Source organism: Mirounga leonina, unplaced genomic scaffold (genome assembly GCF_011800145.1).
Source record: "Mirounga leonina isolate KUSES-001 unplaced genomic scaffold, KU_Mleo_1.0 Mir_92, whole genome shotgun sequence".
Lineage (NCBI taxonomy): Eukaryota > Metazoa > Chordata > Mammalia > Carnivora > Phocidae > Mirounga > Mirounga leonina.
The window spans coordinates 13,963,612-14,085,507 of NW_023270852.1; the positions used below are offsets into that span (position 1 = coordinate 13,963,612).

General features: G+C 40.5%; 2 protein-coding genes across 6 annotated transcripts; one reads left to right on the forward strand and one right to left on the reverse strand.

Annotated features, from left to right (window-relative positions):
- The first annotated feature begins 9,541 nt into the window (after positions 1-9,541).
- Positions 9,542-24,364, forward strand: PLEKHB1 (pleckstrin homology domain containing B1). Of its 4 annotated transcripts, XM_034995214.1 has the most exons (8): positions 9,542-9,733; positions 12,193-12,268; positions 13,413-13,565; positions 14,158-14,260; positions 15,342-15,381; positions 17,937-18,041; positions 22,376-22,475; positions 23,025-24,364. In XM_034995214.1, the coding sequence occupies exons 1-8, from the start codon at positions 9,671-9,673 to the stop codon at positions 23,159-23,161; spliced, it is 777 nt and encodes a 258-aa protein (XP_034851105.1). In that variant the 5' UTR covers positions 9,542-9,670; the 3' UTR covers positions 23,162-24,364. The 4 variants fall into 4 exon arrangements, with proteins under 4 accessions (XP_034851105.1, XP_034851102.1, XP_034851103.1 ...); XM_034995211.1 differs by lacking the exon at positions 17,937-18,041 and having other exon boundaries at positions 9,561-9,733; XM_034995212.1 differs by lacking the exons at positions 9,542-9,733; positions 17,937-18,041 and adding an exon at positions 10,860-10,966.
- Positions 24,365-42,452: 18,088 nt separating this feature from the next.
- Positions 42,453-121,684, reverse strand: RAB6A (RAB6A, member RAS oncogene family). 2 transcript variants are annotated; one of them, XM_034995526.1, is made up of 8 exons: positions 121,149-121,684; positions 82,379-82,437; positions 71,536-71,589; positions 69,835-69,940; positions 67,893-68,004; positions 60,497-60,590; positions 45,903-45,969; positions 42,453-44,681 (listed from the first exon to the last, which is right to left on the reverse strand). In XM_034995526.1, the coding sequence occupies exons 1-8, from the start codon at positions 121,216-121,218 to the stop codon at positions 44,617-44,619; spliced, it is 627 nt and encodes a 208-aa protein (XP_034851417.1). In that variant the 5' UTR covers positions 121,219-121,684; the 3' UTR covers positions 42,453-44,616. The 2 variants fall into 2 exon arrangements, with proteins under 2 accessions (XP_034851417.1, XP_034851418.1); XM_034995527.1 differs by lacking the exon at positions 69,835-69,940 and adding an exon at positions 70,004-70,109.
- Positions 121,685-121,896: the final 212 nt, after the last annotated feature.

Sequence of the window (121,896 nt, forward strand, 5' to 3'; positions counted from 1 at the left end):
TAGGTATGTTATGCCTCAAGAAAAGTTTATTTAAAAATCAATGGTGGGGCACATGGGTGACTAAGGTCACCCTTAAGGCTCCAACTCATGATTTCAGCTTGGGCTGTGAGCTCATGGGTGGTGAGACCGAGCCCCAAGTTGGTTCCATGCTCAGTGGTGAGTGGGCTTAGGCTTCTCTCCCTCTCCCTCTGCCCCTCCCCCTAGTTGCATGCACACTCTCCTTCCTCTCTCTCTCTAAAATAAATAAATAAATCTTAAAAAAAAATCAATGGTAATGATGAGTCAAACACTATACTCTTTATGTTCAAAATAAGAGATTTGTTCATCGAATGTGACAAAAGTGCTTGAAGATTAATAGGTAACATATTCACGAGTTTCAAAACTCAAATGATACAAAAGGGTAAATGAAAATCTCTCCTATTCCTGTTCTTCAGCCACTCAGTTACCTCCTATAACAGTTATCTATTACTGTGCAATAAAGTAGCCCAAAACTCAGTGGCTTAAAGCAACAACCACCGTATTTGCTCTCGACTCTGTGGGTCAGTAATTTGGGCTGGACGCAGCTGGGCAGTGCTTCTGCTGGTCTGGCCTGGTCTGGCATGAATCATGCTGCTTTGCTCCGATGGCTGATGGACTGGGGCTACAAGGTCTAAGATGGCCTCACTCACATGTGTGGCTGTTCAGGCTGGCTTTCTGGGGGCCTCTCTTTCCCTGTGATCTCTCATCCTCAAGGAGGCTTCTCTGCCTGGTGGTAAGAAAGGGAAACTGCAAGGCCCCCTGGGCCCAGAGCTCTGACATCACTTCAGTTCCATTCTATTGGTTAAAGCAAGTTACCTGGCCAGACAGATTTGAGAGTGGGAAAAAGCAGGCTCCACCTCTTGATGGGAGGAACAGCAAAGTCAAATTGCAAAAGGCCAGACACACAAGGATTGGGAGGAATTTGTGGCCATCTTTTTGCAATCTATCACATCTCCCACGGAAATTCTTATACAGCCCTCTAGAAGTATTTTGCATATATTTAAACAAATGCATATATATATATATATGTATATATATGTGTGTGTGTATATATATGTATATATGTTGTGTTTTTTTAAGTAGGCCCCATGCCCAGCATGGAGCCCAATGCAGGGTTCGAACTCATGACCCCAAGATCAAGACCTGAGCTGAAACTAAGAGTCGGACACTTAACCAACTGAGCCACCCAGGTGCCCCAATATATATATGTATGTGTATATATATATATATATGTATATAATATTTATATAAAATTCATATATATGCAAATGTATACATAAATTCATATATATGCAAATGCCTCCACTTCAAGTTAGAAACTAAGAGTCTTTCCTAAATTCTCCCTTTCCCTCAAGATCTATATCCAGTCCATCAATAAGCTAATAAAACTCCAAAATACACACGAAATCCATCCACTTCTCACCATCTTTTCTTGTGCTTGTGAAGGCACCCTTGACTGTTGCTGGCATGATACTCATGCTGATTCAGATCCTTACACAGGCCACAGGACCTTTCAAGGGGTCAGGCCCTCCTGCTGGAGTCACTCTGAATCTGATGGGCACACTGAGTTCTTTGCATTCCCTTCTCATGTTCAGTTACTGTTCTCAAAACCCATACATGCACGTACACACACACACACACACACACATATTAAAGAGAGAGAGAGAGAGCACACATGTGAGCGGGGAAGGAGGGGCAGAGGGAAAGAGAGAGAGAATCTTAAGCAGGCTCCACAGTCACTGTGGAGCCCAACATGGGGCTCGATCTCATGATCCTAAGATCATGACCTGAGCCGACATCAAGAGTCAGATGCTTAACCAACTGAGCCACCCAGGCGCCCTGTCAAAACACATGAATCTTCTCTACATGGAGAGATGGAGTACAGAGCTCTAACTCCAGCCATGAGTTGTGGCAGGATAGCAACCCATGTCCTCATGCGAGGGAATTGGGGCCTTGGTGTCTTTTTTTGCAGGCAGAGCTCAGTTAGTACCCACTTCCATCAACTAAGAATGTTGTAATGATGTGACTTCACTGCTTCTGGGAGGTTTCTTGGCTGGAAGGTGAATTTTTCTGCTTCCTTCCCAGGAACCAGATCAAGGGGTAAAAAGAGGGGATGTCTTTTTCAAGACACCAGAGTCCAGTGTCACCCTTTGCCTAGAAAACACCAGGACCATGAGTCCTAACCTCTGCACCCTAGCCAACCAGTGTATTGGAAATGTCAATGGCAGGCCCAGATACAGACATGACCTGGAAAAATCCAACAAGACTGACCAAGGAAGCTGGTGCAGCTGGGATACACATCACTGAGCTCAGCAAAAGGGACAGATGTGGGGACTTCTGGAGTCTTTCAAAAAGGCCTCACTGAGGAGACATGGCCATAGATGAAGAGTCTGAGTGAATATGGGTCCTACCAGGCCTTCTGGACTCTCAGCTGCCTCTCCTTTCTTTTACAACTGCATCCCCAGCACTAATTTAATATCTGATACAAAGAAGCATTTGGTAAAACTTGATTAAACTAATAAGTAAATCAGTAGTCCTCACTTAATTCCTAGATCAGCCACATTTCTGAGAAGCAGCATACATGCAGGGCTGGATAGCCACATCCACAAAGAACATGAGAGAGCCTACCCTTTTTGAAAAATTCAGTCATCCAAGTCTACTTCCGCCTAGCGCAGGTTCAAGGACCCAAGGAGTATTGTGAGGGTTGAGCAATCAGAGGCTTCTACAGGGTGGGTTTGAGGTTTCCTTGATAGCACAATTCCTTAAAAATTTAGTAGACCTTTGGTCTATTTGGTTCTAGTCAGTTCCAATGTGAGTAACCACAGCCAAAGACCTTATCTGGACATGCTTTTCAAGCCTGAAAACTCTGATCTTTTCCCTATTGGCCATTCTCCCAACTGGATGATGGCTCTCTTCAGACCATCTGAAACAACACACTTGGGTGGGAAAGCACCATCCTTCCTTGCCAACAGGCCCACTGCTTTTCTGAAGAGGGCACTAGTCTTAACTCCTCCTACGACTCACTTTGCAGTTAACCCTCTTAAGTGCTTCGGTGCGGAAGCAATTGGCTCCTGCAAAAACTCTACAAAACTCAAAATTAAAGGAGTCTTGGCCAACCCAGATTATAGGTAATAGCAAGGCGTTCCTCCCTTAGTAAAGCTCTACAGGGTAGTTAGCTCCAGTTTGAGTTTCTGTATTTCTTTCTCTCTAGTAGGATTTTGCTAAAAGTAGCAAGAAGGAGCCAGAAAACATCAACATACTAAATTTCCCTATCTTTCTACATTGCTATGATGCATTGCTACCTCAAGTAGTCTATGATTTGCCTTTCAAGGTGAGGTAGCTGGTGCCTGAAACTTACCTCCAATAAACCACCTCTTCCAGTATTCACAACCATGTAGTACCCTCCCTTTAAATCTGGGCTTGTCCTTGACTAACTTTAAAACCTTAAGAAGGTCTGGCAGCTTTCACGTTTGCCTAATTGGGATCCAGCTACCACGTAAAGAAGCCCAAGCTCAGTCACATGGAGAAAGAGGTCACAGCCTTTCCAGTCATCCCACTCAAATATGCGATGAAGTCCTTGGATATTCCATCACCAGCCACCATCTGACTCATCAAAGACCCCTGTGAAACCAGCAGAAGAACCACCCAGTTGGAACCATCACAGTCAATCCAAAGAATCATGAGAGGTAGTAAAATGTTCATTGTTTTAACCCATCAAGTTCAGGGATGGTTTGCCACACAGTAATATGCAACTAACACACAATTTTTTGATCAAATGTTTTGCTACTGTATAACAAGAGTCACAAGCTTTCCAGTCTGCAATGCCTGAGTCCTTGCCATCTGCAACCCAATGAACTCGTTAATTAAGCACCTCAGCTTTGTCACTTGCAGTGCCCTATTTCTAGATACCAAATACAACATTAATTAGAATTAGGTTTACCACTGACAGAAAAATTAAAATGGTAGTGGCTTAAACTAAATAAAAATTTATTTCTCTCTCACGTAAGTGTAGTCCAGAGATAAGTAATCTAGAGCTGACTTGACCCTCCACAGTTTCAGGGACCCCAGGCTCTTTTTCTCTTGTTCCACCATCCTCAACAGATGGCTTTTCTCTCCTGATCCAAGATGGCTGCTTAAGCTTCAGCCATATGGCTGCCTCTCAACCAACAGAAGGTGAAAGGGACAAAGAAAGATATGTCTCTCCCTCAAAGGACACTTCCTGAAGTTGCACAGGACACTTCTACCTATATCTAATTTGCCAGAATTAATCACATGGCCACAATAAGCTGGAAGATATGCTGAGAGAGGTGGTCTTAATTCCAAATGGCTATGTGTCCCAATGTAAATCTAGGGTTCTACTAAGGAAGAGAAGAAGAATGTGGGGCACCTGGGTGGCTCAGTCGCTAAGCGTCTGCCTTTGGCTCAGGTCATGATCCCAGGATCCTGGGATCAAGTCCTGCATCGGGCTCCCTGCTCCATGGGAAGCCTGCTTCTCCCTCTCCCACTGTGTTCCCTCTCTCGCTGTGTCTCTGTCAAATAAATAAAATCTTAAAAAAAAAAAAAAGAAAAATGTATATTGGGGGTAAACTAGCAGTTTCTGCCACATATTGCTCTGATTACATTGGCTTTCTAGGCAATCCTGTTTTCTGGAGAGCAAGTCTCCTCCCCTGTTCTTATTTTTCATACTTCCTTTGTCAATTCCAGAAGAAGAAGAAAGAGGAGGAGGAGGAGTGAAGGAGAAGAAGGAGGAGGAGGAGGAGGAAGAGAAGAAGGAGAAGGAGGAGGAGAAGAAGAAGAAGAGGAGGAGGAGGAGGAAGAGAAAGAGGAGGAGGAGGAGGACTTAGAGTCAAGGAACACAGCATTAACAATTCAGCATAGTTTAGTAAAATGAAAGTTCCTGTCAGTTTCACCCTGAGATGAAAGAAGATAAAAGCCCAGAAGTGCCTGATGCCCTGGTACATCTAACCCCATGATTTGGTCCATCTTCTGCCCAATAGCAAACCAGCTAGGAAAAAAAAATCTCAATATTCAGATCAAGATAAGCCAATCTCTTATATCATGAGAAAGATCCAAAATCCATAAAAAGCCAAATCCATACAGAGAAACCAAATCTATAAAAGTACAGGTGGAAAACGCAAAAGCAAATTTAAAACCATACGGGCAACAAAAGGAAGACTCAGGACCTTCATACAGAACTCCACAGCATGTGTGATGAGTCAGATCAAGTCTCTGGAGGAATGTTAGCTAAAGATGAAAGACCTGATAGCTCACCTTGGAGAAAGGAACATGGGTAATAGGTTGGAATCAGGAGGTGGAAACAGTATTTATGACCAGACAAGAGGAGCCAGGAGGATACTGACTGATGTTGAAAAGTCGAGTGTGCATTTAAACATACAAGATGGAGAGAGACATTAATTCCACATCAACATTGCTGAAGAAGGGAACAGAAAAGCCAACATGACAGATCATCTTAAAAGTCTTCAGGATGAGGGGCGCCTGGGTGGCTCAGTCGGTTGAGCATCCAACTCTTGATCTTGGCTTGGGTCATGATCTCAAGGTCATGGGATTGAGCGTCAGGCTTAGCGGGACATCTGCTTGAGATTCTCTCCCTCTCCCTCTGCCTCTTCCCTGCTCTCTCTCTAAAATAAATAAATAAATCTTAAAAAAAAAAATTCTTCAGGCTGAGCAAACCTCCACTGAAAAAGTGCAGATCAAAATCTTCAGGGGAGAGGAAATGAAGTGACTGAACCTGTCAAGAGAAAGAAATGGAGTCTCTTGAGAAATTATCAGTCCAGGAAGATCATTACTTGGAGCAAGAGAAGGAAAGTCCTAAAGCAAATGACAAGATGAGCATGCAAATGAAGCGCTGAAGACCTTCAGAGTGCAAGTCAAAGACCTTGAAGAAAAGCTGGAAAGCATCATTTATCCTTCTCAAAACCCAATTACTTCCCTTGAACTAAAAGGTCGTGATCATTGGACAAGAGCACAGGAGGCTGAAAGAAACCTTTTTATCTCAAGACAAGAGATTGCAAGCATGAGACAAAGAACAGTGGAAGCAATAATTAAACTTGAGCTTCTAGATGATGATCCAGTTGGAGCAGTTTTCAGGGAGCAGTTTCTCTGGGCGTGGGGTGCTGTGTCTTCTGAGATGGAAGGGTCTTGGTGCCCCTTCCTGTCAGACAAATCTGGTGTTTCCAATAGATTCAAATGGGAAGTTCAGGACAAGAAGACATGAACTTCCTCCCTGTATCAGTGAGAGTTCTGCAGAGAAACACAACCAGTAGCCTACCTATGCATACATATATAAAGAGTTATCTCAAGGAATTGGCTTCTATGACTTTGAGTTCTGGCAAGTCTGAAATGTGTAAGGCAGGCATGCAGGCTGAAAACTCTCAGTCAGGGGCTTAAGCTATAATACATAGACTGACTATGATTGCAGTCTTCTTCCTCAAGAAAACCTAGGTGTTTCTCTTAAGGCCCTTCAATTAATTGGATGATCATTGAGGATAATCTCCTTTACTTAAAGTCAACTGATTATAGAGGTTAACCACATCCACAAAACACCTCACAGCAACACCTAGATTAGTGTTTGATTGAATAACTGGGTACTATAGCCTAGCCAGGTTGACACATAAAACTAACCCCTCTGTTCCACAAAGACTGGATGAACCCCCCTCCTCCTCCCCAGGTGGCTTTCCACCAAAAAGTTGTTGTGCTCCTTATCCTCACTCAAGGGCTGGGTTTTTCTCTGGACACTCCCATCCAAGAAATGGAAGTATGTCACCTTCTGGGCTCATTGAGCCTCCACATAACCCTTCTACTCAAACTCCTGAAACACGAAGGACCTTACACCATTTCACTTAATTTTTCTTCAAAATTATTTTTGAATTATCTACATTTTTTTTTAGTTTAAACAACTTTTTACAACCCAACAATAAAAAACAAATAATCCAGTTAAAAGTGGACAAAAGGTTAGAATCAACGTGTCTTCAAAGAAGATGTACAAATGGCTAATAAGCACATGAAAAGATTTTCAACATCCTTGGCCATTAAGGAAATGCACGTCAAAACCACAAGATAACACTTTTCACCTACTTAGGACAGCTATAATAAAAAAGATGGACAATAACAACATTGGTGAGGATGCAGAAAAATTGGAACTCTCACAGGCTGCTGATGGGATTATAAAATAGTGCAGCCACTTTGGAAAATAGTTTGACAGTTCCACAAAATGTTAAACATAGAGTTACCATATGACCCAGCAATATCACACCCAAGAGAAATAAAAACATATATCCACACAAAAATTCTCACAATGTTCTTAGCAGCACTATTTATAATAGCTAAAAAGTGGAAACTACCCAAATGTCCATCAACTGATGGATAAATAAAATATGGTATATCCATACAATGGAATATTATTTGTCAATGAAAGGGAATGAAGAACTGATTCATGCTATAACATGGCTGAACCTTGAAAACATTATGTTAAGTGAAAGAAGTCCGTTAACAAAAGGCCACATATTGCATGACTCCGTTTATATGAAATGTCCAGAATAAACAAATCCATAGAGACCAGGTAGATAGTGGTTGTTGCCAGAAGTTGGGGGGAAAGGGGTTTGAGAGTGACTGCTAAAGGGTATAGAGTTTCTCTTTGGGGGGATGAAAATGTCCTGAAATTAGATAGTGGTAATGGTTGCACAACTCTGAATATATTAGAACACTGAATTGTACACTTTAAAAGACTGAGGCGTGCCTGGGTGGTGCAGTCCATTAAGCATTCGACTCTTGGTTTCAGCTCAGGTCATGATCTCAGGGTCGTGGGATCAAGTTTGGCATTGGCTCCCACTCAGCACTGAGTCTGCTTGAGTTTCTCTCTCCCTCTCCCTCTGCCCCTCCCACTCATTCTCTTTCAAATAAATAAATAAATATTTAAAAATAAATTAAAATACTGTATTTTATGGTATGTATGTCACTAAATTATTATTAAAAAACCTTTTACATAACTGGTTTTTACTTTTGCTCAAATTGCACCTTAATATAAATTTTAGAATTTTAAACTAGAGATAGCATGTTATTCTCATTATATTATACTCTAGAAAATATAAGTAGCAAATTTTAATTTGATGAGCCAGTCCGCTATTCTCTAAACAATATATTGTATGAGCTGTTCATCCACTAGAGACATTTGAAATAGCAAAATACTTTTTTTCCCTCTGCCAATGGTTCTATGCACTAGTTACAGGAGAAACCTGAGTTACTTGTTAGCTTGTTGGTCTCAATACATTTTAGTTGATTAAACAAACCACCTCTCAAAGCCAAGACTTTGGGAGCTGGGATTCCTGCTATGCTTTCAGAGTCTCTCACCTGTCAACCTACACTCTTTCCAATGGTCTACACAGCTCTGGGAATTAAAAAATAATCTCAGCAGTAATCGTCATGGCTTCAAGGTCTACGAACTCCCAGGAATTTTACGCAAAATGTGATAATGTGTGTGCATTTTTTCCCTGGGCAGAGTCTATACCTCTTATCAGTGTCTCAAAGAGGGCCATGGACCCATATTTTAGAGATACAAGCCAGATGGGGCTGCATTTAGATTCTGTAATAGGATCTGTGGTTTTAGTTTACCATGTACCATTCCCTTTTTTCTTGACATAGCACCCCCTCTTTGGGAGTTTGGTGGGGGAGTCCTCCCTCTGAATTCCACACTGCTGCTGGAGAATCTTCCCTTTTTCATCTAGTTACTAAATCCAGAGAATGTCATCTAGAACCTGTCTGCACTGTTCCCCCATTCCTCTATGGACACCAAAAGTCCTTCAGAGGGGAGCAGGGAGAGCTGGGGAGAGGGGCAGGATCCAGGTCCAGATTTCCTGAGGCCAGCTCCCTTCCTTCCTTCCTTCCTTCCATCCTTCTATCCTTCCACACTTCCTCCTTCTCCTTCCCCTCTTTGCCTCCCTTCTACCTCCCTTCCCTCCCTTCTTCCTTCCTTCCTTCTTTCCGTCCTTTCTTCCTCTCCTTCCTTCTCTTCCTTCCCCTCCTTACCGTCTTTCTGTCTTCCCTCCCTTCCTCCCTTGCACTGTGAGGCTCAAATTTCAGCCAGAAGGCAAGCGTGGGACATTCCAGGGACAGAAAGGCAAAGGTCAGAAACAGCGTGGTTTGGGAGAGCTGGTTCCTGGGGCTGCAGAGAGACTGTGAGCTCAGCGGCTAATAGGATTGGCCATGGCGAATCCCCCAGCAAGGCACGCACTGCACGAAGAGGCGAAGCCCCAGGGTGACTCAGGGTCAGGATTAGAGAAACTCCGAAGCTAGAGGGAAGCTTAAAGAGCCAGGCTGTGCTGCCAGGACTGTCAGCCAGGCGGGAGAAGGCAGATTTAGCCCCGCTGCAACCGAGGGAGGAGGATTAGCCCTGCCCCTCCGCTCCGGGAATCTTAAAAGATACGAGGCCAAGACCACGGCTGAGTCACGGATGATTTGTTATCCACTGAACTGAATGACGGGGTCGGAGGTAGAGATAAGTCCGGAAGGTTGGGGAGTGCCGGGAGAGAGAGGACGATTTTCTCTGGAATCTGTTTGCCTCCTCTTTGCCTCCCCCTTCCGGCTCCCACTTGGTAGCATCTTCCTGATCCCCTTATCTCTTAAGGCGCTCAGGGAAATGCAGGAGCCTTCTGGGAAATGCTACCCTGGCCGGCCAGGAACCATGAGTCCTGCAGCCCCGGTAAGGAACAGGTCTCTGGGACAGGAAGAAGGGCCCAAGGCAGGGTGGGTGCCCCTCTCAAATAGGGTTTGTGTCCAAGAGCCCTTCAGGCCCCCGACAGTCCCTCTTCTCTGAATGACATCTTGGGTCTGCCCTTAGCTGCCGGGGTTGGGGGTGGGGGAGGCAGATGGGTTTGAGCTATTCAAGGAAGTGATCCTGGAGGGGCAGACCCAGGTGGTAGATGCAGAAACGGTGTTCTTTTTCCAGTCAGGCCTCCTTCAATCATTTTGGACTATGCCCTAAAGAGATCTTTTCACCCCACAAATCAGACCACCTAACTCTTGAAACCCCTGCTCCCCAGGCTCCAGCCACTATGTCATAAGAGGCAAGCAAGTCTTGAGCCTGTCATCCAAGGCTTCATGTTACGTCCTTGCAAACCCTGCAGCTTCATCCCCTGCCACTCCCCATGCCCTCCCCCCCTCCCCGGCATTCTATTTTCCAAACACACTGAAATACTGGGCACACTTTTGAACTTCCTAATCAGTGCTCATTTGATTCTATTAGCTCTCCCCTGGGAAACTCCTACTCAACCCACAAGAACCCTTTTTAGCTTCCTCGGGCGGCCTTCCTGAACCTCTTGGGCAAAGTGAGACTCTTCTCTCCCACCGTTAAATCATACGCTGCGCTCTAATTGTGTTTACATTTAATCTCCCCCACCAGACTGGAAGCTGGGGAAGGAAGGAGGAAAGGCCTTGTCAGATGCTCCTTTGTGCCCTCCACTAGCACCCAGTAGAGTGCCAGGCACAAACTGAGTATTGAAAAAACATGACAAAACTAGGAGCCTGGCTCCTCCTTGCAACCTTACTTCTTTTAGAGAGTGAATTAATGATTCTTAGGAAATGAATTTCATAATAAATGAGAGCACAAATGTCTTGGCAAAATAAAACTACAGGTGCAGCTTCTCACCTGTGCTCCCGGTCCGCTCAGGGTTAGCGCCCAGGAGAGGCCTCGTAGAGCCCAGCTCTAGGGCTGCAGACTACAAGTCCCAGCAGCCTCGTGGGCGCGCATCTCTCCCCGCCCATCCCCTCCCTGGAGGTGGGGCGGGGCCAAAGGGCGGGGCCCAGGGGTAGCCTGGGGATTGAAATGCCCCAGGCGTTCTGGGGCACACAAAGCGCAGGCGCAGCAGCTTGGGGAGCAGCCGCAGCAGCAAGTAGCGGCCGTTTGGGCAGCAGCCTCCGCAAGAGGTGTGGACAGGTGGGTGCATGCAGGGGAGGCTGGAGAGGGAGTTTGCAACTGACCCTCTAGTCTGGCCAGTGTTAGGGCTTGGAGAAGGGAGGGAGCCGCAGGAGAAGCAGGGACAAAGTCGGGCCTTCCACTCAGGTGTGCCAGCCATTGCTTCGCAGCAACAGGTGTGAGCGGGTGGGGGAGGGGCAGAGGCACCTGCTCGCAAGTAAGTCGTCCTCAGGAACAGAGGGAACCTGGATTCCAGTCCAAGCTCCTTCACATACATGGACAAGTCATTTGCTGTCCCTCAGTTTGTCCATCTGTAAAATAGGAGGAAAGATTCTACCCGTCTAATGGAGTTACAATGGGGACAAGGTGAAGTAGCATAGGATGTGCAGCGATTTCCGAATTTTGCTGCGCATTAGAATCACCTGGGATCTTTAGAGACTACCAGTCCTCGCCTCCCAGCCCCAGACCTTCTGATCTCATTGGTATGGCGTATGACCTGGGATCGAGAGTTTTTAAAGCTCCTACTGCTGTAATGGTTAGAAACTGGGACTGCTGGGTGTGAAGGCTGCCTCCCCTGCTTACTAATCAGGGGGATCTGCATGAGTGATTGACCTTCTCACCATGCCTGTTTTCTGGTAATACAAGGATTTTTGTGAGGCTTCACCAAGATAGTAGATGCCAACACCAAGAAGCGTGCCTGGCACATAATGCTCAGGCAATCAGAGCTGCTTTTGAACTATCATTTTCCATACTTTGTAAATGCTTCAGGAGAGGTGCAAATGGGAGGGAGGCTTTTCTTATCATGAAAGTCCCTCATTCATTGCCATGATTTTAATATTCTGTGCTGCCAGCATTTCGAAATTCCAGGGTTTCCAACACTGTAAGCGTTCCTCACCCCAGCCTCTACCGGCCTCATAGACACACTTTCACGGATCTAGAAATGGAAGCCAGGCAGAAGGGACAAGGTCAAGGTTATGGAGCTGAGGTTGGAATCCAGGTTCCCGACCCCCACTCCCACCCTCGCACAATGGGTGGCTGCCCTGTTAACCCCACAAGAACAGTGCTCCCATTATCCTGCTGGAGCAGGGAAGGAGAAGGAGACAAGCAGGCTTGCCCTTGTTTGTTTGCGAACACTCCCATAAACGTTTCCTCGGTGGCTCCCCCAGGGAGGACCAGCGAGGACCGGGCTGGGGCTTCTCTCTGGGAGCTGCTGATGAGGCCTGTGTGTCCTGTGGCTCCTCTCACAGGTTCCGCCTGACCCCACCCTGGAAAGTCCTTTTGAGAAAATGGCCCTGGTGAAGGGCGGCTGGCTGTGGAGACAGAGTGAGTGACCCTGGGCCAAATCCTTGTCTGTCTGTACCTTGTCCAGGGACAGGGGGGAGGGAAGTGGCTTGTCGGATGTGCCCCAGTGAACCACTCTCCCAAGAAACAAGACCCTCTTTCCCCCTCTCCTCCTTTGTCCATGCTCTTCCTGCTGCTGGGAATGTCCTCCCTGTTCCTGACTGCCTGGTAAATGTCCCCTTCTGTGACGAGCCTTCTCTGACTTCTCCCCTAACCCCCGCTCCAGCCTCTGAGGTAGCACCAAGCTGGGTTGGAGCGCCCCACGCTGTTTCCAACGCTTCATACATACCTCCGTGATAGCACTGACCCCCTACAACAGAACCGCCTTTACCTATGGGTCTTACCACACCCCATACTGACTCCAGACTGAGCTGCTCAAGAGCAGGGGCCAGGTTTGATGCCCTGCGTATCCACAGCACCCTAGCCCAGCGCTGACCACAGAACAAGGCTTAGAATAAAATGAAAACACCTCTGTGCTTTGGAATCTGTAAAGCCCTAAGAAGCTGCCTTATGTCTTTGCCCTTTGTGTTAAAATTTTCAATTGTAAAATGTCTGAAGGTAGGGCTCAGGCTTTCAGACCCACCTCTGGCCCGAATCGTGATCTGAACAAGAGCTATCTTGGGTTAGGAGCTCCCCAACGACCCATGACCACACTCAGTTCATTCGGTTCAGCAACCACCGAGCCCAGGTCCTGCTGGGTGCCAGGTCCAGTATAGGGAGCTGTGGGCCCCCCCAGTCTGGTAGCTACACAAAAGACTGTCACACAAGTCAGAGATAAGAGGTAAGATGGAGGGAGGTTCAGTGTAGGGAGAGGTCTTTGTCCTTGAAGAAACCTGGGGCTTGGCCTTGGAAGCCCCCAAGGAAGGAATCTGGTTATTCATTTACCATTCAACACAGTTATGGGATCTCTGTTATGTGTTAGGCCCAATGGGAGGCACTGGGTGAGCAAGACAGAAAGAGGCCCTGCCATTATTTCAGGAGGTAGATAGATAAGGAAGGGGTGGTCACAACACTGGGGGTTGGGGATAAGGGATTCTGGGAGCCTGTCTGGGGCTCCTGCACCCCCCCGCCGCCCCCTAGCAGGCTCTGCTGCCAGCCTGCATAGCAAAGGTGGAATATTGCACAGGCTCCATCCTTCGCCGCTGGAAGCGGAACTGGTTCGCCCTGTGGTTGGATGGGACCCTGGGCTACTACCATGACGAGACGGCGCAGGATGAGGAAGATCGTGTGCTCATCCAGTTCAACATCCGCGACATAAAGATTGGCCAAGAGTGCCACGGTGAGAAGCCATTTTCCCTCTGGCATTGTGACTATGGCCATGGCCCTCCCACTGTGTCTGTTTGGGAACACCTGCATCAGGCTCTTTGCAGCTTCAGAGGGCTGCCACAGCCATTGCTTCTGGGCCTCTATCAACTCCAGCTCATGTGGGTGTGAATTAAGAAATGAGTTCCTTATTGAGTTCCTCCCTTGTGCTGGGCCCGGGTCCTATGCTGGGATCACAGAGGTGAGTCCGACACAGTTCCTGCCCTCCAGGTGCCAGGAACGGGATAAAGATGAAAAGAAATAAGGAGGATCAGAGAAGTTCAGTAACTGGCCCAGAGTCACACAGCCAATCTCCTCAGCCAAGACTCAGGCCACAGTTATAACAGGGTAATTGACAGATGTTTCTAACTAGGGCAATGGGCAATGTGGAAAGGTTGGAAGGCTCTAAAGAGTAAAGCAGAATCCCCAAAGAAATTGTGTGGGATCAGAGGAGGTTGGCAATGGCCAAGAAGGAGGTCCTAAGGTCGGTTCCTATTCTGGTTTCTGGTTTACTGGGGGACCTGGGCCTGTGCTTCGTGGAAACCCCATATATGTGTGTTTGCCTTTAGACGTGCAGCCCCCAGAGGGCCGGAGCCGAGATGGCCTGCTGACTGTGAACCTACGGGAGGGCTCCCGCCTGCACTTGTGTGCAGAGACCAAGGATGATGCCATGTGAGTCCTCCAGGAGAGGATAGGGTGGACTCTTGGAGAATGTAACCAGATGCTTCCTCTTCGCTGGGCCTTCTGATTCCCAAAGGTGGGGGGTGGACAAAGATTAGTCATCAGGGTGGAGGCTGGGCGGAGTGGATTTGAATGGCTGATGGTGACTGGTAGGGTACCCAAGAAAGTCCTCACACAGCATGTGATGGAACTCGGGACTGTTGGGAGAGGAGTGTGCACACCGGCCTCAGGTGTGTGGTCCCTGATCCTACAGAGTCATGTATTTAGCCGGCTCAGAGATGAGCCCTCACCTGGGGGTGATACAAAGGAAGAGACAGCTCTGTGACATCCATAAAGGACCCTCTTTCCCACTATGTTCTGAGAAGATGCCTTGGCAGGTGGCCTTCAATCTGAGGCACAGACCCTGACCTGCCTAACAATGGCAGCCCACTATTGTTGCGGGGACACCGAATGTCGGATGCAGATCCACACTGCGAGACTGAGTGTGCCTGCTTCCTCACATTCTTTCCCTTCCTACCCTCTGGCCGAGGTTCAGTCGGCCTTTGCATTGTAAGAGAGTGAAAGAGACGGGGTGTGTGGGAGTGGGGGAAGCTGAGCTCTGGGCAGACAAAGCACAGAGCCGCCTTGTCCACCCCAGCCAGGTGCCATGGCAACCAACAAAGGCCCGATTGTCCGGTGTCCACTGGGCCTTCACGGGCTCTGGGTCAGAGTGTTGGGGGACTGTGTTGGTAGGTTTGGGGTGTGGAGGTGAGCTGCAGCGAGAGAACCAGCCCAGGCATGCCAGAATCTGAAGGCCCCGAGGAGACCACCCAAGCCCAGCTGTCTATCGTCTAGACAGGGAAACTGGAAGAGGGGAAGACTGTGGGCTAAGAGTGAATTAAGAGGCTCTAGCTCAAGTGAGGGCTCTGTCCATGTGACTGGGGTGGGAGGGGGGGCCACCTTTGTCTACCCAAGGGAGTCAAGGGAATCTCCCCCCTTTACAAGAGACTGGGTTGAGGAGGAAAGTAGGGGCCTACATGTAGGGGCCTAATCTCCCTCCTCCCTCCTCATGGTTGGTGGGTTCACTTTGCAGAGCATGGAAGACGGCACTGCTGGAGGCGAATTCCACCCCGGTGAGCCCCCATTCTCTCCTTCTCCCCTCCCCACCCCTTCCTGCCATGGAATCATGGGTGACTCAGACTCGGTCTCCGCCTGCAGGAGTTCTTAATTCCCCTAGATGTGAGCGAATAGGTTTGTGTGGACTCCAATGCGCTGAGTCCTGAGTGGAAAAGGACAGAAGACAGACAATTGGTGCTTGGAGGAAAGAGAAGAAGAAGGAGGTGGCATGTGAGCTGGGGGGAAGGAACTGCCTTTTATAGAGCACCTATTGTATGCCTGGCATGTCGCGGGTAGTTCTGGCGGCTCCCCGTAGCAGTCCTTTGAGGAGGGGATGATTGTCCTTCTCTGCAGATGATAAGATTGAGCTGTATTCATCCACACAACAAATATTTACCGAGTTCCTACTATGTGCCGGGCACTGTGCCAGAGGGCAGGGATCAGAGGTGAACTAAGTCATGAGATGTAGGCCCTGCCCTCCTGGACCAGCCTAGCGGGCAGCCGGGTGTGAAGCAACTAATCACCGTTCATGATTCTGTTGCGGTCGTGGTAACTGCTTTGACAGAGACGTGCTGGGTGCATTCAATGTGTGACCACCTTGGTGGCCTGATCCCAGTGGGAGTTCAGACAAGGCTAAAGATGAGACCTGAAGGATGAACAGAAATCGACTGGGTGAAAGGGGTAGGGTGGAGTGAAGGGAACAGCTTTCCAGGCAGAGGAACTGCATGAGCAAAGACCCTGAGAAAGGTTATGACTTTAGCAAGTTCGAGAACAGAATGGAGGCTGGGGCAGCTGGAGCTTAGGGAGGGAGAACAGGGGAGAAGGAGGGTTGGTAGGGCCAGGCATTTTGGGCTGTGTTACTGACATTGGTTTCTGCTAAGAATACCAGGAGGTCATTGAAAGCTTTTAAGCAGCAGGAGGAGATGAACAGATCAGACCAGATTTGTATTTTTTTAAAAAGATAGTCTGGCTGGTAGGTCGGGAATAGACAACAGGGAGTTAAGAGTAGATGCCAGGAGACCAGTTAGAAGGCTGGGACAGAGTCCTGGTGACTGGCTGGAGGACTGGACTGAGCTGATAAGGATAAGACATATTTAGGAGGTAGAGTCAACGGAGCTTAGTGATTGATGAAAGTGTGGGTTTGAGGAGCTGCCCAAAGCCCGCAGCTCAAGGGTGGCCCAGCTTGGCTCCTCTGCCTGACTCCACATTCTGTGCTTGCTCCTTCTGTCTGTGGCATGGTGGAGCCCAATCTCATCTAGAGAGAAAGTCTGCTGGGAAGCAGCAGAAGACCACATTTGCATTCAGAACCCTTCTTGGGCATGCACCTGCTGAGGGTTGGGCATCATGCTCAGTACCTGCCATTGCTTATATCATTTAATCTTCCCATAGCCTTGGTCGGGTTGGTACTTTTAGTCCCATTTTACAGATAGGGAAGCTGACGTTCAGAGAGGAAGTGACTTACCCAAATCCTCATAGTCTTAAGTCAGTGGAAGAACCTGTACTGGAACCAAGGCCAGTGAGATTGGGAGGGAAGGGCATTATCTGCAGAAAGAACTGCATGAGCAGAAGGTGGAGAAGTGAGATGTGCATGTGTGTGTGTGTGTGTGTGTGTGTGTGTGTAAGGGCCCGGAGTCTGGCCCGGTGGGATGATAATACATGGAGGGAAAGAAATGGGAGAGATGACCTCTGAGGAGCAATAAAGGGCATTAAGCAGGGAGGACTGTGGCCAGACTTTGGGGAGCAGACTCAGGCTTCCGGGTGGAGGTTGGATTAGACTCTGGGAGTGAGGAGGCTGGCGCAGCAGTCAGCAGGCTTGGCTAACTTGACTCTGAGCTCCAAATCGTCCCCCCTGCAGGGCAAATCAGTCCCACCCAAAAGAGGCGGAAGGAGGTGAGGGCTGACCGTTCTGTGCTCTGTGACTCTATGAAGCTACCGTGCCCCTTCTCTGCCTGCGCACCTTCCCGCTACCCTGCTTACCACAGCTCCCTGCTCTGGTGCTCTCTGCAGCTCCCACTACCCCCCTTCACACCACCCCTCTGGCCCCAGGCTTGCTCGAGTGGAATGTGTTTGTGCTTCTGTCTCTGTACCAGGGTCTGCCTGGCTCTGAGTGTTCATGCCTGTGTATGGCTTCTCTCCATACTGTGCCTGTGTAGGAGGGACCTGCACTTTGTCCCTCCATGTCCTGCAGATTTATACCCCCTTCTGGATGGAGGCTGTTCCAGGGAGCACGGGGCCAGGGACACAGCCGGGGGCAGGTGGGTGGGAGGGCAGATCAGAACTGTTCTGTCTCCCTGGAGACTGGGAGTCTCAGCAGCCTAAAAGACGTGAAGGTGGGCTAATTCTGGAGGGACACTACTGATTCTTCTCTGTGTGACTTTGGCAAAGTCACTACCCCCTCTGAGCCTCCCTCCATTACCATGGGCTAAGGAGGAGGAGGACAACTCTTTCCCATGCCCAGCTGGCAGAGGGCTCTGGTAGGGCCTGTCAAAAGCTCTGAGTTTCTCCAGATGTAGAGGGCCTCTGACACCTCCCTTCCTCCCTCCCCCTTCTTGGGTTTCTGTGGCTTGAGCAGGCCCCAACTGGAGCCACCGTCCCTCCCAGGAGCCGCCGAGTTTGCCCCAAGGTCAGGTGTGTGACCCGCTCGTGGAGCCCCTGTAAGGTTGAAAGGCGGATCTGGGTAAGTGGGGCTCAGCCCTCCCTGCCTCCGTTCTGGCCTCGAGGCTGTGCCTCCAAAACTGGGCCCAGTCACATCCCTTCCCTGCTCACAAACATTCCATGGCTCCCTGTCACCCACAGGACACCACCCACAGCCCCATTTTCAAGGCCCTCAGGATCTGGCCCGGGCCAGTCTCATCTACCACATCCCCCTCCTCCCCTGTGCTCCCAGTGCTCTGCTGTTTGCTCTGTGCTCAGCTGCACCAGACCTCTTCCCTCTTCCCAGGCTTTGCACATGCCATTCTCTCTGTTGTGAAAACTCTTAGTTTCCTTATTCACCTGACAAACTGATGCTTAGCCCCTAAGAGCCACTTCAAAGGCTGCCCCCTCCTCAGGGAGGACTTCCCAGACGTCCACTCACAGCCTGCTGCACTAATGCTTAGTACTGTCTTACTAGGCCTGGTCTCTATTATCCCAGGAGACCTGGGACTTCCTCCAAGGTAACGACCAGGTCTGATCAGCTCTGCCCCTAAGGTGCCTGGCACCATGCTGGGTATACAGCAGGTGCTCAATGAATGCTCAGTGATAAGGACAGTCTGTTTTGATCCCTTATTCCTGGTGCATGGAGCTAGGGCACAAGTGGGTCTCAGGCAGTGTTTGTTCACCAAATGAGTGAATGAGTGAATGACTAAAGGGAGGAAGGAGGAGTGAAAACTCTCTGTTAATGGCATCACTACCATGTATCATAATTTAGTCCATATCTGGCTCCCTTCCCCATCCCAGAATCTCTGAAAAGCAGGAATCGGGGGATGAATCCTCTCTCTGTCCCCAGTAATCAGCAGGGCATGGGGTGGGTGCAGGGGAGGCTTGTCTTAGAGTGCCTGTCCTCTTATAGCCAACTCGGAACTCCTTTTCTGGCACCGTGGTGTTCAATGTGGTTCTGCCTTTGAATCACATCAGGACTTAAAAAAAAAAAAAATCTGAACATTCAGAGCCTACCTCTCTTTGGATGCTCTAATTCTGTAGGTCTGGAGTATGGCCTTGGAAATCTGTGGTTAAAAAAAAACTTATTCAGGGCGCCTGGGTGGCTCAGTTGGTTAAGCAACTGCCTTCGGCTCAGGTCATGATCCTGGAGTCCCGGGATCGAGTCCCGCATCGGGCTCCGTGCTCGGCACGGAGTCTGCTTCTCCCTCTGACCCTCCCCCCTCTCATGTACTCTCTCTCAAATAAATAAATAAAATCTTAAAAAAAAAAAACAACTTATTCAGGTAATTCTGACGTGCAGAACCACTGAACCCAGAAGTGCCAGGCCCACCTAGGTCCAGTTGCATAGACGTGGCTCAGCTGGATTCTTATTGTGCCTTAGAATGGGCATTTGTAGGAAAGACTGTTCCCATTTGCAGATGTGAAAACTGAGGTTCTGAGAGGTGATATAACTTGACCAGGTCACTTGATTCATCAGTGGCAGGACTAGGACTTCTATCCCAGCGTTCTGAGACCTCCCCCTTGCCCAAATGAGGATATAAGTTTGTTTAAAGTGGAGATGCCTAAAAATGGGATTTAAAAAGCTGTAAGCCAAGTAACAACAGCTTTTCTGAGGGAGGGGATCTATTTGTATGTGACCTCCTGATTGGGTGACCCTGTGCTTGCAAAGGGGCTGGGCTTACAGAGAGGGAGAGGATCAGGAATCAAGCCCTTAGGTTCTATCCATGAGGTCTCTGGAGGATCCCCTGCCCTGTTGCCAGGTGACCCACATGAGTTTACCTCTGGGCCTCCCAGACCAGAGGGTAGAAACAGGTGCCGCAAGGGGTATGAGGTGGTGTTTTCCACTCTCTCTCAGGCCCGACAGGGCCACTGGCTCACTGTGCAGCTGCTGGGCGGGTGCAGGCTCTAGACCTCAAGTTCTCTACAAATAAAAGTGGGGATCTGAGTGCTTGGCTCTCTCTAGGCCCTTCGAGGCATGGAGCTCAGTTCCTGGCCACCCTTACCAGAAAGCCTGATTGGATCACCTTTAGGGGAGAGCACAGTGAGGGAAGTCACTTGAGACTGAGCATTGCTTGTCTGAGCCTCGTGCATTACCCTGGGACTGGTCATTGTCCCTAACTTGAGGTTGGACTTAGAGCTGGGTCACTCACTGGTATTTGACTCACTTGAGATAAATTCAGTCCATTAGGCACCTATCATGTTCCAATGAGGCCTGAATAGACCCCACTTCATGGGATGGGGGTCTCCAAGTCTGATGGGAGAGATACACACTCACAGGGATATGAACAATGACACTGTAGAGTGATTGGTGCTGTGGTAAGGGGAGTCTAAGGGCCCCAGATGGGACCCCATCAGAACCTGAGGTTCAGGGAGGGTGATACTTGGGTTCAGTCTGAAAGATAAATTAGGTAGTTTGATGAAAAATGGGGAGAAAGGCAACCCCATCAAAGAGAAATGGCATGGAGATTTGAAATCACAGGTGTGCTTGGAGAACTCCCCTTTATAGCCAAACTTCTTTTTTTTTTTTTTTTTTTAATTTTATTCATTTGAGAGAGAGAGAGCACGAGCGGGGGTGGGCAGAGGGAGAGAGACGAGCAGACTCCCTGCTGAGCGGGGACCCTGGTGTGGGGTTCAATCCCAGGACCCCACGATCATGACCTGAGCCGAAGTCAGATGCTTAACCGACTGAGCCACCCAGGCGCCCCTACAGCCAAACTTCTTGAAAGAGATGTCATGACATGTTGATTCCATCCTTCACCTCTCAATCATTCTTCAATTCTTCATGGTCTGGATTCTTACCTCAACCACTCCTCTGAAAAATGTTTTTTCAAGGTCACCCACAACTTCCAAGTTGCCAAAACCAATGGCTTATTCTCTTGACACTGGCCAAAAAGATGGACAGAAGAGCATATTTAGAAGTTAAAATCATGAGACCTGCCTGGTAGCTGATGTGATGTGGAAGACAAGTGTGTGAAGTCAAGGGGTGCCAACCTGATGTCTTGGTTTGAGTGCATGGTGGTGGCATTTAGAGTAAAAGCATTTATAGAAGAGCAAGTTTGGGAGATGGAAGGGTGATGACATCACTTTGGAACTGGAGTTTAAGACACCTGGACTTCTAAAGGGAGTTGGACCATTCAGGTGTGACACCCAGTTAAAGATATAAAGTTGAGGGGGGGGGAGCTAAGAAGGGGCCAGGAGAGAAGGGGATCCTGCCCCCTCTCCAGGTCTGCTCCCCCATGGATAAAATGAGAGTCTTGGATTAGGAGCTTCCATTTAATTCAGCATATATTTATTGGTTCTTGCTATTCATTAGGCCTTGCATGTAACAGAAATTAATCAGAGTCCTTGCTTATAAGTAGCTCACATTTGGGGTGCAGGCAGGAAAGGCCAGGAAGAAAGACAGGAACAAAAGGCACAAGCAGAGTCCATAGAGAACTCAGGAAGAAAGGATTCTTTCTGAAACCAGAAGGGCTTCCTGGAGTGGGTGACTTTTTTTTTTTTTAAGATATTTATTTATTTGAGAGAGACAGAGAGAGAGATAAGGAGAGAGAGCATAAGTGGGGAGGAGAGGGACAAGCAGGCTCCCGCTGAGCAGGAAGCCTGATGTGGGGCTCGATCCCAGGACCCTGGGATCATGACCTGAGCCGAAGGCAGACGCTTAACGGACTGAGCCACCCAGGCGGCCCTGGAGTGGGTAACTTTTGAGTTAGGCTTTGAGGGGTTGATAAAATTCTAATGGGGAGACTGCATGCCTCCCTCCCAGACAGAGCAATGACCATTCTCTGAGCCCCCGTCCCCAGCTCCATGGTAATGCGACGATAATGTCTGCAGTAACGACTAGAGGAAGTAACACAATATGGACACTTCCCTCAGGACCTGGTACATGATGGATGCTCGATAATACTTTACTTTCCATCCCTACCCTTCCTTTCCTTTCCTTCCTCCCCAACCTGCTTTTACTTCTGGGCCTGGGGCTTGGCCAGGTGCCCCACCCCATGACTAGGAGAATAGAGAAATCCATTGGATTTCTCCAAATGGGACCGTTGGAGCGGCTAGCAAATACTAGACTGTGTAGGGAAGTTGGGAGCCATGGAGAATTTTTGATCAGGGGAGTGCTAGCTAGGAGGCCAGGGCAGGAAAATGGGATCACTGGGAGCTGGATGTAGGGGCTAAGGTTTTAGAGGACAAGGACCATGGACCATGTGGGGAGGCAGGGCCTTTTTCCAGGAGCTTGCTGGTTCCTGGGGAACCATTTCTAAACTTGGGGAAGTGGTTTTGTGGGCCCAGAAGGACCTAAGCTGGGTGTGTTGGGTAGGAGACCAAACCTGGGCCAGAGAGTTCCCGGGCAGCTAACCCAGTGGAGCTCCCCAGGTGCGTGTCTACAGCCCGTACCAGGACTACTATGAGGTGGTACCCCCCAACGCGCACGAAGCCACATACATCCGCAGCTACTACGGACCGCCCTATGCAGGTAAGTCTCCCGCCTGGTCCGCCCTCTGCCCCTGTCCGGCGCCAGGCCTCGCTCTTGTAGTGACCACGGATTTTCCCAGGCGGGACCCTCCACTGAGCCCTCCCCATCCGGAGACTCCTGGACCAGCGGCTCTCCACGCTCTATAGAGCTGACCTCTCCTTTCGAGGCCGGCCCCTTTTCACTGGCTGTCCTGCAATACCCGTTTCTGAGCTGGTGGCGACCCCTGGTGGCTAAATGCGGGAACGGCCACCTCCTGCCCCAAGGGCTGGCGGTTGGGAACGCCCATCCTCTGGTGTGGCCTGGAGGTTCTTAGAGATCCCGGGAGTTTCCTGGCTGTTGCACCCTAGATCCACAGCCCCAGAACGTCCATGGCAGATTCAAGCTTGTAAGCCCTGGGGAGAGAGCGCAAGTCCTTCCCGCATCAAGGCCTCAGTTTCTCCAACTGAGGAGAGTGGGCTCAGCCCCTTGTCCTGGGTTGGGCGTGAGGGGAGGGGAGGGACGAAGATCCCTCTGCTCTCAAGTCCCCAGCCCTCACGGCTCTCTCCACAGGCCCTGGCGTGACACACGTGGTAGTGCGGGAGGATCCCTGCTACAGTGCTGGCGCTCCGCTGGCTATGGGCATGCTTGCCGGGGCTGCCACAGGGGCAGCACTGGGCTCGCTCATGTGGTCGCCCTGCTGGTTCTGAGCCCTGGGACTCGGAGCGTGGACCCTGTGCACAGACCAACAGACCCCTGTTCTTACTTGACCCGGCCCTCCGCTATCTAAGCCCTGCCGTACTTCGGCTCCTTCTTCTCCATTAGCTGCTTCTGGACTTGGATCATCCATCCCACTCCCCCACCCTCTATACTGGAAGAAGCTATCATCCCAGGCACAAACATAGTCAAAATCCTTATATCTACTACCAGACACCCCAGGATTTTGTTATAGACATACGTGGACATGTTTCCCCCAAATATACCAGGACACAGAAAACACAGCTCATGTGACTTCAAGTTCCCGTGTGCTGGAGACACAGGAGTCAGGTTCTTTCCTCCAGCTGCTCCAGGGTTGGTGGGAAAAACAGAAGTAAACACTTGACAAGGCAGAGTTATCCATCCTTTGACACATGAGGGTAAAGAGCAGAAGAAGGTGGGCTAGGAGTAGGGTTGTCGGCAAGAGTGCAGAGTGGTGAATATCATGGCATGTCCAAGGAATTAAGAGTTCATTTAGGCTGGGGTGAGGACTGGGATCAGATCATGATGGCCCTCCAGGCTAAAGAGCTTGCTGGGTAAAGGCGAGATATGAGCTTTTCGGAAGGAAGTTTCATGAATGTGCCTATAATGAATATATTGCCTGTTTTGTTAATACTGACACATACTCAAATCCAAAACACTCTCTGAAGTTAGCCCCATCCTTTCCACTACCACCTTCCTGGGTCCCCTGTTCCTTCAGTGCTCAGAAAACATCTGTTCCCCATGTTAGGGTGCCTGGGGCAGCAACTGAACTGAACCTGGGGTCCCCTTGCTGGGGGACAGATGAGCTCTGTTTGAGACCTCCAGCCCTAGGATGGTGCCTCCATCAGGAAATGCATTCCTGGTTCCCAGGAACTTGGACCTCTGGCCATAACTGTGGCTGTCACCATCTCAGGCTTTGTCTCTTCCTTCACGCTGGGGGAGATGGCAGTGTTCACCTCTCGGGCCTGATCCACTGGGAAGCCCCACATGTGCCTCCCTGTCAGGTGGCCCAGCAGTCTCTCCATTTGGCTCCCTTCCAATTTCTTTTCCCATCCTGTCCTAACAGAAATGCTAACATTCCTACCCAGTAGCCAGAGTAGCCTGCTGAAGTTCCCTTGTAGGCAGGGGCTCCAGTGGCCCTGCTGCAGAGACTAATAAAGATGTGATTGGCTCTAGCCCTGGCTCTGGCTTTTTTGTCCACCCCACCCCCACCCCTGCCCCATGGGCCTTATTTCCTTGGGACATCTCAGTGACTCAGCACCTACTAGTGCCTTCTTTGGTGTAGTGGGAAGAGTGTGTGGATTCTGAGGGCAAGTAGAACTGGTGACAGCATGTTAACTGAGCAATTTGGGGGCAACTCACTTAACCTTTCTGGGTCTTGCCTTTCCCACCCATAAGGTGATAGGTTGAAGGTGGCCATCCCTGAGGGCTCAAAGGGAGAGGCTGTATCAGGGTCTCTGTTATCTGATCTGATGGGTGATCCAGGTTGTGCCCTGTCTGCTGAGAGTCTGGTGGTGTAGAGGTCTTTTCCAGTAGTTTCCCATCCTTCTAGACGTGAATCAATGAGTTAGTCTCATAGAAAGCAGGTGTCTAGGGAAGGAAACACAACCATCTTGCATCAGGCCTTTTGAGGCTGCAAGTAGCAGAACCCCCCTGCTCAAACGAATTTAAGCCAAAGAAGGGAAAGCACTGGGTTATATAACTGAGAAGTCCAGAGACTGTTTGATGCAGGGATTCAAACAGTGTCCCTTAGACTTTGTTTTGAAGTTTGGGGCATCGTTGCCAGAAGTAGGATGAATAGATGAGAACGAAGTGGCAAAAACATAGGGTGTCTGCCCCAGTCATATCCCCAGAGACACCAACTTAGAGGGAGACATAAACACCAATCATTCAATGAGGTAAGGTAGGTGAGGAACATGGGACAGTGGGAGCTCTGAGGAGAGGTATCCAACTCTGCCAAGGAAATGGGAAAGCTCTGGGACAGGAAGTAGAAATTTAGGATGAGCCTTGAAGGATGAGTAGGAGTTTGCCAAGCAGGGAAGGGAAGGAGAGCTTTCCACACAGAAAGAACACATGGAAGAAATGGCATGAGCAATGGCCTTAGAAGACTTTGGTCTTGAGAACACTGTGAAGTTCAGTCTGATGTCACGGCAGATTGCATGGTGAGGAGGGATGGCAGATGAGGCCGTATTATAGAGAACCTCCCACAGCTGGGTTAAGGGCTCTTTGTGCCCCTACAGCCTCAGGGCTACCATTTATCATAATCCTAATGAGACCCTGGTTCTTTCCACTCACCCCACTGAACAGGGCAAGACAAATACAAATGGATGCTTCAGATGCAGTTTGCTTCAAAATCTCTCCACTAATAGGATCATAGCATGATTTTTTAATCTTCCAGCTATCCAGTAGACAATTACTAAATTATTCACACAAAAATTAAGACATTCTCAGAAAACACAGTCTGACCTAGAGGTGGCTTATGGACCACATCTGGCTCACATATTCTTTTGTTTGGTCAACACAGTGTTTTTAAGAAGTTTTGAATTAAAATGTGATACTACTACATGCCCACCTAAATAGGTAAAGGTGAAAAAGATCGACAGCATTAAGTACTGATGTGGAGCAAATCGAAATCTCACATGAGTGTAAATTGGCACAACTGCTTTGGAAACTAATCAGTAAAGACAAGTATATGCATACTTTATAATCCATGAATTATACTCCTTGGGTACACCAAACAGAAATGTGTACATATGTTTACCAAAAAGTAATAGGTACAAAAGTATAAAAGCAGTGGGAAAAAACCTCAAATTCTAGAATAGGTGGATTTATGGTATATTCTATTCACACAATGGAATGTTCAATGAGAACTAATTACCCATAAGTATATGCAAAATTGGGAGTGAATCAAAAAAATAGAACAAGGGGAATGAAGGGGACATGGGAAAATAGAGTTATACTGTGGCAAGTTTTCTGAATTTTATGTGAAGTAGTACAATATTAAGTATATGCTGGTAAGTCAAAGATGCACACTGGAAAAAACAAGTGTTGGTGAGGATGTGGAGAAAAAGGAACCTTCATGCACTGCTGGTGGGAATGCAAACTAGCACAGCCACTATGGAAAACAGTATGGAGGTTCCTCAAAAGTTAAAAATAGAGCTACCCCACGATCCAGTAATCACACCACTGGCTATTTACCCAAAGAAGACAAAACACTATTTCAAAGGCATACATGTACCCCCATGTTTGTTGCAGCATTATTTACAATAGCCAAACTATGGAAGCAGCCTAAGTGTCCGTCTAACAATATTAGAATAGTTGGGATCCCAGAAGAAGAAAAAGAGAGAGGGGCAGAAGGTATATTGGGGCAAATTACACTGGAGAACTTCCCTAATTCAGGGAAGGAAACAGGCATCAAAATCCAGGAGGCACAGAGAACCCCCCTCAAAATAAATAAAAATAGGTCAACACACCGACATCTAATAGTAAAACTTATGAGTCTCAGAGACAAAGAGAAAATCCCAAAAGCAGCTCGGGACAAGAAGTCTGTAACCTACAATGGTAGAAACATTAGATTGGCAGCAGACCTATCCGCAGAGACCTGGCAGGCCAGAAAGGACTGGCATGATATATTCAGAGCACTAAATGAGAAATATATGTAGCCAAGAATACTATATCCAGCTAGGCTATCATTGAAAATAGAAGGAGAGATAAAAAGCTTCCAGGACAAACAAAAACTAAAAATTTGTGAACACCAAACCAGCCCTACAAGAAATATTGAAAGGGGTCCTCTAAACAAAGAGAGAGCCTAAAAGCAACATAGACCAGAAAGGAACACAGACAATATACAGTAACAGTCATCTTACAGGCAATACAATGGCACTAAGTTAATATCTTTCAATAGTTACCCTGAATGTAAATGGGCTAAATGCCCCAATCAAAAGACACAGGGTATCAAATTGGATAAAAAAACAAGACCCATCTATATGCTAATATCGGGCAAATTAGATTTTAAACCAAAGACTACAGGGGCGCCTGGGTGGCTCAGTCGTTAAAAGTCTGCCTTCACCACAGGTCATGGTCCCGGATCCTGGGATTGAGTCCCACATTGGGCTTCTTCTCAGTGGGAAGCCCGCTTCTCCCTCTCCTACTCTCCCTGCTTCTGTTCCCTCTCTCGCTATGCCTCTATTTGTCAAATAAATGAATAAAATTAAAATAAAAATAAACCAAAGACTATAATAAGAGATGAGGAAGGACACTACATCATACGTAAAGAGTCTATCCAACAAGAAGATCTAACAATTGTAAATATCTATGCCCCTAACACGGGAGCAGCCAATTATATAAGCCAATTAACAAAATCAAAGAAACACATTGACAATAATACAATAATGGTAGGGGACTTTAATACCCACCTGACTGAAATGGACAGATCATCTAATCAAAAGATCAACAAGGAAATAAAGGTTTTAAATGACACATTGGACCCAGATGGACTTCACAGATATATTCAGAACATTCCATCCCAAAGCAACAGAACACACATTCTTCTCTAGTGCACATGGGACATTCTCCAGAATAGATCACAGCCTGGGTCACAGATCAGGTCTCAACCGGTACCAAAAGATTGGGATCATTCCCTGCCTATTTTCAGACCACAGTGCTTTGAAACTAGAACTCAATCACAAGAGGAAAGTTGGAAAGAACTCAAATACATGGAGGCTAAAGAGCATCCTACTAAAGATGGGTCAACCAGGAAATTAAAGAATTTTAAAAATTCATGGAGACAAATGAAAATGAAAACAACTGTTCAAAATCTTTGGGATGCAGCAAAGGCGGTCCTAAGAGGAAAGTATATAGCAATACAAGCCTTCCTCAAGAAACAAGAACGGTCTCAAATATACAACCTAACCCTACACCTAAAGGAGCTGGAGAAAGAACAGCAAATAAAGCCTAAACCCAGCAGGAGAAGAGAAATAATAAAGATCAGAGCAGAAATCAATGAACTAGAAACCAAAAGAACAGTAGAATAGATCAATGAAACTAGGAGCTAAGATTGATAAACCCCTGGCCAGACTTATCAAAAAGAAAAGAAATAAAATCATGACTGAAAGAGGAGAGATCACAACCAACACCAAAGAAATACAAACAATTATAAGAACATATTATGAGCAACTATATGCCAGCAAATTAGACAATCTGGAAGAAATGGATGCATTCCTAGAGACATATAAATTACCAAAACTGGACCAGGAAGAAATAGAAAACCTGAACAGACCCATAACCACTGACGATATTGAAGCAGTAATCAAAAATCTCCCAACAAACAAGAGCCCAGGGCCAGATGGCTTCCCAGGGGAATTCTACCAAACATTTAAAGAAGAATTACTACCTATTCTTCTGAAACTGTTCCAAAGAACAGAAATGGAAGGAAAACTTCCAAACTCATTTTATGAGGCCAGCATTACCTTGATCCCAAAACCAGACAAAGACCCCATCAAAAAGGAGAACTACAGACCAATATCCCTGATGAACATGGATGCAAAAATTCTCACCAAAATACTAGCCAATAGGATTCAATAGTACATTACAAGAATTATTCACCAAGACCAACTGGGATTTATTTCTGGGTTGCAAGTTAAGTTCAACATTGGCAAATCAATCAATGTGATACAAGACATTAATAAAAGAAAGAACAAGAACCATATAATACTCTCAATAGATGCAGAAAAAGCACTGGACAAAGTACAGCATCCTTTCTTGACTAAAACTCTTCACACTGTAGGGATAGAGGGAACATGCCTCAATATCATAAAAACCATCTATGAAAAACCCACAGCGAATATCATTCTCAATCGGGAAAAACTGAGAGCTCTTCTCCTAAGGTCAGGAACATGGCAGGGATGTCCACTATCACCACTGCTATTCAACATAGTACTAGAAGTCCTAGCCTCAGCAATCAGACAGAAAAAGAAAGAAAAGGCATCCGAATTTGCAACGACATGGATGGAACTAGAGGGTATTATGCTAAGCGAATTAAGTCAATCAGAGAAAGACATGTATCATATGATCTCACTGATATGAGGAATTCTTAATCTCAGGAAACAAACTGAGGGTTACTGGAGTGGTGAGGGTGGGAGGGATGGGGTGGCTGGGTGATGGACATTGGGGAGGTTATGTGCTATGGTGAGTGCTGTGAATTGTGCAAGACTGATGAATCACAGACCTGTACCTCTGAACCAAATAATACATTATATGTTAAAAAAAAAAAAAAGATAGTAGGAAGTGAAAAATGAAGAGGGGAAATCGGAGGGGGAGACTAAACATGAGAGACTATGGACTCTGAGAAATAAACTGAGGGTTTTAGAGAGGAGGGGGGTGAGGGGATGGGCTAGCCCGGTGATGGGTATTAAGGAGGACACGTACTGAATGGAGCACTAGGTGTTATATGCAAAGAAGGAATCATGGAACACTACATCAAAAACTAATGATGTAATGTATGGTGACTAACATAACATAATAAAAGAAAAAAAAGAAAGAAAAAGAAATAAAAGGCATCCAAATCAGCAAAGAAGAAGTGAAACTCTCACTTCTGCAGATGATATGATACTTTATGTGGAAAAACCAAAAGACTCCACCCCAAAACTGCTAGAACTCATACAGGAATTCAAGTAAAGTGGCAGAATATAAAATCAATGCACAGAAATCAGTGGCATTCCTATACACCAGCAATAAGACAGAAGAAAGAGAAATTAAGGAGTCGATCCCATTTACAGTTGCACCCAAAACCGTAAGATACTTAGGAATAGGGGCACCTGGGTGGCTCAGTCGTTAAGCATCTGCCTTCGGCTCAGGTCATGATCCCAGGATCCTGGGATCGAGCCCCACATCGGGCTCTCTGCTTAGCGAGAAGCCTGCTTCTCCCTCTCCCACCCTCCCTGCTTGTGTTCCCCCTCTCGCTGTCTCTCTCTGTGTCAAATAAATAAATAAAAAAAATCTTAAAAAAAAAAAAAAGTTACTCTTCTAAAAAAAAAAAGATACCTAGATACCTAACCAAAGAGGCAAAGAATCTGTACTCAGAAAACTATTGAATGCTCATGAAAGAAATTGAGGAAGACACAAAGAAATGGAAAAACATTCCATGCTCATGGATTGGAAGAACAAATACTGTGAAAATGTCTATGCTACCTAGAACAATCTACACATTTAATGCAATCCCTATCAAAATACCATCCACTTTTTTCAAAGAAATGGAACAAATAATCCTAAAATTTGTATGGAACCAGAAAAGACCCCGAATAGCCAGAGGAATGTTGAAAAAGAAAAGCAAAGCTGATGGCATCACAATTCTGGACTTCCAGCTCTATTACAAAGCTGTCATCATCAAGACAGTATGGTACTGGCACAAAAACAGACACATAGATCAATGGAACAGAACAGAGAGCCCAGAAATGGACCCTCAACTCTATGGTCAACTAATCTTCGACAAAGCAGCAAAGAATGTCCATTGGAAAAAAAAAAATTTCTTCAACAAATGGTGTTGGGAAAATTGGACAGCCACATGCAGAAGAATGAAGCTGGACCACTTCCTTACACCACACACAAAAATAGACTCAAAATGGATGAAAGACCTCAATGTGAGACAGGAATCCATCAAAATCCTTGAGGAGAACACAGCCAGCAACCTCTTCGACCTCAGCCGCAGCAACTTCTTCCTAGAAACAGTGCTCAAGGCAAGGGAAGAAAGGGCAAAAATGAACTATTGGGACTTCATCAAGGTAAAAAGCTTTTGCACAGCGAAGGAAACAGTCAATAAAACCAAGAGACAACTGACAGAATGGAAAAAGATACTTGCAAATGACATATCAGATAAGGGGCTAGTATCCAAAATCTATAAAGAACTTATCAAACTCAACACCCAGAGAACAAATAATCCAATCAAGAAATGAGCAGAAGACATGAACAGACATTTCTGCAAGGAAGACATCCAAATGGCCAACAGACACATGAAAAAGTGCTCAACATTGCTCGGCATCAGGGAAATCCAAATCAAAACCTCAGTGAGACACAACCTCACACCAGTCAGAATGGCTAAAATTAACAAGTCAGGAAACAACAGTAGTTGGCGAGGATGCGGAGAAAGGGGAACCCTCCTACATTGTTGGTTGGAATGCAAGCTGGTGCAGCCACTCTGGAAAATAGTATGGAGCTTCCACAAAAAGTTGAAAACAGAGCTACCCTACAACCCAGCAATTGCACTGCTGGGTATTTACCCCAAAGATACAAAGGTAGTGATCTGAAGGGGCACATGCACCCCAATGTTTATAGCAGCAATGTCCACAATAGCCAAACTATGGAAAGAGCCTAGATGTCCATCAACAGATGAATGGATAAAGAAGATGTGGTATATATATATATACAATGGATTATTATGCAGCCTTCAAAAAAATGAAATCTTGCCATTTGCAACGACATGGATGGAACTAGAGGGTATTATGCTAACTGAAATAAGTCAGTCAGAGAAAGACAAGTACCATATGATCTCACTGATATGAGGAATTTGAGAAACAAGACAGAGGATTGTAGGGGAAGAGAGGGAAAAATGAAACAAGATGAAACCAGAGAGAGAGACAAAGAATAACAGACTCTTAATCTCAGGAAACAAACTGAGGGTTGCTGGAGTGGTGGGGGGTGGCAGGGATGGGGTGGCTGGGTGATGGACATTGGGGAGGGTATGTGCTATGGTGAGTGCTGTGAATTGTGTAAGACTGATGAATCACAGACCTGTACCCCTAAAACAAATAATACATTATATGTTAATATAAAAAATTAAAAAGAATTTTTAAAAGATTGTAAAAAAAAAAGAAAGAAAGAAAAGAAAATGGAGACATTCAATGAAACCAAAAGTTGGTTCTTTGAGAAGGTCAACAAAATTGACAAACCTTTAGGGGTGCCTGGGTGACTCAGTCGTTAAGCGTCTGCCTTCGGCTCAGGTCATGGTCCCAGGTTCCTGGGATCAAGCCCCACATCGGGCTCCCTGCTCTGCAGGAAGCCTGCTTCTCCCTCTCCCACTCCCCCTGCTTGTCTTCCCTCTCTCGCTGTGTCTCTCTCTGTCAAATAAATAAATAAAATCTCAAAAAAAAAAAAAATGACAAACCTTTAGCTAATTAAAAAAAAGAGACTCATGAAAAAAGAGGAAAGACTCAGAGGGCACCTGGGTGGCTCAGTCATTAAGTGTCTGCCTTCGGCTCAGGTCATGATCCCGGGTTCCTGGGGTGGATCCCCGCATCAGGCTCCCTGCTCAGTGGGAAGCCTGCTTCTCCCTCTCCCACTACCCCTGCTTGTGTTCCCTCTCTCATTGTGTCTCTCTCTGTCAAATAAATAAAATCTCAAAAAAAAAAAAAAAAAAAAGAAAGAAAGAGGAAAGACTCAAATTACTAAACTCAGAAATGAAACTGGGGACATCACTACCAATTATACAGAAATAAAAACAATTATAAAAGAATACTGTGAACAATTGTACACCAACAAATTGGATGACCAAGAGGAAATCAGCAAATTCCGTACAGCCTATCAAAATGATTCATAAAGAAATAGAAAATTTGAATAGACCTATGTCTAGTAAGTAGATCAAATCAATGATCAAAAACCTCCCAATAAAGAAAAGCCCATAACTAGACTAGATGGCTTCAGTGGTGAATTCTACCAAACACTTAAAGAATTATTAAACTCAAAACGAATTAAGGACCTAAATACGAGACCTGAAACCATAAAAACTCTAAAAGAGACTGTAGGCAGTATTTTCTCTGACATTGACCACAGCAATATTTTTCTAGATACGTTTTCTGAGGCAAGGGAAACAAAAGCAAAAATCAACTATTGAGACTACATCAAAATAAAAAGCTTCTGTACAGCAAAGGAAATAATCAATAAAACCAAAAGACAACCTACTGAATGGGAGAGGACATTTACAAATGACATATCCCATAAAGGGTTAGTATCCAAAATATATAAAGAACTTACAAAACTCAACACCAAAAAACCCCAAATAATCCAGTTAAAAATGAGTAGAAGAAAGGAACAGATATTTCCCCAAAGAAGACACACTGATGGCCCAAAGAAACATGAAAAACTGCTCAACATCACTAATCATCAGGGAAATGCAAATCAAAACCACAATGAGATATCACCTCATACCTGTCAGAATGGCTAAAATAAGAAACACAAAAAACAAGTGTTGGTGAGGATGTGGAGAAAAAGGAACCCTCGTACACTGCTGGTGGGAATGCAAACTGGTGCAGCTACTGTGGAAGACATAAGGAGCTTCCTCAAAAAGTTAAAAATAGAACTACCCTATGACCCAATAATCACACCACTGGCTATTTACCCAAAGAATATATAACAATAATTCAAAGGGATACAGGTACCACTATGTTTATTGCAGCATTATTTACAATAGCCAAACTATGGAAGCAGCCTAAGTGTCCATTGATTGTTGAATGGATAAAGATGTGGTATATATACACAATGGAATGTTACTCAGTCATAAAAAAAGATTGAAATGTTGCCATTTGCAACGACATGGATGGATCTAGAGAGTATAATGCTAAGTGAAATAAGTCAGTCAGAGGGGGCCTGGTTGGCTCAGTTGGTTGAGCATCTGACTCTTGGTTTCGCCTCAGGTTGGGATCTCGGGGTCATGGGATCGGGCCCTGCGTCAGGCTCCATGCTGGGTGCAGAGTTTGCGTGGTAATCTCTCCCTCTCCCTCTGCCCTCCACCCACTAACTCTCAAACAAACAAACAAATAAACAAAATCTTTTTTAAAAAGTCAGAGAAAGACAAATACCATAGGATTTCACTCGTATGTGGAATTTAAGAAACAAAACAAAGAAAAAAAGAGACAAACCAGAAACAGACTCTTAACTATAGAGAACAAAGTGAGGTTTCCCTTAAGATCAGAAAGAAGACAGAATGACCACTTTTGTCACTTGTATTCAACATAGTACTGGGAGTTGTAGCCAGAGGAATTAGGCTAGAAAAAGAAATAAAGGCATCCAAATTGGAAAAGAATAAATCATCTCTGTTTACAGATGACATGATCTCATACAGTTGACCCTGAACAACACAGGTTTGAACTGCATGGGTCCACTTACATGCAGATTTTCTTCAAATAAATACAGTACAGTACTGTAAATATATGTTCTCTTCCTTATGATTTTAACATTTTCTTTTCTCTAGCTTACCTTATTGTAAGAATACAACATATAATACCAACAACATGAAAAATATGTGTTAATTGGCTGTTATTGGTATGGCTTCTGGTCAACAGTATTTGTAGTTAAGTTTTTGGGGACTCAAAAGTTATATGCAGGGGTGCCTGGGTGGCTCAGTCGTTAAGCGCCTGCCTTCGGCTCAGGTCATGATCCCAGGGTCCTGGGATCGAGCCCCGCATCGGGTTCCCAGCTCCGCGGGAAGCCTGCTTCTCCCTCTCCCACTCTCCCTGCTTGTGTTCCCTCTCTCGCTGTGTCTCTGTCAAATAAATAAAATCTTAAAAAAAAAAAAAAAAGAAAAAAAAAGTTATATGCAGATTTGCTTTAATTCCAATATAGTTAACATACAGTGTTATATTGGTTTCAGGTGTACAATATAGTGATTCAGTAATTCTGTACACTACCCAGTGCTCATCACCACAAGGGCACTCCTTAATCCCCATCGCCTGTTTCACCCATTACCTCACCCACCTCCCCTCTGATAACCATCAGTTTGTTTTCTATAGATAAGTCTGGTTTTTTGGTTTTTTTTGTTTGTTTTGTTTCTTAAATTCCACATATGAGTGAAATCATATGGTATTTGTCTTTCTCTAATTTCACTTAGCATTTTATTCTCTAGTTCCATCCATGTTGTTGCAAATGGCAAGATTTCATTCTTTTTATGGCTAATATTCCATTGTATGTATGTGTGTGTGTATGTATATATATATATATATACATATACATATATATATATCTCATATGTACCGCTTCTTTATCCATTTGTCGATGGACACTTAGGCTGCTTCCATAGTTTAGCTATTGTAAATAATGCTGCAATAAACATAGGGGTACCTGTATCCCTTTGAATTAGTGTTTTCGTATTCTTTTGGTAAATAGGCAGTAGTGCAATTACTGGATCACAGGGTAGTTCTATTTTTAACTTTTTGAGGAAACTCCATACTGTCTTCCACAGTAGTTGCACCAGTTTGCATTCCTACCAGCAGTGCATGAGGGTTCCTTTTTCTCCACATCCTCACTAACACTTGTTTCTTATATGCAGATTTTTGACTGCAGAGTCAGTGCACTTAACCCCTGCATTGTTCAAGGGTCAACTGTATGTTAAAAACCCTAAATATTCCACAAAAAAATTGTTAGACCTAACAAGACAAATTTAGCAGTTGCAGGACATAAAATCAACATAAAAATCAGTTGCACTTTATACACTAGCACTGAACAATCCAAAAAGGAAATTAAAAAGATTCCACTTAAAATAGCACCAAAAGGAATAAAATACTTAGGAATAAACCTAACAACCAAGGATGTGAAAGACTTGTATGCTGAAAACTAAGACACTGCTGAAAGAAGTTAAAGATGTGAATAAATGCAATGTGTTATGGTCTGAATGTTTGTCTACCTCAAAACTCATACATTGAAATCTTAACCCCCTGAAAGTGATGGTATTCCTAGGTGGGGCTTAGGGAGGTCCTTAAATCATGAGGGTGGAGCCCTCATGAACAGGATTAGTGACTTTATAAAAGAGGCTCCACAGAGATCCCTTGCCCTTTCTGCCATGTGAGTATACCACAAGAAGTCTGTGACCCAAAAGAGGCCTCACATGACTATGCTGGCACCCTAATTTCATCAGACTTCTGGGCTCCATCGGACTTCTGAGCAATAAATATCTGCTGCTTATAAGCTACCCAGTCTGTGGTATTTTCTTAGAGCAGCCCGAAAGGACTAAGAAAAATTGGTACCAAGAAGTGGGATTGTTCCTAAAACCAATACCTAAAAATGTGGAAGTGGCTTTGGAACTTGGTAATGGGCTGAGGTTGGAAGAGTTTGGAGGTGCATGCTAGAAAAAGCTTACATTGATTGCCTGAATGGATTGTTAAGGATAGTTCTCTTGATGGCTCAGGAGAAGATGAGAGCTATAGAGAAAGCTTCAATCTTAGAGAACACTTAAGCAGTTGTGATCAGAGTAGTGGTAGAAATACGGATGGAAAAGGCCATTCTGATGAGGTCTCTGACAGAGAAAAGGCAATCCTTAATATAAGGTGCCCAAAAGCTTGGCTGAATTGTGTTCATGTCCTAGTTTTTTGTGGAAGGTAGAACTTGTGAGTGATGAATTAATATTTGGCTGAAGGAATTTCTAAGCAAAATGCTGAAGGAGTAGCTTGACTTCTCTTGAATGCTTACAGTAAAATGTAAGAGAGAAATGATTTAAAGGTGGAATTATTTTTTAATTGCAGAATTGACATACACTATTATAAGTTTCAGGTGTACAACATAGTGATTCAACAATCATATGCATTACAAAATGCTCACAAATGTGGTTACCATCTGTCATCATACTAAGTTATTACAGTATTATTGACTATATTTCCTACCCTGTACTTTTCATCTCTGTGAATTACTTTATAAAGTTCGTATTTCTTAATCCCATTCAACCCTTTTGCCTATCCCCAAACAAGTTTGTTCTACATTTGTATCTACTTCTGTTTTTTATTTGAAGTATAATTGACATATAGTGTTATATTAGTTTCAGAGTACACTTATTGTGATGAGCATTAAGTTATGATTCAACAATTCCTAAAGGTGGAATTCTTAATCAAAAGGAAAACAGAAATTTAAAATTTAGAAAATTCTCAGCCTATCAGTATTGAAAGAATAAGAAAGCTAATTTCTGGAGAGTACACGAAGGGTGTGGCCAGATTTGATAAGATTGGTGTGAGACTACCATCTCACAGAAGCTAAGAAGTGGCTGGCCATCTAAACAGAAGCCAGGACCTATTCTCCAAAGCAATAAAAGTATGACTTCTAAGGCATTTCAGAAATCTTCAGGGCTGGCCCTCCCATTGCAGTTGCAGATAGCATGGGCCCGCAGGACAGAAGGATTTCAAAGGAGATCTCCAACGCCGGGCACCCCTTCACATAGCAGGCTCTGCTCCCCAAATTCCGGCGCATAGCACTTCAGCTGCCTTAGGAGTAGGGCAGGCTCAGTGGCATCCCCTTCAGAGGGCACAAATGATAAATCTTGGTAGCATCCACAGTGCCAGGTGTGACTATCTTCACCTAATTTCCAAAGGATGGATTGTCCAGGAGCCTGTGGTATGCAACCCAGATTGAGGTCTGCTTTGGAGTCAGGCCATAGCAGACAACTCCCACTAGGGCGATGCCCAGTAGAACCATGGGGGCAGGGCTACGTTCAAAACACCAAACCAGTAGAGACACTGGGGTGAGATTCCACCTCCAGAGAGCCACAGGTACCCGACTCCAACCTATGAGAACTGGGGCAGAGCCACCCATTATTCCAGAATGCAGAACCCTGCCTCAGTGTGCCTTAACGTTTTGGACTTGCTATGAACCTATTACTCCTTTTTTTCTATTTCTCCCTTTTGGATTGGGGGTGTTCATCCTATGCCTGTCCCATCACTGTATTTTGGAAGCACATTGACTTCCCCAGGTTCACAACTGGAGACCCATTGCCTTAGGATGAATCTGCCTTGAGCCTCACCCATATCTGATTTTTTTTTTTTTAGAAGATTTTATTTGACAGAGAGAGACACAGCAAGAGAGGGAACACAAGCAGGGGGAGTGGGAGAGGGAGAAGCAAGCTTCCCGCCAAGAAGGGAGCCCGATGCAGGGCTCGGTCCCAGGACTGTGGGATCATGACCTGAGCCCTGAAAGCAGACGCTTAACGACTGAGCCACCCAGGCACCCCTCACCCATATCTGATTTAGAGGAGACTTTGGAAACTCTGAAGTTGACACTGGAACAGGTTAAGACTTTGGGGGCCTTTCAGATGGAATCAATGTATTTTGCATATGAGGACATGAATTTTGGGGTCAGAGGCATAATGTTATGGTGTGAATGTGTCCCTCCAAAATTCATATACTGAAATCCTCCCAAAGGTGAAGCCCCCATGAATGGTATTAGTGCCTTTATAAAAGGGGCTCCAGGCTCCAGAGAGATCCCTCGCTCCTTCCATCACATGAGAACACAGCAAGGAGCTAGCAACGAATCAGGAAAAGGGCCCTCACCAGAAGGTGACCGTGCTAGTGCCTTGCTTTTGGACTTTGCAGCCTCCAGAGCTATATGGGTAATAAATTTCTGTTGTTTATTAGTTACCCAGTCTGGTATTTTATCACAGCCCAAATGAACTAAGACAGAAGGACATCTTGTGTTCACGGACTGGAGGATTTAATAGCAAGATAACAATACTACCCAAAGCAATCAGAACAAGTTGCAGTACAGCACTCATATTTCCAGACTTCTAAACTTACGACAAAGCGACAGTAATCAAAACGGTATAGTACCGGCATAAGGACAGACATGGAGATGAATGGAACAGAATAGACAACCCAGAAATAAACTCTTACATATATGGACAATTGATTTTCAACAAGAGTGCCAAGACCATTCATTCAATGGGGAAAGGACAGTCTTTCTGACAAATGTTGCTGGGGAAAAGATATCCACATGCAAAAGAATAAAGCTGGGCCCTTATCTTACACAGTATACAAAATTAACTCAAAATGGATCAAAGACTTAAACCCAAGAGCTAAAAGTATAAAACTCATAAAATAAAACATAGGAGAAAATCTTTATGACATTGATTTGGCAATGATTTCTTACATATAACACCAAAAGCACAGGCAGAAAAAAAAAAACTGATCAAAATTTAAAACTTTTGTGCATCAAAGGACTCTAGTGAAAAGACAACCCACAGAACAAGATGAAATATTTGTAAATCCACAGATCTATTACAGAATTAATATCTAAAGAACTTCTATAACTCAACAACACAATAAGCAACCCAATTTAAAAATGGGCAAAGGACTTAGACATTTCTCCAAAGAAATTCTACAAATGGCCAGGAAGCATGTTTAACATTACTAATCATTAGGGAAATGCAAATCAAAATCACAATGAAATAGGTATCACTATATACCCATAAGGATGACTATTATCAAAAAAATCAGAACATAAAAGGTGTTGATGAGCATATGGAAAAATTGGAACCCTGATACAGTCATTGCTGGTGGGAATGTAAAATGGTGCAGCTGCTGTGGAAAGCAGTTTGGCATTTCCTCAAAAAGATACATAAACATAGAATTATATGATCCAGCAATTCTACTTCTAGGTTTGTACCAAAAAAAAAAAAAAACCCCTGAAAATAGGGACTCAAACAGGTACTTGTATACCAATATTCTTGGCAGCATTATTTAAAACAGCCAGAAGGTGGAAACAAACCAAGTGTCTACCAACAGATGAATGTGGAAACAAAATGTAGTATATACATAATTTGGACTTTTATTCCGCCATAAAAAGGAATGAAATTCTGATACATGCTACAACATGGATGAACACTGAAAACATGTTAAGTGAAAGAAGCCCGATACAAAGGACAAATACTGTATAATTCCATTTACACGTGTTACCTAGAATAGGCAAATTCAGAAACAGAAAGCAGAATAGAGATTACTAGGGGCTGAAATTGAGAGTTTTGATTAATTTACACTTCCTAGAATTTTACATAAATGAAAACATAAAATATGTACTTTTTGGTCCAACTTTTTTCACTTAGGTTATATTGAGATTCATGTATCAATAGTTTATTCTGCTTCACTGCATATACCATGTATCATGTTTATATATTTACCTTTTGACGGACATTTGGGTTGTTCCCAGTTCTTGGCTAATACAAGCTATGAATATTTGTGTGCAAGTCTTCGTATAGATACATGCTTTCGTTTCTTTTTTTTTTGTAACGATTTTATTTATTTGACAGAGACACAGAGAGAGAGGGAACACAAGCAGGGGGAGTAGCAAAGGGAGAAGCAGGCTTCCCGCCGAGCAAGAGCCCAATGTGGGGCTCGATCCCAGGACCCTGGGATCATGACCTGAGCCGAAGGCAGATGTTTAACGACTGAGCCACCCAGGCGCCCCACATGCTTTCATTTCTTGTGGGTAAATACTTAAGCATGTATAGCTATGTTATTTAAGTGTATGTTTAACTTTCTAAAAAACTGCCGAACTGTTTTTTCACAATCTCATACTAGCTGTGTATGAGAGTTCCAGTTGCTCATCTTCATCTACACTTGATAAGGTCAGTCTTTTAAAATTTATCTTTCTAAATATGTGCAAAGTGGTGTTTTGCTGTGGTTTTAATTTGCATTTCTCTAGTGACTAATGATGTCAAACGTTTTTCATGTCTTTTTTGCCATTTGTATATCTTCTTTAGTGAAATGTCTGGTCAAATTTTCTACCTTTTCATTGGATTGTTTTCCTGTCAAGTATGAGAGTTCTTCATATATTCTGAATACTGGCCCTTTATGAAGCATGAAATTTGCAAGTATTTTCTGTCTGTGGCTTGTTTTTCATTCAGTTCCTTGCAGTCTGTTTTACTGAGGACATTAGTTCCTCACTTGCTGGAGCCTGCTGTCAGCTCCTTACTACGTGGGCCTCTCCACAGGCAGCTCACAACATAGCAGATTGCTGCACTGAGGCAAATGAGTCAGACAGATTGACAAAACAAGTGTTTTTCATAACACAATCTTCAAAGTGACATCTTACTGTTTTTGCTGTATTCTATTCCTTAGAAGCAAGTTATCAGGTCCACCCTACACTGAGAGGAAAAGGACTGTACAAAGGCATGAAATCCAGGAGGCAGGGATCAGGAACCATTTTAGAAGCTGCATTCACAAGATATGCAGATGATTATCATAAATACTATCTTCATTTTCAGTACTTGAGGTTCTTCTTGTTTTATCTTTCTGGAATTGCTACCAGATGTTGTTATGTATACTATTATCCTCAATCTTTTCTATTTCTTTGCTTTCTAGGGAAAGAGCTCCTCATTTTAATGTTCTCATTAATCAGTGGAATGTAGTCTACCATTGATCACATGTGTTCTTTATTTCAACTATTATATTTTTCACACTTAATAGTTATATTTATTTTATGATTCTTGTTCCATATTGCTAATATCTTCTCTAAAATTTTTGGTCTTTTCAAGTATTTCTGCTTCAGATGATATTCACTTTTTCTTTTGAGACAGTTTCAGCCAACTATTCTGGCTTGTGGGTCCAAATTCTCCTGGGGGTATGTGTTACAAGTCTGGGAAGGTATACTAGGCAAGGGTCAAAGACCAGAATGTCAAGTGTTTTAGGAAGGGAGGGGACAACAGTGGGAAAGAGTCGCAGGAACCACAAAACCACATGTAATTGCTCCCATTCAGTCACATCCCACTAAACCACACTGTTTTTTTAGAAAGACTTACCTTTAAACTAATCTGGGAAGCAGCAGCTCTTGCAGGAGGCAGCGACCTAGATTACGGACCACTAACTGAAGTTTTTAAAGGGAAGGGTTAAGTGAGTGAGTGAAAGGTCTAAGGCAGGCAGGTCATTCCCCCCCTATTTCATCAACTCCTCATTTATCAGGGATTTTACACGGCCCTGATATTTTACCCCTGTGGACACTATACCAGTAGTCTGACCTGTGGCCTCCCTTTCTGTAAGGGCAACAGCTATCATTTGTGCCAAGGCAAGAGTTGGCCCTTTACAGTAAATATTTTTGGCTTTTGGGGCAATAAGGTCTGTCACAACTACTCAACTCCACCTTTGTAGTGAGTTCCAATAAAACCTAACTTAAAAACAAGAAGCAGGATGGATTTCGTGGGAGGGCAGTAGTTTGCTGTCCCTGTCTCTAGGACAAAGTGGGTTAGGAGGAGGCAAAAGCAGAACATAAACCAAGTTTCTTAATATATTATATTACTGCCTCCACCAGTGGCCCGGTCTTTCAAGTTGTAGCCACTCTCCCTCACTCTGAACAGTTGAAACCCCAGGGGTTTCTTATTATTGTTGTTTTGTTATTTTTCTGGATTTCAAGTTCCCTTTACAGTTCTAAGGAGGAAGTAGGAAACTCATGCTAATTTACTACCTTGGCAGGAATAGAAAACCAAGTCAGTAATTGTTTTCGTTTGTGTTTTATTTATATATTTTTGGCAGCAAAATTGTTTATTAAAAAAAAATCTGGACTATGAACACACTTCACTGCTTCAGTTGAAGAACCCCAAGCCAAATAAAAGGACCAATATTAAAAAGCAGCATAACTGGTTACTGTTTTATAGATACATAAAGAGTCAAACACTACAGTGTAGGAAGACAATCACCCCCATGTCAAAAATCACAACTTCTTCCAAATAAAGAATATGACCCATCTGCCATATTGAATTGATATTTATTTCAGGACATGCCATGTCAAAATGAAACAAAAGAGTCAACCCTCGCCTTTAACAATAATATCGTATTATATAAAAGCACTTTACAACTCCATCCCATCTTTGAGTATAAGTTAGTGGTATGTGGGCTAATGATTATCTGAAAGCATTTCTCTATTCAGACCCATAATCCAAGTGCTCTCTGAATATTACAAGGTGACAATAAGTGGGAATTGGAGAAGGAAGAGGAAAGAGAGGGGAATAAGGTTCTCCCAGTTAAGGGTTTTGTTGCAATGAGGGGATGAAGAAGTATGAATTATTTTTTGTTGTCTTTTCATCTTTATACTGTGTTAAGTAATGCTTACAACGTAAATTCAGCAGGCTTTTCCTGAGCTGTAACTCAGAAATTTTCTTCCTGCAAACAATGTATTTACAAATGTGTTTATTAACTTACACAGCAATCTCACAATAACTAGTAAAGATTAAAATGGTGCACTCCTAGTATATTTGTTTACCGTGTTTTAAGGGAAATATATATTGCCATGGTGATGAAGCTCTAAACAGACTGGACAAAACATCTAAAAATTGAAAGTAGTTTAAAAAAAAGAAGGCAAAGAAATAAATATCACCAAAGAAAAAAGATTAATTTTAGCTTCAATATAAAACTAAATCACTGGTTAATTATCAAACTATACAGACCTAATAAAAAGCAAAACCAACATTAAAAAAAAAAGCTAAAAAATAAGGCATAAATCTGCATAATATTGAGTTTTATTTCCATTCTCTCCTTTCCCTCTTCTATGTATGCTTTTCCAGATCTGCCTCTAGGGGCTTATAAGAAACCTGTTTCTATTTTCAGTTTGACCTCAAATGTCCTGAGCAAAGTATTTGCTATTCTGTTGAGGATTCTTTTGTTGGTAAACTTTAGATATCATTGTTTCTACTGGTTATTGTAGTTTTGATCAAGGTGCCAAGTTTAAATTCTTCCACTGGTTCTTCTTAAAGGAATTTGATTTCTATAGTGCCTTGCCTACATAGCATTTTTTGAAGAAAGAAAACCCAAGAGAAATCTATTGCTTACAAAAGTTTTCTTCTTTTTTTTTAAACAAAGAGAATAACTTTATCTTGACAATTTTAAATCCTGGGAGAAACAGTTCAGAGAAGAATTCAGTATTAAAAACATGTTCTGAAGCACTGTTACCCTTCTCTCCCAGAGACTAACATGTGAAAGGGTCATCTATTTGGTCTGAAACACATTTTATGTTCACTTAACTTACTAAGTACTCAGTGTGTTCATTAGGACTCATTTTGAAGATGCAACAGAACCCTTGTCTTATTCAAGCACTGCCTACCATAATAGTTGAGTTTTGACCTCAAATAAAGTCTAAGTAATTTATATCACTGCTCAATAATAATTTTGGACATTCTGGCCCAAGGTTCGAGCAAGTGGTATCGCTAAATTTGAAGGATCCAATGGGCTTGGTCTGACTGCTGCTTTGTCATACCTCGTCTGTTTTTAGGGAGAGAGAGAAAGAATAGGGAATGCAGTAAGGGAGAGGTGAGAAAAGCAGAGAGATCGAGTAGGTAGGCAAGTGCTGCTATGAACAACTGTTCCTTAACCAAACCATATACTGTTAAAATTTCCATCATTTTAAAGTACATTATCTTAACATTGAAAAGGAAAAAAAAAAGTTGAGAAAATGTATCTAATTTTTAAAGTGGAATATGTTGGAATCATTTGGCTTTTTGTAAAATATAAATAATGAAGACACCGACTTTTTTGTGCTTGTGAAGCTAATAGATCATCTCCACGAGACAGGCAGCAATGATGAATTGCAATACGTTATTACTGAAGGGAAAAGGTTCAAGCCAATATTCACACTGCAGTCAATGAAAGAGTAAGGGGGCCAAAGCAGTGAGCTTCTGGAGAAAAGTTAAAGATGCCATGGGGGATTAGCAGGAGCAGCCTCCTTCACTGACTGGTTGCTCCTGAGGCTTTTCCAGTTTTATGTCAATCACTGAAACAAAAGTTAAGGAGCTATAAATGGGAAAGTACAATTCCAATTCTGCCGAACACTGACATCTCTTGCAAGCCCTTTCAATTCCTATTGGTTTCAGAGTGGATACAACCATTATTTCCTATACAGCTAGTTCACTGTACGAGGTGCTCAAATGAAATAAACTCACCTATATCTACTATATGCAACAAGGGTGAGAATAAGGTTAAGCCCTATTCATGGGAATCTCTTCTAAGGAAATTACAGGAGCAAGAAACCAGATGAAAGATGATGCTCCTTACAGAATTATCTATAATAAAAATCTGAAAATAGCCTACAAAAAGAGTTCTAACAAAGGAAGAGAATTTAATAGATGATGGGACTTCAACTCTGTAGAACATATTATCCTATTAAAAGTAATAAAGGCTTAGAAAACATAAAACATTTAGCAGTGGGAAAAGCTGAACACAAAGTGCTATGAATTCTATGGCTTAATAAAAATGTATACGGAAAAACACTAAAGGTAAATATAAAACAATTAAAATATTAAAATTAAAAATCCTTTAAAATAACTATTATTAGATGTGCTTCATTATGTCCTGTTTCTGAAAGCAGAGGCCACAATAAAACTCCAGACTGAGTTATTTCCTGCCTGTGCCAAGCAGAAAGCTTGAATGTTAGAAAAAGCAAGGGAGGAAAATATGATATATATTGTAGGGAAAAAGCCTAGAGCCAACAGGACTCAAAATTAAAAGGCAGAAGGCTTGGATTCTAAGTTTCCTGTTCATTAAATATCAAGCAAGTAGGGGTGCCTGGGTGGCTCAGTTGTTTAAGCGACTGCCTTCGGCTCAGGTCATGATCCCAGGGTCCTAGGATCGAGCCCCACCATTGGGCTCCCTGCTCAACAGGGGGCCTGTTTCTCGCTCTCCCTCTGCCGCTCCCGCTGCTTGTGCTCTCCTGCTCTCTCTGCCAAATAAATAAATAAATAAATAAAATCTTAAAAAAAAAAATCAAGCAAGTAAACAAACACAAACCTTCTCATTGATTAACTGTTGTGAGCACCAGGCCGCAAAGGGTACACGTGAACTACCAGATCTCTTTGCCATAGAAAACCTTGGAGCTTCTATGCTCCTAAGCCATTAATTCCTGGCTGTAAAAGGCAATAGCATAATCCTTAGCCAACCAAGTGGAGCTCTAAAGACTAGTTAACAATAAAATTTTCTGATGAAACAAAAAGGATACTGTCTTCTCTGCTTCTGTCCTGTGTGCTTTCCATTCCAGGCAAAGCCGCTGCAACACGTCGAAAGAGCTGTGGAGAAAAGAAATGTGATAATTGGAAGGGAAAATTTAGCAAATGGTATCAAGTGAAAGTGGATGACTACTAGATGGTAAGTTAAAAGATATGGCTTCTGGATTATTTCTCACTTAGACCTTAGCATAATGAAAGCATACTAAAATGTCTATTTATTTTATAAGTACTATATGCTGTATGCCATCTACAAAGAGGTATAAAGATATGATCCTTACTTTCTAACTGGTGAGATCAGACATGAACAAACAGCTAAGAAATAAGCAGCAAAAATGTGATCTGAGTCATAAAAACCTACTATAACAATTCAGAGTAAGGACAGAAGATTGCTCATTTAGGAAAACCGTATAAAGTGGCATTCCTATCTTTCATAAACAGTTTCTGAAGTCAGTAATATATAGTAAAAGTCAGTCTAGTCAAAATTACCCTGGGTAATTCCTTAGGAAATCACTGTTAGAGACCAACACACCACCTCTCAAATCCAATGCACATGGCTTTTCCTCCATCAATAGAAAAAGTACCAGTGGAAGTAGTTGGCTTGTGTCTGAGGTATGACTTATGAAAAGTTTCTTTAAACGGAGATTCACACTCAAGGACAAGATGGTCACTTTGAGAGGCATGTGGGAACAGAAACTGACCGAAGGAACAACAGACGCATAGCCCCTATTATGTGTCCAGAACTAGGCATATACTCACTGGGTAGAATGGCAGGTGAAATTGGCTGATTATTTCAATCATTTCTCTTTTTGGCATGCAGTATAAAATTCCTAAAAGTTAAATGCATGTGTGATATAACTCCCTTGTACTAAATACCTGCTTGTTTGAGTCACTGTCTCAGGTTCTCTAGGGACAGAGAAATGAACAAGATGTAGCTTTTTAATTCAAGGGAGCTTGCAGTCTGGTAAGGGAGACAGATGCAAACAATTCATTATGTTACAGTGTGATAACTGCCATAAACCAAGGAAATACAAAATGATATGAGAACACAGATATAAGAAGGCCCTTCTCAGGACACTGGGAAAAATTATTTAGGTGATGACATTTCAGCTGGGATTTAAAGGCAGTTTAAAAATTTCACTTGGCTGAAAAACATATTATGCAAAAGTGCTCGGAACTTAAGTGCTTCACAAATGTTGCTGAGGTAAAATGAGAAGGAACAGAAACAATAGAAGATCTACTGATGAAAATTAGAACGCTACATAATCTGTTTAGGGAAAGGAATATAGAAAAGGAGCAAATTTTTATCTGTAGGCAGTAGCCTGGTGGGGTAGGATTAGGGAAGATTTGAGAAAAAGTTTAATTGTTTTGGTTCTATAAGGTTTAGTAGCATTTTAGAGATGTATCAAAGTTAGTCATTTGCTTCAATATTCTTTTCCCTTGTCCTTGAAACTACTGAAATCAGAAATGTGCTGACTATACATTATGGCTAGATGCCTAAGTGTTAAAATTACTAAAGCCAAGATTGAATATCACTATTAATAGAATGAATTTCTGGGATGCACAGTGCCCATTTGTATCCCATCTGGGACACAGTGCCACATTTGTCACTACTAGACAATCAAATGCCCAAACCACGTTCAGAGAAAAGCACAAGGTATAGTCAGTTTAGGTAGTCCAGACTGGCTAGAGTACAAAATATGTAAAAGGATTAGAAAGAAGTCTATATATTAAAGGCCAGATTAAGAAAGGCCTGGAAAGGAGACAAATTTGTCCTATGGGCAAAGGAAGGCATTAAAAACAACAGTTTGCATTAGGACTTTTATCGGTGATTCTAATTGTTTTACTATGGTTACAAAGATCTACAAATCACATATTGAAAGTGCTTTAAATATAGGGCAGAATGGCAAAAACCTAAAAACTAAAAGGTAAAGTGTGAAGTTTATATTCTGGGCAGGCCACTTAGGTGACAGGTCATCTTTCTGTTTCTCAGTTTTTTCATCTGTAAAATGGGCTTACAATAATAGTATACTTAACTGACTAGATTATTGTGAAAATTAAGGGAGATCATGAGTAAACTGCTTAGAACCAATCTGTTATACAGAAAGTCTATAATAAACAGTAGCTCTATTTCTACTAAAGACTAGTCATAATAACTCATGGTCCTGTGGGCTAGGGGAAAAGAAAATTTTTCCAAATGTTATGAAATGGAGTGAATTATAGGACTATAACAAGATGCCAATAGGTGTAACATTCTGCTTTAAGAAGCTATTTAAAACTGTTGGGAAAGGTGTGGGGGTTGGGAAAAACCTTCTGAAAATATTAGGGCAGAACTGAAATGTTCTTAAAAATATCTAGAAATCTTCCCCCAAGATCTCATAGTTTGCTTCTGACATTAAATATTTATTAAACTGTTTAAAAATGCACCATCTTCAGCTCTTAAGGATACCAAAGTTTATTATAGGCTAGCTTAAAAATGGAGGCATTGGGAAGGTTTGTTTACTTTCTGTGAAAATGGAATAAAATGGTTTACAAGTTTTGATGCTTTAAAAAAAGTACATAAAGAGGTCTTTCAGAGATGGTATTGTTATATTTTTACCTACCTATTCTCATAATATAACACAGTATTTAATGTGTTTCTAGAAAGAATATAAAATTCTCATCAAGAAACTGTAGTACTAACTACCCCATTATTATAGCTTTGCTTTGTAACCTCAAGGATATTAATTTCCCTAATCTTTAGATTCTTCTTAATAAAAGGGGGGCTATAGTTGTGAAGTTCAACTTATTTTTACCTTTGAAAGTAATCAGAAAGAAATATTTTAGGGATGTTTCCTTGAATGGTTATGTGTAAAGTCCTTCCCTCTATACCAGTGGTTCTCAATACCTACCATGCATCAGCATTACCCAGGAAACTAAAAGCAAACAATACCAGATACTTGGGTCCCACGTGCAAAGATAGATTTAACGAACATGGGGTGGGGCGGGGCCCTTAGTGTTTCATGAAAAGATCTCTGGATGATTCTAATGTGCAGCCATGGTCAAAGACCTATGCTGTAACACTAATTTAAAGTAATCAAAAAGTAGGGCGCCTGGGTGGCTCAGTTGGTTAAGCGACTGCCTTCGGCTCAGGTCATGATCCTGGAGTCCCGGGATCGAGTCCCGCATCGGGCTCCCTGCTCGGCGGGGAGTCTGCTTCTCCCTCTGACCCTCCTCCCTCTCATGCTGTCTCTCATTCTCTCTCTCTCAAATAAATAAATAAATAAATCTTTAAAGTAATCAAAAAGCTAATACTGAGTGCTTACTTTGTCAGAATCTTCACGTTTTCTCATTTTAATCCTCACAGTAACTTGTGAGGAAGATATTAATACCCTCATTTTATAGAAATCTAAGGCTAAAAAGAATATGTACCATATACCAAATAAACAGCAGAACTGAGATTTCAAAGTTCATATTTTTTTCTACTACCTTATACTGCTTAGTATAAATGGAAGTTTTTTCTAGATGGAAAAGCACTGCGGAAAGGCCTGTGTGAAGAAACAGCTAACAATCCTGGGTAAGAGGAATTTGCTTTGTGAAATACTATTACACACACACAAATCACAGACATAAAAACTTAATCCATTTTCTTAGGACTTAAACATTTTATCTATAGCTTTAAGCAGTATATTTGAAAAACTTGGTGTTCCCTCAAAATATTTCAATTAGAGTAAAGGAATCAACGCCACTAACCGAAACTCAACCCAGGACACCCTAAAATGAGCCAAGTAAAAGTTTTACAAAAAGTAAAGTTCTATCCTTACAGAAATATATGTAAGACAGGAAGGAAAAGACCCTAGGGGATTAAGTTGTTTTAAATAATCATTAGAGGAAAATCCATTTCTTAAATACCAATGATACACTAACAGAGGCTTCTGCTTTATTAGGAACACAGATGACTAAGATGGGGCTTCCCTTGATCATCCTATCTATATGTAATCTTATTCATTTCTTCAATAAATATACCTCCTTGTGACAGCACTGATTTTACATCCCAATTTCTGTGGATCTTACTGTCTCTGTAGTATTGGCTAAGCATTTATCATGTATTACCTACCCTTTACTACATGATTTTCATGAGAATGTGACTCTTCTCAACTATAGCATAAGCTTTTTAGAAATTAACAATCATATTTTACATAACTTTAAATTCTCCAAAGAAACCACAATGGTCTTACAGACTGTAGATAATTGATACTTGTGAATTAAGGAACATGATAAAAGTATAAGATGAAGAACTGTTATGAGCCAAGAACTATGGCAGACATGGGATATAATGGTGTAGAAAAGTCACTATCCCTACCAATGCTTAAAGTACATATGCTTCTCAGCAGGTATAACATAATTTACACACACATGTGCATGTGTGCACAACCCCACTGTATGTATGTAAGCTTTCATTGATCTGTTAGTACTGATGTACATCAGCTATCACTAATTTTCTTTCAAACAAATCTTTGTCTTCTGACAAGCACTGATGATTTTAGAAGTTAAAGATCAAGAAGTGTTTCTCTTCTTTTCCCATTTGCCAGTACTGTAAAATTAGAGAATATAATAAGAAAGGTGACATCCACACACTTAATACTTCACTAAAAGAGTGTATTAATTCTCAGATGAAAAGTCAGATGAAGCCTTAACTAATTACCTTCTCATTACCATTTCCCTCAGCAATTTAAGCACCATACCACTTTCACAAAAGAAAGCAATATTACTGCATTTTAAAAAACAGAAAAATAAGGGTTAAAATATTTACCACAGGCTATCTGTTTTTTGTGTGTGTATGTGTGTGTGTGTTTTAAGATTTATCCATTTTAGAGAGAGAGAGAACAGGGCAAAGGGCAGAGAAAGGAGGAGAGAATCCTCAAGCAGATTCCCTGCTGAGTGCAGAGCCCAATATGGGGACTGATTTCAGGACACTGAGATCATGACCTGGGCTGAAATCAAGGGTTGGATGCTTAACTGACTCATCCACCAAGGTGCCCACATAGGCTACTTTGCTATGAAATATTGAATGGAATGAAAAATATTACTTAAATATCCTATATAATATAAATGATCATGCTAAGTATTATTACTTATTATAGTTCTAGCCCTGATAGCGTTTTTATTAAAAAAAAAAAAAAAAACTGTAACAATATTTTTTAAGACATGCACCGGGTTTTAGAGTTAAGTGCTTATACAAGATTAAAGAGCAGAGGGGTTAAGCACAGAACGTTTTTAAATTTTTTTTTTTTTTTAAGATTTTATTTATTTGCGAGAGAGAGAATGAGAGACAGAGAGCATGAGAGGGAGGAGGGTCAGAGGGAGAAGCAGACTCCCTGCCGAGCAGGGAGCCCGATGTGGGACTCGATCCCGGGACTCCAGGAGCAGGACCTGAGCCGAAGGCAGTCGCCCAACCAACTGAGCCACCCAGGCGCCCCAGAACATTTTTAAATAAGAAAAAATAGCAGTACTGGTCAGGAATAAATTTGTTTTATTTTAAGCCAAAATTTTTAGGCATTAAGGCCCAATCACTTGAACCATAGTCAGACATTAATGATGCATAATTAATGAACTCTCCTAGAATTGTTTAAAAAGTACATAGGGCAATACAGAAAGTCCATTTTCAGCTTTTATTACGTATATTTTAATCCAGTATATAAGGGAGTAGGGAGAAGGAATCCAATTAGCAAATTAGCAGAAAGCTAGAAACATCTATGTGGAAAATACAACTGGAAGGTACCTTTAATACTGATAAACACAGCTATTCAAAAAGACTACCATGTAATTTCCAGTGAAAGCACATGATGATTTTGTCAAATAAAATGAGTACAATGCACAATCATCAAAAGTAATTGTGCTTTGCAAACATATACGGCTGAACAAACATATGCAATGCTTACTTAATAGGCATGTAAGACTGTGATTCCCAATGTTTTCCAAGGCAATGACTGGACTATGAAATTTACCTGGTAAATTTCTGAGTACCAACACCATTTCTGAATTGTGACTGACCTACAATAAAAATCTCAGAAGGGGTCTGGATTATTTCTTCATAGTAATTTCTGTTAATATGTGGTACTTATTGAATATATAATTTAAGTCAAAAATCCACTTATTTTAATGCTAGATAAATAACATACAGAACTCAGGAATAAATTGACCTTCCATGTTAGAAAAACCTAAGTATGTACATGCTAAATAGTCTCAGTTGTTACATTTATCAGATATTTTAAATTTTACCCCCATAAATTTTTTTTAAGATTTATTTATTTATTTATTGGGGGGGAGCTCATGCAAACAGAGGGGAGAGGGAGAGAGAATATCCAGCAGACTCCTCACTGAGCAAGGAGCCAGATGCAAGGCTCAATCCCACGACTCTGAGATCATGACCTAAGCCAAAATCAAGAGTCAGTATCAACCAACTGAGCCATCCAGGCGCCCCTACCCCCCATAAGTTTAATATCACCTCCAGTTTGGGTAATAGCAGACTAACTTGTATAGGACTAACGCTCTTGCAGATGGCAATTATTAACTCTGGACAAACTGTAAAAAACAATTATTTGAAGGCTCTCAAGAGCAACACAAAGCAGATACAAATTAGGGAGAATTCAACACTGGGAAGCAACACAAAGCAGATACAAACTAGGGAGAATTCAACACTGGGAAGAAGGGAACCCGCACTCACTGGGTGAGATTCATGTTTATACAGGTGTTCCCAAGAGCCATTCCTAGCCTGTGCAATATGATGTGGCCAGAACTCATGCAGAAAACTCAAGTTTTAAAGTTTTGCAGTGTCAGTGGACTGCTAGTGTGGCTGGACTGAGGAAGGAAATAACTAAGGAGGAAGCCAAGAGGAGGGACCCTAAATTCTACACATAAATTTCCTGCAAATCTCAACTGACTCTTGAATGGTACATATATAGGAGAGACTGCAAGAAGCCCATCTGAAAAGAACAGCTAGAAGGCTGGAAGAAATGAGCAGAGATTTCAGTTACTCCCTGCTCCAGGGATACACTTTAGAGTCTGAATCCCACCAAGACAGAAAAGCTTGATAAATACCTCAGGCTTCCTACAGATCCACCCACACAAAACACAACATCAAGACTCCACAAGTTCAAGGTGATCAGCCAGCAATATAACAACCTGCCATAATAAAATTCAGCATTTTGCAGAGAAAAATAACAGAAATCAGAGTCGCTATATATTATATACAACGATAAGCATACAACCAAAGATGGCTAGACACATGAAGAAACAGGAAAAATTAACCTAGAGGCAAGAGAAAAATAGCCAATAGAAACAGACTCAGAGATGACTCAGATGTTGGATTAGCAGACAACAATTTCAAGGCAACTATTACAGATATGTTCAAGACTTGAAGGTAACAATGCCACAATGATCAGATGGGGTACTCCAACAGAGAAATGGAAACTTAAATGGAAACATCTAGGACTGAGTACAATATCTGAAATGATAATTCACTGGATGGACTTAATAGCAGTTTGGATATAGGAGAAAAAGGACTGGTGAACCTGAAGACACATCAATAATATTATCCAATCTTAAAAAAAGAGTACAAAAAGGATAAAAAAACAAGAGGCGCTTCAGTGACCATGGGAAATATCAAGCCATTTAACAGATGTGCCACTGGAATTCCAGAAGAAGAGTTAAGAAGAAAATGAGGGAGGAAAAATACTTTAATATAACACATTACATATAGAGAACATACAAATTAGAGCTCACTACTCATTAGAAACAATGGAAGCCAGAAGACAATGAAATTGCATCTTTACAGTATTGGAAGAAAAATATCTGTGAACCCCAAATTCAATAACTAACAAAAACGTTCTTCAAAAATTTTTCTTCAAATGGTCTTTTGGGCTATGTGAAAGCCAGGCAAATTCATCACTAGGAGATGTCAATAAGAAACAATAAAGAAAGTTATTTAGGCTAAAGGGAAATAATACCAGATGAAACTCATATCTGTAAGAAGAAATGAAGAGCAACGGAAATGGTAAATATATGAGTAAACAGAAAAAGCTGTCCTTTTTCTTAATTACTGTTTAAAGCAAAAATTAGGGATGCCTGGGTGGCTCAGTCGTTGGGCGTCTGCCTTCAGCTCGGGTCGTGATCCCGGGGTCCTGGGATTGAGCCCTGCATCGGGCTCCCTGCTTGGCGGGAGGACTGCTTCTCCCTCTCCCACTCCCCCTGCTTGTGTTCCCTCTCTCGCTGTGTCTCTGTTGCTGTGTCTCTCTCTGTCAAATAAATAAATAAAATCTTAAAAAAAAAAAAAATTTAAAACATTACGGGATTCATAATGTATGTAAATATCAAATATGTGACAACAGTAACACAAAGCAAAAGTGCACAGGTACAAAGGATGAAATGGTATATTAACTCTAGTTTAATCCCTCGAGCAACCACTAAAAAAGTTATGAGGTTTAGCTAAAAAGAGTTCAAAAAATAATATAAAAATATTTGCTTAAACTAAAAATGACAGACAAGCAGATAACAAAGAGCAAATGACAGACATGAACCCAACTACATCAATAATTACATTAAATATAAATAAACCAAACACTCCAATTAAAAAGCAGAGATTTTCAGACTGGATTTTAAAAAACAGTGAGATCCAACTAGATGCCATCTAACAGTGACCTACTTTACAAGGAAAAAGATATACCAAGCAATAAGTAATAAGAGAACTGGTGTGGCTATATTAAGATCAGATAAAGACTTGGAAACAAGGAGTATTATCAGAGATAAAAAGGAACTTTTCTTAACACACACAAAAAACCCCCAAAACAAACAAAAAACCCCACAATGCATTAGGAAGACAATAACAATCCTAAATATCTATGCGCTCAATAACAGAATTTCCAAACACATGAAGTAAAGCTGACAGAACTAAATGGCAAAACAGGCAAATACAAATGTTGTAGATTTTAATACCTCCCTTCTCAGTAACTGATAGAACTACAGACAAAAAATTAGTAAGACTATTTAAGATATGAACAATGCTATCAACTATCTTGATATAACTGATATTTATAAAACACTATACCTGACAACTATACAAAAACATTGTCTTCCAGTGGAACATTCACCAACACAGGCCATATGCTAGGCCATAACACAAATCTCAATAAATTATGAATGACTAAAATGTTACAAAGTATAGTCTCTGACCACAACAGAATTAAATTGGAAGCTGTAACAGTAAGAGATCTAGAAATGTCCCAACTATTTGGAAATCAAATAACATATTTCTATATCTTCACTGATGTAGTCATTACATCTACATAAACGTTTATCAAAATTCACCTAAATGTAAACTTAAGATGTGTACATTTCACTGTACATAAATATTTACCTCAATAAAATAATGGGGAAAAAGTTCAATGTTAGCTGAATTCAAAGAAACTCAAGAAGTAGGAGTATCTATGTCTAAATTGCAGTGAAAATACTGAAGTATAATTCCTCATGTAACCTAGATTCTCTAAGCTTGTTCAGTCTGTCTTGGAAAATTCTTAAGATAGTCAACCTCATTAAATAGATTTTTTTCTTACGGCATAACATGGTAGCTCTAAGTTTCTGCTCAAAAGATACAGCATATTATTCTTTTTTTTAATTAAAGATTTTATTTATTTATTTGACAGAGACATAGCAAGAGAGGGAACACGAACAGGGGGAGTGGGAGTGGGAGAGGGAGAAACAGGTTCCCGCAGAGCAGGGAGCCCGATGTGGGGCTCGATCCCAGGACCCTGGGATCATGACCTGAGCCAAAGGCAGACGCTTAACGACTGAGCCAACCAGGAGCCCCCAAAAATACAGCATATTATTCTTCCATTCAACAAACATTTATTGAGTTCAGTATGGTAGGAGGCAGAAGTAACAAAAAACTTCTATATTAAAAGAAAGAAGGAGTGCTACATCAATAATTAGGAAAGGCACTTGATCTAATTTGATTATGTCTGAACTGAGTTTTTAATTACAAATATCAGAGAAGAAACTATTTTGGAAGAGGGACAGTAACATACAATGGAAATATGGAAACACAGTAAACCTGGGGGACTTTAAGCAGTGTAGTACAGGTATACAGTGGCCAAAGATCAAGATTTTGAGCAGGAGGGCATAGCATACTAAGGGCTTTGTTTAAAATTCAGGATAAAATTCATAAGTAACCTGATTAAATCTGCATTTTAAAACAATCACTAATAGCAAGATGGAGGATAATCTAAAGTGGGGCAAGATTTAAGGCAGATTATCGGTTAATAAACTATGATAGCAGGCAAGGCAATAGACAACAGGGCCTAATAGAGCAGAATCAACAAGAGTAGGTATCTTAAAAAAAAAAAAAAAAAAGATTTTATTTATTTGTTTCAGAGAGAGAGAGAGAGCACAAGCAGGGGGAGCAGCAGAGGGAGAGGGAGAGGGAGAAGACCTCCTGCTGAGCAGGGAGCCCGACCCAGGGCTCACTCCCAAGACCCCAGGATCATGACAGGAGCCAAAGGAAGATGCCCAACCGACTGAACGACCAGGCGCGCCCTGTGAAGACACATATTGGCGCCAGAATACATAATATTTAATTCCTCATGTACGAATTTGGCTTCTACATAAGACTGAGCCTCTTAAATGTAGGAAGTCTGTCTTTTGTATCTAGCAGGGATTAGAGAATTAATAGTTGTCTGAACAATTATCAAACTGAATAGATTTGACATACTTGCTCAATTATCTCCATGGCTTAATAGGTCTTTTTACATAGTATAGCTTGTATGAAAAATCCCCTGAGATTCTTGCTAAAAATGTAGATTTTTAGGGTACTACCCTAGACTTAATGAATCAGTATCCAGAAGTTGTGCCCCAGGAACCTGTTATTTTATGTAAGCTTCTAGGTGACTATTATGCACATTAAAGTTTAAAATCATTAAGCAATTCTCTAATCCAAAGAGATTTTCCTGGGGACAATCTGCCATTCTAAAAACCTCTGTCAGGGCGCCTGGGTGGCTCAGTCGTTAAGCGTCTGCCTTCGGCTCAGGTCATGTCCCAGGGTCCTGGGATCAAGTCCCACATCGGGCTCCCTGCTCTGCGGGAAGCCTGCTTCTCCCTCTCCCACTCCCCTTGCTTGTGTTCCTGCTCTCGCTATGTCTCTCTCTGTCAAAAAAATAAAATAAAATCTTTAAAAAAAATAAAAAATAAAAACCTCTGCCCTTTCTTACCTTTGTTTGGATATCAGGTACTCTATTCTCTACCAAAGAAAGGATAGAGGAAAAATACATTCCTAATCTCAACAGTAAGTAAGCTGTATGGGTTTCAAAAATATCTGTCTTAGAAAAAACTACTGTCTGGGGCGCCTGGGTGGCTCAGTCGTTAAGCGTCTGCCTTCGGCTCAGGTCATGATCCCAGGGTCCTGGGATCGAGTCCCACATCGGGCTCTCTCTGCTCAGCGGGAAGCCTGCTTCTCCCTCTCCCACTCCCCCTGCTTGTGTTCCCTCTCTCGCTGTGTCTCTGTCAAATAAATCAATAAAATCTTTAAAAAAAGAAAAAACTACTGTCACCAATTTTCCCCCTACTGACAAAGTTTCCAATGGCATGATAAACATTAGATTTGCAAAGTAAGCACTGAACGCAAACGACACAAGCTGCGTTGTCCAGAGTCAGGAATTGGACAGTGGTTATATTTGGTAGATTTGATTTAGATTTCATTTAGGAAAATTTGAATTTTTCCATATACCTAATATATCAAGTGATATCAAAGGGAATAGTTTCTTTCTTTCTTTTTTTTAATCCCTTAACGCTGGGGTGATTTGTAGTGCAACTAAAAGAAAAAATCTTTTCTTAACATTTCTAGTCATTTAAATAATTAATTTTTAAAATAATACCCTATTTGATTAGTTTTTGAACTCCTTTATAAAAACAAATTCAAGGAATAGACAATCCATAAAAAGTAGTGTGATGTATTTCTTAGCTAATATTTAAAATCAGTCAGTAAGTTTCCCACATGATAGAAATGTATTCCATTCCAGATTGATCACTGACAAAGGAGGAAGATTTTAACCTATTATTTAAATGTGTTTATTAACAGGGGCGCCTGGGTGGCTCAGTCGTTAAGCGTCTGCCTTCAGCTCAGGTCATGATCCCAGGGTCCTGGGATCGAGCCCCGCATCGGGCTCCCTGCTCGGCGGGAAGCCTGCTTCTCCCTCTCCCACTCCCCTGCCTGTGTTCCCTCTCTCGCTGTGTCTCTCTCTGTCAAATAAATAAATAAAATCTTTAAAAATAAATAAATAAATAAATAAATGTGTTTATTAACATAAGATTTAAATTCTTTTTCTGGTTTCATTCTCTCAATTGATAGGGGGGAGAGGGAGTGTTTCCAGGATTTTTTTTTTTTTTAAGAGAGTGAGAGAGCATGAGCAAGGGGGAGGGGCAGAGGGAGAAGGAGAAAGAGACTCCCTGCTCAGCAGGGAGCCCGATGTGGGACTCGAACCCAGGACCCTGGCATCATGACCATCTGCCATCAAGCTGAAGGCAGATGCTTAACCGACTGAACCACCCAGTGCCCTTAGGATTTTTGTCTTAACTAAATTATGTAAGATGACAAAGCAAAGGTCTATAAATATTGAAATAAAATTCTAATATACTATGGTACTTCCTACAAAATACAAAGTAATGGTTTTTGTGAGTTAAGAAAGAAGCTACAAAAAATTTAAAAGGCAGCTCTCTTCCAAAATTTGAAAACAGTAATTTTGATCATATTTATATTTAAAAGATAATAAAATCAAGTCCCAACAGAATCAGGAACTTTAGCAAAATCACATGTTCAGACATATCATCTAAATAAAGAAAAATAATAAAATAGCAAATAGGTTTTGAATTCAGGGTAAGACTGTTTAGTAAAAGAATTCTCTCTTCATTATCACTGACTAGCTGTATCTGTCTGTATGCGTCAGGCTTTTAGAAAAAATTATGTGCCTAGTGCTGAAAAGTTCTAAAATCAGATTGTGGTAATGGCTGCACAATGCTTTGAATTCACTTAAAAAACTCCTGAGTTGTACATTTAAAAGAAGTGAATTTTGTGGTATGGAAATTATGCTTCAATAAAGCTGTTAAAAAAATTGTATGTGTTTATAAAATAGCAAATGAATGACCAATCTCATTTTCTCAACATCCTGAGAGTTAACTTAGAAGCAATTAAATATCATGAAGATACTAGCTATCACTAGTGACCACTGTATGCTGATGATTTGAGACTTCCGAACCTATGAGACTACTGAGTCAGGCGTAGGGGGCCATAGCAATCCCTTTAGACATTAATCAAGACCAAAAGATGTCTCAGAGAAGGCTATACTTCGACATGTAAGCAACTAGCTCATTCAATCCTTATCAAAATGTCATTATTGGTGAAAGCTAGATAAGCTACCCACTGCTTTGTCCTAGAACAGTGATAAATAATAGTAATTGTGCTAATTTCTATTACTCGTTTTTTAATTGTCTGTGGCTCCTATGAGTTCATTTACTTATCATTTTCTAAATTCCACAGACATTAGTAGGTTCTGGGAATATATAATTTTGATGGGGGAAATATTTCCAACATAATGTGGTAAGTTCCAGGACAGTGGCTTCACAAGGGTCAGGGGTCTGAGAAAACACAGAAAAGTATCATTTATTGCTAAAAAAAAAAATAGCCTGCAGGTATGGTACAGCAGAGAATGTCAAAAAAATTACTTTGAAGAACTGACATCTAAACTGAAACTTGAAAGGATGAATAGGTATCAGTCAGGAAAGAAGAAATAGCATTCTAAGCAAAGAGAACAGCAGCAGGAACAAAGACTTAGAGCCATGAAACAGTATACTGCAGGGAGGGAATTAGTGACAGTTCAAAATTACTTACATATATTTCAAGGCAAGGAAATATGGGAAAGAAAGTGAAAACAATATGAAGAATTTTTCATAAAGCTCAACATACTCAGTTTAAACGATTTTATTTTAACTTTCTATTGATCATCTAGAAGTGAAAAAAATATTGGTTTGAAAATCCTATAAATCTGGGACCACTACTCCATATTTTAGAAAGTTTGATAATGTGAGATGTTCCCATATTTTCCTCTTTCCCCAAAACATTCCTGTTATAAACACTGTTAAAACAACAGCAGGTTATTGAGGATAAAGTAACCAGAATATACTTTCACAACTACAAGCAAAATACCATTTCCAACAGCAAATACTTGCTTTCTTTTGTCATTAAACTCTTAAAAAAATATAAAAAATTTTTTTAATTTACGTTAAAACAGTGCAGTAAGGATGCAGTGAGGGTAGGTTAAGTTTACAACCTTGCAATCATAATGAAATAGTTGTCCTGTGCACAATCTGAAGTTTGTCAAGCCTTTTCTCCTTTTCCAAAAACTATGCCACATTTGTATTTTTTCACTGTGTAATATGTTGCTAGATCATGAGGCCTGCTGTTTACCAACTAGAAGAAAATCTTACAGCAGAGAATACTCACACAATTATTTCATAATTATCATTTTTTCAATTGGATAACCTCAACCCATATTCCAAGATCACTTACCTGTTTTACATTGTATCCTGCTTTTGCACTTGTTTCAATAAACATAACATTCAGCTCTTTGGCTTTCCTTTCTCCTTCCTCAATAGATACTTGCCTGTAAAAAAAATTTTTAAGATAAATTCTTCTTTTTGCAAGAATGATATTATAAAGACTACAAACAAGATTCTGAAAAGAACTTTTCTTGACAGGGGTGCTAGGTATACAGGTGAGACTAGTTTGAGAGTTCATCAAGCTGCAGTACATTTAAAATTTGTGCACTTCTGTGTATATGTTATACCTAACTAAACAATTTTTTAAAAAGACATTTTTTAAATGATTTAATGATTTGCTTTTTTACTTGGCTGGGCTCATCCTGTAATTTTTTTTGTTTTTAAAAACTTAATAGCCTACTATTTTCTCTTCATATAAAATCATAAGAATTTAGCCTTATGATTAAAAACTTCATGTAAAATAATTTTTTATGACCAAACTGTTAAAAATATGTTTTTTTCAAATGTTATACTACAGTGGAAAATGCTGCTATAAACATCTTTTTGCACAATATTTTGTGCACTGTGGGTCATTTCTTTAGGATGGATTTTGTGTATTTCTGTAAGTGGAACAAGTAAGTCAAAAGACATGTATGTTGAAGTCTCTTGATATATTTTCTAGGGCATTTGGTGATGCATTATAATTAGCAGTGTGTCTCAAATTGTAATACACTCTTCAAGTGCAAGATAATGTCACTTATCTTGGTATTCCTAGTGCCTAGCTGACACACAGATGTTTAATAGATATGGAAATATTCTAATTAAATGGATCTAAAATATCAGCTGACAAACCCTGCTTCCTACAACACAGAAAACCAAAGCAATACAAGAGAATTTCCACAAGCTCTCACAGCATCAACCCACTGATCTACATGTGTGTGCCCTTATATTCTACCTCTAGTCCTGCTACTAGAGGAAACTGTCCTTATTCCATTCTCTTATGTAACAATCCAATTGTTAATCTTTTGCTACATCTGTTTGTTTTATCCTCATTCTCTATGTATTTACACGTGTATATACATTTTAAAAAACACATATTTGAGAATAAGTTGACAATTTGCAGACCTTTAGCCCTAAATATATCAACAGTGTGAATTTCTTAAAATAATTCTGTCAGGGGGCGCCTGGGTGGCTCAGTCATTAAGCATCTGCCTTCGGCTCAGGTCATGATCCCCGGGTCCTGGGATCCAGCCCCACCATCAGGCTCCCTGCTCAGCAGGAAGCCTGCTTCTCCCTCTCCCACTCCCTCTGCTTGTGTTCCCTCTCTTGTGGTATCTCTCTCTGTCAAAATAAATAAATAAAATCTTTAAAAAAAAAATTCTGTCAGATGCCCTAAAATTTACTCCTTGGACCTCTATTTACAATTACTCCCTTGGTGATCCCATGCAGTCTTGTGGTTTTAAGTACCATCTACATGCTGATTATTCCCAAACTTATATATCTAGCCTGGATGACTACTCTGAACTCCAGACTCCAATATCCAATTGCCTACCTGACATCTAATTAGATATTAGGATATCTAATATCAAGTATAATTTATTTGTTCATTTATTTGAGAAGGAGGAAGGGGGTAAGGGAGAGAATCTTAAGCAGGCTACACGCCCAGCTCAGAGCCCGAAGCAGGGCTCCGTCTCACAACCCTGAGATCATGACCTAAACCAAAATCAAGAGTGGATGCTTGGGCGCCTGGGTGGCTCAGTCATTAAGTGTCTGCCTTCGGCTCAGGTCATGATCCTGGGGTCCTGGGATGGAGTCCCACATCGGGCTCCCTGCTCAGCGGGAAGCCTGCCTCTCCCTCTCCCACTCCCCCTGCTTGTGTTCCTGCTCTAGCTATCTCTCTCTCTGTCAAATAAATAAATAAAATCTTAAAAAAAAAAAAAAAAAGAGTGGATGCTTAACCAACTGAGCCACCCAGGCACTCCTAGCAATTCTAAATTTAAAATGACCAAAACTGAAGTCATGATATTCCATCCCAAACCATTCCTTTATGTAGTCTCTTCCTATCTCAGTTAACGACAATTACTCAGGCTAAGAATCTAGGTGTCATTTTGAATCCTCCTTCTCCCACAACTCCATATTCTGTCCATCACTATGTATTCTATCCACTGCATGCGTTTATCTTGACAATTCCATCTTCAAAATACATCTGAACTTGAAGGCGCCTGGGTGGCTCAGTCGTTAAGCATCTGCCCTCAGCTCAGGTCATGATCTCAGGGTCCTGGGATCAAGTCCCACATCGGGCTCCCTGCTCTGCGGGAAGCCTGCTTCTCCCTCTCCCACTCCCCCTTGTGTTCCTGATCTCGCTCTCTCTCTCTCTCTCAAATAAATAAATAAAATCTTTAAAAATAAATTAAAAAAATATATATATATCTGAACTTGACCACTGATCACCACACAAGCTGCCACTACCCTGGTCCAAGTCATCATCATTTCTTGCTTGGATTACAGTCTGGATTACCCTCCTCGCTTCTACTCTTATGTATTTTCAACAGAGCAAACATTGATCTATGAAAAGTTACTCTTCTGCTTGAACCCTTCAATCTCATTCAGAGTCTTCATTTTGTCCCACTTGACCTAGCCTTTATCATTTTTTTTTTTTTAAACCTCATCACCTCCTACACTTTTCATCATTCTCTTTACCAGCTATATAGGGCTCCATGCTGTTCTTCAAATAAACTAAGTATATTCCCAACTCAGGGATTTTGCATTTTCTGGGCCAGAAATTTGCATGGGTGACTCCCTTCCTTCCTTAGCATGTGTACTCAAAAGACATCAGTCATCTTCTCAATGAAGTCTTCCATTCCCTTTTTTTTTTAAAAAAAAAGATTTTATTCATTTATTTGACAGAGACACAGCGAGAGAGGGAACACAAGCAGGGGGAGTGGGAGAGGGAGAAGCGGGCTTCCTGCAGAGAGGGAGCCGGATGTGGGCTCGATCCCAGGACCCTGGGACCATGACCTGAGCCGAAGGCAGACGCTTAACGACTGAGCCACCCAGGCGCCCCTGAAGTCTTCCATTCCTATCCCACCTAATATTTCAAACTCACACTTGACATTTCAAATTTCTTTTTCCTGCTTTATTTTTTACTCTTAGCATGTATCATTATCAAACATACTATGTATTTCTTAAATTATTATTATTACTTTTTTACTTATTTACTGCCTGGTTCATTCTCTGAAATAAAAGTTCCTTGAAGACTTGTCTTTTTTTGTTCACTATTCTAACCTAGAGTAGCATCCTCTGAAACATAAGTGATAATAAATACTTCTGAATGAATGATTATTATGAGTGAATGATTATCCTACATATAAATGATTCCAGACAGAAATTCTTCCTAGTTTTAGAACTAGTAGTCACCCTAATAAAATGGTTGAAGATTAGCTACAGCAATGGTCCCAACTGTGGTTTTATTTTTGTCAGAATCACCTAGGAAGACTTATTAAAATATAAATTCAAGGGTCCCACACTAAACTAATTGAATTACAGCATCTAGAGGTAGGATATAAAACCCTAAAATTTTTAAAGTTGACAATGATCCTTCACAGCCAGAATCGTAAAAGAGGGTCTAACAAACTACTGACCAATTGATTCTCAGGTTTGGAACATTTGGGAATCACTGGCTACAGAGAATAGAAAGTACTGCACATTGAGGTGCTTATATTGAAACACTGGAACAGATATACTCTGGTATTTCCTCCAAGTTTTTACCAAAAAAATATAATTTTCTTTTTTTTTTTTAAAGATTTTATTTATTTATTTGAGACAGAGAGAATGAGAGACAGAGAGCATGAGAGGGAGGAGGGTCAGAGGGAGAAGCAGACTCCCTGCCGAGCAGGGAGCCCGATGCGGGACTCGATCCCGGGACTCCAGGATCATGACCTGAGCCGAACGCAGTTGCTTAACCAACTGAGCCACCCAGGCGCCCAAAAAAATGTAATTTTCAATGTGATAAAGACATTTAACTTTGAATCATTTTTATTAAAACTTTTTCTTCCAGGGGTGCCTGGGTGGCTCAGTTGTTAAGCGTCTGCCTTCGGCTTAGGTCCTGGGATCGAGCCCAGCATCAGGCTCCCTGCTCTGCAAGAAGCCTGCTTCTCCCTCTCCCATTCCTCTGCTTGTGTTCCCTCTCTGTGTCTCTCTCTGTCAAATAAATAAATAAAATCTTTTTTTAAAAAAATTTTAAAACCTTTTCTCCTGATTACAAAAGTAATTTTTTAGAAGACCAATCATTAACATTAAAGTCGTCCATAATCCCACTCCCTTCCCAGTGACAGTTAAGTTCCATGTATGCTTAATGCAGATTTGTTCTAAGCAAAAGAATATATATATCTCTACCACCTTTAATTTTTTGTTAACAGAAAGGATATCATGCTACACATACTGATCAAGTGAATTTTTTTAAGCTTCATGTGTTAGACATCAATAAATTTCTCTCATTTTTTTTTAGTAGCTACAAGTATTTCATTTATAAAATGCTACTGCTCCTGAAGGACATTTAGATTGATTTTTTTTTTAAGTATTACAAATAATGTTGCAATAAACGTTCTTATATGTTCATTTTTTCACATTTCTGCAGGTATATCTGTGGAATAAATTACTGGAGGTAGGTTTGAGTCAATGAATATTTCATTCATTCATTCATGAGAGAGAGAGAGAGAAAGGGAGAGAGGGAGAACTTGAGAGAGAAAGCATGACCAGTGAGGAGGACAAAGGGAGAGAGAGAAGCAGGCTCCCCGCTGAGCAGGGAGCTGGACATGGGGCTCCATCCCAGGACCCTGGGATCACGACCTGAGCCGAAGGCAGACACCCAACCGACTGAGCCACCCAGGTGCCCTGAGTCAATGAATATTTTAAATTCTTATACTGTTGAACTGTTTCATCCCCAAATTATACTAGTTACAGGGTACCTGGGTGGCTCAGTCAGTTAAGCCTCTCCACTCTGTTCCGCTTGTGCTCTTTCTCTCAAATACATAAATAAAATCTTTCTAAAAAATTATATTTGTTACATTTTCAGTATATGAGTTTCTTTTAAAATTTTCTTTTATTATGTTATGTTAGTCACCATACATTACATCATTAGTTTTTGATGCAGTGTTCCATGATTCATTGTTCGCGTAACACGCAGTGCTCCATTCAATACATGCCCTCCTTAACACCCATCACTGGGCTAACCCATCCCCCCACCCCCTCCCCTCTAGAACCCTCAGTTTGTTTCCCAGAGTCCATAGTCTCTCATGGTTCCTCTCCCCCTCCGATTTTTTCATTTTTCCCTTCCTACTATCTTTTTTTTTTTTTTACATATAATGTATTATTTGTTTCAGAGGTACAGGTCTGTGATTCATCAGTCTCACACAATTCACAGTGCCCAACATAGCAGATACCCTCCCCAATTTCCATCACCCAGCCACCCTACCCCTGCCACCCCCCACCACTCCAGCAGTTTGTTTCCTGAGATTAAGAGTCTCTTATTGTTTGTCTCCCTCTCTGGTTTCGTCTTGCTTCATTTTTCCCCCCCTTCCCCTATGATCCTCTGTCTTGTTTCTCAAATTCCTCTATCAGTGAGATCATATGATACTTGTCTTTCTCTGATTGACTTATTTCACTTAGCATAATACCCTCTAGTTCCATCCATGTCGTTGCAAATGGCAAGATTTTGTTTTTTGATGGCTGCATAATATTCCATTGTAGTTCTTACTTAGATTCTTGACAATACTGTGCATTATCAATCTTCTGAATAATGGCTGATCTAATTGGTGAATATGATCTTTATATTTATATATTCAGACTTAAACCAATCTTTCTCTTTATGGCTTTAGGATTTCATGTCATGCTTATAAAAGGCCACCCACCTACTACCAAAAAATTTTTCTTCTAATGCTTATTTAACAAACCTTTAAATCTTTTACTCATTTTAAAATTAAAGGGTGACAGTCTGGCAAAACTTGCTGAGAAACACAGTAATTCCAAACCAATGGACAAATATTACCTTGAAGAAAAAAAAAATCACTTTATGTATAATTGAGGTAAGTTTCTAGCATTTATGTACTCAACTGAAATATGACACAATAAAAGAACAGATGCTATATGCATCCTTTTAGACAACTCTGGCTATTATAACAGAAAGCAATTCAGATATACAATTTTCCTACTTAAAAATGAAAGTACTAGGGACTCTCTACTAGAAGAATATATACCTACATGATCTATAAATTCTTTTTTTTTTTTTTTTAAAGATTTTAGTTATTTATTAGAGAGAGAGAGAAAGCACAAGCAGCGGGAGTAGCAGGCAGAGGGAGAAGCAGGCTCTTCGCTGAGCATGACCCTGGGATCATGACCTGAGCCGAAGGCAGACGCTTAACCAACTGAGCCACCCAGGCGTCCCATGATCTACAAATTCTGAGTGGAGATAAATAAAATAGTGAAAACTCATGATGCCAACTGATGTCCAAACAAGTATTTTCATAAAGGAAAGATGATCATACTCTGAGTTTACTTTTAAATCAAGACAGACTTTTTTGTCATTCTACTGCCAATTCCAAATGAGGTCCATGGGAAGCAATGGGCTTAACATTTCCACAAGCCTTTGAACATATTGGATTTCTTTGCAACATTTTAATTAATAGTACAAGTTCAATACCTGAATTTCAATATCCATCTCATGAATAAACAAACAGCAAATAGTAAAAGCTTCTACTATTAAGTAAAATGGTCAAGACTATTTAAAGCAGAAAGAATATCCAGTAGATTACTTAGGATGCTGAAGGCAGATACTCAAGCCATGGGTTCTACAGTGAATGTTAATAATTTTGTATCCTGTGACTTGAATATGGCTTTGCTCATTTGACTAAGGTATCACAATCAAGCTATTCAGTTCAACTACACAGTCTGGTTCAACCATACAATTTAAAAAAAGGAAAGAAAAACTGCACCACTGAATTATAATGAATATTTATAAGAAGACTACCAAAAGAGTGTGCATTTAATCATTATGAATAATTTTTAAGGATAGGATTTGTTCTTAAAACATTTTGTTCTTTAACAGAATAGTGCCCATGTTTATGGGGCCTAAAAAATGCAAAATAGTTACCAGCTTCATGTATAAACAATCTTCTTTTCCCCCATGTGTAAACAATTTTGCACAAAAGCTATTTACACATGGGCTTACACAAAACAAAAAAACTCATTTTCCTTTAAGGACTGAGTTTAATGTTTACATTTGTATTTCAGGTTCTCACACTAAAGAAAAGGGGAGTATAAACTTAAGAATTAAACATGTTTCCTTTCAAAACAATTCTTCAGTAATAAAAATAACAGGCTGCTTAACAAAGATATCAAATATTTGATACATATACAAAATCACTCTATACCTTTTGTCAGCAAGATCTGTTTTATTTCCTACTAGCATGATGATAACATCACTTCCTCTTTCTGTTCTGACATCATCAATCCATTTTGTAGTTTGCTGGAATGAGTTAACATCTGGTATAGGAGGGTGGACAGAGAGATTAGTGTTACTGCAAAGCTTCCCCAAGTGATAAACCAAACAACAACAACAACAACAACAACAAACAAATCCTGGAAGTTGGGGAGGGGGTGGCACATTAGGATCCACTTTTAATGTGCCTGCAACATGACTCCATTTTATCTGAGTACAACTGTCAGTGATATAAACAAATCCAAAGAATAAAGTACTCAAGGTTCCTTTTATAGTAGTTTAAAATTTTTGGACATGACCAAATGAGTGCAACGTACCATATGTAATTGGGGGGGGGGGAGGACCTTTTTAAAATGCAAGGACAGCTATGACAGATAATATGGTGTCACATTGCCACAATCTTTTTTTTGATTACTTACACATACCCAGCATAACAAAGAAAGCATCTCCAAAAGTAGGTCAGCCAGTAAATCCCAACACATCCAGAAAATTATAAAGCCTTTACATAGCTTTCAACACCACTTTGTTTGCATTGCTTGTTCAGTTTGTGATCACTTTAACTTGAAGTTCATTAGTTTAATGCACCAGAATCACTTGTAACAAAATCCATCTTTCCTAGCAGTGCATTCTAAGTAGAATACTTCAGTATTTTTTACAGCAGCTCCAGAAAACAGTATACTAATGTTTTAACCACATGTACACAATTTTTAAAGAAAAATACACGAGGTTTCATTTGATTTGGTTAAAGTAAGCACAAACATTTTAAAGCTGCAAAACTTGTCAATGCACAATAATGAACATACACATTTTTTAAACAAGTAGCAACCCAAAGTAAAGCTTTAAGAAAAGAAAGATTGCATATAGCACCTAACCCACCCCCCCAAAAAAGGTCTCTGAATGCAAACTTACAATTCTGCCATAGCAATTATTAAGTAGATACGACTTCTGGTTGAGCACATATGCAAAAATGTACAGTAAGAATATCACTAGCTCAAACCAATAGTTTATGTAAGATTCTCTTTAAAGTAAGTTTAAGATGTAACATTATTCTGGTTTTCCTACAAATTATGGACCACTATATGGAATGATGGCTTAATATTGCCTAATGTATATAATAAACCAATTTACAAAGACAATTTTAATCAGAGAGCATTTCCCTGTCAGTCACCATATTCTGTGGAAAATTTACAGGCACTTAAAATGCCAAAGACCTTATTTAGTCTTTAGGGAAAAGAAAAAGGAAGATCATTACTTGTTTCAATCTCCTATTTAAAATTTCTTCTTGGAGAGAAATGAAAGTAATTTGTTAGCAACAAAGTCAGTCAGTCACAGAATCCAGATGTGATTCAAATGAAAATGATTAATAGAAAACTGCACATTATATGTTTTCTCTGCCTTCCTCTATAGAGAGAGGATGGCTGGAAGTGGAAAGCAGAGAAAAGTTGGCTAGCGGAAGCTTTTAATAGCCTCAACAGAAAGCCTTGGAGGATTTGAAAATTTTGGCAAGAGGCTTAAATGCAGATTATTTTATTTTAGAGAAATCTGAGATCAAGTTAAATGAAAAAGGAGACATTCTTCCAACCATAATTACGGTGTGACTTAGGGATAACAGGATACTAAGAAAGCCTTGGAGAGGATCCATAATTAGATCTGAAGGAAAATTTCCAGGGCAAAAAAAATCTGGCACAGTGGAAATAAAGCATGTTGGTACAAGCACCAAAGCAAATATTTCTGACCTAACTGGTATATGATAAGGTTTACTATGACAAAACTCATTTTTACATGCTAGTATAGAAAACAAGCACAAGACAAGAACATGCATGCAGCTAAGCTAAAGGTTGAAAGATTAGAAATGCGTAATTCCCCCCACTCACTTGTGATATCATAAACAACAACTGCCACAGTGGAGTCACGAATGTAGCTAGGAATCAAGCTCCTGAACCGCTCTTGACCTGCTGTGTCCCATAATTGCAATCGTACCTAACAAAATCAGTCAAACAAGCAAGAAAAATAAGAAAGGTCAACCCGTTGCAAAATACCTACTTGTGATATCGTAAACTACTACGGCTGCAGCAGAATCACGGATGTAACTGGGAATGAGGCTACGGAAACGTTCCTGACCCGCAGTATCCCAAAGCTGCAGCCTGATCTGTGGGATGGGAAAAAATAAATAAAAAAAAAAAAAAAACCAAACTCATACTAAAAAGAAAAAAGAAATAATGTTTTTAAAAGGGGGAAGGTGGGAAGAAGGTAAAAAGTAGACTCATGCAAAAGGTTGCAGGGATGTGAGGATTGAAAATAATACAAAATTCCTTTCCTTTTTCAAAAGGGAGTATATTAAAAATTTGCTTGCTCTGAAGGTATGTGATTTAAATATGGCAATGTGAAAGATTTCATAGAATCAGAAATATAGCTTTTTTTGTTACTCCCTATAACATCTCTTTGGATCTTATGCCTTCCGGATAGCAAAAAGTAGACTGTGTTGATGTTCAAATAGTGAGCATAAAAGGGAAAAATGAAGGTAAATGCCAATGAGCAGCCCCGGCTATCAGAGTAAAGGAATGAATGCTTCTCTGAAAACCTCTCTGAAGCTAGAATTTGTCTCTTTTTTATTGGATCTAAAACACTGTGAAATTGGGACTCTGACTACTGTGCGTATGTTTCTCCTACACGTTTCTTCCCAGAACATTGTATATAACCTAACAAAAAAGGAGAAATATCTTTTCGCAACACTACATAAAAATGTTATTTTCTTACTTTTTCATATCTATATTTGAGGAAGAAAAGCCTGAAAATAAGCATTCAGTTATCTTACCATTATAAAGCAATTTCTAAGCTTTGAAAATTTAAGAAACGACATGCTGTGTATTAAAACATAAAAGAGAACATCCAAAAGAAAAACTTACACACTTACATGAAAAAGCATTAGAGATACAATAATTTTTGGGGGGTATAGGTCCTGAAATATTACATTTAATAAGACAGTCACTGTTTAGTTGATAGGAATCTCTTCCAGGGACAGTGGGCTAGAATACAGAATTTATACTATGCTTAAAGGGAGCATTCCAAAAGATAGGCATCTAAATCCAACAAATAAATACACACTACCTCTACCTAGTTACTGTCACTTTGGTATTCATCATATTCTGACAAATAAAATTTTGAAATTCACAAATTATGTGATATTCAAATGAGATATTTTTTAATGCCTCAAGAGTAGCACTCAAAAGGTCTTTAGCAGCTCTAATTTCTTTATGAAAACACACTTTTCATTATCTCAGTGCTATTTGTTATCATTTTTCCAAATCAGGGCGACAAATTTTGTTTAGCAAGCCTAGGGCATTCAGTATTTTCCAAACAACTTGGCTTTCTCTCCTCTTTGGATTTTACTTAGGGATTAAGCCAGAATGCTAAGTACTACCACTCTGTTAATAATAGTTTTTCTCAAAGCCTGTAAACTAACTTTCTCTACTTTGCTAAGAGCTTCTTATGGTGACAATCATCAATTATAGCTTTGATCATAGTTTTCTATCCTGGAGTGTTGCAGAAAATTGCACACTGAAAACATTACTCACTGTTCGATCCTCCAAGTACATTGTTTTTGATAAAAAGTCAATACCAATTGTTGCCTGTAAAACAGAATAAAACAAGGAAGTTAAAAAATAAAATAAAAATAATAATAGTTTAGGAGGTGCTTGGGTGGCTCAGTTGATTAGGCATCTGCCTTCAGCTCAGGTCCTTATCTCAAGCCCTGCATGGGGCTCCCTGCTCAGCAGGAGTCGGCCTCTCCCTCTGCCTCTCCCCCCATGCATGCGCTCTCTCAAATAAATAAATAAATAAATAAATAAATTGAAAACATAATAATAGTTTAATGGCAGTTCAGGGTTCAGATGGTAATTATGATTGTAAGAGAAATAATGAATTAAACACAAAAACACATCATAGCCAAATACGAATGAACAAAATTTTCAGTGATAGTGGTTTCCACCTACTGAGCACGTGTGCTAAAGAATTCTTTTAGGCCTTTTACACGATCATCTCTAATCCTCATACATCTCTGCAAGGTAGCTACTGCCATTCTTATTTTTATCATTTTAACAATATTGGGGTTCAGGGATGCATGGGTGGCTCAGCTGGTTAAGCGTCTGCCTTCGGTTCAGGTCATGATCTCAGGATCCTGGGATCAAGTCCCACACAGGGCTCCTTGCTCAGTGGGGAGCTTGCTTCTCCCTCTGCCCCACCCCCACCCCCATTTGTATGCACACTCTCTCCCTCTCTCTGATAAATAAAAATCTTTAAAAACAAAAACAAACCCCCCCCCAAAAACAATAGTGGGGTTCAGAGAAGTTAAAAAACTTGTCCAGGGGAACAAAGCTTCTGCTGGAGTTGGGAGTAAAAGTCCAGCTCTTTCCAAAATATAATGATTATAATATATATTTATTATATATATTTAAGTTGTGATAAAATACACATAATAAAATTAACCATCTTAACCATTTTTTAAAATACTATTTTTTGGGGAGTAGTTTTAGGTTCATAGCGAAACTGAAAGGTGCAGAGATTTTCCATATATTCCCTTACCCCCACATAGGCATTAACACGCCCTATTGTTAACATCCCCTGCCAAAGTGGTACATTTATTACAGCTGATGAACCTACACTGACACTAATATATTTTTTTAAGATAGATTTTATTTTTGGGCGCCTGGGTGGCTCAGTTGGTTAAGCGACTGCGTTCGGCTCAGGTCATGATCCTGGAGTCCCAGGATCGAGTCCCGCATCGGGCTCCCTGCTCGGCAGGGCGTCTGCTTCTCCCTCTGACCCTCCTCCCTCTCATGCTCTCTGTCTCTCATTCTCTCTCTCTCAAATAGATAAATAAAATCTTTAAAAAAAAAAAAAAAGATTTTATTTTTAAATTGTGGTAAAACAAATATCATAAAATGTGACATTTTTGGGCACCTGGGTGGCTCAGTTGGTTAGGCAGTTGCTTTTGGCTCAGGTCATGATCCCAGGGTCCTGGGATCGAGCCCTGCATTGGGCTCCCTGCTTCATGGGAAGTCTGCTTCTCTCTCTCTCTCTCTCTCTCTCTCTCTTTCTCTACCCCTTCCCCCCGCTCATGTGCTCACTCTCTCTCTTAAATAAAATCTTTAAAAAAATAAAATGTAACCACATTAAATGTACAATTCAATGGCATTGATTATATCCACAAAGATGTATAACTGTCAACATTATTTTTAAAGCTTTTTTATAACCTCAAACAGAAACTGTACCCATTAAGCAATAACTTATCAGAATGTATGGATAGCCCACAATTTCTTTTTTCATTCATCTATTAATGGACATTTGGGTTGTTTCCACCTTTTGGCTGCTGTGCGTTCCTATACTGAATTCTTCAGTATATACTAGTAGAACTGCTAGGCCATATGATAATTCTACTTAAACTTTGTGAGGAAATGCCACACTGGCTTCCACAGTAGCTGCACGACTTTAAATTTCCTATAGCAATACATGAAGGTTCCAATTTTTCCACATTCTTGCCAGAATTTGGTATTTTCTCTTTTTATATATAATACTCATCCTAGTAGGTAGGAAGTGGAATCTTTTTGTGATTTTGATTTGCAGTTCTCTAATGACTAATAATGTTAAGCATCTTTTCATGTGCTTACTGGCCATTGTACAACCTCTCTGAATAAATGTCTATTCAAGTCCTTTGCCCATTTTTAAATTTGTCATTTTATTATTGATATGCAAGAGTTCTTTATAGATCCTAGATATTAAACCCTTCTCGGATATGTAATTTTCAAATATTTCCTCCCATTATGTAGGTTGAGCCTGGTGTTTTTATTGAAAATCAATTGTCCGGTGCCTGGGTGGCTCAGTCTGTTGAGTGTACGACCCTTGATTTAGGCTTGGGTCACGATCTCAGGGTCCTGGGATCTAGCCCTGCATTGGGCTTCATGCGCAGTGGGGAGTCTGCATGAATTTCTCTCTCCTGTGCCCCTCCCCCACTTTGTGCACAAGGGCATGCTCGCACACTCTCTAAAATAAATAAATCTTTTTTTTTTTTTTTTTTTATTCATGAAAGTCAGAGAGAGAGAGAGGCAGAGGCAGAGGGAGAAGCAGGCTCCCCGCCTAGCAGGGAGCCCGATGCGGGACTCAATCCCAGAACCCTGGGATCATGACCTGAGCCGAAGGCAGACGCTTAACCATCTGAGCCACCCAGGCGCCCCTAAAATAAATAAATCTTTAAAAAAATTTTTAAAAAAGGAAATCAATTGTCAATAGATATGTGGATTTACTTATGGATTCCCTATTCTATTCCAGTGGTCTATAGGTCTATCATTGTTCTGATTACTGTAGCTTTGTAATAAATTTTGAAATCAGGAAGTGTGTGTCCTCTTTTTTTTTTTTTTTAATTATTTATTTATTTGTCAGAGAGAGAGAGAGAGAGTGAGCATGAGCGGGTTGGGGCGGGGGGAGAAGCAGGCTCCCCACTGAGTGGGGAGCCCAATGTGAGGCTCGATCCCAGGACCCTGGGTTCATGACCTGAACCGAAGGCAGATGCAAAACCAACTGAGCCACCCAGGTGCCCTATTTTTCTTTTTCAAGACTGTTCTGGCTTTTGCAATTTAGAATCGGCTCTTTCATTTATACACAAATGGCAGTAGAAATTTGATAGGGACTGCATTAAATCAGTAGATTGCTTTCAGTAGTTAGTATCAACATCTTAACAATATTAAGTCTTCTAAGCCCTTTGCCCAGGATGTCTCTCCATTTATTTAGGTCTTCTTTAATTTTTTTTGAGCAGCGTTTTGCAGATTTCAATTATACACAGACTTTTATTAAGAAAGCAAGCAAGGGGTGCCTGGGTGGCTCAGATGGTTAAGCGTCTGCCTTTGGCTCATGTCATGATCCCAGGGTCCTGGGATCAAGACCTGCATTGGGTTCCCTGCTCAGCGGGGAGACTGCTTCTCCCTCTCCCTCTACTGCTCCCCCTGCTTGTGCTCTCTCTCTCTGTTAAATAAATAAAATCTTTAAAAAAAAAAAAAAAAAAAAAAAAAGCAAGCTAGCTTTCCCCTTTATCCTAAACTATGTGACTATGTATTTCAATTACATTTCTAAATTTAGGGCTTAAATATACATAACCTAAGTACGAATTCCATCTTATGACATTCAGTCTGAAAATGTATATCCCGTTCTGCTATAGGCTGGGATAATGGGTTCATAAATGTGAATTACTGTGCAAAAGCATCTAACTGACAAACCTGAAGAATGTACAGGAATGGTATGGGCTACATTTAACAAATCTCACCCAGAGAACCTCATTTAATCAGACAATGTGGAAGAGGCAGCTAACTTTCTACACAAATATCCACCTTCCCCTTCCTTATTAAAACAATCAAACATTTATTTGAATCCATACTTTTCTCACTAAAAAGACTACATTTTCCAGCCTTCTTTGAGCTTTAAATAAATGGGGCTGACTCAGTTGAGAGGTATACTCTTGGTTTTTTTCCTTTCCTTTTTCTTGGCTGGATGTGATACCATGGCCAGAACTCCAGGAACCATTCAATAACCATGAGGCAACCTCCATATGGAAGTCATATATTAGATTTGGTTAAACAAAGTTAGAAGTCCCAGATGACTATGGAGCTGCCGTACAAGCCCTGAACTACTCTACTTACAGACTTCTTTTATATGGAAAAAAAAATTCTCATGTCACTTACTAATGTTAGTGTTTGTTATAAACAGGCCAAAATAATTTTTAATGGCTACAAACCAAAATATACCTTGTCAGACCTCACAGCCAAAACATATAAATGTTTTTAAAATTAGTGCAAAGTAAGACTTTATGATAAAATGTATAATAATTCCCTCCCTTCCACTGCACTATCCTACCTTTGGGACATCATTTATACACCAAACTCATAAAGATTAAAATTAACCTGAAAAACATAGCCTGTTTCTGCTCTTTTCAGTTAATTTTATTCCAAGCAGAACTATGGCAAAAAAGTTAATCAACCACAAGAATTAAGCCAACAGCAGGAAAAATAGAAAGAATGGATGCAAAACTAAACATTATCAGCTATTCCAGCATCTTGAATCCTACTGATGTAGAACTGATTCAAATCTTCATAAAAGACGGATGAGACGTTAGTCCTGCCTCTTGCTGTTCTATAGAAATGCAGAAGGCAATAATTGCAGGAGAAACCAAAGGTGAGAGAATATTCTCCCACATATCTTAATTTATAGCTTCACATAATTTTAAGTGTTAATTCATTATGTTGGAAAAGTCTACTTTGTAAAAAAAATAAGAAATAAAAAAATTAAACTGAGTACTTGTACTGCGGGAGCACACAATTCAAGATTAAACAATGGCTTACCCAAATATATCAGCATCAAGATAATAATAACTACAGTTTAGATATTTGTATTTGGATGCTCTCCACTCAGAACAGTGTTTATCTGCCCCAACAGCAATTTTATAAAATACTGCAGGTGTAAATTAACTATTCTGTCTGACTTACCACTGGTTTGTCACCTGTACTGATGCCACATAAAGCCAAGAGACCCATCAACATCATGATTTTCCATAAGGGACATGAGTTTTCCTACATAAAAGTAATTAAGTAAGGAAAACAAGTTTTTCTCTGTACCAAGCAATGATAATCAGCTTCCTTCTGTGGTACAAATATATAGAGTTCTGTTGCCTGGCTGCTGCTTTCTCTAGCAGGAAACAGAGGAGGAGTAAGAGTTGAGAAAGGCAAAGACTAGAATAAAGGGAGAAAAGAGTGGACAAGTTAAAGAAGAGTCTAACATTGACTAACAGAGATAAAAAGAAAGAAGAAAGGCAAAGGATCCCAGAAGGAGGATACTGATACAGGTTCCATTTAGAAAGGTAACCATCCATTAATAAATATGTTTATATAAATTTATGTGTGTTAAACTTGTATATATACTTCTCTCTTAGATATCTTTGTGCCACGTTGCTTAGGAGAAAAACTATGTGGAGTCTGTCGACTTCAGAAATGAGTCATTATAGCAAGCATAAAATTTTACTTATGTAAGGTGAACAAGTTCTAGAGATCACTGTGCATATAATACTGTATTGTACACTTAATCTGATTAGAAGATAGATTTCATATTAAGTGTTCTTGGCACAGTTTGAAAAAAAGAACTGGGGCGCCTGGGTGGCTCAGATGGTTAAGCGTCTGCCTTCGGCTCAGGTCATGGTCCCAGAGTCCTGGGATCGAGTCCCGCATCGGGCTCCCTGCTCCTTGGGAGCCTGCTTCTCCCTCTGCTTCTCTCTCTCTCTGTCTCTCATGAATAAATAAATAAAATCTTAAAAAAAAAAAAAAAAAAGAAAAAAAGAACTGTTCTCCCCCCACTCCCCATAAAACAACAATACTTCTGGTAGGAGAAAAAAAAAAGAGTCCTTAAAAATTAAAGAAAATTAAAAACCAAAAAAACACTGGATGAGAAAAACAGTGCATGCAGGGGGTAATTTTATTTCTATGGTAACAAACTAGAATTGTGTGTAGAACAATTTAAAGCTTTAACTTGAAGAGCTTAAGGATGTATTAGATCACCACCATCTTCCTGGAAAAATTCATTTATAAGGATGTATTAGATCACCACCATCTTCCTGGAAAAATTCATTTATATTGTTTTAAATGTTTCAATGGGGGCACCTGGGTGGCTTAGATGGTTAAGCGTCTGCCTTTAGCTCAGGTCATGATCCCAGGGTCCTGGAATCAAGTCCTGAGTTGGGCTCCCTGCTCAGTGGGGAGTGTGCAACTCCCTCCCCTTTGTCCCTCCCCGCCCCTGCTGGTGCTCTTTCTCTGTCTCAAATAAATAAAATCTTAAAAAAGAATAAAAAAATAAAAAAATTAATGTTTCAATGTTTTAAACTATGCCACAATGAATTTATGTTTGTTTGGGGTTTTTTTTCCATTTAAGACAGGGAATACTTTATTCAAAGATTTTTTTTTAAATTTATTTATTTGACAGAGAGAGAGAGATAGCAAGCAAGCGAGAGACCGTAAGCAGGGGGAGAGGGAGAAGCAGGCTCCCCGCTGAGCAAGGAGCCTGATGCAGGACTCAATCCCAGGACCCTGGGATCATGACCTGAGCCAAAGGTAGACATTTAACCACCTGAGCCACCCAGGCATCCCTGGGAATACTTTATTCAAATCCATCAGAGAAAAGGACATCTTGAGTCTGTAACAAAGTGTTGTGTTTTAAAGCACAGGTCAGTAATTGTACATGAAGAGTATACACTGCTACATACAAATTAACTAATCAGAGCTCAACTTTTCAATGTTTAAAACAGAATAAGCTTCCCTGTAAAAGCAGCACCTCTGTGACATTTTTAATTTTAGTACTCCTCTCCTTCTTCAAGCTCTCCTTCAACTAAATCCACACCAACCTCCTCATAATCCTTCTGAAGGGTAGCCATGTCCTCACAGGCCTCAGAAAACTCTCCTTCCTCCATGCCCTTAGCCACATACCAGTGAACAAAGGCATGCTTGGCATACATCAGGTCAAACTTGTGGTCCAGGCAAACCCAAGCCTCAGAAATGTCTGTGATGTTGCTTACCATGCACACAGCTCGCTGTACTTTAGCCAGGTCTCCACCAGGTACCACGGTGGGAGGCTGGTAATTAACGCCCACTCTGAAGCCAATGGGGCACCAGTCCATAAACTGGATGGTACGCTTGGTCTTGATGGTGGCAATGGCAGCACTGACAACTTTGGGAACTATGTCGCCACTGTACAACAGGTAGCAAGCCATGTATTTACCATGACGAGGGTCACATTTCACCATGTGATTGGCTGATTCAAAGCATGCAGTGGTGATCTCTGCTACAGAAAGCTGTTCATGGTAGGCTTTCTCAGCAGAGATGACAGGAGCATATGTGGCCAGACAGAAGTAGATGCAGGGATAGGGCACCACATTGGTCTGGAATTCTGTCAGATCAACATTCAGGACTCCATCAAATCTGAGGGAAGCAGTAATGAAGGACACAATTTGACCTATCAACCTAATTAGGTTAGTGCAGGCTGGGCGTTCAATATTGAGGTTTCTATGACAGATGTCATAGATGGCTTCACTGTCTACCATGAAGGTGAATTTATGTTTATTGTCAACCTGTAACAGCCTTCGGAATAAATCTTCTAAATTCAAAGTAATCTCAAAGGTTAGTCTACAAACAAAAAAACAGGAAAAAGAATGAATCTAACTGTGGGAATCTTTCTTCAGCTTATTTATATTAAGCTGAACCATGTAAAACTGACAATATTCTATCATTTTTTTTTTTTTTTTTTTTGGCAAGAGAGAGAATGAGAGAGAGCACGAGAGGGAGGAGGGTCAGAGGGAGAAGCAGACTCCCTGCCGAGCAGGGAGCCCGATGTGGGACTCGATCCAGGGACTCCAGGATCATGACCTGAGCCGAAGGCAGTCGCTCAACCAACTGAGCCACCCAGGCGCCCCTCTATCATTTTTTAATTATAAAAATAGCAACATAATATGGTTCAAGCTGATATACTTTAAACTGTTAAGAAAATCTGTGAGTTTATAACTGGAAAAAGAAGGTAAGTGGTGAAAAACAAGAGCAACTTTAAGATACTCAATTCTAGGCTCTCTAGTTAGAAAGAACAGTTTTTTTGTTTCACTCTGAAATACTGTCTAAATTTTGGTCAATTAAAGGCTCTTCTGGCCAACCAGTTTCCTCCTTTTTAAATGAAATTAATTCAGTGCAAAGGAATCATACATAGAACATGAATTACTAACAACATAAAATTTATCATTTTTGTGAAATAAAACTTCACTTAAACTAAGTTTGATATATACATTACATATGGCTCATATAAGCCCAAGAATAAATTTCTAGCAAGGAGACTAGTTCCTTAATTATTCATTTCAGAAGTCTTTCTGTTGTGTGTGTGGTGGGGTCGGAGTAGGGAACCTTCAAATGATTCATTGAAGAACTCTTCACCTGGAAACTAAGCTGGCAGCTAGCCACATAAAGGTCAATTCTTCATATTCAAAGATAATACTTAACATACTGTCAAGCTGATTTCCCTACATAAGGATGTAGGGTACTATATCATCTAAATTTTCTTGTTAGAGCTAAACTAAAAGAACATCTAGGACTGTATCTAATTGTTATAAAAACTTGTAACTCACACTGTTAATTAGCAAAACCTATTAATGCCAAAGTACAATGATACTTTAGCTTTATTTTTTTTTTTAAGATTTTATTTATTTATTTGACAGCGAGCACAGGCAGTGGGGAGTGGCAGGCAGAAGGAGAGGGAGAAGCAGGCTCCCCACAGAGCAGGGGGAGCCCGACCACGGGACTCCATCCCAGGACTCTGGGATCATGACCTGAGCCAAAGGCAGTCGCTTAACCAACTAAGCCACCCAGGCGCCCGATACTTTAAGCTTTATTAGCAACAACTTTCCCACAAACAATCACAATCTTTCCTTATCTGTCAAATTCTATCAATATCACTACCTTTATGTCAATCACTATCCTTATATATGTCTGACTGAACAGCAGCATGAAGAAACAGCAATGGCACTTTCAGGTATGCCTGAAAGATTTCCTTAATTTCACTGGGAACACGGGTATAACAAAATCCTTTAGAAACACCCAGAGAACTCTAAATAGGCTCCAGCTAATAAGTCATTTAGCCTAAGACTCTGACCTTAGTTCAGATTTTTAGCCTATGGTAATGGTTCTACTCCTAAAGATCTGAGCTTACACTTTTCAGGAATTTTCCACATGTGGCTCAATGACATCAATACTTTTGTTAGTCTCTGAAACTGGCATCTGTAGCTCTTCTGATGAGAAGAGACAGAGCATTGCTCAGAATCAAGACACCATCAAGACCTTCAAGAGAAGGTCCTCTAGGTGAAGCCTATAGGCCGTAGAGTTGCAGGGACCTAGAAACTTGGGGATATCTGACCTAAAGGAGTCCAGAAGAAAACTGAAGCACTCTTACTGACTGAGCTATTTCTCATTTCTAAATTTGCTCTTTTCATGTCTAATGAGGTGGCTAAACCATTTCTGAGATATGCAAAAGAATGATAATAAAATATATACAGTACATACTAATTAGCTTTTTAAGAAGTGACTTTCCTAAAATATCAGATTTATATATGTCAGTCATTTCTGTTCTATGATCGTTATGGTTTTTAATAAAAGGCTTAATTAAAACAAATTCCTTTTGGGATGAAAATGTTCCTAATCTTGATGGTGGTGGTAACTTCACAGGTGTACACATCTACTGAAATTTGTCAAAATGTAAAGAATTAGTAATTCTTTACTATGTGATTTAAGAGTCCTGTGTGTGTTGGATAAAAGTTCTTTGTCATGTGTCTTTTGTTTTTTTTTTTAAGATTTTATTTATTTATTTGACAGAGAGAGAGACAGCGAGAGAGGGAACACAAGCAGGGGGAGTGGGAGAGGGAGAAGCAGGCTTCCCGTGGAGCAGGGAGCCCGACGCGGGGCTCGATCCCAGGACCTGGGATCATGACCTGAGCCGAAGGCAGATGCTTAACGACTGAGCCACCCAGGTGCCCCTGTCTTTTGCTTGTTTTAGGGTTAGTTTACTTTTCTGGTTTCTTAAGGTAGTAGGTTAAATTATTGATTTAGTATATTTCTTCTTTTCCTTATAGCACTGCTTTAGCTGTATCCTATAAATTTTGGTATGTTGTGGTTGTTGTTGTTTTTTTTCCATTTGTCTCAAAGTATTTCCTAAATTTCCTTTGTGAATTTTTTTCCTTGACTCATTGGTTATTTGGGAATGTGCTGTTTAATTTCCACATATCTGTGAAAATACCAAATCTCCTTCTGCTAATGATTTCTAATTACATCATTCATTTATTCTTGACTTGAAGTATAGATCAAAAGGTCACAGAATCCTAGGCTTGAGGGCGCCTGGGTGGCTCGGTCATTAAGCGTCTGCCTTCAGCTCAGGTCATGGTCCCAGGGCCATGGGATCCAGCCCCGCATCGGGCTCCTTGCTCCGCAGGAAGCCTGCTTCTCCCTCTCCCACTCCCCCTGCTTGTGTTCTCTCTCTGTCAAATAAATAAATAAATAAAATCTTTAAAAAAAAAAAAAAGAATCCTAGGCTTGAACCACATAAGAGAATATCTATAACCACTACTACTTCTATCCCAGATGGTAATTAGTCATAATCTTTCAATGGACTTTGGAAGAAGAGATAAAGAAATCAAGTGAAAAGATTGAGGACTATAAGCAAAATCAGTTATACTTTGTATTTATATAGCATTTTACAGATTACAGAAAGTGCTTTTATGTAAATAAGTAGATTTTTGAAAAGACCTTAAATATTACTTCTAACATAAAACAGAGACAACGAGTTAAGTCAGCAAAAATAAAATACCTGATAGGTGTTGTCAAAACTGTCATACATGAATCTGGTAATCAAGGATGTCTTTCCAACTGAAATGAAAAGGAAAAAAGATTGACTCAGTTAAAACAATATACTGTGATTCTTCTACAGAGAACTGCAATTAAAGTCAATGGGAAATATCTGCAATGGTTCTACTAATAATAATTTAGAAACCTATAGACCCTAGCTTGTTGAAACACCTTTCTCTAATAACAGATAACTATCTCTCAAATTAAAAGCACAGGTAAATAAAGTTTTATTTAGTAAAGAGATGAGGAAAATGAAAAGATGGAGGAAAATAATAAATTATGTTGACATCTCTAATTCACAAAAGGCCAAGCAGATTATTACTTGGGCCCTAACAAAAAGAACTAGGATTAGACTTGAGAAGGAGCCTCTTTATATAGCAACGGTTGAACTATGAATTCATTAGTAAACAGTACATATAGTTTCCATTTTTTAAAAAAATGCTCACCATCTTTTTCACATAAAAGAGTAAAATGCATATTGTATTTTACTGGTGGTACAGAAAATTACAGGAACAAAGTGAAAATTATGTATATCATACCACCCATATACAATTAATGTTCGTTTATGTTTTTCTGTAATATTTTTTTATATATAAAAACATGTACTTAAAGGTAAAATTCTAGAACCATTCATAGGAAAGTCAGGAAAAATATACATACTACTGTTTTCAACACTGATTGGACTCTGTAAAAAGTAAATGTAAAAATCTGAAGAGATAAAAGGCAATATGCATTTCACAGAGGGGGACATAGTGGTGGATAAAAGCAAGGAACTATATAAAATACATAACAAAGAAATATAAAATAGGGCGCCTGGGTGGCTCAGTTGGTTAAGCGACTGCCTTCGGCTCAGGTCATGATCCTGGAGTCCCAGGATCGAGTCCCACATCGGGCTCCCGGCTCAGCAGGGAGCCTGCTTCTCCCTCTGACCCTCCCCCCTCTCATGTGCTCTCTCTCTCTCTCAAATAAATAAAATCTTTAAGAAGAAAAAAAAAAAGAAATATAAAATAGCTTGTTAAAATAGTTTTTATTCAGAGGCGCCTGGGTGGCTCAGTCAGTTAAGCAGCTGCCTTCGGCTCAGGTCATGATCCCAGGGTCCTGGGATCGAGCCTCGCATTGGTCTCCCTGCTCAGCGGGGAGCCTGCTTCTCCTTCTCCCACTCCCCCTGCTTGTGTTCCCTCTCTCGCTGACTCTCTCTCTCTGTCAAATAAATAAACAAAAATATTTAAAATAAAATAAGTTTTTATTCAAAGGATTAAAAATTATTAAGCATTTTATTTTTAAAAGATTTTATTTTTAAGTAATCTCTACACCCAATGTGGGGCTTAAACTCACAACCCCAAGATCAAGAGTGAATGCTCTACTGACTGAGCCAGCCAGGTGCCCCTAAGTATTTTAAATACGATTCACTATGGAGTCCTAGTAAATATATTGCTCTGTTTACCTCAAACTTCCTGTAAAATGGTATGCAAACGTATAATGATTTGCTACATGTTGTTTTTCCTAAAACATTATAAGTTCCAGGGGCACCTGGGTGGCCCAACTGGTTAGGTGTCCAACTCCTGGTTTCGATTCAGGTCATGACCTCAGGGTCCTGGGATCAAGCCCCGAGTCAGGCTCCCTGCTCATCAGGAGCCTGCTTCTCCCTCTCCCTCTGCCCCTACCCCCACTCATGCTCGCTCTCTCTCTCAAATAAATAAATAAAAGTAAAAATTACAGTTTATAACATAGAGAATATAATATATGACAACTAAAACACAAAAGATGGGGAGATAGATGCAGTTATACTGTTGTAAGGTATCTATAGTTTATGTGAATAGTACAGTACAGTCTGTGAGAGGTTAACGATGCATATCACAAGCCCTGGCAAAACCACTAAAAATATATGCAAAAAGGAATGGCCAACAAGTCAACAGAGGAATCAAAATGGAACAGTAAAATAATAACAAAAATCAAAGGAGACAAACCCAATCCAGCCCTATCAATTTATAGAGTAAATGAAAAGTAGATTTAAAAACTCCAATTAAAAGACAAAGATTGTCAGAATGGATAAGAAAACACAAATACTTGCTTTCTGTAGAGACACACTTTAAATACAAAAATGGAGGCTCTAACTACTAGAATAAATGAGGCAGGAGAGAAATAGTGATATAGAAGACCAAATGATGGAAAATAAAGACGCTGAGAAAAAGATAACTACTGGATCACGAGGGCAGAATTCGAGAGATAAGTGATACCATAAGACAAAACAACATTAGAGTAATTGGGATCCCAGAAGAAAAAAGAGAGAGGGGGGCAGAAGGTATATTGGAGCAAATTATAGCAGAGAACTTCCCTGATTTGGGGAAGGAAACAGGCATCAAAATCCAGGAGGCACAGAGAACTCCTCTCAAAATCAATAAAAATAGGTCAACACCCCAACATCTAATAGTAAAACTTACGAGTCTCAGAGACAAAGAGAAAATCCTGAAAGCAGCTCGGGAGAAGAGATATGTAACCTACAATGGTAGAAACATTAGATTGGCAACAGACCTATCCACAGAGACCTGGCAGGCCAGAAAGGACTGGCATGATATATTCAGAGCACTAAATGAGAAAAATATGCAGCCAAGAATACTATATCCAGCTAGGCTGTCATTGAAAATTGAAGGAGAGATAAAAAGCTTCCAGGACAAACACAAAGTAAAGGAATTTGCAAACACGAAACCAACCCTACAAGAAATATTGAAAGGGGTCCTCTAAACAAAGAGAGAGCCTAAAAGCAACATAGACCAGAAAGGAACACAGACAATATACAGTAACAGTCACCCTACAGGCAATAAAATGGCACTAAATTAATATCTTCCAATAGTTACCCTGAATGTAAATGGGCTAAATGCCTGAATCAAAAGATACAGGCTATCAGACTGGATAAAAAAACAAGACCCATCGATATGCTGTCTGCAAGAGACTCATTTTAGACCCAAAGACACCCCCAGATTGAAAGTGAGGGGGTGGAAAACCATTTACCATGCTAATGGACACCAAAAGAAAGCTGGGGTGGCAATCCTTATATCAGACAAATTAGATTTTAAACCAAAGACTGTAATAAGAGATGAGGAAGGACACTATATCCTACTTAAAGGGTCTATCCAACAAGAAGATCTAACAATTGTAAATATCTATGCCCCTAACATGGGAGCAGCCAATTATATAAGCCTAATAACAAAAGCAAAGAAACACATCGACCACAATACAATAATAGTGGGGGACTTTAACATCCCCCTCACTGAAATGGACAGATCATCTAAGCAAAAGATCAACAAGGAAATAAAGACTTTAAATGACAAACTGGACCAAATGGACTTCATAGATATATTTAGAACATTCCATCCCAAAGCAACAGAATACACACTCTTCTCTAGCGCCAATGGAACATTCTCCAGAATAGATCACATCCTAGGTCACAAATCAGGTCTCAACCGGTACCAAAAGACTGGGATCATTCCCTGCATATTTTCAGACCACAATGCTTTGAAACTAGAACTCAATCACAAAAGGAAAGTCAGAAAGAACTCAAATACATGGAGGCTAAAGAGCATCCTACTGAAGAATGAATGGGTCAACCAAGAAATTAAAGAAGAATTTAAAAAATTCATGGAAACAAACGAAAATGAAAACACAACTATTCAAAATCTTTGGGATACAACAAAGGCAATCCTAAGAGGAAAGTATATAGCAATACAAGCCTTTTTCAAGAAACAAGAAAGGTCTCAAATATACAACCTAACCCTACACCTAAAGGAGCTGGAGAAAGAACAGCAAATAAAGCCTAAACCCAGCAGGAGAAGAGAAATAATAAAGACCAGAGCAAAAATCAATGAAGTAGAAACCAAAAGAACAGTAGAACAGATCAACAAAACTAGGAGCTGGGTCTTTGAAAGAATTAACAAGATTGATAAACCCCTGGCCAGACTTATCAAAAAGAAAAGAAATAAAATCATGACTGAAAGGAGAGATCACAACCAACACCAAAGAAATACAATTATAAGAACATATTATGAGCAACTATATGCCAGCAAATTAGATAATCTGGAAGAAATGGATGCATTCCTAGAGATGTATTAACTACCAAAAGTGAACCAGGAAGAAATAGAAAACTTGAACAGACCTATACCACTAAGGAAATTGAAGCAGTAATCAAAAATCTCCCAACAAACAAAAGCCCAGGGCCAGATGGCTTCCCAGGGGAATTCTACCAAACATTTAAAGAAGAATTAATACCTATTCTTCTGAAACTGTTCCAAAAAATAGAAATGGAAGGAAAACTTCCAAACTCATTTTATGAGGCCACCATTACCTTCATCCCCAGACCAAAGACCCCATCAGAAAGGAGAATTACAGACCATTATCCTTGATGGGAACATGGATGCAAAAACTCTCACCAAAATACTAGCCAATAGGATCCAACAGCACATTAAAAGGATTATTCACCATGACCAAGTGGGATTTATCCCTGGGCTGCAAGGTTGGTTCAACATCTGCAAATCAATCAATGTGATACAATACATTAATAAAAGAAAGAACAAGAACCATATGATCCTCTCAATAGATGCAGAAAAAGCATCTGACAAAGTACAGCATCCTTTCTTGATCAAAACTCTTCAGAGTATAGAGATAGAGGGTACATACCTCAATATCATAAAAGCCATCTATGAAAAACCCACAGCGACTATCATTCTCAATGGGGAAAACCTGAGAGCCTTCCCCCTAAAGTTAGGAATGCGGCAGGGATGTCCACTATCACCACTGCTATTCAACATAGTATTAAAAGTCCTAGTCACAGCAATCAGACAACAAAAAGAAATAAAAGGCATCCAAATTGGCAAAGAAGAAGTCAAACTCTCTTTGCAGATGATATGATACTTTATGTGGAAAACCCAAAAGACTCCACCCCAAAACTGCTAGAACTCATACAGGAATTCAGTAAAGTGGCAGGATATAAGATCAATGCACAGAAATCAGTGGCATTCCTATACACCAACAACAAGACAGAAGAAAGAGAAATTAAGGAGTCGATCCCATTTACAATTGCACCCAAAACCATAAGATACCTAGGAATAGATCTAACCAAAGAGGCAAAGAATCTGTACTCTGAAAACTACAAAATACTCATGAAAGAAACTGAGGAAGACACAAAGAAATGGAAAAATGTTGCATGCTCATGGACTGGAAGAACGAATATTGTGAAGATGTCAATGCTACCTAGAGCAATCTACACATTCAATGTAATCTCCATCAAAATACCATCCACTTTTTTCAAAGAAATGGAACAAATAATCCTAAAGTTTGTATGGAACCAGAAAAGACCCCGAATAGCCAGAGGAATGCTGAAAAAGAAAAGCAAAGCTGGCGGCATCACAACTCCGGACTTCAAGCTCTATTACAAAATTACTGTCATCATCAAGACAGTATGGTACTGGCACAAAAACAGACACATAGATCAATGGAACAGAACAGAGAGCCCAGAAATGGACCCTCAACTCTATGGTCAACTAATCTTTGACAAAGCAGGAAAGAATGTCCAACGGAAAAAAGACAGTCTCTTCAACAAATGCTGTTGGGAAAATTGGACAGCCACATGCAGAAGAATGAAATTGGACCATTTCCTTACACCACACAAAAATAGACTCCAAATGGTTGAAAGACCTAAATGTGAGACAGGAGTCCATCAAAATCCTTGAGGAGAACACAGCCAGCAACCTCTTCAACCTCAGCTGCAGCAACTTCTTCCTAGAAACATCGCCAAAGGCAAGGGAAGAAAGGGCAAAAATGAACTACTGGGACTTCATCAAGGTAAAAAGCTTTTGCACAGCAAAAGAAACAGTCAACAAAACCAAAAGACAACTGACAGAATGGGAGAAGATATTTGCAAATGACATATCAGATAAAGGGCTAGTATCTAAAATCTATAAAGAACTTCTTAAACTCAACACCCAAAGAACAAATGATCCAATCAAGAAATGGGCAGAAGACATGAACAGACATTTCTGCAAGGAAGACATCCAAATGGCCAACAGACACATGAAAAAGTCCTCAACATCACTCAGCATCAAGGAAATCCACATCAAAACCTCAATGAGATACTACCTCACACCAGTCAGAATGGCTAAAATTAACAAGTCAGGAAACGACACGTTGGCGGGGATGTGGAGAAAGGGGAACCCTCCTACACTGTTGGTGGGAATGCAAGCTGGTACAGCCACTCTGGAAAACAGTATGGAGGTTCCTCAAAAAGTTGAAAATAGATCTACCATACAATCCAGCAATTGCACTACTGGGTATTTACCCCAAAGATACAAATATAGGGATCCGAAGGGGTACGTGCACACTGATGTTTATAGCAGCAATGTCCACAATAGCCAAACTGTGGAAAGAGCCAAGATGTCCATCAACAGTTGAATGGATAAAGAAGATGTGGTGTGTATATATATATATATATATATACACACACACACACACACACACAATGGAATATTATGCAGCCATCAAAAGGAATGAGATCTTGCCATTTGCAACGATGTGGATGGAACTGGAGGGTGTTATGCTGAGTGAAATAAGTCAATCAGAGAAAGACATGTATCATATGACCTCACTGATATGAGGAATTCTTAATCTCAGGAAACAAACTGAGGGTTGCTGGAGTGGTGGGGGGGGGGGGGGGGATGGGATGGCTGGGTGATAGACATTGGGGAGGGTATGTGCTATGGTGAGAGCTGTGAACTGTGCAGGACTGTTGAATCGCAGATCTGTACCTCTGAAACAAATAATACAATATATGTTTAAAAAAAAAAAAAAGAAGATAGCAGGAGCAGAAGAATGAAGCGGGGGGGGGCAATCGGAGGGGGAGACGAACCATGAGAGACAATGGACTCTGAAAAACAAACTGAGGGTTCTAGAGGGGAGGGGGGTGGGAGGATGGGTTAGCCTGGTGGTGGGTATTGAGGAGGGCACATTCTGCATGGAGCACTGGGTGTTATGCACAAACAATGAATCATGGAACACTACATCAAAAACTAATGATGTAATGTATGGTGATTAACATAACAATAAAAAATTTTAAAAAACAAACAAACCAGAAAAGAACATTTGCAATAAGCCATAAAAGAATGTAACTCTAAATTATAGTCTTTTCTGATGAGATTTTACTTCTAATATTTGAACTATCCCAACCAAAAAAAGTCTACTACTGAGTGAATAAGCAGTGAAGAAGCAGTTTCTGGGTTGGAATCCCAGTTATTCCTTTTTTAAAAAACTGAGATATAATTCACATACCATAAAATTGACCCCTCTACAGAGCAAAATGTAGTAGTTTTGAGTATATTCATAAAGTTATGCAACCATTACCCTAATTCCAAAACACTGTCATTACTCAAAAAAAAAAAAAAAATCCCATATCCATTAGCAGTCAATCCCTATAACCCTGTTCCTGGCAACCATTAATCTACTTTCTACCTCTATGGATATGCCTGTTTTCCAGTCCACATTTTACCACCTATGTAACTTGTAGTTTAATTAATCTTTCTGTGCCCTGGTTTCATCTATAAAATAAGTATAATAATAATTCCTATATCAAGGAATGGTTAAGACATATAAAGTGGTTAATATGACTGGATATACTTAGTGAACATAAACAATTCTTAAAAAGCATTTTAGAAGGCAGTCCTCTTTGTAACAATCTAAGATTTCACTGGAAGAGTGAAGATAATTCTACATGAATCTAGAATTTAGGTATTCCCTAACTGAAAACAAGTGCTGGGTCTATAAAACAAGACCAACAAATTTAAAGGTGTGAAGTCATATAGTATATATGTTTTCTGCCCTCGGTGAAAATGAACAAGAAATTTAACTAAAAGATATCTAGAAAGTCCCAAAATGTTTGGAAATAAAGTAATATACTTATAACCTAAGGGTTCAAAAAGAAATCAAGGAAATTTAAAAATGACCTGACCGAATGATAATGAAAATATAATAACATATGGTATGCAATATTCATAATAACCAAAAAGTACATCATCTGATGAATGAAACAAAATGCAGTATATCCACACAATGGAATATTACTCAGCCATAAAAAGGAACTAAGTACTGATACATGTCACAACAAGGACGAATCTTGAAAATACTATACTAAGTGAAAGAAGCCAGTCACAAAAGACCACATAAGATAGGATTCCATTTATATGAAGTGTCTAGAATAGGCAATTACACTGAGACAGAGATCAGTGGTTGCTTAAGGATAAGGGAGAGTAGGGGAATTGGGTGGTGATGGCTAAGGGATATGGAGTTTGTTTTAGAGGTGATGAAAATGTTCTAAAATTGATTGTGGTGATGGTTACACAACTCTGTGAATATACTTAATGCCACTGAAAGATATATTTAGAAACAGTTAAAATGGTAAATTTTGTTATGTCCAGTACTACTTTATCTATGGTTTCACTTTCTGCCGTTTCAGTTACCGGTCAACTGCGTATCGGAAGCAGATGATCCTCCTGACATATCATCAGGAGGTCAATAGTAGCTTAATGCTCCCTTACAATGACTGCATCATTCACCTCACTTCATTTCACCATAAAATGCATTTTATCATCTCACATCATCACAGAAAGGGTTAGTACAGTACAATAAGGTATTCTGAGAGAGAGATCACATTCATGTAACTTTTATTAGAATATATTGTTATAATTGTTCTATTTTATTATTAGCTATTGTTGTTAATCTTTTACTGTCTCTACTTTATAAATTAAACTTTATCATAGGTATGTATGTATAGGAAAAAACATGTAGTATATATAGGGTTTGGTACTACCTGGGGTTTTAGGCATCCACTGAGGGTATGTATACCCTGTGGATAAGAGGGGACTAGCATATATGTTGCCATATTAAAAAACCCTCTCACTAGCAAAAAAAAAAAAAAAAACTTATAGGGGATTAAAAAAAATTAATACTGGAACACCAAAAATAAAAGGAATGCTTAAAAAAGGGCTGATTATTAAAGGTTAAAGAAACTAATTATTGGGCCTCTAGAAGACCAAAATATACTAATTTAGGACAGAATTTCTAGAAGTGATAAAGTAATTCCTAATATAATATACTCTTCAAGAATCTTAGGATTCAGGGGTGCCTGAGTGGCTCAGTCAGTTGGGTGTCTGCGTTTGGCTCAGGTCATGATCTTGGGGACCTGGGATCAAGCCCCACATTGGGCTCCCTGTTCAGTAGGGAGCCTGCTTCTCCCTCTCCCTCTGCCTGCTGCTCCCCCTGCTTGTACTCTCTCTCTCTGACAAATAAATAAAATCTTAAAAAAAAAAAAAAACCTAGGTTTCAAAGAAGTAAGACTGATGTCTGCTAAAAGGAGAAGTCTCTAGTCTATAACCTATATATAAAAATGTATGAACTGCTTTAAAATTCTTAGCCAGTTATATTGGTCAGATAATATTGAAACAAACCAACTAGATATTTATATTTTTCTAACTTTTTCCCACAAAAATAAGCTACTACAAAAGATTAATGTGCTATGGTAATAATTGTAACTTAAATCAGATGCTATGATTTTAGTAACAGAGCTAACAAAAAAACCCTATCTGTAGTTACAGTAACTACATAACTTCGTTATGGTAACCAAGACAGCTAAAAAAGGTACTTAGGGACCACAGCAGAAAAGCTCAGTTGCAAGCAAAATCCAATGCAATATCATATCTAAGACATCTCACATAGGTGGTGCAATTCTACAGCAAAACAGAAAATTGGGACTGACTCAGTTTGTAAAGCATGCAACTGGATCTCAGGTTGGGGAGTTCAAGCCCCACGTTGGGCGGGAGTTTATTTAAAAACACACACACACCAGAAAATCAATGAATACACACACACACACACACACACACACCACACCAGAAAATCAATGAACCTTCTTCACACACACACACACCAGAAAATCAACGAACCTTCACACACACACACACACAACCAGAAAATCAATGAACCTTCACATACACACACACCCAGAAAATCAATGAACCTTCACACACACACACACACACACACACACCCCAGAAAATCAATGAACCTTCAATGTAGCCAACCTAGTCAACAACACTAAAGTTCAATAAATCTAGTGGCCTTTCTCTAAAGACCTAGGTTGAACAAAGATTTTGTTTCTCCTAAAGTTAAAAAAAAAAAAAGACAAGTACAGCACACTTTCACAATCATAACTCAAAAATGGGGATTGTGAGTTTGATTGTGTGGAATATTTGTTGAAATCAGTAATTTCCTACCTATAGCTCAAAAGTAGTTTTTAATAAAGGTGCTTTATCTTTACAATAATATTTATGTGAGAGGCATAAAACCTATAGTATGAGTTTCCAGGATGATGAAATGGAAACATCCAGAGTAAAAAAAAAAAAAAAAAAAATACCTGCGACATAAGAGATGAAAACAGGAGAACAAAATAAAAACTTAAAAAAAGAAAAAACAGAAACTAACACCGGGTGATGTATGGAATTGCTGAATCACCCTCTGTACACCTGAAACTAATGTAACATTGTATGTTAACTAAAAGGAATTAAAATAAAAACTTAAAAAACAAAAAGATGAAAACAGGAAAGATACAAAAAGGTAAAGACTGGCTAATCTTTGGCGCCTGGGTGGCTCAGTTGGTTAAGCGACTGCTTTCGGCTCGGGTCGTGATCCTGGAGTCCCTGGATCGAGTCCCGCATCGGGCTCCCTGCTCGGCGGGGAGCCTGCTTCTCCCTCTGACCCTCCCCCCTCTCATGTGCTCTCTCTCTCTCATTCTGTCTCAAATAAATAAATAAAATCTTAAAAAAAAAAAAGACTGGCTAATCTTACCAAAGTTAAACAAAAAAGTAAACAAATATTTTAATGCTACTATTTATTTCTCACTTCCTTCCAAAACTACTAAGTACTAGGAACAAGGAAGTTGGGGGATAAGAATGAAAAATTATGAATAAGGCACACACCACAAAGGAGTTCACAATCCTCTGAAAGAGACAAACATGCACACACACAAGAGAATAAACAAGAGAAGAAAGCACTATTCCAAGTGTCCAACTCCTACACTGCTAGAGATATCTTTTCTTAATTTATATAAAATTCCAAAGGCTCCCCAGTATCCATAAGATAAAGTTAAAAATCCTTAGCAGGCATTCAAGGACTTCTACAATCAAACTGGAACCAAGCCTTCTAGACTTATATCCTACCCTTACAAAACAAACTTCATTCTGACAATGATGAAAGGCTATTAGTTATTCTCCAAGCATAACATATATCTTAGAACCTCTGAGATTTTGCTCATGTAAACTAATTTTGTAGAACTTTTCTTTCCTGATTATATTATGAACTTATAAATTCAATATGAGATATGGTTCTGCCTGAAAGAAAAACTAAATTACCTCTCAAAATTATTTTCAGCCTAAGATTTCATTTCTACAAGTATTTTAGATGACAACAGGGTATTCCTACAACAAAGTGAACATCCATCTTTGAATGTATCATAAGGATAAAAAGATGAGTTGGAAATATCTGTACCCTCAAGGAATAGTCCAGTGGAAAGTTCAAAATAAGTACTAGCGCAAGATTCATTTTACCAGCACTGACTTTACATGAGTCTTCACATTAAGTCTAAGTGTAGAAATTTCACATAAGAAAAAGCATGATCCACTTTTCTTACGGGGAAAAATAAGAAAAATTGGCAATATATGAAATGCTTATCTCAAATTATCTTGTTTGTGCATTTATTTACTAGTTTACTTCTCCCAAATTACAAATGGTAAGTTGCACAATAGGAATTTCATCTTGTTCATGGCTGTCTATGCTCATATCCGTCCCGTGCTCGCTTCAGCAGCACATATACTATACTCGTATCCGTCCCTGCCCAGCACTGAATTAACCAATGAAGAGAAACTTCACCAAGTAGACAGCATCCACTACTAAGGCAGCCCAGAGTCTAGCATACAACAGGCTACAGCAGCCTTATGTTCCTGTAAAGATGAAAGTAGATATGGCTTGGGCGCCTGGGTGGCTCAGTTGGTTAGGCGGCTGCCTTTGGCTCAGGTCATGATCCTGGAGTACCAGGATCGAGTCCCGCATCAGGCTCCCTGCTCGGCAGGGAGTCTGCTTCTCCCTCTGACCCTCCCCCCTCTCATGCTCTATCTCATTCTCTCTCAAATGAATAAATAAAAATAAAATCTTTAAAAAAAAAAAAAAAGAAAGTAGATATGGCTCATAGAACATACTTCATAATAAAGCTCAGGATATTGAGGTTTTAAAATCAGAAGGCCAAATTTACTAATTTACAGTAAGAAATAACTTTCATAAGTATGGCAATATTCAAGTCAACTAGCAAATTGTCTCATTTAAGCTGTACATATGATTTGTATGCTTTTTTACCTGTTGTAGTTCAATAAAATTTTCCTTATTAAAAAAATCTAAATAGGGCACCTGGGTGGCTCAGTCAATTACGCATCTGCCTTTGGCTCAGGTCATGATCCCAGGGCCCTAGGATCAAGTCCTGTATGGGGCTCCCTGCTCAGTGGGGAGTCTGCTTTCCCCTCTACTCATGATCTCTCTCTCAAAAACATAAAATCTTTAAAAAAAAATCTAAATAATTACTGTTTGAAACATTAACATCTTATAGGGTTTTATACACACACACGCACACACACAAACTTAAAATACACATAGGAAGTAAAGTCAGGATGACTGTAAGTAGAGTTAGAGTTCTAAGGTCTTTGCATTATCCAGAAAGGTAAAGAAATCAATGAACTGTAGACTTTTATAAGTCATGGCGACATGCCACAATTCCTACGGTAATCAATAAAAGGCAAAAAATGTATAACTTCCCAATTAATAACATAAATAATATGGAATGATTTTTAAAAGATTATAAATTTAAATGACACAAGAGTAAAAGAAATATCAAGGACAAAAAGAAGGTACATTAAGATAGTAGATTTACTTTAAATCCAAATACATAAGTGATTATATTAAATGTAAATGTACTCATGCTCCAATTTTAAAAACATTATCAGACTGGACAGAAACAAAACCTAACTAGGTGACCACTAAATACATCTGAAACCTAAGCATATAAAAAGGTTCAAAGTAAAAAGAGAAAAAAACGTAAATCCTGGGACACCTGGGTAGCTCAGTAGGTTAAACGGCTGCCTTTGGCTCAGGTCTTGATCCCAGGGTCCTGGGATGGAGCCCCGCATCAGGCTCCCTGCTCAGTGGAGTCTGCTTCTCCCTCTCCCTCTGCCCTTCCCCCTGCTTTTGCGCATGCTCTCTCTTTCTCTGACAAATAAAATCTTTAAAAACAAAAAGAAAAAACAAGAAAAAACATAAATACTATGAAAACATGAGCCAAAAGAAGGATGGTATACCTGCATTAACATCATAGTAAACTTTAGGGCCAAAAGCATTATTAGAAATGAAACGGAACACTTAAAGATGATAAAAGGTTCAATTCACCAAGAACATAACAATTCCAAGTTTGTATATACCTAATTTTAAAGTCTCAAAAACACATAAAATAAAAATGAAAATGAAAAGAACTAGAAGAATAAATATACAAAGCCATAACCACTGTGGGAGATTTTAACATACCTCTTTTATTAACAGAATAGACAAAAATTCAATAAGGACACAGAATATTTGAACCACATGATTAACAAAACTGATCTAGTAAGCTTACACAGAATTCAGCACCTAACAACCAGAAAATACATTCTTTTCAGGAAAACATGGAATATTATTAAAATTGATGACATATGGATCATAAAGAAAAGTCTCAAGATTAAAACTACTGAAAATATATTCTCTGATTAGAGTACAATTAGGGTAAAAAGAAAAATATAAAGAAAACCAGAAAAACCCTAAGCGTTTGGAAATAATATACTTCTATTTTATTTATTTATTTATTTATTTTTACAGAAGGGAGAGAGAGACAGAGAGAGAGGAGGGGCTGAGGGAAAGGGAGAAAGAGAATCTTAAGATCTTAAGCAGGCTCAGGACACCTAGGTGGCTCAGTCAGTTGAGCGTCCAACTCCTACGGTTTCAGCTTAGGTTGTAATCTCAGGGTCATGGGATCGAGCCCCATGACCGGCTCACATTCAGCATGGAGTCTGCTTGTCCTTCTCCCTCTGCTCCTCCCCCACTTCGCTCTCTCTCTCTCAAATAAATAAATCTTTTGAGAGGGAAGAAAAAGATCTTTTGTTTTTGTTTTGTTTAAAGATTTATTTGTCAGAGAAAGAGAGAGGAAGAGAGCACACACAAGCAGGGGGAGAGGCAGGCAGAGGGAGAAGCAGGCTCCCCACTGAGCAAGGAGCCTGATGTGGGACTCTTAAGATTAAGCAGGCGCTTAACCAACTGAGCCACCCAGGCGCCCCTAAAGTAAATAAATAAATCTTAAGAAAAAATTTGTCACGTAAACTACAAAAGTCCAGTACTGCAAAATACCTGAAACACTTAACTTTATCTAACAGATTTAGTTCATATAGCTCAACTTTCCAGAGATGATTAGTTTTTTCACCACTTGTGGTTTGGGGAACATCTAAGTATCCTGTATTTTCTGCACATATTTCACTATATAAAATTTATCAAGGAAGGTGCCTGGGAAGCTCAGTCAGTTAAGCGTCTGCCTTCAGATCAGATCATGGTCCCAGGGTCCTGAGATCAAGTCCTGCATCAGGCTCCCTGCTCCGAGGGGAGCTTGCTTCTGCCTCTGCCTCTCTCTCTCACAAATAAATAAAATCTTTTAAAAAATTATTAAAGTAATAATATAAAAAAAAAGTTTTGTGCTTTATTGCTGGAGCTCTAGAACCAAACTATTGACCTGAAATCCCAACTTGGCCATTTACTAACCTTACACAATTGGGTCAAGTTCCTTAACCTCTCTGTGCCTCCATTTCCTCAAAGTAAAATGGGAATAACAGTAATACCTATTTTATAGGATTATTTTAACTTTTTATTTGGATATAATTTTAAGCTTACAGAAAAGTTATAAAAATGGTACAGAGAATTCCAGTATACCTTTTACTCAGCTTCCCCTAATCAGAACTCTTAAATAGCACAATTATGAAAACTGTGAAATTAACAGTGATACAATGCTATTAACTAAACTACAGAACTTATTTGAGTTCCACCAGTTTTTCTACTGTCCTTTTTCTGTTCCAAGATCCAACCCAGGACCTCACACTGTATTTAGTTGCCATGTCTCCCTAGTCTCCTCTCATCTGTGACATTTCCTGTTTTCCTTGCCACTTTTGAAGAATACTGGTCAGTTATTTTATATGTCCCTCAATTTAGATTTGTCTAATGTTTTTCAGTAGACTGAGGTCATGCATTCTTTGACAAGACTACCACAGAATTGATAAGCCTTTCTCACTGCATCATAACAAGGGGAACATGATGTCATATTGTCCTATTCCTGATGTTAACCTTGATCACTTGGTTATGGTGATCTCTATATAATTTCTCTACCATAAAAGTTACTATTTTTCCTCTTGTAAATAATAAGTATCTTGAGGGAGATACTTTGAGACTATACAAATGTCCTGTGTCTTCTCAAACTTTGGCCCATTAATTTTAGCATTCAAAAATGTATCTTCCCAGGGGTGCCTAGCTGGCTCAATCAGTAGAGCATGTGACTCTTGATCTCGGGGTCAGAGATTCAAGCACCATGTTGGGCGTACAGCTTACTTAAAAAGAAACAGATCTTGCCTACGGCAATTATTACTGTGGTATTCTAACAAGTGATTTTGTATTTCCATCATTCCATCTACATTTATTAATTGGAATTCTTCTATAAGGAAGAGTGGTTCTTATTTAACTATGGATTCATGGATACTTAATTCTGTGGGTTATAATGTATTATCATCATTTTTTTTTTTTTTTGCTCAAATTATCCTAGCTTTCTCTATTGGGTGCCCTTTCAATAAGCCCCCATTCTTTCTTAAACACTTCCTTACTTTGTGGCACCAGAAGACGCTCCAGGCTCATTTTGTATTTTCCCTGCCCCAGCCCTGAAATCAACCATTTCTCCGGGAGCTTATAGGGCTGGTTTTAAGGATTAAATTAGTTAGGATTGTATGGTACTTAAAACAGGGCCCGGTATGTAGTTAGTAATCAAATGTCAGTCGACACTATTTTGTATGCAAGCAAATATATTAATATCAGGAAACCACAAAACATGGATTTACTCACAAAATTAAGGTAGTCTTGACTATTCAAAAACATTTAATGGTTTGACAAGAAATACCTATTTTCCAGTACAGTTGTCAGGAGGTGTTATATGAAGTTTTATATTCAGTTGCAATGGGATTTTGAGCACTGTATTAGTTTGCTAGGGCTGCTATAACAAAGCACCACAAACTGACTGGCTTAAACAACAGAAATTTATCGGAGGCTACAAACCCAAAAGTTCTGAAAAATAAAAATAAATTATCACAGTATTTAAAATAATATCGATCAGGGGCACCTGAGTGGCTCAGTTAGTTAAGCGTCCAACTCTTGACTTTGGCTCAGGTGATGATCTCAGAGTTGTGAGACTGAGTCCCTCATCAGGCTCTGCTCTGGGCATAGAACCTGCTTGACATTTTCTCTCCCTCTCCCTCTGCCCCTCTCCCCCTTCTCACTCTCTTTCTCTCTTCTCTAAAAAAGACAGTATCATTCAGATTGAGGTTGAAGTAACTATTTAGGTTGTTTACATAAAAGACTAATTATTTCATTATCAGAAGTTCTAAAAACAAATGTACAATATTTTGGAGAGAAAAGTAAGTTCAACTAAAGAATTCTGAGAGTACAAAAGAAATGCTTTATTTAAAACTAAATGTCCTCAATCTTTTTGTGGTAAGTAACTACTTTCAATTTCTGGAAGCTTTGTGAATAGTAACTATGTAGAAATAAATGAGAGTGCCAACATTAAGTTGGTGGGTGGAACCTGCCAAGGACCATCTATACAGTCCATACTATATATGAGAATGGGGAGATTCTTCTCATTTTACATATAAGGAAACTGAGGCATAGAGAAGTTAAAGTGAACTCTATTTTTTTTTTAAGATTTTATTTATTTATTTGACAGAGAGAGACACACAGAGAGGGAACACAAGCAGGGGGAGTGGGAGAGGGAGAAGCAGGCTTTCTGCCAAGCAGGGAGCCCGATGCAGGACTCGATCCCAGGACCCTAGGATCATGACCTGAGCCAAAGGCAGATGCTTAATGACTGAGCCACCCAGGTGCCCCTAAAGTGAACTCTTTAAAAGCATATAATTTATAAAGTGGCAGAGCAAAGACCACAGTTCAGTTCTCCCAACTCCTGCTCTAAAACTATTCCCCCATATCATATAAGTATAAAAGTTTCACAGGCCAAAGGAAAGAAATGTTTCATATTAAACAACTTGATAAACACAGAAAGTTTACAAATGAGTAGTAACTTTAGTAGTCATCTAGTGTTTTCCTATTCACTCAATGTCAATGTGATGATGCTTCTGTCACCTTTTAAAGAAAGACCTCCTTACCTGGAGCACTAAAGAAACAACAGACAAAAAAACAAAACAAAAACAAAACAAGAAGAAAGACTTTCTTATTCAGCTTCCTAATGACTGGACAGATTCATTATTTTATGGTCACCTATATGAAGGACATTATGCTGAATACCAAGGACAGAGATCTAGACCACTTAAGAGTAGATTTTATGCAGCCTTAAATACTACAGATTAAAATATCTTTAGTCCAGAAGTGCCCTAAAATCTGTCTAAATCTAAGCATCATCACATTCTCTATTTCCCTATTATAATCAATTTAATTCACCTTAATTATGTAGATAATTTGAAGTGTACATGCATAAATTTCTGAAGGGATATGCTTCAGTTTTAAGAGAATGGTTAAGGTTAGATCCATGATTAATTAGAGGCTACTTACATTAAAATGAATTTAAATTAAATTAAATTTAGAAATCAGTTTCTCAGTTGAACTACCAAACCATATTAAACAGCACAAATATAGAACAGTCCCATCTTTGCAAAAGTTCAGTTGGATAATGATGATCTAGAGATCCTGAAATATTAAGTCTCAAACATGTAACAGAAGGAATGCAAGGGCACCTGGGTGGCTCAATCAGTTAAGCGTCTGCCTTCGGCTCTGGTCGTGATCTTGGAGTCCTGGGATCGAAACCGGTGTTGGGCTCCCTACTCCGCGGGGAGTCTGTTTTCCCTCTCCCTCTGCCCCCTCCCTCCTGCTCGTGCTCTCACTCTCTCAAATAAATAAGATCTTTTTTTTTTTTTTAAAGATTTTATTTATTTATTTGAGAGTGAGCGAGTGTGCACGAGAAGGGGAAGAGTAGCAGAGGGAAAGGAAGAAGCAGAATCCCTCTGAGCAGGGAGCCCAATGTGGGGCTTGATCCGGGGACTCTGGGATTACGACCTGAGCCGAAGGCAGATGCTTAACCAACTGAGCCACCCAGGTGCCCGGAAATAAAATCGATGAACGAATGGAAGGAAAGAAAGAAAGGAGGGAAGGAAGGAAGAGAAGGAAGGGAAGGGAAGGGAGGAAGGAAGCAAGGAAGGGAAGGGAAGGGAAGGGAAGGGAAGGGAAGGGAAGGGAAGGGAGGAAGGAAGGAAGGAAGGAAGGAAGCAAGGAAGCAAGGAAGCAAGGAAGGATGGATCCCAGGGTGCCTGGATGGCTCAGTCTGGTAAGCTTCCAACTCTTGATTTCGGCTCAGGTCATGTTCTCTGGGTCATAGGACTGAGTCCCCCGAGTCAGGCTCCATGCCCAGTGCTGCTTAGGATTCTCTCTCTCCCTCTGCCTACCACCCCACCCACCTTGCATGTGCATACTCTCTCAAAAAAAGAAAGAAGAATCCCAGAAATAAAGGCTTCTGTGGGCAACTGTATCCATGAATGTTAAGAATGTACCAAGAAGGTTCTCATCTTTTAGCAGTCATATGAAAATATTTACAACGACAGGATATATGGGATTTACTTCAACCCACTTTGGTGGGGGGGGGGGGATAAGTGCTATAGATGAACAAATCATGAGTTGATAATTATTGAAGCTGAATAATAGTTTATGGGTTCTTGATGCTATTTTCTGTGTTTCTTTATATGTTTAAAATTTTCCATAATAGGGGCGACTGGTTGGCTCAGTCGGTAGAGCATGCAAGTCTTGACCACAGGGTCATGAGTTCATGCTCATGTTGGGCTATTTACTGTAAAACAAAATAAAATAAATAAATAAAATTTCCCAAAATAAGAAGTTAACTAATATTTTAAGAACCCAGACACATATTAAATCACAAATCCACTTTGCAAATGTTATTTATACCTACTGCTTACTTCTGAATTCTTCCTGACTCTCCAAAACCCTCCTGAAACTTTTTATTTTGTTACCTTTTTTTTAAGATTTTATTTTTAACTAATCTCTACATGCAACATGGGGCTTAAACTTACAACCCCGAGATCAAGAGTCACATGCTCCACCTACTGAGCCAGCCAGGTGCCCTGAAACTACTTTTTAAAAATTCCAGTTAGCTCTTGATAAATCCAATGGCCTTTTCCAAGTCATCATTTTCCTCAACGTAAGCCACTGACTGACTCCAGCTTCATACCAGATACTTGGCATATCAAACTTTTCTCTTCCTAAGTTAGGGCTTTTTTTTGTTTTTTTTAAAGATTTTATTTATTTATTTGACAGAGAGAGACACAGCAAGAGAGGGAACACAAGCAGGGGGAGTAGGAGAGGAAGAAGCAGGCTTTCCGCAGAGCAGGGAGCCCAATGCTGGGCTCAATCCCAGGACCCTGGGATCATGACCTGAGCCGAAGGTAGCGCTTAACGACTGAGCCACCCAGGCGCCCCATAAGTTAGATTTTTTGTTTTGTTTCATTTTTTCTTTTAATTATCTTCTTTTGGGGCACCTGGGTGGTGCAGTTGGTTAAGCATCCCACTCTTGGTTTCGGCTCAGGTCATGATCTCAGGGTCATGAGACTGAGCCCCACAATGGGCTCCGTGCTCAGCACAGAGTATATTAATACCCTCTCTCCCTCTCTGCCCCTCCCCCCACCTCTCTCTCTCAAATAAATAAATCTTTAGTCATCTTCTTTTATGAGTATTTATGACTGTAAGCAACCTTAAGGTTTTTTTGAAGTAGAGAAAAAAATCATAAATGATTTACTTATTCAAATATATTTAGTGAGCTTCTGCTACATGTCAAACATTGCAATATGCTTAGAATATAGTAAGGAACAAGACATTCATGATTACTACCCTTGTAGAACTTACAGAACAAACATAAAACAGAAATTTTAACGGTCCTGAATGTAAGGAATGGAAACCTATCCTGAGGAAGTCAGCAAAGACTTCTTTGAAGAGTGACTTGAAATGAAAACCTAAAGGATACAGTGGAGTTAACCAGGCAAAGGGGAAAAGGGAGTCTGTAACAAGATAGAGATCAGTGAAGAGTTATAACAACTAAAAAAAAGGCCAGTAAGACTGAAACAGAGAGAGCTGGTGGGAGATATGTTCAAGGTAAGAATGGACAGATGGAGAGGAGCCATATTACGCAATGTGGGCCATGTAAATCATTTAGAAAGATTTTAGATTTTTTGAAACCAAATAATGGAAACCTTACTTAAAATGGAGTCAGGAGGCCAGAAGGGGGAGCTCTTAAACCATACCATTCATTGCAGGCCTCTGCAGACCCAACAGTAAGAGACTTACATTGCATTCCCAACAAGCAGCAGCCTTCTTTACTACCCCAGCAGGATGATGGAAGATTTTTTTGCCTGCCTGGCAACAGCAATAGCCCAGCCAATAAGGGATAGTCAACTCAGCCAATGAAAAGCCACTACACTTTCAACTCACAATTTACTCCAACAGACTTTTTGTTTATAGCAGCCCTGCCAAACTCCTTCCTTACCTCTATAAAAGAATGCTCCCCTCCCCTTTGCTCTCCAGACTTGCCAATGGTTTACCATGACTAGCTTGTCCTGAATTGCAATTCCTCTACTATTTCCAAATAAACCCGTTTTGCTGATAAAATAACTGGCTGTTTTATTTTCAGTCAACATTACTTGGTGACAGAAGTAGGATTCAGAGAAGCCCCCAACAACTCCAAGGCTGGTGAGCAAACAAGTGCTGGTACCTACAGAACCCAATGAGTTCATTGCTTTCTCAATGACCATAAAGTCTGAGGGTCTCTCCTGGATCCAAGCTCTGCTCTCCTTCCATTTAAGCTCTCTGGCTTAAAAGCCTTTAAGCTTTTTCCTTTTTGTTTTTATGAAGAGATTACCCTAGTGAGTACTCTTTTCTATTTCTGTTTGCTGAAGCTTCATGGTAAGACACTCATCCTGTTCAAAAGGGGGGAAACACGTGATTCCAGTGTTTTAAACAGCTGTTGGGAAATAGCGTTCCTAGTTGATACCCAAAGACAAGATAGATTCCACCTGGTCCTTGGACCAGCATCTTGAGCCTTTTTGAAAAAATGGGTAAATTTCTGGATAATTTGGAATCGTAATGGCCATTTGGGGGAAGCTCTGACTTAGATAAATCCATGTTAAGGAGCACTCTTAAAAAAGCAGATCCCAAATCTCTCAAAGACAATGGAATGCATTCTTTGGTATGCAGAAGCGTCTAAAAGACAAAATGACTTCAAAAACAGCTCTGAAAGGATCCTTACAGCATGCAAATAAAAATGTTTCATTTAAAAAAAATACTTTGGCCACCTGAGCAGATTAACTTAGATTAGTCCATCCTCCAGAAACACAATTTAGATCCAACTGTTTTTTAGTTTTGTACCTGAAAGAAGGGTAAGATTTTTTTTTTAAGATTTTATTTATTTATTTGAGAGGGAGAGAGAGAGGGGGGGGGAGCCTGGGTGGCTCAGTCCTTAACCGTCTGCCTTCGGCTCAGGTCATGATCCCAGGGTAGCTGGGATTGAGCCCCGCATCAGGCTCCCTGCTTGGCGGGAAGCCTGCTTCTCCCTCTCCCACTCCCCATGCTTGTGTTCCCTCTCTCGCTATCTCTCTCTGTCAGGTAAATAAATAAAATCTTTAAAAAAAAAAGAGAGAGACAGAGAGACAGAGAGACAACTGAGCATGGGGAGGAAGAAGGACAAGCAGATTCAGTGCTGAGTGCAGAGCTCTATGCAGGGCACGATCCCAGGACCCGGAGATCATGATCCCAGCAGAAACCAAGAGTTGGACTCTCAACCAAATGTGCCACCCAGGCACCTCAAGGCTAAGACCTTTTTTTAAAAAGATTTTATTTATTTATTTGACAGAGAGACACAGCAAGAGAGGGAACACAAGCAAGGGGAGTGGGAGAGGGAGAAGCAGGCTTTCCGTGGAGCAGGGAGCCCGATGCGAGGCTCGATCCCAGGATCCAGGCATCGTGACCTGAGCCAAAGGCAGATGCTTAACGACTGAGCCACCCAGGCGCCCCAAGGCTAAGACCTTTTTTAAAACAAAAGCTGTAAGATCTCTGTATCTGTATGTTTATGTATATCTATATATACAAATGATACTTTTCTACCTCTGGATGGTATTGCCAAAATTAACTTGTAAAGAGCTCTATTTTAATTGGCTTAAAGAAAAACAAGTGCTTATAAAAATTAAGTAAACTTAACCCAAAAGTTTTTCAAGTTCACATGATCTGGGATAATCTTTGATAAGTAAAATCTAGTTTAAGTTTATTGGGAGTTTTTTGTTGTTTTTATTTTGTTTTTTTGACAAGTTTGTTGGTTTAATTAAGACAGACATGTCTCAGAGTTATCAACATTGAATATAATACAAACATGCAACTTTTATTCCACCTGGGTTTATTAGTCAAATAAGTTCATGTTATCTCAGTTGTGAAATTTGATGGCTGACTTTGACTAATGTCTCATGAAGTTTCTGTAACCCAAACCTAATTGGTTATGAAATTATTCAGATAGATGAATGAAAATGGGTAAGAGTTTTTATGTAAAACAATTGTTATATGGTATGTATGCTTTGAAAAAAAAAAAAAAGCAGCTTTCCTAAACCTTTCCTGGTAACTCGAAACTTTATAGAGTTTTGCCAAGTTAAATTAAATGATGTAATTTCATTACATTACTGGGGTCATTTTCTAAATACGATAAAATACTACAACATTAATTACTAAACATAGATTATCCATTTTGGCTTCTTATTACAGAGAAACTAAAGCTATTTGGGTCTACTAGTAAACATGTTTTATGCCATGCTGAGAGGGCACATTTCTAGAAATTTCAAAATGTATTTATAAACTTGCCAGATCGCTTACATCTTAGTTTTCACTGAGAATTAACAATTCTAAGAATTAAGAATTCCAATTAATATATGTAAAGCTACTAAAAAACAATAAAGATGAAAGAAAACAACTGTATATGAAAAGTATGAAGGGAAATAGGATGCCTGTTTTCAGTAAAAGAAGGTATGAGGAATGGAAATGCATTGTGTTGAGGGAAACAAAAGTGATTTTGTCCTAAAGTAAAGCTGGTTCTTTTGGAAAGGCAAAGAATAAGGGACAAACTAAAATGGACACAGGAAGTTATAGAAGGTTTATGGGAAAGAAATCCTGGGAAAGGAATCATATGTGTAATTAAGCTAAGATCAAAATGCATTTGTTTAAAAATAAATTTTAAAATTAGGGTACCTGAGTAGCTCAGTCAATCATCCAACTCTTGATCTCAACCCAGGTCTTGATTTCAGGGTCAAGTTCAAGCCCCATGTTAGGCTCCATTAAAAAAAAAAAAAATGTAGTATCAAAAGTATATTGGTACAAAATTGGAATGGCTTTTTTTGTTAAAAAAAAAAGGCCAAAATTTTCTTAGACTATCAGTCTGTTCTTAATAAACTGTAAACAAAGTTTCTTTACTGTTAGGAAACAGAGATTCTGTGTTTTGTCTTTATCACATCTTTGATTACTTAGAAAAACCAAGTCTTCTCTATTCAAAAAGAACTAAAGCTTTTGCAGCTATATAACCTATATTTGTCCTTTAAATATTTTTTCACTTTAGCCAAGTAGATAGTTTCATAATTTTCTCTGATCCTCTTTAGCCAAGTGTCCATATCTTTCAATATTCTTGACAAACTTCCCAAAATTTAAATTCTAAGTGAAGTTTTTTTGACCTTGAACTAACTTTATTTCCAGAGGGTCCTTGGAATATCTCAAAAGATTTGTTCTCTCTCCTAGTACAGAGAGATGTTACACTAATTAGACTTATTTAGTATGTTAAATTACTTGAGAAACATTGTCAAATAAGAATATTGAACCTTCATGGATTGGAAGAAAAAATATTGTTAAAATGTCTATGCTACCTAGAACAATCTACACATTCAAAAACAATCCCTACCAAAATACCATCAACTTTTCTCACACAGCTGTAACAAATAATCCTAAGATTTGTATGGAACCAGGAAAGACCCCTATTAGCCAAAGGAATGTTGAAAAAGACAACCAAAATTGGCGGCATTACAATTCCAAGTTCTATTACAAAGCTGTAATCATCAAGACAGTATGGTACTGACACAAAAACAGACACACAGATCAATGGAACAGAACAGAGAACCCAGAAATGGACCCTCATCTCTATGGTCAACTAATCTTCAACAAAGCAGGAAAGAATATCCAATGGGAAAAAAGTCTCTTCAGGAGGTCTGGGTGGCTCAGTCGGTTAAGCATCTGCCTCTGGCTCGGGGTCATGATCCCAGGGCCTGGGATCGAGTCCCTTGTCAGGCTCCCTGCTCAGTGGGGAGTCTGCTTCTACCTTTCCCTCTGCCTGCTGCTCCCCTTGCTATGCTCTCTTGCTTGCACTCACTCGCTCTCTCTTTCTCTCTCTCTGGCAAATAAATAAATAAATACTCTTAAAAAAAAAAAGTCTCGGGCGCCTGGGTGGCTCAGTTGGTTAAGCGACTGCCTTCGGCTCAGGTCATGATCCTGGAGTCCTGGGATCGAGTCCCACATCGGGCTCCCCGCTCAGCGGGGAGTCTGCTTCTCCCTCTGACCCTCCCTCCTCTCATGTGCTCTATCTCATTCTCTCTCTCAAATAAATAAAATAAAATCTTAAAAAAAAAAAGTCTCTTCAACAAATGGTGTTGGGAAAATTGGACAGCCACATGCAGAAAAGAATGAAAATGGACCATTTCCTTACACCACACACAAAAATAGACTCAAAATGGATGAAAGACCTCAATGTGAGACTGGGAGGGATGGGGTGGCTGGGTGATAGACATTGGGGAGGGTATGTGCTATGGTGAGCTCTGTAAATTGTGTAAGACTGCTAAATCACAGACCTGTAGCTCTGAAACAAATAATACATTATATATTAAAAAAAAAAAAGAAGAAGATAGCAGGAGGGGAAGAATGAAGGGGGGGAAATCAGAGGGGGAGATGAACCATGAGAGACTATGGACTCTGAAAAACAAACTGAGGGTTCTAGAGGGGAGGGGAGTGGGGGGATGGGTTAGCCTGGTGATGGGTATTAGAGGGCACATTCTGCAAGGAGCACTGGGTGTTATACGCAAACAATGAATCATGGAACACTGCATCAAAAACTAATGATGTATGGTGATTAACATAACGTAATAAAAAAAATCAGGGGGAAAAAAAAAAGAATCCTAGAGGAGAACACAGGCAGCAACCTCTGTGACCTTGGCCGCAGCCACTTCTTGCTAGACATGTCTCCAAAGGCAAGGGAAACAAAGGCAAAAATGAACTATTGGGACTTCATCAAGATAAAAACTTTTGCACAGCAAAGGAAACAGTCGACAAAACCAAAAGACAACTGACAGAATGGGAGAAGATATTTGGAAATGTCTTATCAGATAAAGGGATAGTATCCAAAAGTCTATAAAGAACTTAACAAACTCAACACCCAAAGAACAAATAATCCAGTCAAGAAACGGGCAGAAGACATGAACAGACATTTCTGCAAAGAAGACCTCCAAATGGACAACAGACACATGAAAAAATGCTCAAAATCACGCGGCATCAGGGAAATACAAATCAAAACCTCAATGAGATACCACTTCACACTGGTCAGAATGGCTAAAACTAACAAGTCAGGAAATGACAGATGTTGGTGAGGATGTGGAGAAAAGGGAACCCTCTTGCACAGCTGGTGGGAATGCAAGCTGGTGCAGCCACTCTGGGAAACAGTATGGAGGGTCCTCAAAAAGTTAAAAATAGAGCTACCCTACAACCCAGCAATTGCACTACTGGGTATTTAGCCCAAAGATACAAATGTAGTCATCTGAAGGGGCACCTGCACCCCAATGTTTATAGCAGCAATGTCCACAATAGCCAAACTATGTAAAGAGCCTAGATGTCCATCGACAGATGAACAGATAAAGATGTGGTGTATACATATACGATGGAATATTACTCAACCATCCAAAAAAATGAAATCTTGCCATTTGCAACAACATGGATGGAACTAGAGGGTTTTATGCTAAGCAAAGTAAGTCAATCAGAGAAAGACAATCATCATGATTTTACTCATGTGGGATTTAAGAAACAAAACAGAGGATCATAGGGGAAGAGAAGGAAAAAATAAAACAAGATGAAATCAGGGAAACAAACCATAAGAGACTCAATCATAGGAAACAAACTGAAGGTTGCTGGAGGGGAGACAGGTGGGGGGATGGGGTAATTGGGTGATGGACATTAAGGAGGGAATGTGATGTGATGAGCACTGGGTGTTATATACAACTGATGAATGACTGAACTCTACCTTTGAAACCAATAATACACTATATGTTAATTGAATTTAAATAAAATAAAATAAAAATAAAAAATAAAAAGCAAAAAAAAATACTGAGCCTTCTTTAGGCTGTATTTATATAGGCATATATTAACATGTTTCAAAAACAATATGAAATTCTTAAAATTCTGATTATGTTCTAGTATAATGTTATCAGTCATCATTTTAAAACGTACATCACGGGGACACCTGAGTGGCTCAGTCGGTTAAGCATCTGCCTGCATCTCCTTCGGCTCAGGTCATGATCCTGGGGTCCTGGGATCGAGTTCCACATCAGGCTTCTTGCTTAGCAGGGAGCCTGCTTGTCCCTCTGTTGGCAGCTACCCCTGCTTGTGCTCTCACTCTCTCTCTCTGACAAATAAATAATAAAATCTTTTTAAAAAATAAAATAGGGATGCCTGGGTGGCTCAGTCATTAAGTGCCTGCCTTCGGCTCAGGTCATGATCCCAGGGTCTAAGGATTGAGTCCCGCATTGGGCTCCCTGCTCAGCGGGGAGCCTGCTTCTCCCTCTGCCTGCTGCTCCCCCTGTTTGTGCTCTCTGACAAATAAATAAATAAAATCTTTAAAAATAGGGCGCCTGGGTGGCTCAGATGGTTGGGCGTCTGCCTTCGGCTCAGGTCATGATCCCAGGGTCCTGGGATCGAGTCCCGCGTCGGGCTCCCTCCTGGGCGGGGGGCCTGCTTCTCCCTCTGCCTCTGCATCTCTCTCTCTCTCTGACTCTCATGAATAAATAAATAAAATATTTAAATAAATAAATAAATAAATAAATAAATAAATAAAATGTACATCACAAAAAATAGCCAAAGTTACTTGTTAATTGCATCTTTTTTGGGGGGGGGGTATGTGTATTTGAACTCTTACCAGATCTTTGTGGCCATTTTAAAGTCTTTCATCATTTACAATTATTGTTTTACTCTGATGGTTTACAAAAAATGTTCATCCTCAAAGAGACTCACGAAAAAGGAATTTAGTAAGTACTCTAGAATATAGGTTCTTGAAAACTTTAAGATCATGACTGCTTTAATGTTTTGTTTCCAGATTTAAAGGACCTCTTTTATCCCCTCCTCTTGTTTAAGTAATCTAATAACTTAGAGCAATCTCATAGTAAAGTGTATCTTTGCAACAAGGACTGAAACATTTATCTATTTTCCCCTACTTGATCCCTTCAGAATTCTGAAACTCTTATTAAATATTCTTGATTTGCATGACAATATATGTATTTCCATAGTTCAATGAGAATCTGTTCTCCTTGTAGCAGTATGCCCTATGCACCTAGCCCCTACTTCCTTTGATCCACAGCTGATAAAAGGGAATATACTTCAGTTTTGCAAAAACATAATCAAATCCATAGAGAACAATGATACTTTGGTAAGACCATCTTTCCACAGTGCAGTCCTGGATGATGAAAGCATCAGATGTCAGAATCTGCAGCCTGGAGATTTCATCTATTGGAAAAGACATCTCCATAAAGAGTTTCTTCAAGGCTCTTATCAGATACTGTTAACCAACCCTTGTACCACCTTGTGCCACCAAACTCCAAGGACAGATTCTTGGATTCATGTATCACATTTAAAGAATGCACCAAAGCCTGACTGGACCTGCACACCAACTGGTGTCCTGAAAGACTTCCAGGAGTTGAAGCACATGACACAGGAAGGAGACAGCTTTTCCAAGATGAGTGAACCAGGCCTATACACTTTTTTCCTGCTGCTGCTTCTTACCTTAGTTCTCACTCCTTTTTTGGAAAGACAATGGTCTTACCCATATTCCTCAATCTACTGCAAAAGGGGGAAACCTTTCTGACTGCTGGATCCATCACCAGAAACTCCAATCTGTTCATGATGTCAGAGATTCCTTGGTCTTATCTGTAGGCAATTTCCCCAATGTGTTCCCCTGCACTCAAGAGTAATACAAATGGGCTAACTCCTTTTTGCAAGACTTTTAGAAAAGACCCCTTTAGTATGGGATGGTAGCTCACAGAATGTCATCCCAATTCTTCTGATCCCAACCAATGGGGCATGTGGGTGGCTCAGTCGGTTGGGCGTCTGCCTTCAGCTTGGGTCAGGATCCCAGGGTCCTGGGATCGAGGCCCACATCAGGCTCCCTGCTCAGCGGGGAGTCTGCTTCTCCCTCTCCCTCCCGCCCTGCCTACTTGTGCTCTCTCTCTCTCTGTCAAATAAATAAATAAAATCTTTTAAAAAAAAAAGAAAGAAAGAAAGAAAAGATCAATCAAGATATTCCAGCTAATGCATGTATCAACAATCATACTGTAGCCGGAATCCTCTGCCCTTCAATTGGTTTCATTTTTGTCTACAGTAGATGGCATTTCCCATGGGCATACAAATGTTTAGATAGCTGGCCAACTGGAGGTCAGTGCTTATTGGGACTTTTAACTGTCCCTGTCAATGTCCATAATAAATCATAAACCTGACACTGATTGACCCCATTAAACCTCCACAGCTGCCTTAAAAAGTAACTTGCAGTAGGACTATATGACTCCAGGTTTGCCTACATAAGTAGAGCTCTCTCCTCGGGATGGAGTAAGAGCCAAGGAACGCATCATCAGAAATCTCTCCCTAACTTTAGGAGGGTCACAGCCAAAGCAATAGCAGCCCAACAATGATCCCCTGAATCACTGGCTAAAGTAGTTTTGGATAATGACATAGTCCCTGATTACCTACTTGCTGAACAAGGAGGCATTTGTGCAATAGCAAATACCACCTGCACATGGCTAAATGCCTCTGGAGAGGTAGAAATTCAATTACACAAAATCAGGAAACAAGCCCATTGGTTACAACAAATTTCACCTAATGACTCCTGGTCTTTTGACCTATTTAGCTGGTTATCTTCAGGTTTGGGCTCTTGGTTTTCAGAGAAAGATCTTAATGTAAAGGGAAAAAAAATACAGAAACCTCATTTAAAATGGAGTCAGGAGGCCAGAAGGGGGTGCTCTCATGCCATACCATTCACTATAGCCCTTTGCAGACCCACCCTGCAGACTTACCCTGCATTCCCAATAGGGAGAAGCCAGAAGGATGAAGGAAAATTTCTTCCTTGCCTAGCAACAGCCCAATAAAAGACTGTCACAACTCAGCCAACAAAAAGTCACTATGCTTTCAAACTCCCAGTTTATTCCAATGGACTTTTTGTTTATAAAAGCCCCTCCCAATTTCCCTTCCTCTATAAAAGAGCATTTCTCTCATTTGTTCTCCAGACTTGCCTATGGTTCATGATGGCTTGCCTATCCCAATCTGCTATTCTGAATAAACCAATTTTGCTGGTGAAATAACTGGCTGTTTTATTTTCAAGGTTGACTTTATTCTAAAAGTGACCAAATAAACCTACAAAAGTAGGTTTGAGCTTTTTGAAAATTAAAATTTTTACTGTGATAAACTATATGTCATAAAATTGGCCATTTATAAGTGTACAATTCAGTGGAAATAAGTACATACACAATGTTTTTAAGGAAGTTACTCTGATTTACATTTTTATAAAGTTTATTCTGATAATGTAAAGGATGGACTGAAGGAGAGGTTCAAGAACAGAGGTTAGAAGGAACAGAGCAATGTAAAAGATTTAAACCTAATTTACTGCTAGACTGTAAGCAAGAAGAGAATAGAGATAATATCTGATTTATTAACAACTATGTCCCCCAGGACCTAGCTCCATGCCTGGCACACAATGAGCATCTGTTAAATGGAAAGTGATCTGTAAGTTTCTATAATTCTGAGAATGGAAGATGTGCATTCCCCATAGCATGTAACACCTTAACGATGATTAAAAACACTTTTTTGTAACATAGCATAACAAAGCATAACAATAAAGGGTAAAATGAATGCTAGGAATAAGATTAGACACAGGAGGGTAGAAGCAGGACTATAAAATTAACCCATGCAGAAGAGTTTGGACTTCATCTCAAAGATAAGTCTATTAGGGTGTCTGGACATGGTTTTATGCAATCTCACAATGGCAGGATAGGTTAACAGTACTGCTTATTGTAAGTTAATTTAAAGAAAAAAAATTTTAGAAAGAATCGTGCAATATTTGTCCTTTAGTGACTGGCTTATTTCACTCAGCATAATGTCATCAAGATTCACCTATGTTGTAGCATGTATCAGAATTTCCTTCCTTTTTAAGGCTGAATAATATTTCATTGTATATATATAAAACATTTTGTTTATCCATTCATCCATCAACTGGGTTGCTTCCATCTTTTGACTAATGTGAATGCTACTACGAACATGGTTACAAATGAGTTGGTTTTAATTTTATAAAATGTATTTTTAAAAAAGAAAAGAGGGGGGCGCCTGGGTGGCTCAGTCAGTTGAGCGTCTGCCTTTGGCTCAGGTCATGATCCCAGGGTCCTGGGACTGAGCCTTGCATCGTGCTTCGTGCCCTGAGGGAAGCCTGCTTCTCCCTCTCCTGCTCCCCCTGCTTGTGTTCCCTCTCTGGCTGTCTCTCTTGTGTTCCCTCTCTGGCTCTCTCTCTCTGTCAAATAAATAAATCTTTAAATAAATAAATAAAATCTTTAAAAAAGAAAAAAAAATTTAAAAAGAAAAAATAACAGAAACAGAAAACCCTAAGCAATTCTAAACATCTAAAAGTATTAGTTCTCAGACAACCTTAATCATCCAAGTTAGAAGGTAGAAACTAAATGGAAAAGTGGTAATTGACCTAATAGGTTCTATAAAAACCAATTTTAAACTGACAATAGAGAAAGCTGAGAAAAAATCTGATTTGTGCCAGAGAACCCCCTTAATGGCTCAGGAATTCCTGGCACCAAGTATATCTAGAAATAAGGATAAAGGTGGTGATAAAAACAAAAGTCTGTTTAAAAGGTAGACTGACACCCTCTCACATTCCCTCCACTGTTCCACACAACGGAACAAGTCCCTCTCCCACCTCACCAGATTAGAGGATTATACTATGAAAAAGGAAAAGAGGGAGGAGCCTGGGTGGCTTAGTCATTAAGCATCCAACTCTTGACTTCAGCTCAGGTCATGATCTCAGGGTCATGGGATCAAGCCCCATATTGTCTCCACGTTCTTTGAGATGAAGTCCAAACTCTTCTGCATGGGCTAATTTTATTTAAAAAACAAAAAAACTGAATGGGAAAGCTGTTTTCATATGTACTAATAATATGAAAAGATCCCTAGGATATATTAAGCAAAAAAAGGTGTGGAGTGTAAGTCTGATATATCTTATGTAAGAGAGAATAAGAAATTATATTCATATTTGCTTGTGTTTGCATAAAGAAATCCCAGAATATACACAAAAACCAATATATATAATTACTAAAGGAGGAGGGGGTGGAGTGGGGAATGGAGTCACAGAAACAGGGGTGGTAGTTAATGGAGTCACAGAAACAGGGGTGGTAGTTAAGTTTTCTAAGCGCATCTTTTTATGTTTGTATTACCTATTAAAAATAAAGTTAGAGGGCATCTGGGTGGCTCAGTTGGTTAACTGTCTGCCTTCGGCTCAGGTCATGATCTCAGCATCCTGAGATGGAGCCCCGTGAGTTCCCTGCTCAGTGGGGAGTCTGCTTGTCCCTCTCTCTCTGCCTCCACACCCCAACTCCTGGGCACGTGAGCACACTCTCTCTCTCAAACAAATAAATAAAATCTTAAGAAAATAATAATAATAAAGTTAGGGTTGCCTGGGTGGCTCAGTTGTTTTGAGCATCCAACTCTTGATTTTAGCTGAGGTCATGATCTCAGGATCATGGGATCAAGCCCTGCGACAGGCTCCCCACTCAACCAGGAGTTGGCTTCTCTCACTCTCCCTCTGCCCCTCCCTGTGTGTGCTTGTGTGCTCGCTCTTCTCTCTCTCTCAAGTAAATAAATAAATCTTCTAATAAATAAAATTAGAGGGGGAAAAAGTGATCCAGTTTTAAAGCCCCGAGAGAAACGGATTAGATAACTTCTCAAAGTCTCCTCCAACTCTGGAATGCTCTCATTCAAGAATTTCAGCTAAAAATCAATTAGTCATTTATAATGATTTATAATGTGTCTTCCCTGGAACTCCATGCTCTGGTCACTTCTTTATACCTTTTAACTCTATTTTTCCCAAGTAACTACATTTATCACATATATTGCTTTAGGTATTATATATTTCTTTCCCTATAAAATGTAAATTTCTTAAGCTAATGCTCTACCAAATCACTTGACAGCATAGCAGGTTTACACAAACATTTGTTAAACTAGGGACACCTGGGTGGCTCAGTTAATTAGGCATCTGCCTTCAGCTCAGGTCATGATCCCAGGGTCCTGGGATCTAGAATGGAGTCAGGCTCCTTGCTCAGTAGGGAGCCTCCTTCTCCCTCTGCCTGCTGCTCCCCCTGCTTGTGCGCTCTCTCTCTCTGTCTGACAAATAAAATCTAAGGGGAAAAAAAAGAATAAATATTTTATTTAAAAAAAATTTGTTAGGGGCGCCTGGGTGGCTCAGTCGTTAAGTGCCTGCCTTTGGCTCAGGTCATGATCCCAGGGTCCTGGGATTGAGCCCCACATAGGGCTCCCTGCTCAGCGGGAAGCCTGCTTCTCTCTCTCCCACTCCCCCTGCTTGCGTTCCTTCTCTCGCTGTCTCTCTCTGTCAAATAAATAAATAAAATCTTTTAAAATAAATAAAAATTAAAAAAATTTGTTAAACTAAAATAGTTACCAAGAACTTCCCATGTGCCAGGCACTCTTCTAACTGCTTCACATTTATTAACTAATTTAATCTCCACAATAACTCTACATGATAGTTCCTATTACCTTATTTTATAAATAAGGAAATTGAAGCATAGAGAGCTCAAATAATTTGTCCAAAGTCAATGGCCAGTGCTAAAATATAACACCCAGACTATGTGCTCTTAATCACTAGCTCTACTGTTTAAAGGCTCCAAAACCAGGTATGGAAAACATTCTTCTTGATTGCCCTAACTTGCAACATGAAGCTCCATGGTACAAATGGCTTAGTACCACCTAACAACAGTTCTTAAAGTGTGGTCCGTGGACTGCCAGGATTCCCAGGACCCTTCAGTGGGGGGGGTCAAACCATTTTCATAATATTAAGATGTTATTTGGCGGGGCACCTGGGTGGCTCAGTCGTTAAATGTCTGCCTTCGGCTCGGGTCATGATCCCCGGGGTCCTGGGATCGAGCCCCATGTCGGGCTCCCTGCTCGGCGGAAGGCCTGCTTCTCCCTCTCCCACTCCCCCTGCTTGTGTTCCTGCTCTCACTATCTCTCTGTCAAATAAATAAATAAAATCTTAAAAAAAAAAAAAGTTATTTGGCTTTTTTTCACTCTCATTCTCTCATGAGTATACAGTGGTGTTTCTAGAGTTTATATGATATGTGATATTACAATTGATTGAATGTAGAAGGATCTATGAGAATCCGGATGTCTTCTAGTAAGTGAAAGACATTAAAGAGATCTGCAGGGGCGCCTGGGTGCTCAGTCAGTTAAGCGTCTGCCTCCAGCTCAGGTCATGGTCCCGGGGTCCGGGGACTCTGCTCAGTGGGAGCCTGCTTCTCCCTCTCCCTGCCGTTCCCCCTGCTTGTATCTTCTCTGTCAAATAAATAAATAAAATCTTAAAAAAAAAGATTGTAAATATGTAAAGCGATGCCACTCTCACCAAATTTTTGTTTGGAAAGTCATTCTTTCATGTAATAGATTTAATACTATTATTTTTAAATGAATTAAAAATTTTTAAATGTTCACTTTCAATACAGTAAATATTGATATAAACCATATAAACAGAGCTCTTTAGGGGCCTCAACAATTTGTAAAAGCATAACAGGTGACGGGATCTTGGGAAGAAAAAGTTTAAGATCGCTCATCTAGCCAATCTAAACTGTTCAGTACTCCTGGTCTCCGATGGTAAGACACATTTTCCCTACCTACCATGTTTTAATTCAAAAAAACTGATGTAAAAAGGGTACCATAAAGTGAAAAACAGTACTAGGCCAGGTATGTGCTTCTACCTGAGATTGCATTTCCTAATTTGTAAACCTATTTTGTAACATTTGTTTGTAGTAATATCTTCTATTATACACCATGAATGGCATTCCTAAAAGTTCCTCTGCATTTCAAGACAGTAGCCAGAGGTTGCAACAAAAAAGATTTCTCAAGGAAACTTCAGATTTAAACTATATACTTCAGGGGCATCTGGGTGGCTCAGTCGTTAAGCGTCTGCCTTTGGCTCAGGTCATAATCCCAGGGTCCTGGGATGAGTCCCGCATCACATAGGGCTCCCTGCTCCGCGGAAAACCTGCTTCTCCCTCTCCCACTCCCCCTGCTTGTGTCCCCTCTCGCTGTCTCTCTCTTTCAAATAAATAAAATCTTAAAAAAAAAAAACTGTATATTTCAACACGCCTTTCTTTATTAAACCAGGTATACTACTGAAATATAAAGAAACCCTAAGAATTTGTAAAAAGATTACCAAGACTGATGTCATTAACGCAGTCTAAAGCTTCATATACTGAAACAACTCATCTTTGTTACAGAGACAGAACCTTAATTTTTGATAAGGTAAATAGAAGTCTACTAAACTCCCAATCAGTTCCTTGAACAGGTCTTTAATGTCATTTGACATATTTTTAGCTGCTATAGTAATAAAAAATAATTTAACAGTATCTTTAAACAAAACTAATTTTGCTCAACTCAAAAAAATAAGTACAAAATCCTGGTTCTATTTTTTTAAGCAAAATGGAAAGAGCTATAAATTACTGGGTTCCCTGCCCCCTCTAGTATCTAGAGTATCCCTGCATACAATCAAATAATGTAAATATAAAATGTTATTGTTAAACTATTAAGAACATAAGGGTAAAAACATAGATTTCACCACAGCAAAGACTGATAAAGACTACCAGCTTTGGTTCCTAGTAGATTCAACCACCACTCATTTACAAAAATATTTCTGAGTTACCTACTATGAGCCTGGTATGCTAGGCACTGGGGATACAATGAACAAAAAAATAAGTTTTAATCTCCATGGGACTTGCATTCTGTTTTAAGACAAACACACAAGCACACACACGTAAGAATTATAAATGTGGTAAATGCTTTGCCACAGATTAGTTTTTGAAAGCTGAATTGTGGAATTCTAAAACCTAAAAATAAATAATTCATGAAGAGTTACATCAAGATGATATGGGTTCTACAGATCTTTACTAATGCATAAGAAAACTACAGACACTGCCCATGAAAACAAAGATCAATCTTTCATTGTCAAAGCTAGCAGATGGCATTACTTGGCAATATAGTAGCCTTAAAAGATAATTGACTTTACAGTTCCACAGAGTTAAAAAGCATGTAAACACAATCCTTAAAAAAACCTCTAAGAGGAGCCTAAAGAGGCACAACTAAATGTAATGTGGTATCCTGAATTGAATGCTAAAACAAAAAAAAACAAAAAAAAAAGATAAAAACTAAGGAAATGTCAATAAACTATGGACTTTAGTTAATAATAACATCAATATTGGCTCACTCAGTATAACAAATGTAACATACTAATGTAAGATGTTAAGAATACTGAGGAATGCTGGGGAAACTGGGTGGGGCTGTGTGGGAACCCTCTGCACGATCTTCTCAATTTTCTGTAAACCTAAAACCATTCTAAAAAATAAAGTCCATTAAAAAAAAAATCTAACCCATAACTTCGGGAGGGGCGGGGGGGGGGAGGGAGACAGGGGGTGTTGTCAAGACTTAAAATAAAAAATGAGAAGCCACCAAACTCTGCAATGTGAATTAAAACATAAATACTCAAAGAATTCAAAGGAAACCTGCAGATACTGAAGTTATGATCACTACTCATACTAAAATCTTCCAAGGACAGGGGCACCTGGGTGGCTCAGTCATTAAGCGTCTGCCTTTGGCTCAGGTCATGATCCCAGGGTCCTGGGATGAGCCCCACATCGGGCTCCCAGCTCTGCGGGAAGCCTGCTTCTCCCTCTCCGTCTCCCACTCCCCCTGCTTGTGTTCCCTCTCTCGCTGTGTCTCTATCAAATAAAAAAATAAAATCTTTAAAAAATAATAATAAAATAAAATCTTCCTAGGACAGAGATTAATGGATTTGTCATGCAAACTAAATAGCTCAGCATCACAACATAAGGCCAGCAATAACATCCCTAGAGTGTACAATAAGCACTTTAGATCCTATTTATCAATAATGACCAATACACAATATTTTATGCATGGCATTGTCCTGAAATTGCCATAAAATACCTAGACTGGGATCAACCTCATAGGTCTTACCAAGTTACGTCAAGAAACAAGCTTATACTTGCTTCAGGAAAATTCATAAGCAAAGAGGAGACTATACTTTTCCTTGGTAGGGAGGGAGGCAGTAAATATATATTGAAAAGAGAAAAATGATTTCTCAGCTCCAACTGGAAGCAATTTTGCAACTAATTTTAACGTATTTTAATTCCATATATACTTGTATGAACAGTTCAAGGAGGTAGTAAAAGCTCTGAATTTATAAGTTATCTGCTTTCCAATCAAAAGAAATTGTCTTCTCTACAGCCTAACCTAAGGTACCTAGCAGTTAACTCAGTGTCTGATGACTTGGGAAGAACTAACCTCTCAATGTCTGAATTTTAAAGAGGGTCATGAAAAGTGTGAGAAAAACAAAGGAGGACGATAATCTCTACATTGTCCAGTGCCAACTTTCATAATTCAGCATAAAACTGGAATCATCACAAGAAATAATTTTAGAGAAAACCATCACAAAGCTAGGATCTTGTATATAATACAAAGTAAGCAATAAGCAACATCAGAAGCCTGACCAGGTAAGATCATTCCACTCATCACATACTATGGAATATTAAGCAAAAAGGGTCATTTAGCCGAAACGGTATTACATACTGAAATCTAATTTAAGATAACTAGATGATCAATCTATTCTACTCTACTCCATTACTCTCTAGCCCCAAAGGAAATCCTACAAAACAAAGATGTTCGTTATTCTCAGGCCTTCTCTCACAGGAATCCTAAATATACAATTGGAAAACACTAAGAAAAGGAATAATTAACATTTCTTCGGTAATTCCTGTTTGCACCACCATAAAGAAAATTAGACACTGCTTCATGTTCAAAGGAGAAAAAGGAGAGGTGAGATGTGAAAAATTCCAAGTAAAACGATCATGACATAGCATCTGGCAGAGATCGGGAAAGCATCAACAGTGCCAAAAGAATTGTCAGGGATCAAAGTCATGAGAAGAAAATGAGGTTTTTCCGATAAGCCACAGCCTAACCCAAGAAGCAAAAATCGCCACTGCCGCCGCCACCCCTTACTCCCCAACCACTCCATCCTCAAGTCGCCTCCAATAGACATATACCCCCCATAACCCAAACTAATTCCCCACCCAAGTGAAAACAATCCAAGAATTTCTACGACCCCCCCCACTTCCCACCTCCCACAGGATCCGCACTTCCCAAGGCCAAGCCTCTAGGGAAAACAACGCCCTAATCCCCCCACCCTCCTTGTCCAAGGTTGAAGACAGTCGGTTCCCCAGAGTGGGGCTTCCCGGGGTGGGCCTTCTCAGAGCTGACGAACTGGGATAAAAGCCAAGAATAAGGGTGGGGCTCCAGAAAGGGGGCTACGGTTGGTGAGACGACGGGACCGGAGGAAGAAAGGGATGGACAGCAGGCTGGGGCTGGGCGGAGTGAGGACTGGGGGGTGCAGATCGACGGGCGAGGCCCGGGCTGTGGGAAAAGGAGACGTCGGAACCGGGGACGGAAGGATCAAAATCTGACCGACGGATCAAGACGAAAAGGAGCTGGTGGCTAAGAGGGGTCGGCAAACACCAGGCAGGGCTGTGGGCTAGCACGGAGCGCGAACGCGAGGCGGGTAGACAGCCTTCGCGGACAGAAGGCCCGCACTGGGGGCGGTGCGGGGAAGCCGAGGCCAGCTGCCAGGAGTGGGGGAGCCGCGCACTCACCGCTCTGCTCCCCCAGGAACACCAGCTTGAATTTCCTCAGCGGATTCCCGAAGTCTCCGCCCGCGGACATGATGGAGCCGGAGGAGCTGCCGCCGCCTCAGCCCAGAGACCTCTCGGACCGACGCTGCTCCAACCGGTTGACGAAAAAGGCGAGAGGAAGGACCTGTGCCAAGCTCTCTCGGACCCTTTAGGGCCCGGCGGCGGAGCAAGGCTGCAGGGCAGGACTCCTCCCTACAGACAGGCAGCGGTCGCCGCCGCCTCCCCGCAGAGTCGCCTAGCACCGAGCGAGGCCCGTGGCTGGGAAAGGAAGGATGGCGGTGTCGGAAGCAGCCAGGGGTGTGCTCGAGGTTCCCGAGGCTAGCGCCGATCCCCTCTCAGCACCCGGCACCGAACCTGGGGTGAGAGAAGCGGAAGGTGGCGGAACTGGAGCCGCAGACACGTCTGGGACCTCTCACGCGCAGCGCCTCAGCTCCCACAGCTGCCGCCGCCGCAGCCCAACCTGCTGAGTGCGCGAGCCTCTGGCGCGGCGCGCGGCGAGCCCGGGCGCGAGCGTGCCCCCCGCCGGCCGCCGGCGTGCGTGCGTGCGTGCGCGTGCGCGCCACAAGCCGGCGCCTTCCTGGTTTAGCTTGCTTTCCCGGCTCCTCCGGCGCAACAGAGACCAGGGCAGGTTAGGTTGCCACTCGAGTCTGGAAAAGCAAGGAGGAGGCGGGGCGGAACCCTGGGAAGGGCTGTGGGTGGAATAAGGAGC

Bases quoted from the DNA above. Each gene is read 5' to 3' on its own strand.
- PLEKHB1 (XM_034995214.1), top strand. From the start codon at position 9,671: ATGCAGGAGCCTTCTGGGAAATGCTACCCTGGCCGGCCAGGAACCATG. The intron at 14,261-15,341 runs GTGAGTCCTCCA...TTCACTTTGCAG, and splicing joins GAGACCAAGGATGATGCCAT to AGCATGGAAGACGGCACTGC. The intron at 15,382-17,936 runs GTGAGCCCCCAT...TGGCTTGAGCAG, and splicing joins TGGAGGCGAATTCCACCCCG to GCCCCAACTGGAGCCACCGT.
- RAB6A (XM_034995526.1), bottom strand. From the start codon at position 121,218: ATGTCCGCGGGCGGAGACTTCGGGAATCCGCTGAGGAAATTCAAGCTG. The intron at 71,590-82,378 runs GTATTTTATTTT...TCTGTTTTACAG, and splicing joins GTTTTGACAACACCTATCAG to GCAACAATTGGTATTGACTT. The intron at 45,970-60,496 runs GTAAGTGATCTT...TTTTCTCCACAG, and splicing joins CAGGATACAATGTAAAACAG to CTCTTTCGACGTGTTGCAGC.